Source organism: Martes martes (genome assembly GCF_963455335.1).
Source record: "Martes martes genome assembly, chromosome: 7".
In the NCBI taxonomy this organism is placed as follows: domain Eukaryota; kingdom Metazoa; phylum Chordata; class Mammalia; order Carnivora; family Mustelidae; genus Martes; species Martes martes.
In genome coordinates this window covers 5,102,939-5,224,834 of record NC_137894.1, presented here as the reverse complement: position 1 = coordinate 5,224,834, position 121,896 = coordinate 5,102,939, and the positions used below count along the sequence as shown (strand labels likewise).

The 121,896-nt window shown below is 54.9% G+C and overlaps 7 protein-coding genes across 22 annotated transcripts in view; 2 read left to right on the top strand and 5 right to left on the bottom strand.

The window, feature by feature from the left end:
- The first annotated feature begins 259 nt into the window (after positions 1–259).
- On the top strand, positions 260–24,810 carry PRC1 (protein regulator of cytokinesis 1). 4 transcript variants are annotated; one of them, XM_080808650.1, is made up of 15 exons: positions 486–601; positions 8,201–8,333; positions 9,184–9,306; positions 11,836–12,069; positions 12,146–12,316; positions 12,796–12,945; positions 13,884–14,031; positions 14,817–14,953; positions 16,778–16,873; positions 18,399–18,545; positions 18,700–18,810; positions 21,111–21,221; positions 21,759–21,858; positions 22,252–22,293; positions 23,846–24,810. In XM_080808650.1, the coding sequence occupies exons 1-14, from the start codon at positions 591–593 to the stop codon at positions 22,269–22,271; spliced, it is 1,692 nt and encodes a 563-aa protein (XP_080664776.1). In that variant the 5' UTR covers positions 486–590; the 3' UTR covers positions 22,272–22,293; positions 23,846–24,810. The 4 variants fall into 4 exon arrangements, with proteins under 4 accessions (XP_080664775.1, XP_080664774.1, XP_080664776.1 ...); XM_080808647.1 differs by having other exon boundaries at positions 487–601; positions 21,759–21,935; XM_080808649.1 differs by lacking the exon at positions 22,252–22,293 and having other exon boundaries at positions 260–601.
- On the bottom strand, positions 24,419–48,821 carry RCCD1 (RCC1 domain containing 1). 10 transcript variants are annotated; one of them, XR_013967132.1, is made up of 11 exons: positions 48,688–48,821; positions 47,269–47,473; positions 46,788–47,184; positions 46,496–46,617; positions 44,513–44,611; positions 44,083–44,250; positions 43,547–43,766; positions 36,856–36,950; positions 26,741–26,969; positions 24,806–24,886; positions 24,419–24,540 (listed from the first exon to the last, which is right to left on the bottom strand). XR_013967132.1 is itself a non-coding variant. In XM_080808651.1 (9 exons), the coding sequence occupies exons 2-9, from the start codon at positions 47,441–47,443 to the stop codon at positions 26,911–26,913; spliced, it is 1,335 nt and encodes a 444-aa protein (XP_080664777.1). In that variant the 5' UTR covers positions 47,444–47,473; positions 48,688–48,821; the 3' UTR covers positions 25,633–26,910. The 10 variants fall into 10 exon arrangements, 5 of the variants coding, with proteins under 5 accessions (XP_080664777.1, XP_080664781.1, XP_080664778.1 ...); XR_013967133.1 differs by having other exon boundaries at positions 43,547–43,576; XR_013967136.1 differs by lacking the exon at positions 48,688–48,821 and adding an exon at positions 47,896–47,965.
- A 422-nt stretch (positions 48,822–49,243) lies between these two features.
- UNC45A (unc-45 myosin chaperone A) lies at positions 49,244–62,951 on the bottom strand. 2 transcript variants are annotated; one of them, XM_080809517.1, is made up of 20 exons: positions 62,874–62,951; positions 62,489–62,650; positions 62,204–62,240; positions 61,740–61,915; positions 59,510–59,602; positions 58,970–59,137; positions 57,593–57,761; positions 57,135–57,305; positions 55,470–55,641; positions 54,565–54,865; positions 53,646–53,740; positions 53,312–53,453; positions 52,796–52,936; positions 52,506–52,633; positions 52,309–52,375; positions 51,788–51,901; positions 51,445–51,560; positions 50,468–50,585; positions 50,208–50,363; positions 49,244–50,053 (listed from the first exon to the last, which is right to left on the bottom strand). In XM_080809517.1, the coding sequence occupies exons 1-20, from the start codon at positions 62,877–62,879 to the stop codon at positions 49,796–49,798; spliced, it is 2,790 nt and encodes a 929-aa protein (XP_080665643.1). In that variant the 5' UTR covers positions 62,880–62,951; the 3' UTR covers positions 49,244–49,795. The 2 variants fall into 2 exon arrangements, with proteins under 2 accessions (XP_080665643.1, XP_080665642.1); XM_080809516.1 differs by having other exon boundaries at positions 62,829–62,891.
- A 2,716-nt stretch (positions 62,952–65,667) lies between these two features.
- HDDC3 (HD domain containing 3) lies at positions 65,668–67,581 on the top strand. The gene is made up of 4 exons (XM_080808430.1): positions 65,668–65,812; positions 66,112–66,167; positions 66,278–66,518; positions 66,830–67,581. Exons 1-4 carry the CDS (start codon positions 65,701–65,703, stop codon positions 66,958–66,960), a joined length of 540 nt encoding a protein of 179 aa, XP_080664556.1. The 5' UTR covers positions 65,668–65,700; the 3' UTR covers positions 66,961–67,581.
- A 6,472-nt stretch (positions 67,582–74,053) lies between these two features.
- On the bottom strand, positions 74,054–90,778 carry MAN2A2 (mannosidase alpha class 2A member 2). Of its 2 annotated transcripts, XM_080808731.1 has the most exons (23): positions 90,617–90,776; positions 89,800–90,057; positions 89,585–89,729; positions 89,298–89,469; positions 88,712–88,839; positions 88,335–88,508; positions 87,878–88,064; positions 85,493–85,670; positions 84,982–85,184; positions 84,596–84,778; positions 84,306–84,420; positions 84,016–84,083; positions 83,670–83,835; positions 82,921–83,157; positions 82,565–82,687; positions 82,156–82,270; positions 81,774–81,907; positions 81,487–81,628; positions 79,462–79,595; positions 79,130–79,204; positions 77,478–77,672; positions 77,223–77,333; positions 74,054–76,661 (listed from the first exon to the last, which is right to left on the bottom strand). In XM_080808731.1, exons 1-23 carry the CDS (start codon positions 90,746–90,748, stop codon positions 76,509–76,511), a joined length of 3,528 nt encoding a protein of 1,175 aa, XP_080664857.1. In that variant the 5' UTR covers positions 90,749–90,776; the 3' UTR covers positions 74,054–76,508. The 2 variants fall into 2 exon arrangements, with proteins under 2 accessions (XP_080664857.1, XP_080664856.1); XM_080808730.1 differs by lacking the exon at positions 79,130–79,204 and having other exon boundaries at positions 90,617–90,778.
- A 10,523-nt stretch (positions 90,779–101,301) lies between these two features.
- On the bottom strand, positions 101,302–111,062 carry FES (FES proto-oncogene, tyrosine kinase). Its single transcript, XM_080809473.1, has 19 exons — positions 110,870–111,062; positions 110,219–110,434; positions 109,822–109,995; positions 108,390–108,486; positions 108,095–108,278; positions 106,675–106,812; positions 106,481–106,600; positions 106,211–106,333; positions 105,874–106,060; positions 105,669–105,752; positions 105,057–105,266; positions 104,607–104,729; positions 104,173–104,226; positions 103,639–103,757; positions 103,249–103,343; positions 103,043–103,166; positions 102,653–102,810; positions 102,446–102,568; positions 101,302–102,066 (listed from the first exon to the last, which is right to left on the bottom strand). Exons 2-19 carry the CDS (start codon positions 110,423–110,425, stop codon positions 101,924–101,926), a joined length of 2,463 nt encoding a protein of 820 aa, XP_080665599.1. The 5' UTR covers positions 110,426–110,434; positions 110,870–111,062; the 3' UTR covers positions 101,302–101,923.
- An 803-nt stretch (positions 111,063–111,865) lies between these two features.
- Positions 111,866–121,896, bottom strand: part of FURIN (furin, paired basic amino acid cleaving enzyme) — an 11,493-nt gene continuing 1,462 nt past the window's right edge. The window contains exons 2-16 of one of the 2 annotated variants that reach the window (XM_080808296.1): positions 119,212–119,548; positions 118,701–118,799; positions 118,481–118,576; positions 118,001–118,132; positions 117,815–117,891; positions 117,458–117,546; positions 116,837–117,009; positions 116,200–116,412; positions 115,698–115,798; positions 115,478–115,581; positions 115,277–115,394; positions 115,007–115,186; positions 114,454–114,578; positions 114,227–114,337; positions 111,866–114,027 (exon numbers count right to left, since the gene is read on the bottom strand). In XM_080808296.1, the coding sequence (XP_080664422.1) occupies positions 113,432–114,027; positions 114,227–114,337; positions 114,454–114,578; positions 115,007–115,186; positions 115,277–115,394; positions 115,478–115,581; positions 115,698–115,798; positions 116,200–116,412; positions 116,837–117,009; positions 117,458–117,546; positions 117,815–117,891; positions 118,001–118,132; positions 118,481–118,576; positions 118,701–118,799; positions 119,212–119,388 (2,391 nt within the window). In that variant the 5' untranslated portion in view covers positions 119,389–119,548 and the 3' untranslated portion in view covers positions 111,866–113,431. The remainder of the gene's footprint in view (positions 114,028–114,226; positions 114,338–114,453; positions 114,579–115,006; positions 115,187–115,276; positions 115,395–115,477; positions 115,582–115,697; positions 115,799–116,199; positions 116,413–116,836; positions 117,010–117,457; positions 117,547–117,814; positions 117,892–118,000; positions 118,133–118,480; positions 118,577–118,700; positions 118,800–119,211; positions 119,549–121,896) is intronic. The other variant, XM_080808297.1, reaches the window with a different exon arrangement.

The window sequence follows — 121,896 nt, the reverse complement described above, 5'->3', positions numbered from 1 at the left end:
AGATTAAATGGGATCGCTGTCTAGAAAGGTGCCGGGCTCGCCATCTGCCTGCGCGAGGGCAACGAGTTAAAGCGACAGGCTTTCCCGCTGAGCCGCTCCTGCCCTTCCGGCCGGCTGCGCTTCTCACCCCTTCCCGGCGGCCCCCGGGCGGCGCCCAGAGCTTCGAATCCAAACAGTGACGGGGCGTGACGGGGCGGGGCGGCGGGGAGGGACGTCCCCCCAGGCTCCGTCGGCCCCCCGCGCACGCGCAGACGGCGACCCCACGGCCAGTCGGCAGGCTAGCGTTTCCCACGCCCAGCGCGCGGCCCCCCTCAGCCCGCCCCGACTCCCAGCCCCGGCGCGCGGGGACGCAGTGCGCGCTCGCGGCTCACGCCCCGGGGGGGGGGCGGGACTTCGCGAGGAGCGACGGGTCAGAGCGCCAATCGCGGGGCTGCTCCGCCTTCGGGCTCAGTTTGAAATTCCGCGGTGACCTAACGGCTCGCGGAGCGGCGGCCGGGAAGAACACAGCGGCCTTTGCGGGAGTTTGCTGCGCTCAGCCCCGCGTGGAGGAGGTCTGGGGCCTCGACGGCCGGCTGTTTGGAGCGTCCGCCATGAGGAGAAGGTGCGGGCTGCGGGAGGGTCGAGGGGCCGCGGGAGGGAGAGACCCCTGTCCCGGGTGCGGGGTCCCCGGGGCGTCCCCGGAGCGCGGGTGTCACGGCAGCCCGCGCCGAGTGAGGCCCGGACGCGGCCGGCAGGGCTGGGGAGAGCTGAGCTGGCGCTCGGGGCCGGGGAGGCAAGGCCTGCTGCGCACCGGCCCCGGCGGCCGCGGGCTCCCGAGGCTCCAGAAGCCTGGACGCGCCGGGTGTCCGCGAGCCCCGCCCGCTCGCCTCAGGTGCTGCTTCTTGGCACCCACGGCCTGTTCGAAGTCCTGCGTCTTCTGTGGTCGGGTTTCGCGCTTCTCTTCAAGGCCGTCAGGTGTTCCGCTTCTCCGTGTCTCCCGCGGGGCAGGGCGGCGGCGCTAACGTTTTAGCTGACGCGGACGGGAGCCGGATTCCTTGCAAGTTCAGGAGCGCCATTAAGGAATTCCTCTCCCGTGGTTTTCACGACTCCCCCGGCCCTGCTGGGGAGGGGGCGCCGCCGACTTGAAGTAGGGGCCAGACTCGTCCGCACACCGAATGTCACTTGTCTCTTCTCCCCTTTGTCCCCTCCCTTCGATTTTCCCTGTACAGCACTTACTGGCATTTAGTGGAAGGTTTGCTTATTAACCACCTTTCTTTTGCTCTCAGAATGTCAGCTGCAAAAGGGCAGGGGTGTCAGCTTTGTGCTAAAATAAGGATGATACCAGGGCATAGGGCTCCTGTGTTAAGAGCGATAAAAAAACGTTAACGCTACTTTCTGAAAGAAGTGGGCGAGGCACTGTGATGATTCGTTATTTGTGGTTATTGGTCAGACTGCTCTGTGACTGTAGAAAGTTCTTCCTTCCATAATTACTAATCCCGTCGTTCCTTTTCAAGTGCTTGCCTCCGGGAGAATGGGCATGGAGTACAAATCATGGTACCATTTGGAAAAACAGCCAGGGTTTTAAAATAACTTCAGTTGGGGCGCCTGGGTGACTCAGTGGGTTGGGCCTCTGCCTTCGGGTTGGGTCATGATCTCAGGGCCCTGGGATGGATCCCCACATCTGGGCTCTCTGCTCAGCGGAGAGCCTGATTCCCCCTCTTTGTCTCCCTGCCTCTCTGCCTAGTTGTGATCTCTCTCTCTCTGTCAAATAAATAAGTAAAATCTTGGGGAAAAAAGAGAAAGAGCAAAAGAAGAAAAAATACTTCAATAAAGCTGTTACTTTTTTAAAAATCTGGCACATAATCTGCAGTGTTTTTTGGTTTGTGACTTAATTGAAAAACAGCTATGTTTACTAATTTAGCCAAATTACTTTTACAGAACTAAATGACATGAGATTTGTAGCTCTCAGAGCCAATTAAAACCAAAACAAATGTCTGTACAGCAAACAGACTGCTAGCCTCCAGCCGCTAGAGGGGCCACTAACTAAAAGCAGTATGCACACAATTGTTATAATGAAAAAGTTAACCATCCCTTGGATTCAATTACTTTAACAAATCTTACTGGGCCTGTTGGAAAAATGGGCGTTTGGAATTACAAATCTAGAGACCCTTCTCACTTGAGTACTGTTTTCAAAGAATTAGAAAAATGTTCCGCCCTTCACAACATTCATACTAATTCTTGTATCACCTCTTTCTCTCATTTCTGACATTAGCCTTAATTTTCAAAAGACAGCCACAGTCTCACTCCTCCCCAGCTCTGCTGCCACCGCCCGGGTCCAGGTCACCACCATTCTCTGTTGCTGTGTTCCCCTGGCCTCTTAACTGGTCTCCCTGCTTCTGCCTTTTTCTCCTGAAGCTTCTTGTCAACACAGGAGCCAAAATCCTTCGGTGATTTCATATTTTAGAGTAAAAGCCTCTGTGTTTTACAAAGGCCTCTGGCGTCCTGCTGTACTCTGCACCAGTCATACTAGAGTCCTTGCTCTCTTTGGAACCTACCAGGGACCATCCCATCTCAGGCATTGGCATTCGTTGTTCCCTCTACCTAGATCTCTCTTCCCCAACATGTGCCATGACTTGATTCCTTACCTCTCTCTTTGCTCAAAGATCACCCCAGGGAGGACTTACTACCATTTAATGTAAGATTTGCTTACATTTGCTTTTCTTTTACTATTAGAATGTAAACCCCAAGAGGGCAGGGATATCCGTTTTGTTCAGTGCTGAGTTCCAACACTTAGAATGTGCCGTGTGTATAATAAATATTCAAGTAGTATTTTTGAATGAAGAACTTATGTTTCAAAAAAGTATGATCATAAGATCCCTCAGTGCATTCACTGGGAATAAAAATTCTCTTGGTTCAATTACACACCGCCTGTAAACAGATTCAGGTAATTTCCCTAAAAGTATAAGTTTGAGATTTTTATTCTCCTAACACATCACTGAAAAGCTGAGGATACTTGGAAAGATACCTCCCAAGGACACAAATGGTTGTAAAAAGATCCAGTCTTCCCAATCTCTTGAAACTAAGTCACTGGACTAGAAAAGATCTCAGATGGTCTTTAAAGTGATTTCTTATCTTTCGTGTAGCATACAGTCTGATGGGTTTTAGTATATTCACGGAGTCATGTGGTTATCACCACAGTCAGTTTTAGAACATTGTTATCATCCCGTTGAAAAGCCCATACCCATTAGAGGTCAGTCTCTCTTCCCACCTTCCTCCCTCCGCACACACCAGCCCCACAGAGCTACTAATCTACTTCTGTCTCTATACATTTGCCTGTTCTAGATATTTCATATAAATAGAACCCTATGACACATTGTCATTTGTGACTGGCTTCTTTGCCTTGACCTAATGTTTCCACCAGATAGTTATCTTTCCACCGGATTGTTATCCATCACATTTACCTGTTCATTCGTTAATGGCCATTTTGGGTTGTCTCTACCTTTTGGCTATTATAAAAGTGCTGCTATAAACATTCGTATATGAGGGGGGCCTGGGTGGCTCAGTCATTAAGCGTCTGCCTTCCGCTCAGGTCGTGTGATCCCAGGGTCCTGGGATCCAGCCCCGCATCGGGCTCCCTGCTCAGTGGGAAGCCTGCTTCTCCCTCTCCCACCCCCATGCTTGTGTTCCCTCTCTGGCTGTCTCTCTCTCTCTCTCTCTCTGTCAAATAAATCTTTTAAAAAAAAAAGTTGTATGAGTTTTGTGTGGACATGTTTTCATGTCTCTTGGGTCAATACCTAGGGAATGGAATTTCTGGCTTATATGGTAACTCTGTTCAACTGAGGAATTGCTAGACTGTTTTCCAAGGAGGCTGCACCATTGTACATTTCCGCCAGCAGAATCCTTGCCAACACTTGTATTGTCTTTTTTTTTTTTTTTTAATTGTCTTTTTTCCTCTAGCCATCTTGGTACCTGTGAAGTGTATCTCTCTGGTTTTGATTTGCATTTCGCTAGTGGTCAGTGTGTTTTCACATGCTTATTGGCCATGATAGATCTTCTTTGGAGAAATGTCTATTCCGATTTGTTTCCCATGTGCTAGAATTTTATGCTTCAGAAATGTGGCCACTTTACCCTCTGAATGTTTTACAGAGCTAGGCAGCAGAGTTTTGAAATCTGTCTGTATGTGAGAGCTTATAAACTGAGGGTAGCTGGACGTTAGAGGCATAATGAGCCTTTCATTTTACGTTTAGGCCATTCATTTTACATTTATTGAACAATTGCTGTGCATTATGGTCTGTAAAAATGAACACGGGTAAGATCTGGCAGTCCTTGCTCTTGAGTCTGTGGTTTAAGAGTGGATGGGGGCGGTGGGGATGGGGGGATGACTGTGAGGAATCCACGAATGTCCAAAGAAGGTGATGGCAAGTGGAGGTAATGTACAGAAGCATAGTGGCTTCCAATAGCTGAGACCTGCATACGGCTGAGCGAGGGGCATGTCCGGGAAATGCTCATAAGTTCTCTTGGCCAGAATCTTAGGGAGTGAGCTGTGAGAGAGATTAAGAGACAAACCTCGGGGCGCCTGGGTGGCTCAGTTGGTTGAGTGTCTGCCTTTGGCTCAGGTCATGATCCCGGGGGCCTGGGATCAAGTCCCACATCAGACTTCCTGCCCTGCGGGAAGTCTGCTTCTCCATCTCCCTCTGCCTGCTGCTCCCCATGCTTGTGCTTGCGCGCTCTCAAGTAAATAAAATATTTAAAAAAGAGAGAAACCTCAAGAGAGGTTTTGAAAGCCTTTTCTTTGAAAGTGGTTGAACTGTTTGCTGAGGGTGATGGGAAACTTTGAAGGGAGTAGTCCCGCGGAGGCCTGATTGGATTTTGTTTTCAGGAGAACCTAGCTGCCCGAACTGTGCGTTTGGCTAGGGCGGGGTGGGCCAGACTGGAGGAGACTGCAGAGCCCCCCCACCCCCACTCTGCCCCTCAGAGCAGTGGCCCAGTCTGGTTGGGCTCAACACTGGGCTTTTGCATTCAGATTGGATACTGATCACAGATGAAGTCTTGTAGGTTTTGTTTTTGTTTTTAAGATTTTATTTATTTATTTGAGAGAGTGAGGGAGAGCAAAGAGGGAGAGGAAGAAGCAGACTCCCCACCGAGCAGAGAGCTCCATGTGGGACTCGATCTTAACACCCTGAGATCATGACCTGAGCTGAAGGCAGACACTTAACCGACAGAGCCACCCAAGGCGCCCACTGTAGGTTATTTTTAATAAAATGCAAAGATTAGAATTTTGATTTATGCATTCCTTTGTCTTAAAATTGGAGTGCCTGGGGAGACTCAGAAGTTAAACTTCAGTTAATTGAGATTAGAATAATTAACATTAGTTGATTGAGATTAAACAAATGCCTTAGTTACCTGTTCCCATTTCTAAAATGAATGGAGTACGATAAATTCTTTGAAACATTATTCGCTATCTGGGTATTGATATTGGCCATCTGGTATAGGCTACTGGTGTTTGTGCCAAAGCTTTTCTTTATGTAGGAGAGGCAGCCTTTTTATTTTTATTGTTTTGCTTTGTTTTTTATTTTATTTATTTATTTGACAGAGATCACAAGTAGAGAGAGAGGGGAGAGCAGCCTGCCTACTGAGCAGAGAGCCTGATAAGGGGCTTGATCCCAGGACTCTGGGATCATGACCTGAGCCAAAGGCAGAGGCTTTAACCCACTGAGCCACCCAGGTGCCCCAATTTGTGCTTTTTAAATGTTATGTGAAGCAGACTAATGGTTAGCCTTTTTTTTTTTTTTTAAGATTTTATTTATTTATTTGACAGAGATCACAAGTGGGCAGAGAGGCGGCGGGGGCAGAGGAGCAGGCTCCCCGCTGAGCAGGGAGCCGGATGCCGGGCTCGATCCCAGGACCCTGAGATCATGACCTGAGCCGAAGGCAGAGGCTTAACCCACTGAGCCACCCAGGCGCCCTTGGTTAGCATTTTTTTTTTTTTTTTAAAGATTTTATTTATTTATTTGACAGACAGATCACAAGTAGGCAGAGAGGCAGGCAGAGGAGAAGGGAGGAAGCAGGCTCCCTGCTGAGCAGAGAGCCCGATGCGGGGCTCGATCCCAGGACGCTGGGATCATGACCTGAGCCGAAGGCAGCGGCTTTAACCCACTGAGCCACCCAGGCGCCCCCCTTGGTTAGCATTTTTAAAGTAAACTTTTTTAAGACAAATTAGAAGGTGCCCAGTTAAATTTACATCGGATAAACAATGAATTTTTTAAAATAAACTTTTTATAATTAATAACATACAGAAATGTACATAAATGCAAGTGCCAACTCTATCAGTTTTCACAAAGTCAGCACACAACTGTGTAACCAGTGCTCCTTGTATCCCCGTCCAGTCACCACAGCCCAGGACAATGGCGACCACTGTCCTGACTGTCCTGACTTCTGAAAGCATACTGTGGTTTTGCCTGTGTTTGAATTTTGTATAAATGGAATCACATGGTGATAAATGCTTGCTTGTCTCACTTGTTTCATTCAAACCGGTTTTCCTTTTCTTCCCTAACTTTTTTTTTTCACATTAGTTTTGTTTTACCCCCCCCTTTTAAAGATTTTATTTATTTATTTATTTGGGAGAGAGAGAGAGAGAGAGAGCGCGCGCGCGCACGCATGCACGCATGAGTGGGAGGGGAGGAGCAGAAGGAGAGAGAATCTCAAGCAGACTCTGAGCCTGAGGCAGGACTTGATCTCACAACCCTGAGATCATGACCCTACCTGAAATCAAATGTCAGACACCCAACCGACTGAGCCACCCAGGGGCCTCGTACCTCTTTTTTTTTTTTTTTTTTTTTTAAAGATTTGAGGTATAATTTACATACAGTAAAATTAACTCATTTTACATGAACAGTTTGAATTTTGGTCATTGTACACAGTTAGGTGGTCATTGTGAGATCTCGAACCATTCATTCCATCATTGTAAAAAAGTTTCCTTGTGCCTTTTTGCAGTTGATCTCCTGCTCTGATCCCAGGCTTTCTTTCACTATAGTTGCGTTCTTCTAGAATTTCATAAAATGAAATCCTGTAGGATGTAGTGTTTTGGCGTTTGACTTCTTTCATTTAGCGTAGTCCACGTGATGTTTCTGAGACTTAGCCTTGTGGTTCATTGCTACATTATTATCATATCTGTTCATTGCTATGTTATTCTGTGGTAGGAACGGACTGTTTACTCTGTTGGTGGACATCGGGTTGTTTCTACTCTTAAGCCCCTAGGACTAGCGCTGCTCTGACCCTCCCTGTGCGTGTCTTTACCCCGTACGTGTTGGTTTCCGCCGGCCCCACGTGTAGAAGCGCACCTGCGAGGTTCGGCTTCCGCAGATGCTGCAGCAGGTCTCACGGTGTCCCAGCTTCCGCTCCGGGCCAGTAGGGTATGAAAGGCCTGGTCTTTCTGTATCCTCGCCAACACTTGATGTTTGTCTTGTGTGATCTTAGCCATTCTCGAAGTCAGTGGCTGTAACTTCAGAACAACCAGACTGTAGTGAGTTGCCGTTTCACAGGAGCTTCTCCCAGAGCAGGCTCTTGTGTTTGGCGGGAGTTCATTTTGTCTGGTTTATCTTTCCTTTTTAAGTAGTCTCTACACCCAGCGTGGGGCTCGAACTCACAGTCCCGAGTTCAAGACTCCTATGTTTTGCTGACTAAGCCAGCCAGGCGCCCCTGTTTTTCTTTATAATTCTGTGTTGTCCTGCCATAGGTAGCATTGTTGATGAAAGCCCTGATTCTGGCTATTACTGAGAGGACTGAATTTCTGGGGCACCTGGGTGGCACCTTTGGTTAAGCATCCGACTCTCGATCTCGGGTCAGGTGTTGATCTGGGGGTCATGGGTTCAAGCCCCACGTTGGGTTCCACACTGGGCGTGGAGCGAGGACTTGGAGTAGAGCGAGGACTTTTGGTTTTCATTGGTTAGGTGATGTTCTTAGGATTATTAGGATGAGCTTTTTTTTTTTTTAATGTAAAAAAAAAAAAAAGAAGAAGATTATTGAATTTCCCCAGTGTAAGGCGATACTGAATTTGGCTTTGCCAGTGTTGTGTTTTGGAGAAGAGAGGTTAAAGCTGAATCCTGGTTTTCTATTTGTTTTAGCCTGAGGACACTGAGAAACTAGTCTATTCAGTTTTTGTAAGTACTGCTTTTAGTCTGGAGGCAGGGGCTCACGTTCTGGCTTCTCTTTTGCTTTTCAGTGAGGTGCTGGCAGAGGAGTCGATAGTATGTCTCCAGAAAGCTCTGAATCACCTGCGGGAAATCTGGGAATTGATCGGGATTCCAGAGGACCAGCGGTTACAACGAACCGAGGTTGTGAAGAAGCACATCAAGGTGAGCTGAGTCGCACTGGTCTGTTTGCAGTGGGACAGCAGTGTGGAGACTGGTGTCCCTTCGCAGAGAACTGGGGAAGTGACAGACACTGGAACGTCACAGGCTCTTCCTGGTTTTGTTTCTATTTAAGTCCTTTCTTAAGAATTTGTAATTATGGGACACCTGGGTGGCTCAGTGGGTTAAAGCCTCTGCCTTCGGCTCAGGTCATGGTCCCAGGGTCCTGGGATTGAGCCCTACATCGGGCTCTCTGCTCGGCGGGGAGCCTGGTCCCCCCTCTCTCTCTGCCTGCCTCTCTGCCTACTTGTGATCTCTGTCTCTCAAATAAATAAATAAAATCTTAAAAAAAAAAAAAAGAATTTGTAATTATGAGGGGCCTCTGGGTGGCTCAATTGATTAAGTGACTGCCTTGGACTAAGGTTATGATCCTGGAGTCCCGGAATCAAGTCCCACATTTGGCTCCTGGCTCCGCAGGGAGTCTGCTTCTCCTTTTGACCTTCTTCCCTCTCATGTTCTCTCTCACTCTCTCTCAAATAAATAAATTAAAAAAAAAAAAGAAAAGAAAAATTATGGGGCACCTGGGTGGCTCAGTGGGTTAAAGCCTCTGCCTTTGGCTCAGGTCATGATCCCAGGGTCTTGGGATCAAGCCCCTCATTGGGCTCTCTGCTCAGCAGGGAGCCTGCTTCCTCCTCTCTCTCTGCCTACTTGTGATCTCTGTCTGTCAAATAAATAAATAAAATCTTTTTTTAAAAAAAAGAATTTGTAATTATGAAGGTTTTAGTGGTGTTGGTTTGGGTTTTTTTTTTTCCCCCATTGACCCCAACCTTTTATGGGACTTTGTTCTCTCTTGTAGGACCTCCTGGATATGATGATTGCTGAAGAGGAAAGCCTGAAGGAAAGGCTCATCAAAAGCATTTCCATCTGTCAAAAAGAGCTGAATACGCTGTGCAGCGAGTTACATGTCGAGCCATTTCAGGTACCTGGCGGGGGCTCGGGGGCTCCTGCTGGGTCTGAGATTGAGGAAGGAACTACGACTTGGGGCTCCAGGTGGAAGATTTCCTTGTAGAATCTTGGCCATAGAAAGTGGGGAGAATTTACCACCTAGTCAGTTTGTTCCAGCAACTTCCCCTTATGTAAAGAGTTGCCCTGTTGATGGGGCGCCTGGGTGGCTCAGTGGGTTAAGCCTCTGCCTTCGGCTCAGGTCAAGATCCCAGGGTCCTGGGATCAAGCCCTGCATCGGGCTCTCTGCTCAGCAAGGAGTCTGCTTCCTCCTCTCTCTCTGCCTGCCTCTCTGCCTACTTGTGACCTCTGTCTGTCAAATGAATAAATAAAATCTTTAAAAAAAAATGGTTTATATATGTTTTAAAAAAAAAAAAAGAGTTGCCCTGTTGCGAGGTGGAAGAGCTGGTGAGTGCTACCATCCTTCGATGCAAACCAGCTTCCTCTTGCTATCATTGCAGGGCATAGAACTTTTTTTTTTTTTTAACTCTAAGGGAAAGGTAGGTACGGATGGCATGATGCTATTCTTTCTCTGAAAGCAAATGAAAAGCACTACCCAGGAAGCAAAAGTGACTAGTGGTACAAGGGAAAGTTACCAGAAGACCTGCCTTTGTGGCGTTGCTCATACCCTGCAGCTGTGTGCCGCGGACCAGCCAGGACGGCGGCTGGGGGAGAGAGGTCTCAAGGGCCAGGGTGTCCGGGCGGCAGAGTCAGGTCGAGGGCCTGGGGGTTCGCTGCGTGCTAGGCTGAGAGCTCGCTGTCGGGCGGCCAAACGCAGGGCAGGGCTTGAAGGAGGAGCCCAGCAAGGATGATATGAGTAACAGGATAGGGGTCCAAAACGTGTCCCTGGGGAGAACCAGTAGAAATAGTGTTGGGATCATAAAAATGAAAACCAGCGTGGAGTTTGGGGAGGCGGTTGGAACGGCTGTGAGTGCAGGGGCAGCGCACGGTGCCGTGAGATTCGGGGGTCCCTCTCTCTGTTACAGCAAGAACTACATGGGTGTCGAGGGGGGAGTTTCTTCCTTTTCTTTTCCCTTCTTCCTTTCTTGCAAAAGATTTTATTTATTTGAGAGAGAAAATACAAGGGGGGAAGGGGCAGAGGAAGACAGAGAAGCAGACTTCTGGCTGAGCAGGGAGCCCAATGCAGGGCTCTATCCCAGGACCCTGGGATCTTGACCTGAGCCGAAGGCAGAGGCTTAACCCACTGAGCCCCACAGACATCCCCGGGAGACCGCCTTTAAAAGGTTAAGGATAATTCATACCTGGTAGCCAAGAGCAATCAGACAGATCATGACATTAGTGGAATTTCCTGGAATCTACAGAAATGGCATATATATCATTGATTTTATTTATTTATTTATTTTTAAAAATTTTATTTATTTATTTTGACAGACACAGCAAGAGAGGGAACACAAGCAGGGGGAGTGGGAGAGGAAGAAGCAGGCTTCCTGCTGAACAGGGAGCCAAATGCGGGGCTCGATCCCAAGACCCTGGGATCATGACCTGAGCCAAAGGCAGATGCTTAATGACTGAGCCACCTGGGCTCCCCTATATCATTGATTTTAGACAAATAGTTTCTTTTCTTTTTTTTTTTTTAAGATTTTATTTATTTATTTGACAGAGATCACAAGTAGGCGGAGATGCAGGCAGAGAGAGAGGAGGAAGCAGGCTCCCCGCTGAGCAGAGAGCCCGATGCGGGGCTCGATCCCAGGACCCTGAGATCATGACCTGAGCCGAAGGCAGAGGCTTTAACCCACTGAGCCACTCAGACGCCCCGACAAATAGTTTCTTTGGTGTGTGTTTTTTTAAATTTTCAGTGTGAAATTAGGTGGGAAGTTACACACACTGATAGATCTTCCTCAGATTACGCGACAGTCTTTATTCACCAGCGTTGAATAAGATGGTGTAAATTTTTAAGTCCTATACCTGCCACTTTTTTTCCTCTTAATATGTTGGAGTAGAGCAAAGACTATTGGTTTTTATCGGTTAGGTGATGTTCTTAGGATTATTAGGATGGGCATCACGTCTCGAACTAGATTTACTGTGCGATAGCTAACTCAACGCAAGCTTTCCAACCACTTTTCACCTCTTACAAAAGTGTCCTGGTACCTTTCCTTATTCAAGACCTTTCTTAGGGAACCCTCTTCGTGCCATATTTTGCTGGCCATGAGTTGACTTATTTGTAAGTTTAACTAAAAGTCTGTCATCCAAGGGGGCACCTGGGGGGCTCAGTTGATCAAGCGTCTGCCTTTGGCTCAGGTGATGATCCCAGAGTCCTGGGATTAAGACCCTCGTCAGGCTCCTTGCTCAGTGGGGAGTCTGCTTCTCCCTTTGCCCTTCACGTGTGCACATGCTCTCTCTCACCCTATCTCTCTGTCTCAAATAAATAAATCTTTAAAAAAAAAAAAAAAAAAGGCCTGCCCTCCTAGCCCTCTTCCATTGTCCTTCTCTTCATTTGAAGAGATCCACGTGGAACCTTCTCACAGTGGTACACTGTCTCCTGCAGGAAGAAGGAGAGACGACCATCTTGCAGCTAGAAAAGGATTTGCGTACTCAGGTAGAACTGATGCGAAAACAGAAAAAGGAGCGAAAACAGGAATTGAAACTACTTCAAGAACAAGATCAAGAGCTGTGTGAAATTCTCTGCATGCCCCACTATGACGTCGACGGCTCCTCGGTTCCCAGCTTAGAAGAGCTGAGCCAGTTCAGACAACACGTGGCCACATTGAGGGAAACAAAGGTAAGTGCTGGCGCTCACACTTCCTGAAAGTCGGTTTGACTTTCCCGTAGGTACTTGTAATCATGTTATTTTGTAGGCGTCTAGACGTGAGGAGTTCGTCAACATAAAGAGACAGATCGTCCTGTGTATGGAGGAATTAGATCACACCCCAGACACGAGCTTTGAAAGGGATGTGGTGTGTGAAGACGAAGATGCCTTCTGTTTATCTCTGGAGAATATTGCGACACTACAGAAGTTGCTTCGGCAGGTAATGACCACTCACGTTACGGTCTGGTTCTCCAGTGTCCAGAGATTTGAAAAAACCAGTAGTTTTTTCTTTCAGTCTTAAATAAGCTGTGTAAGTTAAAAGAATGAGGGACGATAGTGTAGTGAACGATATATAACCTTGGGCGGGGAGGGGGGTGTGGTTGTCTTTTTTTGGGTACATTTATTTGTGGCTCTAAGAATGAAATTGAAATTTTGGATGAAACACTATTAGTCATGTGAATTAGCTTCGTGTTTAATTTTTTAAACTAAAAATCTAAATTGTAATTCTTGGGGTTTGAGATCCTACCGTAATGGCAGCCATACAGTTTGTGTCCAGAAGTCATGAAACCACACTTCTTCACAATCTAGTAAAAGTGCTGCTTCTCCGTGTGGGTCCAGACATTTCTTTGTAGGAAGCCACAGGGCTGGCCTTCTTTGTGCTGCTGTCTTTGCCATAACCATTGGCTCTCCTTGCTACAGCTGGAAATGCGAAAATCACAAAACGAAGCAGTGTGTGAAGGTCTGCGAGCTCAGATCCGAGAGCTCTGGGACAGGTTGCAGATACCTGCAGAAGAGAGAGAAGCTGTGGCCACGGTTATGACTGGGTCAAAGGCCAAGGTCAGGAAAGCGGTAAGAAATCCAATGGGCACTGGGTCGGCAGTCTCTACCAGTGTCAAGTATATTGTCTTCAACACCGTCTGCATCGAGTGAGCCTGTTTTTTGTTTTGTTTTGTTTTATTTTTTTAAAGATTTTATTTATTTATTTGACAGAGAGATATCACAAGTAGGCAGAGAGGCAGGCAGAGAGAGAGAAGAAGCAGGTTCCCCGCCAAGCAGAGAGCCCTATGCGGGACTCGATCTCAGGACCCCGAGATCATGACCTGAGCCGAAGGCAGAGGCTTAACCCACTGAGCCACCCAGGCGCCCCTTGTTTTGTTTTAAAGATTTGAGGGAGAAAGAGAGAGTGAGCATGTGTGCAGAGTGTGCAAGGACATGGGTGGGGGGAGAGGAGGGGGAGGGGGAGAAGCAGGCTTCCTACTGAGCAGGGAGCCTGATGCAGGGCTCGATCCCAGGACCCGGGGGTCATGACCTGAGCTGAAGGCTGACACTTAACCATCTGAGCCACCCAGGTGCTCTGGGAACCTGGTTTTAAGTCAAGCATTAGACAGGGGTGACTGTAGCCTGCTCATCTTCTGTCCCCTGTGTACTTTTCTTAGGTTTCTGGCTCCCATGACAACAGTGTTATAAAGAGTGTTGATGGAGGCACCTGGGTGGCTCAGTGGGTTGGGTGTTCAGCTGTTGATTTGGCTCAGGTGATGATCTCAGGGTTGTGAGATCAAGCCTCACACCCAGCTTGGAGCCTGCTTGGGATTCTCTCCCTGTCCGCTATTATACGTGTGGGTTTTCTCTCTCTCTCTCTCTCTCAAAAAAGTGTTGACTGACCCTTGTGGCTTTGTGTTGTAATTTTATTTAAACAGGGTGGGGAGTCAGGGGGGGCCTTTGAACTTCTGTATTCCTGCGTGAACCTACACCATGGCGAGCACCTTTACCGAGTCTCTCTGTCACAGCTGCAGTTGGAAGTGGATCGGTTGGAGGAACTGAAGATGCAAAACATGAAGAAAGTGATTGAGGCAATTCGAGTGGAGCTGGCTCAGTACTGGGACCAGTGTTTCTACAGCCAGGAGCAGAGACAGGCTTTTGCCCCTTACTACGCAGGTTCGTACACCGGCGGCGGTTTCCCGTGACGTCCTCACTTGTCTTTCGCGAGGGCGGACACTCACCAGCACAGATTTCCTCCGCTGCCTTTTTAAGCCACGTAGCGTAAACTGCCATTCCTGTGTAATTAACATTTGCAGATTATAATTAACATTTGCAGATGGCGCTAGGAAATAAGGGGGCCTTGATTTCCGAAGTAGTAAGTCACTGTAGCCTGTCGTGAGGCTCAGGTCTGTCGGGAGCTCATTCCGTGCCAGGTGCAGTGTCAGACCCCTGACACCACCACCTCACTTAATCGTCATCTCAGGAGATGAGGACACCAGGGCACGTAAATGTTTCAGCAACTTAACCCGGAGGCGCAGGGCAGGTAAACCGCAGAGCCCACGTTTGAGCCCATGGAGTCCGTCCCCGATAGCTTGACGGAGCTCTAGCCCGAACTGAACTGAGCATAAAGATGGGATTGTACTAGGTTTTTAGACATTTTCTGTGAGCAGCGTGGGCAGGAAGACTGTGAGGGAAGCCGAGAACAAGGCAAGAGGTGACACAGCTTTGAGAATCTTCGTCCTTGTGACCCACACCCTAGCCCCTTACTCCCTACTCCCCGCAGACTGAGCCTGTGACAGAGCTGGCTTTGTCGTCCACAGCGTACACTTATTCACGTGTCACTTTTACTATAAGGAAGAAAATCTGGTTTCCATTTTTAGGAGGATGGGGTTGGGGGTTAGTACGTGGGGATGCTAAACACTAGAGGAGTTTTTAAAAACCGCGGGGCCTGGGTCTTGCAGAGGACTACACGGAAGATCTGCTCCAGCTGCACGACGCCGAGATCATGCGCTTAAGAAACTACTATGAGCTTCATAAGGAACTCTTCGAAGGCGTCCAGAAGTGGGAAGAAAGCTGGAGGCTTTTCTTGGACTTCGAGGTACCGCCCTAGCTTCTGTCTCCCTAGAGTGCAGTCGAGCGTTCCCGGCCGCCGTGTGCGGGGTCCGCATCCGCTCCGCTCTTGGCCAGGTGTCGGGCGCCCGGGCTTCAACACTAAGTCCTGAGTTACTGCTGACCCAGCTCACATGTGGGAACAGAGGAGAACAGAATTCCTGCCTTCAGTGAGGTAGAATTCCTGCAAAACATAGTCCGGGGTAGAACACGCAGGGCAGGCACGGCTGTTCCACAGTCATCCGTGTCCCGGCTTCTCCCCGCCACGGCTTCCCCACCACTAGGGGGTGGACCTGACCTCAGGTTCAAGGTGGCGCTGGAGCTCCCCCTGCTGCACGTCAGGCACTGCCCGTCCAGCCCCTCTGCTTGCAGGCCACACCCGGGGCCGGCGAGGCCAGGAGAGCCGCTGCCGCAGATAGATTCGGGTTCTCTGAAACAAGGAAGGGCGGCACGGATGTGGGGCGGGCGGTTACTGTTCACTACCGTCCCGGCTGTTGCTGTCTTCTCAGAAAGTTGCCTGGGTATTGGGGCACGTGTGTATAGTCTGAATTCCTTTTCTTCGACAGACTTGGCACTCACAGCTTTCCTCAGAGCTTTTCCAAGCTCAGGGCTGGGGCTTGGATGAGCCAGACGAGACCCGTAGGGCACACGGAGACTCATTCTCAGAGCTTGAAAGGGGCTGTTAGGGAATCTGAGCTCAACTCCAGGGTTACAGGAGGGAAACGAGGACTCGAATGGAGAGCCCCGTGTGAGGTCTCAGAGCTGATTGAGAACAGATGCCCCAGGCCTCAGATACTCCTTAACTTGTGGTTGCAAGCAAGAAGGAAGGGTAGTAAACGTCAGCGGAGAGCCAGGTAAGTAAGGCTTCCTGACATGCCAGTATTTAAGGAAAAATAAGACATGAATTACCACCCTCTTTAGTTAGTGTTTACGGGCAGTCACCAGTCAAGTGGTCTGGAAGGCAGTTTCTTTACGAGCTTTGCCCCCAAACTGACAAGATTATTTCTAAAATTTTCTGATGATCTCCAATTTTTGAGTGTATAAATCTAATTTATATGTACAAATTACATGCTTAAATTACTGTCCTGATATACTGCATACATGAAACAGTAACAAAAAACAGAAAAGAAGCCTAACACTTTACATGTTTAACTTGCCTATTTTGTGAGTGTTAATTTCATAAAAAAACAGATTATAAACCTCTTCACTGGGCACATTTAAGCTACATCATCAGCATGCTAGAAGTGAGTGGGCAAGTAGGGATGCCACCACCAAGCCCTCCTGAGTGTAGACCCCTCCCTTGTCGCTCCACGTATCTCATTCCCTGTAGGTGACAAGTCGTCTTTGACATCTGAACCACGGAAGAGAGCCAGTGACATTGTGCATTACATATGAAAGCGTATCTTTTCTTTTTTTAAAAGATTTTATTTATTTGAAGGGGGGGAGAGAGCACGAGCCAGGGGGAGAGGAGAGGTAGAGGGAGCGGGGGTCAATCCAGGACCCTGTGATCATGAACTGAGCTGAAGGCTTAACCCACTGAGCCATCCAGGTGCCCCTATCTTACTTTCAGATTAAAAAGGAAACCGTGTAGTTTTCCTACATGCCAGTGGGTGATGGTACATATGCCTGTGGTGCTCACAGCCCACTCTCCTGTCTTAGGACATCACCGCCTCTCACTGCGGACAGCGGGTGGGAATGCAGAACTCTGAGAGTTTCCTTAGTTTGTATCAGTTTATGAGAGCGAGGGATCTTAGCTGCAGTTTCTGGTCTGATCATCTCAGGGCCTACTCTAATTAAAAGGTATTTTTCACAGAGAAAAGCTTCAGATCCAAGTCGATTTACAAACCGTGGAGGAAATCTTCTAAAAGAAGAAAAGCAACGAGCCAAGCTTCAAAAAACACTCCCCAAGGTAACGTCACCACTAGAGTTTTTGGTGCTCGGCTACAAAACACCTTACTTTTTGTAAATCCTCTGCTTTGAATTGTCTCACCCCAGAACCGTCCTCTCTTCCAAGGCTTAGGCAAGGATGGCAGGTATATGCCGAGCCTTCCTGGTGGAAGCATCTGAGTGTCAAGGTTTCGCAGCTGTCTCGGGCTGCCTTAGCAGAGTGCCATCGACTGCGGGGTTTCAACAACAGAATTTTTTCATAATCTGGAGGCTAGAAGTCTGAGATCAAAATATCAGTAGGGCTGGTTTCTTCTGAGCCCTGTCTCTTTGACTTGTGGGTGACTGGCCTTCTGTGTCTGTGTCCACATTTTCTCTTAACAAAGCCACCAGTCAGTGTTGGGTTAGGAGCCGTCGGAATGACCTCACACCTCCTCCCGCCCCCCGCAATGGCGTCACTTTAACTTCATTACCTGTATGTCCGAATAAAGCCACATTCTGAGGTACTGGGAGTTAGGACTCAAACATGAATTTGGGAGGATGCAGTTTGGCTTATAACACAAGACAAGCTTTTGAGAAAGTGCTGTGGGCTTCTTTACTGGTGTTTTTTTTGTTTTGTTTTAAGATTTTATTCCTGTATTAGAGAGAGTGCAGGGCGGTGGGGCAGGGGAAGGCAGGAAGCAGACCTTCCTCCTCGCTGAGCAGAGACCCCAGCACAGGGCCCAGGCCCAGGCCCCGGAGATCATGACCCAAGCCGAAGGCCAACGCCCAACTGAGCTACCCAGGCGCCCCTACTGTTGTATATCTTATAACTATTTTTATTTTTTTTTGTATAAATTGTACTATTTTTTAAAAATTTTATTTACTTATTTGACAGAGAGAGATCACAAGTAGGCAGAGAGAGAGAGAAGGAAGCAGGCTCCCTGCTGAGTAGAGAGCCCCACGAGGGGCTCCATCCCAGGACCCTGAGATCATGACTTGAGCCAAAGGCAGAGGCTTAACCCACTGAGCCTCCCAGGCGCCCCCTGTTGTCTATTTTAGCAGTAGAAGTAATTGTTAGCTTCATTGCATTAAGTGCCAGATACTGTTGCAAAGTGCTTTCCATTTATTAATTCATTTGTTGTCACCACCTCCTTAGGAGGTTAAGATCATTTCCATTTTTATAGATGAGACGCCCTGAGAGCTTCAGTAACTCGCCCACCTTTTCACAGCCACTAAGAAGTAGATCCGGCTGTGAACCCTGAGAGCGGTGCTTTTAACCGGCTCTGCACACTTCACGTAGCTCATCTTCCCTGTGCTGCGTCCAACTTTAGGCACCAAAACCCTAGTTAGACCCTGGGTTCTTGCCTTCTCCCCCCCTTCATGTGTTTTAGGAATAAACCATCCCTAGGCTGCGCTCTCTGGTCACTCTGACCCGTACCCTCGTGGGTCCAGCGACTTGACGTTCGGCTCCCGGTGCTCTGGGGCGGGGTCCTCCTTTGGGGGAATCATTTCCCTCGGGCTTCACCAAAAATTAGTGGTAATCAGCGTGTCCTTGTCTACGATCCCAGCTGGAAGAGGAGTTGAAGGCACGGATAGAAATGTGGGAACGGGAGCACTCGAAGGCGTTTGTGGTGAACGGGCAGAAATTCATGGAATACGTGGCGGAGCAGTGGGAGGCGCATCGACTGGAGAAGGAGCGAGCCAAGCAAGAGAGAGTGAGCGAGCACGGCGGGGGGCGGGGGTGGCGGCGGCTGGAGGGGTAGCCCTGGGTACGGGGCCTGGGCACTCCACTTCTCGCCCTGCTTCTGTCCCATCTCGGGCCTCTTCCCGTCCTGAGATTTATGGCTGTTGCTTCTGACTTTCACACAGCAACTCAAGAACAAGAAGCAGACAGAGACCGAGATGCTGTACGGCAGTGCTCCCCGCACCCCCAGCAAACGGCGGGGACTGGCCCCCAACACGCCCGGCAAAGTGCGCAAGGTGAGCACGGGGCTCTGCGAACCGCCCTCACGGGGCTCTCCAGGCCATGGCTCGTGGCCACCTCTTGCCTCCTGCCCCACGGATGCGGGAGGGTTTTTTAGACCTTCCGGGTTAGGTCCTCTAAACATATGAACGGAAGACTACCCTTACCCCGGTAGCAACTTGATAACGACAGTCACGGCCTGGTCAGTTCAGATGTGTGCCTGTTGTTGAGGTCTTGGGTGGGTTCAACTTGGGGAGCCCGGACCGCACGTTTAGTAAATGGAATATCCAGTATTCCTCCATCTCTGGAGCAGAAGGTCGGGGGGGGGCTGTGACCTTGTCTTTGATAAATGAAGTAGAGCTTTACTTCTCAGCTCGTATTTTATAAAATACAGGTAGTTTAAGAATCACCTGCAGGGGCGCCTGGCTGGCTTCGTCAGTAGAACATGCTCGACTCTTGATCCCAGGCTGGGAGTTCAAGCCCCATGTTGATGGCAGAGCTTACGTAAGAAAAAGAAAAAAAAGTCACCTGCAAAAACTCCCAAGAGAATACTTGGTGTTTTTCCTGATTTTAAAAAAGCTTATAAAGATTTTTTTTTGACACAGACAGAGATAGCGAGAGAGGGAACACAAGCAGGGGGAGTGGGAGAGGGAGAACAGGCTTCCCTCTGAGCAGGGAGCCCAGCGCTGGGCTCGATCCCAGGACCCTGGGATCATGACCTGAGGTGAAGGCAGCCGCTTAACCACTGAGCCACCCAGGTGCCCCAAAAAAGCTTTTAAATAGTGTATTTTTACAGGGTGCCTGGGTGGCTCAGTGGGTTAAGCCTCTGCCTTTGGCTCAGGTCATGATCTCAGGGTCCTGGGATCGAGCCCCGCGTCGGGCTCTCTGCTCAGCAGGGAGCCTGCTTCCCCCTCTCTCTCTGCCTGCCTCTCTATTTGTGATCTGTCAAATAAATAAAATCTTTTTTAAAAATAATGTATTTTTACAAAATAGAGATCACATATAATTTGGATTTCTGCCTCACCCTACTGGATATATTGCTTGTGATTTTTTTCATAGCATCAATCATTCTTCAAATACATGCTTTCTGTTAGCTATACCTCCTGTCCTCTTGCCATGCTATCATTTATTAAACTAGCTCCCTATTACATAGTTTCTAAAGATTTTATTTTTAAGATTTATTATCTTAAAGAGAGTGCATGCCCGTGCTCGAGGGGGGGTGAGGTGGGGGAGCGGGAGTGGGAGCGGGAGAGGGAGAGAATCTGAAGCAGGATCCACTCCCAGCGCAGAGCCCAGCCCGGAGCTCAGTCCCACAACCCTGAGATCATGACCTGAGCCATAATCGGGAGTCAGATGCTCAATTGACTGAGCCGCCCAGTTGCCCCTACCTAGAGGGTTTTGTTTTGTAAGTTTAATTTTATTGAGTCAAATTGGCAGATAAAGTGTACACTTTCATAAGTTTTGACATATGTAAACCCCATGAAACTATCACCATAGTCAAGCTCGTGAACACAGCCATGGCATGCAAAGCTTTCTCCTGCCCCTTCGTGTTCCCTTTGTGCCCCCACAGCCCGTGGCAGCCACAGCCTTGCTGTCACCACTGACTAGTTAGCATTTTTTTTTTTAAGACTTTTATTATTTTTATTTGACAGAGGGGGAGAGATCACAACTAGGCAGAGAGGCAGGTAGAGAGAGCAGGAGGAAGCAGGCTCCCCACTTAGAGAGCCCGATGTGGGGCTGGATCCCTGGACCTCGGGATCATGACCTGAGCTGAAGGCAGACGCTTAACCCACTGAGCCACCCAGGTGCCCCAAGTTTGCATTTTCTAATATGCTATATGCATGCAGTTATATAGTACGTATGCCTTTCTGGTCTGGCGTCTTTCATGTAGCGTAACTTTTGTGAGATTCATCCGTGTTGCTGCACAAGTAACAGGTCAGTCCTTTTTAATGGGGACCAGTATCCACTGCACGACTCGACCACAATTCGCTTATGTGCCTGGGGGTGGACGTTACGCTTGTTGGTGGGGTTTGGGCTGCTGTAAAGCGGCTGCGTTTGTACACAGGCCTTTGCGTGGCTGTCCGCTTTCATTCCTCCTGTGTAAATAACTAATCTGATAGGTTTAGAAGCAACACGGCTATGCCATTTTATAGTTCAATCGGGATAGAAATCGGCTTTGAACACTTAACACAGGTTTCCTCAAAGCTCTTAGCCACGGAAACCCATCTTGGACTTTTTCCTCTGTTCCTTCCTCTGTAGTGCTGGGCAGGCTACTGAGCATGTTCGATGTGTTCTGTTCTCCCATTCTTCTCCTTAGCTGAACACTACCACCATGTCCAATGCTACGGCCAACAGCAGCATTCGGCCTGTCTTTGGGGGGACAGTCTACCGTTCCCCCGTGTCTCGGCTTCCGCCTTCTGGCAGCAAGGTCAGTATGCTGTGCGCACAAGGACGTCACCAGCACGGCTCCAGCCCACTTACCCGGACGCCCCGCCTGCTTGGGCCATGTTCTAAGATGCCTGGATTCAGTTTCCCTTGAGATGCTGAGAGTAAGCTAGCTTATCTGTCAAACATGAGAGAGGGAATGGTCATTCTGCACCCCAGTAGGATCACGGGAGTCACTGGGATAGGGTTCCGGGGGCTCAGTTCACAGCTTGGGCTTCAGCCACTGCTGAGTGAGGTTCCTGTGCGTGGGTTCCAGTCCGGACACCCGGGATCACGAGACGGTCGGGGACGGTCACGTGAGGAGAGGTAGAGAGGATGTGCTAAATGTGTCTCTCAAGTATCTTACAGACAGGCTCGAGACAGGTCCTCTGAACGTCATTAAGAATTCCTGCAGCTTTTAAAACCACAAGTAGAGACACAAATAATACAGAGACGTTTCTAGCCTTCGGCCACTTGTGTGCGTGCGTGTGTGTGTGTGTCCATCCTTAGCATGATGCCCGGATCTCTCTCTCCTCTGCAGCCAGTCATCACTTCCACTTGTTCGGGGAAAAAAACCCCCCGTGCTGGGAGGCATGGAGCCGACAAGGAGAACCTGGAGCTCAATGGCAGCATCCTGAGCGGTGGGTACCCCGCCTCGGCCCCCCTCCAGCGCAACTTCAGCATTAATTCTGTTGCCAGCACCTATTCTGAGTTTGCGGTAATTCACCTTTTCTGATATCTACCAGTCTCTGGGGAGCACACAGTTGGGGCAGAGTGGGTTCCTTCCCAAGGGCACCCAGATAATTAGGACAGTTCTTTGGAGGCTGAGAATCCCTTTCCTGCCTTGACCGTGGCACGGGGTCGGGTGGTTTAGGGGATAGAGAAGGAAGGTGGCAGCGGCAACGCGACATTTAACCTGGATCCTTCTGCTTAAGAAATACCATCCCCTGGTCGCAGGAGGTGACCCTTCTGATCACTGCCCTGGTGCTCTCTTGGTGGAGTTCTTGGTAATTGTCTCAATTCTTTGTTCTTAGAAGGATCCACCCCTCTCTGACAGCTCCACTGTTGGGCTTCAGGTCTGTATGGCAACCCCTGCATGTCCCGTGGCCATTTTCCAAACTCACCTGTCACATCTGCTCGCTTAACTCCCGTCTGGGCACGGAGCTACACTAACTGATCATCTCAGCTGTACTATCGTAGAGCACCCCCCCGCCGCCCTTTTTTTAAACAAAGGAAGCAGGAATCCCTAATGCGGAAATCAAAAATACTTTCTGACTTCAGTCCTACAACATGCTAACCTGCTGCTTAACAAGAACACTTGTTCAGACTTGAATTGGATTCTCAGCCCTACCTAAAGTCAGGCAAATTTTTTTTTTTTTTTTAAATCACCGTGTTTCACACCAGAAGACCTCCACCCTCCCCAGTTGTGACCTCAGAGGCCTCCAGTGTGCTGGAGAGAACGGAGGCCCCATCACGCGGGGAGGGGAGCCCCAGCTGTGTGCTGCCTGTCGTGAGGTTCTTGGCCTGTGTGCTGATTACGTCCTGGAGTATATGCCTTACTAACCCCTTGGGGCTCACCTGCCAACTTTCTGCCACGAGCTAGCCAGCGCTCCTTTCCTAGCCTCCACCTGTTTCTACCACATCAAGCTACTAAAGCATCATGTGGCGTTGAAAAGCGATTTTCCAGACACTCTTTGGTCCTAGTAACCTACTCCGTCTTTACTAACCCTTAACCGCAGTGTCCTTAACAGCACGTGTTCTCTCTTCCCTCAGTGTCTTCCTGTGGGGAGGGGGGGCTGCTCCTCACTCGGGGTCGGGAGGGGGTGGGGAACAGGGGGGGACACACTGGCGCACAGTCAGGGGTGCCACTCTCTCGGTGCTGCAGTGGCGGAGGGTGGTGCAGTTGCCCAAGGCTAGAGCTGGTCTGGAACACAAACTAGCTTCATATTAGGGCACTTTTTTCAAATGACATCATTGTGTGTGTCGCTCCGGCTAGCTGCCTGCTGCACAGAGGGTCCTGCTTGCTCGTGCCTGCCTAGCCCAGCCCCGGAGCACCCACTTGGGGCTTAAATGCACCTGCTCCTCTTTATGGCAAGGCCACAGGTGGGAGGTCCACCTGGTTTGGGTTGCTGTGGCTCATATCCTCCCGCAGACAGCACCCAAGCCGGCAGACTAACCTCTCCTAACCTCTCTCTCAGGGCTCACTCATGCTTTATCTTCTTCTGTTCCATGTGCTCCAGCAGGAGATCAAATCACCAGCAGGTTCCAAGGCCCTCGGCCCCAGGGATTGGTAGATAGAGGGTCTGGCCCCGTGCTTTATAAAGGGCTCAAAGACCAAAAGTTGTTGCCTGCCTAGCTTGACGACTCGAGAGAGTACTTCGTGGAGTGTAAGGAATTTCTGTGCTGGGAGGTTCTGACGGAATGTACTGGCTCAGGAAAGGGGTCCAGGGTCCACGTGCACATGCTTATCTACGGCTAATAGCATTGTGCTCAGTCTTTCGTCTCACGTCCCTAACACAGCCTGTGCTGGCGAGGGACCTCGGGCTGAGTCCCATACCCGCGCTTCCGAGGAGGGGGGTGTGCCGGAGAGGGGCCGCACTGCCATTGACATTATTTATTTTTCAACAGCGAGAACTTTCAAAGGCTTCCAAATCTGACGCTGCTTCTCGAATCCTCAATTCGACCAACATCCAGTCCTGAGAAGCCCTGATCGGTCCGCCGCCGTGGTTTCCTGCGCCTAGACTAGATCTGGTTATGGGGGGGGGGCCTGGATTTTTCTTGAGTTTAGGTTCCACTACCCTGGGCCTGACTGACAGAAGAGATTGTTACAGATGAAAATCCACCAGAGGGTTCAGTGGGTCTTCAAAAACTGGATATTGTTTAGACCCAAGAAATACATTAAAACTTAGTTCATAGTGGTAAGTGCAAATTTTAGCAGATGGAACCTAATTTCTTTTTCTGCCCCATAATTCTATTGCTGAAGCCTGAGCAAGGGCTTGTATTTCACCATCGTGTAGGAAACTGACCGTGCCCATCCTTGGGGCGTGGGGCACAAAGTACCATTGGCCGGTACCCTTATGATTAGAGATGAACGTCTTGTTGGACAGGGAGGCTGGGGCTCCTTTGTTAAATGGTGTAGAATTCTGTTATACGGTGCAATGGCCTACGCGTGGAGACGTGTGTACGGACACGCATGCTTACCTGAACTCTGCTTCTTTAGTTTTCTCCGGGTTGAGGTGCCCACTGTGCCGGCGTTCGTCCGTCCCCTGCGGTTGGCAGGCTGTGGGGCTGGGCCGGGCCATCTCTGTCCCGGAGATCTGGAACTTTGCACATGTCAGTACTGGGGAGTTGTCCCTGCTACAGCGTCCGCATCTTCACGTACCCTGGCGATCACTACTGCTCTCCCCCAAGCACTATTTATTCTTCCTCTGCCTGCCTGTGCCAGCACTACTGTCTGCACACTCAATGGTTCTCGAAAGCTTACCGGCATGGGTTTGGTCTGTGTCAGCCATGCTGCTTAGACGTATACATGTCCTGTTTTTAAAAATATAAATATATTCTTAAAAATAAATTAATGTGTATACTTACCTTTCAAAAAGATACATGGTGTGGGTTTTTTTTTCCTCAAATCACTTTTTGATCAGTTTGGTCGGTGGAAAACTGAAAAGACTAAAAGAACATACAAGAAATTTTTAGTCAGGAGTATGATTTTTATATCCTTTTAAGCACTTATCTCTAAATAAAAAACACTTTATTTTGAGAAAAGCATGAGAGAAAAGGTCCAACTCTTGATATATAAAGGGGCTGAAGCCCTATTAGGAAATTTCTGGCTGCACGGTTGTCGGTCCTTAACAGGATTAGCTTTTACAGGGTGAGGCTGCCTGGCCTTTTGGTTTTTTAACAGCCTTTATTTTGATTAGAAAATACACACATATTTGAAGTGTTCACTTGGGTAAATTTTGATAGCACCCCAATCAAGTCCTAGGTTTTGCGAATATCTCCCAGTTTGTGGCTTCTCTCTTCATTCTTTTAACAGTGTTTCTGAGTACCAGATGGTTAACTTCGATGACATCCCATTTTTCTTTAGATTGTGTGTGTGTTCGAAGAAATCATTACCCAACCCAAGAGGTAATGGTTTTCTAGAAGTTTAAAACTGTAGGTTTTGCCTCTGTGTGTGATCCAGTTTGGCTGTGTATTCATGTGCATGGCTCCAAGCACGACTACATACAGATGTCAGGCTGTCGAGCAGCAGGAGTTGAAAAGCCTTTCCTTTCTCCAGCACGTGGCCCCGGTGCTGCTGTCAAAAGTCAGTGCATCCATCTGTCCTCATTACTGAAGACTTAATAATAATTCTTGAAATCAGGTGGTATTAGCTTTTTACTTTTTTTTTTTTTTTTTTTCCATTTTTAGCATTTAAGTAGGCTCCATACCCCATGTGGGGCTTGAACTCATGACGGAGATCAGGAGCTGCACACTCTACCTATTGAGCCGGCCGGCGGCTCAGACCTTCTTTAAAAGTCACTTTGGCTGTTCTAGGTCCTTTGCATTTTCATGGGAATTTCAGAATCAGCTTGTCAGTTTCTACAGTTTCTATAAAAAAATCGAGGACTATTGAATCTATAGATCCGTTTAGGGAGAACGGACATCTCTCTCCATTTCCACAGCTCATACATACAGATCTCCCACATCTTTGTCAGATATATCCCTGGTTCCTATTTCTCGAGGCTACTGGGATATTTTAAAATTCCAGTTCCTGGTTGTTGCCTGCCTGCAGGAATACAGTTGAGCTCTCTATACTGCTCTATACTGCTCTTGTATCCTTGCTAAACTCACTTATTAGAAGGATGGAGGGCGCCTGGCTGGCTCAGTGGGAGGAGCGTGTGACTCGTGATCTCCGGGCTGTGAGTTCGAGCCCCGTGAGGAGCGCACCGATTACTAAAGAGGGAAAATGATCATCTTTACAAATTGGCTCTGTTGGGCACACTCCTGCGTGGCTTAGCTGTGAGACAACTCGAGATTTCTCTACTGCTTGATCGCGTGGAGCCTAGAGACAGCCAGAGTGAAAGCTTGAGGTTTTCTCGGGCTTTTCTGAGCGTCTACGCCAGCCCTAGGTGCGGACTGAGCTTTCTCAGGTTCTCAGTACACCCGGGAGCTTTAAGAGGCCTTCACCTACGTACTTCCTTTCCCAACTTCCCTCTTCCCAGGCTTTTTGGCATGTCAGTTGCCTGTCCCAGCTATCGTCCCTCGTCCAAGCTGCTGCAGCCAATTCTCGTGTCCTTAAATACTTTTGGCAAAAGCCACCGAGCCTTGGAAACACGGACTCTGGCAAAGCGAAGGCCAGCTCTTAACACTGGTCTTTCAGGGAAATGCCAGAGGTTGAAATCCACTCACAGTTCTTTGAAAAGGACTTTATTTCTCCCTCTGGTGCCACAAACATGCACCAAAAATGTGAGCTCTTGTCCTCATTACCAGCCCCCACGTCCGGTGTGGTGGGCCGGCGAGGTGAGATGTCAGCGCACTTACCCGCAAAGCATCGGCTTCTCCCTCTGGTCGCTGGAAGGTTTTGTGAATTTCTGGAGGTCTGCAAAAGTGGACTCTGCCCTGGGGCGCCTGGGTGGCTCAGTCATTAAGCATCTTCGGCGCAGGTCATGATCCCAGGGTCCTGGGATCGAGCCCCGCATCAGGCTCTCTGTTCAGCAGGGAGCCTGCTTCCCTTCCTCTCTCTGCTTGTGTTCCCTCTCCCAGTGTGTCTCTATCAAATAAATAAATAAAATCTTAAAATCTTAAAAAAAAAAAAAAAAAAAGGTGGACTCTGCCAGTTTCTGCCAGTTCATTAGCTGCTCTTGTGAAAGGCAGAGCCCAGGAGTTCTACACCATTTTCAGTGACATCCCAATTCTCAATGTTTCTGCACCTAAAACGGCTTCAACATACACAAAGCAAAAACCGACAGAACTGAAAGGAAAAAATGGACAAATCTACCAGATAAAAAATAGTCAAGGCTCTAGAAGAAACTAATCCCACCAATAACCAGCTAGGCCTGATTGCAGACCACCACCCAGCAACGGCAAAAGAAATCCAAAGGGAAAAAAAAGAAAGAAAACATGCTCTTTTGTCAAGTGCATATGGAATAGTCACCAAAATAGGCCACATTCTGGGTCATAAACTGTAGCACATTTTTTTAAAAATTTAAAGACTTAATTCTAAGAGCCTGTGTGCACAGAGGGGCACCGGGAGAATCCCCAAGCAGACTCCCCCTTGAGCGTGGAGACCAACGCGGGGCTCGATCTCAACCCATGAGGTCACGATCTGACCCAAAAGCAAGAGTTGGACGGACACCTGAGCCACCCAGGCATCCCACATTTTTAAAAAATTTAAGTGATCAAAATGTTCTCTGGCCAGAAAGGAATTAAACCACAGCAGCCAAAAGCCCTCTCAGAAAATGTCCAAATACAATCTTTAAAAAAAAGAGAAAGTTTCAAGTGAAATTCACAGATATTTTGAACTGAACAAAAATGGAAATACTAAATTATCAAAGTTAGAGATGTAGCTAAAGCAACAGAGGAAATTTCGTAGTATTAAATGCTTATATTGGAAGAAAAGTCAACAATTTAAGCTTCTACATTAAACAAAAAACCCAAAGTAACCTGACAAGAAGAAAGGCAGTAAACCTAAGAGCAAGAAGCAATGAAGTCGAAAAGACCAAAGCAATACGGAGGAAATAAAAATCTGGTTCTAAAAAAAAAAAAAAAAAAAAACTGGTAAACTTTTAATGAGGGGCACCTGGGTGGCTCAGTCGTTGGGCGTCTGCCTTCAGCTCAGGTCATGATCCCAGGGTCCTGGGGGGCTCCCTGCTCAGCGGGAAGCCTGCTTCTCCCTCTCCCCCTCCCCCTGCTTGTGTTCCGTCTCTCGCTGGGTCTCCGTCAAATAAAATCTTTTAAAACAAACCAAAACGTTTAGCGATGAGAAAAAACTACCAGGAATCAAAGCAGGACTATCCCTACAGACCCCACAAACCTGCAAGGGATCACGAGCGAATATTATAAACTATGCACAGAAACTTGACAACTTAAGTGGACAAATTCCCTGAAAGACAAAAATGACCAAACTCACCCCCAAAATAATCTGAATAGTCCTTTAACCCATCACAGCAAACCTTCTGAAAATTACAATTCCAGGCCTATGTAGTATTACTGGTAGATTCTATTAAATATTTAAATTAGGAACAACACCAATTCTACACAGTTTCTTCCGGAAAACAGACATACCACTTTTCACTCACTCGATGAGAACGACCCTGGTATCAAAACCACAGAAACACGAAATAAGAAAACTACAGGCTAATTAATATCCCTTGTGAACAGACAAAAAATCCTTAACACGGCAAACTGAATCCCAAAACAAAAGAAGCCACATCGTCACCAGCAGGGTTCACGCTGGCAGTGCCAGGCTGGCTCTGGTCTGCTGGGGGATGTAAGATGGGGCAGGTGCTCTGGAGAAGTCCGGCATTTCCTCAAAAAGTTAACTTACCACGGGACCCAGCATTCCCAGTCCTAGGTTTGTTTTGTTTGTTTTTTAAGATTATTTATGGGGCACCTGGGTGGCTCAGTCGATGAAGCATCTGCCTTTGGCTCAGGTCATGAGCCCGCAGCCCAGGATCCGGCCCCACATCGGGCTCCCCGCTCAGGGAGGGATTTTATCCGGCAGCGAGCAAGCACGAGCCTCGGCAGAGGCAGGGATGCAGGTCTCGAACTCGGGATCCCAAGATCAGAACCCAAGCTGAAGTCAGACATTTAACCGAGTGAGCTACGCAGGCAACCCTCACTCCTAGGTATTAACACCCGATTGGAACATGTCCACACACAAATACACATATGACTGCTTACAACATTACTCGTAATAGCAAAAAAGCAGAAATCATTCAACTGTTCATCAGCTGACGAAAGGATAAACGAAGTTTATCCATGCAATACTGGGCAGCCGTGGAAGGAATACACGCGACAACACAGACGAACCTTGAAAATGCTGCGCTAAGTCAAAGAACCCCGACACGGAAAGCCATACGTTGTATGATTCCATTTATGTGAAACATCTAGAACAGGCAAATCATAGAAACAGGAAGGGGGAGCGGTGGTTCCCAGGGGCTAGCGGTAGTGGGCAGTGGTTGCTTTGGGGGCTTAGGAGAATGTTCTGAAACTAGATTGTGGCGATGGCTGTTGCACAACATTGTGAATGTACTAAAAACCACTGAGTTGTGTAGCTTAACAGGATGAATTCCACGGTATGCAAACAGTATAATTTTCAAATTCTATCACTATAATCTACCATATTGACTAACCAAAGAAGAAAACCCACACGATCATATCAATTGATGCAGAAAAGCATTTGACAAAATTCATGATAAAAACTTCCAGAACAGGGAAGCTGGGTGGCTCAGTGGGTTAAAGCCTCTGCTTTCGGCTCAGGTCATGATCCCGGGATCCTGGGATCAAGTCCCACATCAGGCTCTCTGCTCGGCGGGGAGCCTGCTTCCTCCTCTCTCTCTGCCTGCCTTGTGATCTCTTGTGATCTCTCTCTGTCAAATAAATAAATAAATAAATAAATAAATAATAAATAAATAAATCTTAAAAAAACAAAACAAAACAAAACAAAAAAAGCTTCCAGAACACTGGGGAGGGTGTGTGCTGTGACGTGTGTAAGCCTGACGATTCACAGACCTGTACCCCTGGAGCAAATAATACATTATATGTTAATAAAAAAAAAAAAAGGACAAGAAAAAAAAGTTAGCCTAGCAGGACTGAGACTGCCAGCTTGGACATGTATGCGTGCAAGGTCAGCCTCTGGCTGGCATCTGGAAATTTGGCTCTCAAAGAGTTTCCAGATCAGGGGTGGCTCACTGTGCCTAGACTGCTTGTGTGGGACACTATGTCTTAGGCTGAACATTTGCTTCCCCGCTGGGAATTCCGTATATGGTAAGCAAAGGGTGCCGCTGTGACAGCCCCCCATAAACATTGCGTGCTGAGTTTCTAAATGGGCTTCCTGGGGGCAGAAGCTCTGCACAGATAATGCTGTATTTTCACTGCTGCAAGGGGTTCTCGGTGACCCCCAGAAGCACAAGTAAGCCTGCACGTGGGTTCTGTCAGGCTCTGCCCGTGTTTGTCTCCCTTATGACCCAGCTCTGTACCCTTACTGTGTCCCTGTAATAAAGCTCAGCTACGGGTACAGCTATATGCCGAGTTCCAAAGTCCTAAAGAATGGCCACTAAGGGGTCGCGCTGGGGATCTCTACCACATCCTTTAAGTCCGGTGTCCTCGTCTGTAAATTAGCAGGGACAGACTCTCCCGCAGGCTCAAAGAATCAAGCATAGAGGCTTACAGCTCATAGAGACTTACTAAATGAAAATAAACTTTACCTAGAATTAAAAAAAAAAAAAAAAAACTTCCAGAAAATCAGGGGAAAAAAAGAATATTCCTTAACCTGATTAATGGCATCTACCAAAGTCAACTCACAGGTACCACAGGATGACTACAGGCTGCGCGCCTCCCCCGGAGCTCACAAGCAAGCGGTCTACTCTCACCACGCCTGTGGAATACGATCCCAGAACCGCGAACCAGTGCAATAAGGCAGGAAGAAAGACACGACGCACAGACTGGAAGGAAGACATTAAACCATCCTCATTCACGGACATCATGAGTGTATGGATTCCAAGGAACCTACAAAACGCTCCCATTGGTCTAGCAAGGCCGTGTAACACCAGGATAACCTACAAAATCAACCTCATTTGGAAACACTAGCAATCAACAATTGGAAACTAAAATTTGGAAAACAGCACTTAAAATAACTCCAAAACAACAAACGAGACCCAGGTATAAATCAAACAAAACTCATATTAGCATCTGCGGAAAACTGCAGGATACTGATGAAAGAGAAAAGCCCAAGTAGATACACGATGCCCTTGGAGGGGAACATCTGTTCTCCCCCAGGCGATCCGTACATCTAGGGCGGTTCCATTCAAAATCCCAGCGGAATGTTTTTGGTAGATAGAAACACGTTAGTGTACGTTATATGGAAACACAAACTAGAAAAGCCTAAGAATTTTTAAAAGCACCAACTCGGAGGACTCCCCCAGCTAATTTGGGGCTAGTTCTACAGCTCCCGCAACCAAGGCAAAGCGGCGTTGATTGGTGAAAGGACAGAAACAGGTCAGTGAACAGAACAGTGAGTCTACGGGCGCCTGGGTGGCTCAGTGGGTTAAGCCTCTGCCTTCGGCTCACGTCATGATCCCAGGGTCCTGGGATCGAGCCCTACATGGGGCTCTCTGCTCTTCGGGGAGCCTGCTTCCTCCTCTCTGCCTACTTGTGATCTCTCTGTCAAATAAAGAAATAAAATCTTAAAAAAAAAAAAAAAGACAAAAAAAGAAAAAACCAGTGAGTCTATGAAGACCCAAAAAACTGTGGTGAAATGGTTCCTGAGAAGGCGCGAAGGCAAGACACGGCCGCGTTCCCAACAGATGCTGCTGAACCACCGGACGGTCACGCGCCAAACGGCTCTACCTTTGCCTCGCTCCTCGCAAGGCAAAACTCAGATCAAAGACCGAAACATAAAATCCGAACCAGTATTTATTTTAGAACAGAAAATACTCATGGCATTCGGTTGGGCAGAGTTCTTAGGACATCAAAAACATCCCTAAAAGGAAACAACGGCAAGTCGGACTTGAGCCACTTTCAAGGCTTGGCTTTGCACGATACACTGTTAAGAGATGGAAGAGGCGGGCTACCAAGTAGGACGAAGTGTTTGCAAGTCACGTATCTGATGAAAGGAGACCTGTATCCGGAATATATTTAAAAACTCCCAAAATAGTGAAAGGAAACAACCGGGGGAGGGGTGCCGGCCCCATCAGGACAAAACATCCCGGGGCTCCGGGGTTGGCTCAGTGGGTTAAGCCTCTGCCTTCGGCTCAGGTCATGGTCTCAGGGTCCTGGGCTCGAGCCCCGCATCGGGCTCTCTGCTCAGGGGGAGCCTGATTCCCTTCCTCTCTCTCTGCCTGCCTCTCTGCCTACTTGGGATCTCGGTCTGTCAAATAAATAAATAAAATCTTTAAAAAAAAAAAAAAAGATACAAATTAGGTAGAGGGTAGAATGACAGTTGCTGGGGGTGGCTGTGTGGGGCAGGGGTTGGGGACTTAGTGTTAAATGGGTATAGAATTTCAGTAGAGAATTAAAGTCAATGTGAATGTACCTAATACCACGAGACTACACACTTAAAAATGGCTGAATGGTAGATTTTATGTTAAGTATATTTTACCACAAGAAAAAAAAGTATTGTAAAGACACCACAATCAGGAAAAATTTTTTTTTCTTTAAGATTTTATTTATTTATTTGACAGAGAGAGAGATCACAAGTAGGCAGAGGCAGGCAGAGAGAGAGGGAGAAGCAGGCTCCCCGCTGAGCAGAGAGCCTGATGTAGCCTGATGTGGGGCTCGGTCCCAGGACCCTGGGATCATGACCTGAGCCAAAGGCAGCCGCTGAACCGACTGAGCCACCCAGGCGCCCAAAAATTTCTTCAATCGCACATGTGCACACACACCCATTAACCATAAAGGGAAATGCTGATAAAGCCGGTAGTAAGCACTTCTGTTGATCAAAGTAAGTTATTCGCAAAACACACTGAGCATTACCGGGCACAGAGTAACGTTTAACACAAACTGGTGAAACCAAACACACCATACAGACTGAAAAGCCAGGGGGGCAGAGAGCAGTCTCCACACGTACCCATGAGGGACTTGCATCTAACATACATGAAGAACACAAATCACCACGAAAGCTGAGACAGGCACTTTAAAACAGAAAAACTCCAAATGGCCAATGAATAAATGAAAAGCTGCCCAACCTCACCAGTACTGGGGGAACCCGAACGGAAACTGCCGCCTGTCCGCCTGGTGTTTGAGCCACTACGAACCCCACATTGCCCCGGGGGAGGGCGGACGGGCTACACAGTCCTCTGGTAAAGACAGCTCGGCCACCAGCTCTACTCTGACTATTCTGCAGATGAACTTGGACACATGCACAAGGTGTGTGATCAACAACCAGAAACAAGAATGACCATGGGAGAGGATTCTGGGAAAGGGCAGAGTAGGACGTCCCCGTGTCTGCCCCTAGACAACAATGGTGCTGCACCATCTGTTGGGCGTAACCGTTCGGGAACTCGAGTTTGCTGAAGGCCTGCCACTTGCAGGAGAAGGCTTGGATGGTGAAAATGGTGATGAACTTGGGGCAGTTTCAGCTCCGCACGATAGCAGCAGCCTGCCCCCGCCCCCCGCCCCCCCGCAGCAGCCGTCCACAGCCTCCCCAGGCAGCGGGCACACAGCTTCTGAGGGGGGGGGCGGGGGGGGGGGAACCTGCCCTGCCAACAGCAGGCGTCTGTGCTCCGGCTGCTGCTCTGATCACAGAGGTGCAAAGAGGCAGGCAGCCAGGGTCGCGGTATGTCCCCGTACTGTTCCAAGCCGGTCCCCACTCTGGCTCAAGTGCCTGCCAGGAGATTTAAAGGGCCCGCGCCTTTCAGTTCCCCCTTCACTTTTCACTTTTTGCCTTTAGCGGGGAGCCAGACATTAAAGACTGGCACACTGGGGGCATCTGGGTGACACAGTCAGTTGAAGGTCAGACTCTTCGATTTCGGCTGGGGTCGTGGTCGTGCGTGCTCTCAGGGTCCTGAGACGGAGCCTGCGATGGGCCCGCCCTCAGCAGGGGGTCTGCTTGAGCTCCTCTCTCCTTTGTTCTCTGCCCCTCCCCCTACCACCGTAAAAGCGCGCTCTCTCCCCAATAACAAATACATCTTAAAAAAAAAAAAAAAGCCTGGCATATTCCAAAACTTCTGCATATGTGGGGAAAACCAGAAAGGGATGGCCAAGCCCATGGAAAGGCTTAGCAAAGACAGAAGACAAAGTTTGCACCTCGGGCTGATTCCTGGTACAGAGACCGCTTACGTCAAAAAGAAAACAAAAATAACAAAAAACAGCAATCCTTGGAAAGAGGGGAGAATCCAATTTCCAGAGTTACCACATGCTCAACAAGAAGTCACAAGGTATACAGAGAAATAGGAAAATATGGCCAATCAAAGGAAAAAAATAAAGGCTCTGGCCCTGAAAAGCTTAATGGCAGGCATATTTGACAAAGTCCGTTTCTTAAAAAAGATTATTTGTTTATTTACTTGAGAGAGAAGGAGCAGGGAGGAGGGTTAGAGGGAGAGGGAAAGGAAGACTCCCTGCTGAGCAGAGGCTCAATCCCAGGACCCTGAGATCATGACCCAAGCCAAAGGCAGAGGCTTAACCCACTGAGCCACCCAGACGCCCCAAGAAAAACAATTATTAATGTAAAAGGTAGTTTCATTGTACCTTCAGTTTGTTAACTCCAAATCTTATTTTCCACAGGATTTGGGAGACTAATGCATTTAAAAGAATTATTAGCTTATGTTCTGGGCACATGTTGTATAAAGATGTAATTTTAGGACTTTGACAACAAAGCGGTGGGGACAGAACTATAAAGGAGCAGAGTTTTTCTATGTTACTAAAGTTAAGTTGCTATAAATCCAAATTAGAATGTTGTAATTTTGATATCAAATGTAATCCCCACAGGAGCCACCAAAGAAATAGGTATAAAGTCACACAAAAGGACATGAAGAAGAGATTTAAACATTTCACTTCAAAAAAATCACCCTAGGGGCACCTGGGTGGCTCAGTGGGTTAAGCCTCTGCCTTCAGCTCAGGTTATGATCCCAGGGTCCTGGGATCAAGCCCCACATCGGGCTCCCTGCTCAGTGGGAAGCCTGCTTCCTCCTCTCTCACTCCCCCGGCTTGTGTTCCCTCTCTTGCTGTGTCTCTCTCTGTCAAATAATTTTTTTTTTTTTAAATCACCCTAAACACAAAAGAAGGAATGCAGGAAATAAGGGACAAAAAAGTGATAGTGTGGAGAGAAGACAAATAGCGCGATGACAGAAGTAAGTCCCTCCTCATCAGTAATTACTTTCAGTGGAAATGGGTTAAATTCTCTAATCAAAAGACAGTGATTGTGGGGCGTCTGGGTGGCTCAGTGGGTTGGGCGTCTGCCTTGGCTCGGGTCATGATCTCAGGGTCCTGGGATCGAGTCCCTCTTCGGCCTCCCAGCTCAGTGGGGAGCCTGCTCGTCCGTCTGCCCCTCCCTCTCGCTCTTGCTTTCTCTCTCAAATAAACAAAATCTTAAAAAAAAAAAAAAAAAAAGACAGCAATTGGCATATGGATAAAAGCACACGTACAACTGTATGCTGTCTACAAGGGACTCATTTAAGGTCCAAGACACAAGCAGGATGAAAGTGACTAGATGGAAGGAGACGTTCCTGCAAACGGACAGCAAGGGGCCGGGAGCTCTGCCAGTATCAGACGGAACAGACCTGCCATCATAAAGGTACAGGACTCAGAAAAGACTCCACACAGCAAGAAAACATAACAATTACAAGCATTTACACACCGAATGACAGACGACCAAAATATGTGAAGCAAAAACTGGCAGAACTGAAGGGAGAAACAGTTTTATCAATACATGACGTATTATCTGTTGCAGGGGTACAGGTCCGTGATTCATCAGGCTTATATAACACCCAGCGCTCATTACAACCCCCGCTCACCCCACCTCCTGTCCCCCTCCCCTCCAGCAACCCTCAGTTTGTTTCCTAAGATTAAGTCTCTTATGGTTTGTCTCCCTCTCTGGTTCCATCTGGTTTCATTTGTTCCTCTCTTCCCCGATGATCCTGGGAGAAACAGCTCTACAGTAACATTCGGAGACTTCAACACCACCGCCCCCCACGGTAACGGACAGAACAACCAGACAGCAGGAAACAGAAGACTTAGTGGCACCGTAAACCAACCAGATCTGACAGACACGGGCACGGTCCCCCGCCCAGGAGCAGCACACCCCTTCTTCTCAGGTGCACACGGAACAGTCTCCACAACAGACCATGTATCGGGCCACCAAGTAAGCCTCAGAGATGTCACACACAGCGATTCCTACCAAAATACCAACAGTACTTCTCACAGAGCTAGAATAAGCCTAAAGTTTGCACGGAACCACAAAAGATGCTGGCTAGCCAGAGCAACCTTGAAAACCAAACCCAGACCAGCGGTATGACAATCCCGGACGTCAGGTTATCTTACGAGGCTGCGGTGGTGAGAAGTACGGTCCTCGCACAAAAACAGACACGTAGGCCAAGGGAATGGAATGGAAAACCCAGAAATAAACCCACAGTGATATGGTCAGTTACCCTTTGACAAAGCAGGAAAGAATGTCCAGTGGGAAAAAGTCTCATCAACAAACGGTGTCAGGAAAACTGGACAGAAACATACAACAACACAACACCGCCCTGGACCCCTTCCCTTCACCACACACAAAAATAAATGCAAACTGGATTAAAGATCTCAGTGTGAGACCTGAAACTATAAAAGTCCTAGAAGGGAGCACAGGCAGTGATGCCCCTCACACCGTAGAACACTTTTCTAGATTCGTCTCCTGAGACAAGGGACATGAAAGCAAAAACAAACTACCGGGCCTTCACTAAAATAAAAAGCTTCCGCACAATGAAGGAAATGAGCAGCAAAACTAAAGGACGACCCACCTCCGAAGACGACGCGCAGATGCTCGACGTCACTCGGCATCGGGGAGACGCAAGCCGCGACCCCGATGAGAGATCCCCTTGCTCCGCCGGCACGGCTGGAATCAAAAAGACAAGAAACAGCAAGTGTTGGCGAGGATGTGGTGAAAAAGGAGCCCCTCCACCGGTGCGGCCACTGTGGAAAAGAGACCGTCCTCAAAAAGATAAAAACAGAACTACCTTACTGAGTATTTACCCCAAAAATATAAAACCATGAATTTAAAGGGATACATGCACCCCTATGTGTACAGCGGCATTATTTACAAAAGCCCGAGAGTCCAATGATAGACGCATGGATAAAGACGACCGGGGGTGGTGGTGGTGGTATATGGAATGGAATATTACTCAGCCACGAACAGAATGAAATCCTGCCATGTGCAACAGCACGGATGGAGCTAGACAGCATCATGCTAAGTGACCTAAGTCCTTCAGAGGAAGACAGATCCCACAGGATTTACTCATATGCGGATTTTAAGAAACAAAAGAGCCAAAAGAAAAAAAAAAAAAAGACCAAGAAAGTGACTCTTAACTGTAGAGAACAAGCCAACAGGTGGTTATCATGGTGGGGGGGGGGGGCGGGAGGGGGTTGTGCAACAGGTGAAGGGGATTAAGAGTGTGCCTACCAGGTATCAGGACGAGCACCAGTAATGGATGGAATTGCTCAGTCACCACACTGAACACCCGAAACTCGTACACCACTGTGTGTTAACTATCCTGGAATTAAAGTTAAAAACTTAATAAAAATAAAGATATCATACACAGCATCCTCTCTGACCACAGCAGGATGAAATTAGAAATCAGTACAAAGAAAACTAAAAATCCACAATATTGTGGAAATCAAACGATACCTTTCAAGCAACCAATGGATCAAAGAAGAAATCACAAGGTAAATTAGAATACAGAGACTAATGAAAATGAAAAAGAACATTCCAAAACTCACGGGCCACAGAAAAAGTGGTGCTGAGGGGGTAATTTATAGCTATAAACGCTCCCATTTAAAAACAAGAAAGAGGGGTGCCTGGGTGGCTCAGTGGGTTAAAGCCGCTGCCTTCGGCTCAGGTCATGATCCCAGCGTCCTGGGATCGAGCCCCGCATCGGGCTCTCTGCTCAGCGGGGAGCCTGCTTCCTCCCTTCTCTCTCTGCCTGCCTCTCTGCCTACTTGTGATCTGTCTAATAAATAAATAAAATCTTTAAAAAAAAAAACAAGAAAGAGGGGCACCTGGGTGGCTCAGTGGGTTAAGCCTCTGCCTTCGGCTCAGGTCATGATCTCAGGGTCCTGAGATCGAGCCCCGAGTCGGGCTCTCTGCTCAGCAGGGAGCCTGCTTCCCCCTCTCTCTCTGCCTGCCTCTCTGCCTACTTGTGATCTCTCTCTGTCAAATAAATAAAATCTTTAAAAAACATAAAAATAAAAACAAGAAAGAGGGGTGCCTGGGTGGCTCAGAGGGCATCTGCCTTTGGCTTAGGTCATGCTTCTCCCTCTGCCCCCACCCCACCCCCGTTTATGCTCTCGCTCACTCTCTTGTTTCCCCATCCTCTCTCACAAATAAGTAAATAAAATCTTTAAAAAATAAAAAAACAGGAAAGATCTGAAGTCAACAATCTAACTAAACTTAACTAGGGGAAAAAAAAAAAAAAGAACTGAAGCCAAAGCTAGCAGAAGGGAGGAAATAATAAAGAGTATAGCACAGATAAATGAATTGAGAATAGAAAAACAATCGGGAAAAACCAATGGAACCAAATGCTGGTTCTCCGAAAAGATGAATAATATTGACAAACTTTTAGCTAGATGGACTAAAGGAAAAAGAAGACTCAAATGACTAAAATCAGAAATGAAAGTGGGGACATTACCACTGATTCTACAGAAATGAACAAGATTTTAAGAGTGCTATGAAAAATCGTATGCTAACAAATTAGATAACCTCGATGAAACGGAAAAACTCCTAGAAACACAAAACCTATAGAGACTAAATCACGAAGAAATAGACAATCTGAATTACTATAACTTACTATAACTAGGAAGAAGATTAAATCAGTAATCAAAAATCACCCAACAAAGAAAAGCCCAGGACCTGAAGACTTCCCTGGTGAATTCTACCAAACATTTCAAGAACTACTACCAGTACTTCTCAAATTTTCCCAAAATATTGAAGAGGGGGGAATGCTTCCCAACTCGTTCTATGAAGCTAGCATAACAATGACATCAAAGCCAGACAAAGATATTACATGGTAACTACAGACCAATATCCCTTTTGAACATGGATGCAAAAATCCTCAGCAAAATACAAGCAAACAGAACTGAGCTGCATTTTAGAAGGATTACACACCATAACCAAAGGGGATTTATTCTTGGAGTACCAGAACGATCGATGTAATACACCACATGAACAATATGAAGGGAAAAAACCTCACAGGATCACCTCAATCAATGCAGAAAAAGCATTTGACAAAATTCAACACCCTTTCATGATACAAACACTCAATAAAATAGGAAGGAAACTACCTCCCCATAATACAAGCTATATATAGAAAACCCAAAGCAAACATAATACTGAAAGAGGAAACGTTTTCACTGTTTCACCAAAGTTCAAGAACAAGACAAGGTTGCCCACTCTCACCACTCCTATCTAACACAACACTGGAAGTCCTAGTCAGAGTCCTTAGGCAACAAAATAAATAAGTAGCATTCATATCCAGAGAAAAGAAGTAAAACCATCTTGTCTGCGGAGAATATGACCTTAAATATAGAAAATCTTGGCATCCACAAAGAAACCGTTGGAGTAAATGAATTCAGCAGAGTAGGAAGATAAAAAGTCAGTATACACACAAAAAAAGGTGCATTTCTATAGGCAAACAATGAACAATATGAAAAGGAAATTATAAAAACAATTCCATTTACAATAAAATCAGAAAGAATAAAATACTGGGGCACCTGGGTGGCTCAGTGGGTTAAAGCCTCTGCCTTCGGCTTGGGTCATGATCCCAGGGTCCTGGGATCAAGTTCCGCATAGAGCTCTCTGCTCAGCAGGGAGCCTGCTTCCCTTCCTCTCTCTGCCTGCCTCTCTGCCTACTTGTGATCTATCAAATAAATAAATAAAACCTTTAAAAAAAGAAAGAATACTTAGGAATTAACCGAGGTAAAAGACATGTACAATGAAAACTACAAAAAGCTGCTGAAAACAAAGAAGACATAAATAAATGGAAATACATCCCATGTTCATGGATTGGAAGACATATTATTGATACCAACACTACCCAAAGTGATCTATAGATTCAATACAATCCCTATCGAAATCCCAATGACATTTTTTTGCAGAAATAGAAAAACCCACCTTAAAATTCATAGGCAATCTCAAGAGACCCCAAATAGCCCATTCTTTTTTTTTTTTTTTTTTTAAGATTTATTTGACAGACAGAGATCACAAGTAGGCAGAGAGGCAGGCAGAGAGAGAGGAGGAAGCAGGCTCCCCACTGAGCGGAGAGACCGACCCGGGGCTCAATCCCAGTACTCTGGGACCATGACCGGAGCCAAAGGCAGAGGCTTTAACCCACTGAGCCACCCAGGCGCCCCAGCCCAAACATTCTTGAAAAAAAAAAAAAAAAAAAAAACGAAAACTAGAGGACTGACACTTCCTGATTTTGAAACCTACTAGACAAAGCTTCAGTAATCAAAACAGTGTGGGACAGGCATAAGGACAGACATACAGACTGAAGGAACAGAGCAGAGAACTGTTGTATATATGGTCAGATGATTTGTGACAAGGGTGCCACAACCATTCAGTAGGAACAGAACAGCCTTTTCAACAAATGCTGCACAGAAGACTGGACAATCACACACAAAAGAACAAAGTTGGACCCTTAACTAATATCATATATGTAAATTACCTCAAAATGGGTCAAGGATCTAAATGTAGGATCTAAAACAATAAAACTCCTGGGAGAAAACACAGGACAAAAGCCTCATGACATTGGATTTGGCAATGATTTAATAGGACACCAAAGGCAGAGAAGACAAAGGAAAAACAAGTTGAACTTCATGAAAATTAAAGTTTTTTGTTTGTTTCTTACATCAAGAGACCCTATTAACAGAGTAAAAAGGCAACCCACAGGACAAAATATTTCGAAATCACATATCTGATGAAGATTTAATATAAAGAACACATATGGAACTCCTAAAACTCAACAACAAAAACAAATAGTTCAAAAACAGCCAAAACCTTTGAATAGGCATTTTTCCATAGTAGATCTATGAATGGCCAATGAACACGTGGAAAGCACTCGACACACTAAACACTAGGGAAATGCAAATTAATACCACAGGGAGATAGCACCTTGCACCTATTAGGATGGTCATTATGGAGAAAAACAACCAGCACTGGGTGAGGCTGTGGGAAAACTGGAACCTTATACACTGTTGTAGGAATTAAATACGGTACAGCCTCCATGGAATACAGTACGTAGGCTTGTCAACAAATTAAAAATAGAATTACCGGGCGCACCTGGGTGCCTCAGTGGGTTGGAGCCTCTGCCTTCGGCTCAGGTCAGGATCTCAGGGTCCTGGGATCAAGCCCCACGTCGGGCTCTCAGCTCAGCAGGGAGCCTGCTTCCCCCTCTCTCTCTGCCTGCCTCTCTGCCTGCTTGTGATCTCTGTCAAATAAATATTTTTAAAAAGTAAAAATAAAAATAGAATTACCATACGACCCAGAAATTCGACTTCTGGATATACACGCAAAAGAACAGGAAACAGGGTCTCAAAGAAACATCTGCACACCTAGATTCATAGCATCACTCACAGCAACTAAAACCTGGAAGCAAGCCAGTGCCCATCAACCGATGAATGGATAAACAAAATGTGGTCAGTGCTGCGATGGAAATTCTGGAATCTGCTACAACACAGATGAACCCTGAGGACCTTAGGCTAAGTGACATAAGCTAGTGACACGAATGATGATTAGGAACCGTGAAAATCAGAAAGACAGAAGGTACCATGGTGTTGGCCAGGAGTAGTGGGGAGTGGCTGTTTAACAGGTAACAAGTTGTGCAAAATGAGAAGAGTTCCAGGGGTCAATGGTGGCGGTGGTTGCACATCAATGGGAATTTAATACTGAGACACACACTGAAAAATGGTTAAGACGGTACATTTTTTTATGTGTACTTTATTTTATTTTTTAAAGATTTATTTGACAGATCACAAGCAGGCAGAGAGGCAGGCAGAGAGAGAGGGGGAAGCAGGCTCCACGCTGAGCAGAGAGCCCGATGCGGGGCTTGATCCCAGGACCCTGAGATCATGACCTGAGCCGAAGGCAGAGGCTTAACCCATTGAGCCACCCAGGCACCCCTTTTATGTGTATTTTAACTCAATAAAAGGAAAAATGACCATCAACAGAAAAATACACAACGAGGTATATTCACACAACAGAATACGGCAGGACAGTAAAAATGAATGGACCGCAGAGCACAACACGGGTGGATCATACGGTGTTGAAAGAAACACGACACAAAGGAACAGCCACACAGTGATTCTAGTCACACAAAATCCAAAGCAAACAAACTAAACTCTACTGAATACGGACGCAGTGGTACAATCCTAAGTGAAAACAGGTGAGGAAAGATGACCATGACGACCCCTGCTGGTCCCCAATCTCTGCACGACCTCAAATCACCCCGGGTCGTCTGGGGGAGCTTGATGATCTACTCCGCTCCAGGCTCCCCCCCCCGCCCCTCCCCCCGCCAGAGCTCCAGATTTCAGTGTCCGCCCTGCTGGACTTGGCCATGCCCTTCCAAAGCTCTTTAGGGCTGTCCAACACGAGGACGAAGTTGAAGACGCGGCTCTAGGACAGGGCAAATGGGGGGCATCTGGGGTGACGGCAGTGATTTCCTTGGCTGGGGGGGTGCTTCACGGGGGCAGGTGTACCATCTACTCTCGTGCACGCTCACTTCACGCCCGTGGCTGCGGCTGTCCGCTCTCCTCTTTCTCCACAGCGTACACGTAGGTGTTCCAGAGCCCACAGCTCACGGCCCTGACTCGCAGTCGCTTATCTACAAAATATTCCACACGGCGGGGCCGATCCAAGCTGGTCGTATCCTGGTGGCCAAGCTGTCCATATTTACCTAAAGTGAAGGGAGCCCCTTGGCCATCCTCTCCTCTGGGCCTTGGGGCTCTTGCCCTCCAGGAAGGAAGGAAAAAACTCAGGCCGCCCCCCAAAGTGCAGGGTCAACCCACCACTCTGGGCGGTCTGCTCTGGGAATGCAGGATCCCAGCGCCACAGAGCCTTCGGGGCCGGGCAGACCCGCCCTGGTCCCCAAGAGGCAGCTGCCACCAACCACACCAGGCCAGACGCCGTTCCGGGTTCTCTGCTCCGAGCTCCATGACACTCAGAGCACAGATTTTTAACTTTTTTTCCTCCCCAGTGCCAGACCAACAGATGTGTCATAAACGCTGCCTAACTACTCCCTCAAGACGATACTTCAGAAAGACCCACAGGGAGCACTAACATCCACTTCTCTCCTGCGTGGTCTGGGACTTCCCAGTGCCTAACTCTGTTCTAGACCAGGGACGGCAGCACTTCCGTCCCAGACTTCCCAGGGCTCGGGCCCTCTATGCCCTGGTCCCTTCCTCCCCTGGCTTAAGCGTCACACAAGCAAACCTCTTACTTACCCCAGCCCCAGGTGTAGAGCTCCCCAGTTCCTACAACCAGAAGGACAGTAAGGGGCAGTCACGAGGTAGTTGTCTAGCGTGGCCTGCCACGGTCCACGGCCAGCACCGTCCAGGTATCCCGAGCTCCGCCTGGCAGAGCACAGCGCCTTCTCCAACAACGGTCTCCGCGCAGCCGCGGCCGGGGCGGGAAAGGATCCGGGTGCGAGAGGTGTACCTTCCCCTATGCCAGAGGATGGGCCTGCCCTCTCACAGCGGCTCAGGAGTCTCAGCTGCTGCACCGGGCAGGCCCTGGGCTCAGACCGAGCGGCCGCCGACACGAGCCTGCCCGCAGGAGGAGGGACCTCCGCGGCCTGACAGCTGGGGGGCACCTGTTCAAGCCCCAGGGTTTGGGGCTGTTTTCGCTGAGGGAGGCGGCCACTCAGTGCTTGTCGGAGACGCTTCAAGTACAGGTTTCTGAGGGGATCACGGCCTTCTCCGCGGGGCCAGCTAAGGGACGGGGCGGAGGGACCTCCTGCTGCCCGCCCAGCCCTACTCACTTGTCACCACCGCCGTGTGCCGGGAGCCACAGCTGGCCTGGACGGCCTCCGCGGCCCGGGGCAGATCCAGTAAAGCGGGGAAGGGCTGGATGGCTATGAAGGGGGCCGGGGCTCCGTCCTCACTCCCCACCATTCTCATGTCGGAGTCACCTTCGTTCAGCCCGGCGGCTTCAGAGAAGCAGTGACAGAGTGGGGAGGGTGGTGACGGCTAAGCGGAGCACTGGCTACACCTTAGCCGTGGGGCGTAGGGGGCTGCGGACGCTGACAACAGCCCTGCCATACCCCAGCCCTTCCCACAGCCCCGGAGTCCCCCAGAGGGTCCTGGGGTCCCAAGGACACCCCATGTCCCTTCCGAGCACTCCAAGGTCTCGGCCGGCATGTGGCCAGGAGGCAGGAAGGACAGAAACACGTGAGGAAGACAGACCCTCACCTTCCCTGGCAACGGTCTTTCCATCCTCTGCCAGGCTCCTGGTGGGCAGGGCCAGCTGCCCGGATTCATTCCAGCCCCAGACGTAAATATCCCCCGTCTCTGAAAAAGAGACATAGGGGACCCATTAAACAGACTGTGAACCGCACCGTCACCCTCCTAAGCCCCCCTGAATCCACCCAAATGCCTTGTATACCCACCAGCTCCCCGGGGATGACTAACGCCTGCCTTGCCCAAGGCGACATGCCGGGCAGTGCCTCCGGCGGGCCCCAGCACATTTCTGGTCTTACAGGCTCCCTTCCCCCTCAGCTGCCTTCCTTGTCATCCTTTCTTCAGAGTCTCCTGGACCTTCCTCTCCAGTTTCACTTTTTCCCTTTGTTGCTAAACTGCCCCCTCCCCACCTCCCACATGTGAACCAGACAAACGCCATCTTGCACAAAGCTGCCATGACGACAGCTGGGAGAGCTGAATGAAGGCTTCGTGAGAACAGCCCCCGGACACACTTTCTCTTTTTAAATCACACAGGTAAAAACCCTTAAGAACACCCTTGAGGCATAAGGTCCTTGGATCCATTCTGGAGATGGGACAACACAGAACTAATCTCGAACATTCTCCTCCTGGGTGGTCCCCCAGCACGGAATCCCAGACGCTAGGGCTGTAAAAGCAGGTCTGACCGGAAGGGGGTGCGGTCGCAGCCGCCCACCAGGAGTCCGGAAGCTCCCTTAGTAAACCGTTTCTTGTCAAGCTGGACCTGTGGGCCTTTCTCTTTGTCTCCGACTCCTTGGGAAGTCGCTGTATGTAAGCTTCCCTTTCGCAGAACACCCAACCACACATGCTTCAGAAATGCATCCCTGGAAATTCCCAATGGCCTCCCTTTCAAGCCCACTGAGCCCACGACACCCCCTTCCGTAGCCCCAGCCACCACAGGTCCCGCCGGAGGCCTCTTCTGGAAGCTCTGACCTTCCTTGCCTCTCGTAAAAATTCACCCATGACAGCAGCTAATTTTTATCAAGTGTTTACTTGGTGCCAGAATTTTAAGCACTTTTCAAATATAATCATTTAATTCTCAGAAGAGCCCTACAAAGGGTCATATGACAACATCCCTATTTTATTCATGAAAAAACGGGGGGCACGGAGAGGTGAAGTGCTCTGCCCGAGGTTAGAAGGGGCAAAGTGATGATCTGAACCTAGTAAGTCTGGTCTCAAGCGTCTGTGCTCTGAACACTGTCACGAACTCAAAACTTGCAATTTCTTCCCGCCTGACGTGTGAGACTTCCCATCTGGTTGTTTCTAGTTCTGTCTTTCCTTCCCTCCAGCCCACTAGTTTTCACATCTGTCTGCGAAGCCAGGCCCATGACAGGAGACTACGGGGGTGGTGGTGTAGGCACATGTTTTTTAAAGCTGCCCCCACCCCTGGGGATAGAAGCGTCCAGAGCCCAGCCAGAGCCCCAGGTGCAGACCCTTGCAAAGACCGCCTGCTCCCAGCCTCACCCGACAGCCTGGGAATCAGCTGCAGCTGGGTGGCCTGCCAGGGCGGTGGACTTAGGGTCCCAAACGAGGGTCTCCGCTCTGGGCTCACCCTCACCCCCATCCTCCTCCCTGCGCGCATCTGTGGGGCCACTGTGTGCCGCACATCACAGCCACCTGACCCCCTGCATCATTTCTTGTCCGTTCTCCTCAGCTCAGCTGCCCCTCACCCCTTCCTGCGCCCTTGCAGAGTGTTTTAGGAAGGCAGCCCCGGCTGGAGGTGGAGGGACGAGGGACGAGAGAGGCAGGGAGCCCAGCAACAGAAGACAAGGGCGACAGTCAGGTGTGAGCGCATCATGGCGGGGCAGAGAGAAGGCTGAATCTGAGAGGCACTGAGTCTTGAACCACAGGCCGACTAACATGGGATGAACTTGGAAGGAGGTCTGGCTAGACCACCCACCAACACTGGAAGAGGGGGAAGAGGTTTGGAGCCTAGAAGACCTTGAGTTTGTCACTTACCGCTCACACACACGGAGTGCCAGCCACCCGCGGCCACCTCGGCCATGGGAAGGCCCTGCAGCGCCTCCAGCAGCCTCGGCTCCGGCTCGGCCTCCAGAGTCCCATGACCCAGCTGTCCGTGCCTGAGCGGGGAGAGCCCAAGCGGGTCCCCCTCCCCTTCCTAGCCCCAGTCACACGCACCGGTCCCCAGACGGCCACCTCCCACGCTCACCTCCCACTCCGGGCCAGGTTTATTTGCCCCCGCCCCGCCCCGGCCCCGCCCCCGCCCCCCACGCGGCCACGCCCCCCTCACCTGCCCTGGCCCCAGGAGAACACCTGGCCCGCCTCGTCCAGCATCAAGGCGTGCTCGCCGCCCAGCTCCAGCCGGCGCGCCCGCAGCTCTGGGGCCAGAGGCCGGTAGAAGGGCGGCCGCGGACTCACGTAGGCGCGCGCGCCGGGCAGCAGGGGCAGCGCCCGGGCCTGGGGCTCGCCGCCCGCGGCGTCTTCCCGCTCGGCCTCCGGCACCAGCGTGTGGGTCCACAGGGGCTCCCCGCGCAGCGCCGAACCCGGCGCCCAGGCCTGCAGCTCCGGCCCGGGCCCGAGTGCCGGCCCGGCGCGCAGCACCACGAGGAGCGCCTCCGAGGCCCACGCGTCCCTGCAGCCGCCCGCCGCGCCGCCGGCCGCGCCCGAAAGCTGCACGTGGCCTCCACCTGCGGGAGCGAAGGGCTGGCTGGGGGGCGGCCGGGCCACGCACCCGGGGCGAGGGCGGAAGTGGGGCGGGGAGGGGCGCTCACAGGTCACCACGGCGGTGTAGCTCCAGCTGGCGCTCACGCGGCAGACGTCGGCGCCCGGGCCCGGTGTCGCCAGCGGCTCGGGGCTGTGCACCTGCCGCCCGCGCCCTGAGCCCAGCGCCTGCCCGAAGCCGCAGAAACCGAAGCCGAACCAGGACCCCCGGCGCTCCTCGGCCATGCTCGGGTCGCGCCCTCTGCTGGCCGCCACCTGAATGGGGTGGGAGGCGGAACAGGGTTAGGAATCCAACCAGACTGAGGAAGATTCTGAGCTGCCTAGAATGGGGACACCTGCCCTGTCTTCCCTTTAGCTCAAGGAAGCTCATTGCCCCACAGACTGGGCCCCAGATACTCAAGTGTCCTCTCCCTTAGATGTTGTCCTAGGATCTGAGCCCCCCCACCCCAGCTCCCAGTGTCAGGCTCATTATCCCGTGTCATCTTGGGAACCAGAATTACCCCCACTTGACAGAAGAGACTCCTAGAGAAAGTAACCCTTACATAATCACACAACTTAGGATCAAGAGGGGCAGAGGGCTGAAATCAAGGCCCACCGACTCCATAGAACAGTGCTCTTCCCACCAGGGCAAAACAGAGCGTTTGGGAGACAGCGGCTTGGCCAGCCCCAGGGCTCACGTGTTTCCCTCTGCAGGGAGCGGTGCCCGTGTCCTTGGCCCATCACTTAAGCTTTCTGAGTCCAATTCAGTTTCTTCAGTTTTACAAAGGCACGGGACAGGAGAGGGTACCGTCTCTACGTACCCTGTAGAACCATGTGGAACAGATGGAAATAAACGGTTCAGGTCTGGCCCATACCACGATAGGCACAAGGTTAAGCACTGTCTTACTAAATGCAGGGCTTAGAGTTGATTTTAGAAAGTCCAGTGGTACTTACTGGTTCTCACGGGACCTACATAAACACAATTTCAACTGGACCTCACCTAGTCACTTATTCGTTCTACAAGCATTTACTGATGCCGTCCTTTGGGCGGATGAGAGAGACGGCTGGGTGCACCCAGAGAGCTCACAGGTAAATGGGGAGACAAACATACGTCCCGCGGTTACACAAGCAACACCGCTTTTTCCGTTCGGGGTCCCTGCAAAGCTCCTTGACCCGGACCTGGGCTCCTAACCCCTTCCGTGCCCAGTCCCAACCCAAGGGGGCCTCTGACCTTTGATCTTGACCCTGTGCCCTCCACCCTCCTCGGGCAGCTCCTCCTGACCCGCAGTCACGAGGGAGGAAAAGCCGGGATGCAGGGTAGCCGCCCGGGACGCGGATGCCAGCCGCCGCGGAGGAATGGTTTGAAGAGCCGCGGCCCGGGCCAGACGCCCATTGGCTGCCGCAGCTTCCCCGGGCCAATCGCCGGCGAGGGCGGTGACATCACCGCCCGGGGCGGGCAGCCGCAAGGCGGTGCTCACCTCCGTACCCACCTCTGTACCCGCAGTCCCGCCCGCCGCCCGTCCCGTCCGATCGTCGTCGACCCGGCCCTAGGGCCTGCGCTGGGCCGCTGCAGTCTCGGGTGTGAGGTCGGGCAACCTCCGGTGGGCGCGGGCCGGAGGCAGAGGTGGGCCGGACATGGCCGCGGAACTCGGGTTAGAATCCGAGCTGCAGAGCTGGCGAGGAGCGACCGCGGCGACGCGTGCACCCCGCCATTCCTCTCAGCCCGGGACGGCCGCGGCTCACGACCCGCACGAGAGAGACTGAAGCCCCACAGGAAGCAGTCGTCCTAGGCGGGCGCCTCGGCGAATTTGGCCTTCCATTGGCTCGGGGCCTGTCACTCATCTCTGCGAGCCAATGAGCTTCACTCTCGCTCCCAGAGCGGAAGCAAGTTCTCGCCGCTCCCCGCCCCGGAGGTGGTGGAGCCACAGGATCTTTCCTGGAGGGGAGAGCGGCCCCCAGATGCAGAGCAATGCCCGAGTGCAGGCCACTGGGAACTCTCAATACAAAGACAAGGAGTATTGAAGGACCAGCACTGAGGAGTCCAAAGCCATTGATTCCCACACGACTGAATAGATTTTTATTAGCTTCTTAGGTTTACCCTGATCCTCCAACAGAACTAAACAGCACTCAGTAGGCTCCGGGGTGAGAAATCCGTAGGATTCCTTCCGTAGAGCTAACTGCTGCGCACACAGCCAGACCTGGCTCCCGCTCCAGAGACCGGCCCACAACCAGGTCCCTGCCGAGGGACAGGGCGTGCATTTGAGTCCCACATACTTTTTATTAGAGGGTCGGGGTGGTCCCGCTGGCAGGCTCAGGTGAAGCTCCTAGCTGGTGAGGCTGCGGGATGTGCCCTTCCCAAGGCCGGGAACGTGCGCGCCGGATTCCCAGCTGTCTACAGTAGCACACGAGGGCCCTGCAGCGTGAGGCAGGAGGCAGTGCTGGCAGAGCAGGGCCGTGACTGCCCGTGGTCCCTGATTCAGCAGAGGACATCAGGGGGCAGCTAGTGAGGAGAGGCCAGTGTTCAGCATCCCAGCCCGCAGCAGCCAAAGCTGTGTCTGTCCTCCTCTGCTGCAGGGCGCGTGTGCATGAGGCAGCCCCTCACTCTCCACCCTGGCTGGGTTTGATAAGCCCGTATTCCACCGCTTTCCCCAGGCAGGCCGCAGCAGCCCTAGTGACAGGGCTCTCCTTGCCCTTAGCCAGCACCGACAGGATCTCCAGCACCTCGCTCTCCATGAGGGTGCCGGCGATGTCTTTCGAGGCCTCCACCATATTCAGTGCCACTACCACACCCCGGTGCTGCAATTCCTGGTTGGGGCTCAGGAGCAAGGCCTGCAGGATCTCCAGCCAGTGTGTGGTCTGCGGGAAACAGGGCAGCGTCACCAGTCACCACGGAGCAGCAGGCTCAAACCTGGCTGGAGCACTCCCATGTGTCCCGGGATGTCCCCCCACCCGAGGCCATGCAGGGTGTTCCGGACCCACCTCCCCTCCCCGGCCAAGAAGAGGCACTGACCACTTGGGGGATGCGGCTGCAGAGAGAGGGCCGCATGGAGGTGAGCATGGCCAGGCCCCCCGCCGCGGCCCGCCGCAGCAGCTCGTCGTCCTCACCGCTGTACAGCACCAGCAGCTTCAGCCGGTCATTGCCCTCGGCTTCAAAGAGGTCCTGTACCTGTGGCCACAGGAGAGGAGGGGACTGAGCAGGCTGCAGCAGAGCCAAGTGGGGCACGGGTGCCACGGCGCACCTGTCTGTCGTGACCCCCAGGCCGCCCTCACCTCCTTGCTCATGGCCAGGTTGCACATGCACTCCGTGGCTGCCCGGCGGATCATCTCGTGCTCCTCGAACATGTAGCCCTCGATCATGGGCACGGCCTTCTCCTTCAGGATCTTCTGCCTGCGGGGCCGGGGTCGAAAGGTCAGCAGCCTCAGAGCTCCCGCCTCTGCCTCCGCCTCCCCTATCCCCGCGTTCCCACGCAATCGAGCCCCAGGTCAAGGATCTCCCGGGCACCAGAGACCCTCCTGCACCAGGCATGAACTGCGGTGGCTTCCAGCATCTTCAGCAAGCCTAGGACGTAGCACGGGACCATGGAAAATGCTCTACAGCAGGAGTTCGGAGACCAGGGGGCTGCTGACAGTGATGCTAACATCTAACATTTAAGCCCGTACCCTGACTCAGAACTTGGACTTTTTTTTTTTTTTTAATTAACATATAACGTATTATTTGCCCCAGGAATTGGACTTTCTTAATCCTCACCGTGACCCTACGGTGAAGGCGCAGGTACGCTTACTATCACTATTTTGCAGAAGAAGAAACTGAGGCTGAGTGTGGACAAGGATCCCAATGTCACCATTCACGGTGACAGTGGATGCATACCACTTGGCCACACTCCTGGGAGCGAGCCAGGTGCCACATACTCGGGGCTTCTGTGTATATTTTCTCATTTATTGCTCACTACCACTCCTGAGGGAGGGAGTGTGCCCATCCCATTCCATAGAGGGGGAAACTGAGGCACGGAGCAGCACTTGTTTGTGGTTACACACTAGCGACCAGCGGAGTGAGGATGCGGACCCAGGCAGTCAGACTTCAGGGCGTGCACCATCACCGCCCCAGGCCTCACCCAGTGGTGGACCGCGGTACAAGTCAGACCTCAGGGCCTGCCTCCCCAGGTACAGGGACAGGCCTGTGAGGCTCAAGTCAAGCCGTATCCAAAGACACCTCTTCAAACTGGAAAGTGCTGTCCTGGGGACCTTACCGGAGCCTCTCACTGATCCCCGCCAGGTTTGTGAGAGCCATGAGTGCCTCGAAGTTCTGCAGGCCTGAGCAGCTGAGGTGCAGCAGGGAGACGAGGGGCCGGACCACCTCATAGATCTGCGGTACAGCCACCTGTCAGGGCGGCTCACCTGCGCCGCCCCCATCCCCACCGACCCGGAAGTGAGAGGCCACCCCCAGAGAGAAGGCTGCCCTCGCCACCCCGGGGCTCAGCAGGGCCGCCACTTCCTGTCTGTCCCAAGGAGGACCCAGAGCCCAGGTCAGAGGCCATCAGGGCCCAGTGCGGGGTAGGGGAGAGGCCAGAGCCCAGGCAGCAAGACACGCACCCGCTCGCCAGGAAAAGTCATCTCTGGGTTGGAGGTGATGGTGAGCTTGGCAAGAGCCTGCGCTGCCTTCGTCTGGCCCACGTCAGTGCCTTCCAGGGCCAGCGGGAGCAGAGCCTGTGGGGACGAGCCGCCAGGGTCTGAGATGTGCCCTGGAGGGTAAGGCCCAAAGCACCAGCCCCCGAGCCCTGGCGGTGGCGCCCTCATCTCTCTCCTCCCTCAGGCCTGTGACACTCCCTGCCCCAGACCCTCTTCCCCCCTCAGACCTCTGCTTAAGCTGCCCAAACGCTTCCACACACACTTATTAAGGGCCAGCCGTGGCTTGTGCTGGGCCCCGGGCCACGCAGGACAAAGGAGGCGAGTCAGGATCTCCGGGGCACAGACCCGCCCCCGTCAGCATCGCTCACTCAGCAGGAACACGTTCCTGCGGGTCCCTCGTACTGTGTGGCGGCCTCGTCGCCGGTGTGGCAGCCGCTGAGTCGTGTTTCCTAGACCCCCGGGAAGAAGACCGTAAGCCGGCTTACCTTGCCCCCGCCCTGAGCCACCACAGTGCCGCGGTCCTCTACCTCGTCCACCAGCGCCAGGAAGACCCTGCGGGGAGACGGCGCGGGTGGGCGGGAGCCGGCTCCGGCCGGCAGACACCGCGGGCCCCGGCTCGGTCGCGGCCAGCGGCTCCTCCGCTTCCGAGTTCGGAGGTCCGGCGGCGCCGAGGCCGGCTCACCTGGACAGCAGCTCGCGGCAGGAGCCGGTCAGCACGGGGCTCTCGGTCTTCACCATGCACGTCATGGCCGACACCACGCCCGCCGCCAGCAGCTTCTTCACCCGAGCGCGCACGAAAGCCGGCTTGTCCTGGGAAGGACGCAGCTTAGCTTAGCAGCGGGGCCCCGGCTGACGGGACAGGGAGAGGGAGGCCCTCCTCGCGGCAGAAACCGACGGACGTGAACGCAAAGGGAAAGAAACCCGCTTCAACGGGAGGCTGCTGCGGGTGCCCCGGGTCAAGGGCGCCCTCACCTTGGGGTGCTGCTCGGGCACGTGCTGCTTCGCGTACTTGGCCAGCTCCACCATCTTGGGGTCGGGCTCCTCATAGTCGTAGCTGTTGGTGCAGTTCACCAGCGCCGAGGCCACCGCAAAGAGCACCGACCTCTCCTCGGACTGCGGGCAGGACGGGGGCGGTCGGGGCGCCGTCCGGGGACAGAGCAGCACGGGACAAATGCTGCCCGGGGCCTCCAAGTCTACCCTCGGCCGGACCACCGGGGCGCCAGGATGAAGGGGGGAAGCGCCCGGGCCCAACCTGGCCCCAGACTCTGGGAGCTCACACCCGCGACCTCCCTAGCTGCTCCAGAGACACGGTCCTGTCCGACGCCGCTAGTGCAGCCCCGGAGGCCCAGGCCCCAGAGCGGCCCCGCAGGCTCCCAGCCCTCCCACCCCAGGGCCACAGGCGCCACTGACCGAGACCTGCCAAGAAAGCCGGGTCAATTCTAATCCCAGATTCTGCTCCCAGACGACTAGAGGAACCCACGGGGCTACCTTGCTGAGCTGGAACAGAGCCTTCAGGGCGGCCTCATCCTCCACAAACTCTTCCTTCACGTCAGCGTCGAAGGTGAGGTAGGCCAGGCCCTCCACTGCCCAGCGCCGAGTGCCGGGGTCGATCTGGTCACTGCACAGCCACCTGAGGACACGCGGGGGAGTGGGGACCGGAACAGGGGCGCGTCCCCTCTACACACGAAGCAGCACACATGGCAGGACCCAGGAGGGTCTGCCTGGGGCACAGCACGGTAGAGAGGAGGCCCCGCCCTCCACCCACACCTTTCTCTCAAGGCCGAGCTGGCAGGTGAGGAGCCACAGCGACCAAATAACTCACTTTCGACACTGCTTGGCCAGTTTGAGAGTGGAGCCTTCAGCAAACTGCTTCATGCTAAAGTCTGTCCCTCCAGCCGAGCCGAGCTTACACAGGCCCTGCAGGAAGAGGCGAGAACCAGCCGCTGGTCTCTAGGGATGGAGGCAGGGCTGGGCCCCTCCGCACCTGGCATGGACCCTCTCCCTGACATGGTGCCAGGCCCTCTGAAGGCCACGCACAGCCCTACCAGGCTACCACCTAGAGCATTTGGCAGCAAATCAGCTACTGGGTGGGTGGGGGGGCCAGGTGATACACATCGGGTAGAGACCAACATACTGTCCACGGTACAGTCCTGGACCCCAAGCCCCCAGATCTGCACTGGGTTTGCTCTGTTCTTTTCTGTGCCATCAGAGCTCTTTGTGGGTGGAGCCAAGACATGTGTGGGGAGAAGCCTGCTGTCTCTGGCAAGAGAAGATCCTTCTGGGATGGAGAAGCCCAGGACTAAGTGCCCCAAGGAGGAGGACCAGCCTTCCCAAGGGGCACGGCTGCAGCAGGCTTATGGAGACCAACCAGGGCCCAAAGCTCCAGTACCTGGGCTGCCTGGAGGCCGAGCCTTTCCATACGGCCCCTCTGACCGGCCTGGCCAACTAGCCTGGCCCAGCGGTCCTCTGCCCTCATCTCCTCCTAGAGCTTCTCCCACCGCCTCTGGGGGCAGCAAGTGCCGTCCTGCATTCTCGGGGGTCCTGTCTGCACAAGGCTCATCTCCCTAACTTGACCATGAGCCCTGTGGTTAGAAGGAGCCAGGGCTCACGCCTCTGGCTTCGACAAGGCCCTGCACATCCCATACTGTCACCAGGCCGTGCTGGAGCTGCACCCTCACATACCGGCCCCCCCAGTAAACACCCTGCCTGCAGGCTGGCCTGCCCAGCCCAGCCCAGCTCACCACCAGTGCCCGGATGCGGATGCTGTCCTTCTCGCTGCGCTTGTACAGGTCCTTCAGCAGCGAGACGCCGTTCGCTGTGATGAACGAGGCCCGCTTGGCCTTGCCGGCCGCGTGGATGAGGGCCTCCACGGCCACCAGCTGCTCCTCCTCCTGCTCAGAGGCACACAGAGCGATCACGCTCTCCATGACGCCGCTCAGCTCCAGGGCCCGGTTGCCGGCTTCACACGGGCCCTGCAGGAGGCAGGACACCGTCTGGATGGCCCGCAGCTTCCCGGCCAGCCCTTGGCCCTCGAACCAGCTCCTGCGGGGCACAGGGTGACAGCGGTCACACAAAGGCCAGCATAAAGGAATTCTCCTTCCCCGCCCCCTTTCTGTCCCCCAGCCAGGCATCTGCACTACTTGGGCGGGAACAGCAAAGAAAGCTGCCCCCAGGACGGCAAGCCCACGCCGCTGGGCACCAGCTGCCCAGCTTCTCTCGCTAGGCTCTCGGGCCTCCCCTGATCACGTATCTGACCTAGGTCACTCTCGCGGCACCGCCATTTAGCTCCTTTCCTGCACTTGTGACAACCCAAAATTGCTCTGCTTTATCAGGTTTTGTCTTCAGTCCCATCTGGAACCTCCTTAAGGGCAGGACTGTCGCGCTGCACTGCAGTGTCAGAACAGACACCCCAAAAGGCTCAGTCCACACAGTGCGTGCCCGATAGCATTCGCTGTGGTGTGGAATGGAGAAAGAACATTCCCTGGGAAGGCCACTTCGGAAAAAGAAGGGGGCCTTGGGACCACTTTGGTCCCTGCAAGGCCTCCCTAAAGCTGCTCTCCTGATTGAAACCCTTTCATTGCTGTCCCTCCCCGAGGAGTGCGAACCCACTGGCACCCCCGGCAGTGGGCCGGGCCGGCTCCCTTACTTGATGTAGTTCTCACAGAGCCGGTGGAAATTCTCCCTCTCGGCGTCACACTTCAGGTCATCAAAGAGCTTGTTAAGCAGCACGGAGGCACTCATACGGCTGTTCGCGGTCACCGAGAGCTCTCCAGGAGGCCCCTGCACAGAGCCCCCCACCTCCAGAATCTTCTTCAGGCCTGAAAAAACACCCTGCTATGAAAGTGGCAAAAAGCTGGCAAAGCGAGGAGGTTCCCTGGGAGGGGCACGAGCAAGCAGGGCCTCCCGGAGACCAGGGTACACAGCATGGACAGTCGCATGCAGGGCAGGCTCAGAGAGCCGGAGGGGCTGCCGCCACCTCCAGAAACAGTCATGGTGTCAGGAAGGGCCCTTGGAAGTGAGGACCACATGCTGGCCCTGCCCATGAGGCCAAGTGCTCTGGGGCTTTGAGGTTCCTCATCTGTAACATCGAAGGGGAAAATAACACGCGGGCCTCACAGCATTAGGAGGACACCAGAAGATGAACACCTGATAAACGTACTCATGGAGGGCCTTTACCAAGTTTTCCTTATTTTTTTTTTAAAGACTTTATTTGCTGGGGCGTCTGGGTGGCTCAGTGGGTTAAGCCTCTGCCTTCGGCTCAGGTCATAATCTCAGGGTCCTGGGATCGAGCCCTCCATCGGGCTCTCTGCTCAATGGGGAGCCTCCTTCCTCCTCTCTCTCTGCCTGCCTCTCTGCCTGCTTGTGATCTCTGTCAAATAAATAAATAAAATCTTTTTTATTTTTTAAGATTTTATTTATTTATTTGACAGAGACAGTGAGAGAGACAGAACACAACCAGGGGAAGTCGGGGAGGGAGAAGCTGGCCTCCCGCTGAGCAGGGAGCCCGATGCGGGGGGGTTCGATCCCAGGACCCTGGGATCATGACCAGAGCCAAAGGCAGACACCTAACAATCAAGCCACCTAGGCACCCCTCCTTATTTATCTTTAAAGGGAAAAAGAGTACTGTGAACTGATCTATATACGTGTGTGTGTCTATGTATATGTGTACGTATGTATTTAATATCTTTTTTTTTTAAGTATCCTCTTTACCCAGTACAGGGCTTGAACTCACAACCCCAAGGATCAAGAGTCCCATCTTCCAGGGGCACCTGAGTGATGCAGTCGGTTAAGCAGCTGAGTCTTGATTTTGGCTTAGGTCATGATCTCAGGGTCATGATATGGAGCCTTGCGTCTGGCTCTGTGCTCAGCGGGGAGTCTGCCTGAGAGTCTCTTCCTCTCCCTCTGCCCCTGTCCCCCCATCACAAGCATGCTCTCTCTCAAATAATAAATCTTTAAAAAAAAAAAAAAGGCTGCATGTTCCACTGACGGAGCCAGCCAGGCGTCCCAAGAGGTGTGAATTTATATAGTAAACTTCTAAGTATTTTTCTCCAAGTACAAAGTAATGCACACTCACAGGGAAACACCTCAGATACAGAAAGCTGAACCAGCCTCCCCGCTGACGGGCTTTCCCGCCTGCTCGATGCACACGCACGTGCACACGGGCACGGCTGAAGGGTCTCCCCTCTCCCGAGACCACGGTGCAGGCCACAGGACATGCTTCAGTGCAGACACAGGGCCCGGAACAATGACCCAAGCAAGACGTAACAGATAAGCTCAATGTCTTTCTCCCTCTTTAAAACTGATCACCTACCTTGGTCAATGACCCAGAGCGTGAGGCTGTTGTTGGGGTCCTTCAGAGACTTCCGGGGCACTGCTTTAATCAGGAGGCTCAGAGCATTGTCCCGGCCTTGGCCAGAGACCCCCACCTCCGTCAGCAGCTCCAAGAGGTTACTGATGAGGATCTTGAGCTCTCGAGCAGGATCTGGCAACGAGAAGGTGTCAGCGAACCCCACAGTGGCCCGGCCCTGCCTGACCCCGACCTCCCCAATAGGCCATGGAGACACAGGAAGGGGACACCTGGGCTCCAGTCTTCCCTGTAGGTACCCTTCTCTGCAGGCTTCGAATCTAGAGTAAAATACTGCCACCAAGCCATATTCCTAAACAACCTGCGGTGGCCAGTGTGGTCCCCAAAGAGCTAGCTTGGCTGGCTCAGCCCCTTCCCCTCCATGATCACAACACCCAAAGGACCGCAGACCTGCTTCCACTCACCCACGATGATGGCACCTTCTTTGCCTCTGAAGCCTTTCTTGACGCCTTCCTTGAGGGCATCAAATATAACCTGCAGGAGGTGGCAGGCAGCCAGGGACACAGCCTGGTTTTCCACGCCAAGGATGGAGACCACACGCCGCGTTCCCAGCACACTCAGGGTTGCCACTGTCTGGGTGGGAAAGAGGGGGACAGAGCCTCCTATTGGTGGAGGGCAGCCACAGAGATCCCTAACTGTGGGTGTGAGTGTGGCCAGAAGGGGAGAAAACATCTGGGTGGAAGGACGAGCTCCAAATGGAATCAAAGTGGGCCTGACTGAGGGTGTGACCCAGGGCAATGCCAGGATTATTTGTAGGAATGGCTTCTAAGGGAAACATTCCAGAGGAATCCACCACTACCTCTCCTCAGCTCGTCAGAGGAGACAGGAACACTGTGGCCCCAGGAACAGCTGCTTTGGTTTGTGTTTCCCTACTAACGAGGAGCCCCAGAAGTCTGGACAAGCTCCATGACCCCAGGTCCAAGGACCCCTGGTTCCTTTCCAATGGTGACCCTGAGGCTCTGTCTGCAGCCTGGGGATGCGGACACACATGGAGCGGACGACAGGGCGTCTCTGTCTCATTTCTAAGCTGGACATCCCAGAGGTTCACCTGAGATGGGCAGAAAGGCTTAAAGAGGTGGATGGAATTCACATGGCTTTACCGTTCTTAGTTCTGGGAGACCCAGAAATATAGCCTGAGTTTGGCCTAAAGAGCTTTCATGGAATATCCCACAGCTCCATCCCTGATCTCGGAACTATGGGCGCCTCTCAAAGGAACCAAGGGTCAAGTCCCTGTCCACTGGGTCCAGCCAGCTCAGGTAAGAGGTACGGCCTGGACTTCGCCAGGGCAGGACTGTTCTTACACAAGTGTCTGTGCTGGACACGTACTGTCTACACGGACAACCAGCTCACGGTCAAGCCCCTCCTATCTGGTCCCTGTCTGAGTACAGATGCTCTGGGTGACATCACTGACCACATCATTGGCTGGAGGACACTCCTGCAGGGGAAACGTCAGTTTGATGGTCGGAGAACGATGGGGGCCCCTTTCCTTGCAAGACCTTGCTTTTATTGCACAATGAATGAGTCCGAACGAGGCGTCTCTGAGCTGGCTCCAGGAAAGCCTACTGAAAGCACGGGCTCGGGGTTTCCGTGGGCTCCTTTCGCTTTTTACAGGCCCCAGTTCATCCCAAATCATGATGGGTTTTTGGGGAGCCATTTTAATTTTTCCTCTCACGACATGTCCCCTTGTACTCTGCCTTCCATTCTTCTGGGAATACAGTGAGTCGTGGAAGGGTGGTGGGTGCACGGACCGTGGTAGTAGCCTGCCCCGCCGCCCCACCTACTCGTGACTGGTGCTCCGAGCAGATGCCGACCAGGGTGCGCAGAGCCGCCAGCATCAGGTCAGCCTCGCCCGTGTCCAGCAGGCGCTGCAGGAGCTGAACCCCGTTGCTCCGGAAGATCTTCTCAGCCCCAGCATCCTCCCGGGCCAGCACCACCAGGTTCTGGGAAGCCTACGTCAAAGGAGGCGCACCATCAAGTGGACGCTACCCGCGGCACAGGCTGGGGCAAGCGGCGAGCCGGAGCTCTGGACCGCGCTGCGTCCATTCAGTGGCTGAGCGACCCGGGGTCATAAATGGAACCTCTGTGAACTTCAGTTTCCCCCAGTAAGGAAGGGAAAGGACACACGCAGGCCCCAGGCCCTGTAGGCTCTCGCTCGGGCTCTGGGAGCCCGGCTGCATGGCCCGAGGAGCACCGGGCAGCACAGCAGGCCAGCAGCGGCTGGTGGGCCAACACCGGCTCACGGCGAAGGCACTGCCGGGGCAGGGGACAGGGGGTGGCTGTAGTGGGAGTTCCGCCCCCACTCGCTCGGCCCAGACCTATACCTTTTGCTTCTTCTCGGTGCCTTTCTCTTGTGGGTCCAACAGTATCTGAAACATCTGCTCCACTTTGGCATCCGTCGAGGACATGTATCGCACCTACGACAAACCAGCGAGGCACGGGGAGGTCCCTCTTAGAGCCAAAGACAGCGCATTCCCTGTGTGCTCTCTTCCGTTTGTCCCGGTGCCTGGCTCGTGTCCTCAGGAGGCACAGCTAGGACATCTGGGCCGCGGGCTCCCCCCACGCTACCCTGGGCAGGAAGAGACTCGCCTGGCAGCTTCACCCAAACCTCCCGCGGCTGTTTTCCCTCCTGAGCTACTTCCCACTCGGGCAGCAGGGGCGGCGCTAGTGCCGAAGGCGGTGCCATTCAGAAGGCAAGGCACCCTGGGAGCCGTGGGGCCACGCCATCCCGGAGGTGCCATCCATGTCGTGGCAGCATGGATGTTCTGCCCGTGGCCCTCAACCCGGCACGGACGCCGGCAGCAAGGGAGCCAGCAGGTCAGGAGGTAGCTGCGAACGCTCCCTGGGGCTCCAGGATTCTGAAAACTTTTAAAAATAACCTGATGGACCAAGATCACCCTCGGCCCTCTCCCTCCCTAGGGCCCAGGGCATGGATGGTGGCACATACCCAGCACGTGCGCCACTCCCCGCATCCCCCTTTGCATCCATGGCAGACATGACCAATCAGTCGTGCACAGGATGCTCTGCTAGGCCCACCAACCTCCCTCATCCATCTCAACACAGGGCTCTAGGCAGCTCCTGCTGACCAGAGCCGGCACGGAGCAGAAACGACCTGCCACGTCTCAGCCTTTCTGTAAGAAGTCTGCCAGCACATTCCCTGCTCTCACTGGGACAGGGCTGAAACATCACCGGACCTGGTTAATTCAAGCTGGGCTGTGTTCATGATAGGCTTTAGACTCTTTTCTCCTAAAGTGACTTTTTTTTTTTTAAGATTTTACTTATTCATTTAATAGACAGAGATCACAAGTAGGCAGAGAGGCAGGCAGGGGGTGGGGATGGGGGGCAGGCTCCCCACTGAGCAGAGAGCCCGATGTGGGGCTCGATCCCAGGACCCTGAGATCATGACCTGAGCCGAAGGCAGAGGCTTAACCCACTGAGCCACCCAGGGGCCCCCTAAAGTAACTTTTAACATATAAACTATGCGAACAATGTCTCTTTCTATATCACAAAGTTAATGGATGAAGCAGTATCTCTGAAAAACTCCATCAATCTCCCTCCGTTCCCCAGGGCTCATGCTGTTACCATTCTGATGCATTATCTCTGAAAATATTTTTCTTCATATTTACACACCCAAGTGGGCCCACAGAAGAAAACATGGTACTGTTTTGAGGGTGCACATGAGGTATTATTTCAACATGAACGGTATCCTCCCATACGTGTTACAGCAAACTTGTCTTTTTTCATTTAAGAAGTATTCTCTTGAGATGCCTGGGTGGCTCAGTTGGTTAAGCGGCTGCCTTCAGCTCATGTCAGGATCCCAGCGTCTTGGGATCGAGTCCCACATCGGGCTCCTTGCTTGGCGGGGAAGCCTGCTTCTCCCTCTGCCTCTGCCTGCCATTTTGCCTGGCTGTGCTCGCTCTTTCACTCTCTCACAAATAAATAAAATCTTTAAAAAAAAAAAAAGAAGTATTCTCTCTCCACGTCTATACATGGACGTCTATAAATCTACCTACTCTTGGTAACTGTGACACAGGGGTCCACAGTAAGGACAGAACCCCGTTTATTAAACCACTCCCTATCGCTAGGCAGTTAGCCAAGCTCCAACTTTTCATTACAACAAACAAGGCTGAAATAAACATACACATGCCTGCTTGTGTACACGGTCAAGGCTTCTTCAGGGGAGACAGCAAATAAACATACTGGATCACAGGATACGCTCATTTAAAATTTTAAGAGCTATGTTCACGTACTCCCCGAAGGAGCTGTACCAATATGCACCAACTCCAGCACTCATGATCGAGCCCGCCACTTAAGTGTCTGCCTCCCTTCTTCTAGCAAAGTGTATGTACTTTAAAAGTTTGCTGAACAGACCACCGAAAAGACAGCACCTTGCTGTTATTTTCACTTGCTTCTCCCTAACCACTAGCAAGGCTGAGCTTCATTCCAAAAGCCTGTTTGCCATCAGTATCTCCAGTGTTTATACCCTTTGCCCAGATCCATTTACCAGTGTCCCTCTACCACCTGTCAAAGCCTCTCTCTCAGTCATTCACGTACCTTCTCCTGAATCTGGCCGCCGATGTTCCTCAGGGCCTCCTGGAAAACTTTGTTCTTGGGTTCCAGGCTCACACATCTCTGCAGGTCAAGGACAGCCTGATCAAGGCGGCCCAACTTCTCTAGGGCTTGGCTGCGCCGGTAAAGTGCTTTGACATCTCCTCCGTCCTTTTCGATGGCTGAGCACAAACGGGAGCTCTGTCAGCACCCATGAGGCCACTGTCTCCAGGCAAAAGCAGTAGGGAAAAGTCTCGAGGGCCCGAGGAAGGTGGGGGGACAGATGTGGGACTCAGTATTCCAGCCTCAGAAAAGGTGAGGGTAGCTGCAGAGAAGGAAACGCCCGAGGAAGTGGGAAAGAGAGAAGGCAGAAATGTTTCTGGGGCCAAAAGGAAAGGAAAATGTGAAGGTGCAGTGGCCCCAGAGTCCCTGCCCACCGCAGCTCCACACCGCAGCCCACAGTCTCCTACCTTTGGATGCCTCGGTTTCTGCTTTGTCGTAATCTTCCTGTAAGAAAAGGAGCAGGAGCTTGAGAGGCTGGTCGTCTTCCTTTCAGGGCAGTAGCTGGGCAACAGGGCTGTGCTCTAGTAGCCACTCAAGTCCCCACCATCCGAAGGCCCAAAAGACATCAGACAAGTAAGTGGAGGTGCCTTGGGAAGTGAATACCCAGCCAGGACCCAAACAGCAGCAAGATGGTCAAACCCGGCCCAGGCAGGGCAGAGGAGGGGCAGAGGAAGAGCAGCCGGCTCCCTCACCAGCTTGAGGTGACAGGCGGCCCGGTTTCGGTGCAGAATGGCCTGGTCCTGGGGCGTAGCGCCCAGACCCAGGGCCTGAGTGTAGGCCGTCAGGGCGCCCTCGTAGTCCCCGCATTTGAACAGCTCGTTGCCCTCCTTCCGCAGCTGCTCCACCGCACTGGCCTGTGGAGGGAATGGGTGGAAACGTTGGGGGTGGGCTCAGGCCAGGGTCGGGGAGCTGGGAGACAAGAGACCGGGGGGCAGGGGCAAGTCCCATGGAGGGCCAAGACCGGGAGGAGGAGGCCGGGGTACGGTCAGAGCAGGTGGGAAGAGGTGATGGAACGGGAGGGCCGGTACGCACCCCGGGGGCGGCGGGCCGGGGCTCGGGGGTGCCTGGACCACTCACAGTCATCGCGGAGAGGGCGTCCAGGGCGCGCGCAGGCGCAGTCTCTGGGGCGGAGTGGGACCAGGCTCAGGAATCTGGCGTCGGCTGCCCCGCCCCGGTCCGGCGTCAGAGGCGGAGCCAGAGAAGGGGGCGGGGGCAAGGAGAGAGCGCGCCGGTGGGCGGGGCTCTGACCCGCGCCGCAGATCCTAGTCTGTCCCCACCGGGACCCGCAGGGGGCGTGCGGCGGAGGACCGAGAGGGAAGCCGGCGGGGGCCGCGGCGCCGGCCCCTGCCCCGACCGCGGCAGAAGTGCACGAGGTCGGCGGTCATCAGGGCCACGAGCAGCAGGGTATAGAGGCCCAGGGCTAGGAGCGGGCCCCGGCCCCTGTAGGAGAGGAGAGAGTATTAGGATGCTGGCCCCAGCCGCGTGCTTGCTGCTGCAGCCTGTCGGTTACAGAGCCTTGAGAGTCGGAGAAAGCTCGGGACACCCCTCTCCCCGATAAATGTAGAATTCCTAAATAGAAACGCAGGGGGCTCACACATGCCATGAAGTCATTCATGGACAGATTTAGTTTTGAAAACCCCGGCTATAATGCATGTAATCCACGGACTACAAGATCCTCTCGGTCGGACACCTGTCCCGCCTGACCCCAGGCCCACAGTGCACGCAATGGCTCCCTGTTACCCGCTTACACAGCCCCCTGAACTTCCTTTCACACAACTGTTTGTAATTGTGTATTCACGCGATTTTCTCTTTGAAGTCTGCCCCTCCACTCGTCTGTATGCTACAAGCTTCCCGCCCCATGAATGAAAAACAGGGCTTGTTTGCCAGCGTTCCAGTGGTTCTGGGGCTTGGAGTTCTCACCTGAGGATGGGTGGGGGCGGAAGGGCGGACAGGTTGACCTGGTACAAGGCCTCAAATTCAGCCCGGGTGCAGCAGGAGCCCCCTGCAGCCTGCAGGCGGCAGCAGTAGGCTTCCTCCGGGGTATCCGAGAGCCGAGGACAGAAAAAACCGGGGTAGCGGCGGCCATCAGCGTCCCAGGTGGTCTGGCACAAGTGGGGGTGGTGGGCCAATGCTGAAGGGAGGAGCAAGGGGGCTGGAGACTGGCAAGAATGGTCTGCCCACACCCAACTCCATCCCTCTGGAGAGTGACAATGATCCGCCCTTATCAAAAGGGCAGACTACCTCCCTCCCCACTGGCTCCCCAGAGCAGCTCATACCCTGCTGAGTTGGTAGGGGCCGAAGAGGGGTGCGCACAGAGGAGACTGGGTACCTGAGAGAGAGGTCGGCTGAGCAAGCGTCGCCCAGCTGAAGAGCAGCAGCAGCCCCACGGTCAGGCCAGTCAGCAAAAGGCCCAGCCTCCTCTGAAAGCCCATGAGAGGTCACGTCCACCTCAGCGCTGGTCTTCGGAACCCCAACATCTCTCTTTCTAAGCCATGGCTGCAGACAGTAGGAAAACAAAAATCAAAACCGCAAGGCCCCTGGGCGCCATGAACACAAACCTGAAGCTTCTACCACAGACCTCTGGAGGCGAAAGTGACTGAGGTTCTATATTCTGTTGGAAAACGTGGGGACTGTGTCTCCAGCTGCCTAAGGTTTCCCGAACTGAAGGGGGAAAGGTTCAGAAGACTAGAGGGCAGAATGAGGCATGAGAGAGAAGTTGAGCCATTAGGCTGAAGAAGAGATAAAGCCAGATATGTTTCTCTCTACCCACTCTCAATTTCCAGGCTCCTGTGGAAGTCCTGGGAATTCTGGTCGTTCCATTTCGGGCCCCAGGGGCCTTGGTTACAGCGTTTGGAGCTTCCCTCCCTAACTGCTGCATCATGGCAACCACCAAGACTGGCTGCAAAACAAGGGCAAGGCCTTCTATTAGCTTTTCCCTTGAGCCCTTGTCTGCCCCAGCTACCAGCCAAAACACAGAAGCTACCAGTCTGATTGGAGTACTATGCTTTGCAAACCAGTTCACAGGAAAAGCTCTTCCAGGGTCTCTAGTTCTCTCTTACCCCTTAAACCTCATAGCAGCCATCTGCTGAGACAGGGATTTTCTCTAGAAGGCCCAAGGCCACCAGCCAGCAGTGCTGTTATTCCAGAGTCTGTGAAGACCTGACGATGTCATGCTCCCAGAACAGCATGACAGCAGTTATCATCTGAGGGGCGCACAGCAGGTGTCTAGGGACTGAAGCAGGAACACTTATGGTACAAGAAAGAAACGCAGCACCCGAGAACAAAGAAGACAGTTCTCGCAGAAACATCACTGCTGCCTGGGAGTCTACACCTGAAGCAGTTAGGCAGGCTGCTAGTGTAAATTCCAGTTTCCAGAGCGTCAGGCTGTAGGGTCTTCTGGGCCCAAAGGTGAGGCTCCCACGCCCATCCCAACCAGTTCCTCCCTGCAGGGAAAACCATTTTTAGAGCACTTTGAGAATTTTCAGAACATTGACATTGAAGATTGTCTTTTCACAGGACGAGAGGATCCTTCTGGAGGAAGGCTCCTTTGCCTTTGACCCTAGGAGGCCGGGTGAATTGCCCTTCCTCCAAGGCCCCATAGTCCCCTGTGTCTTTCTGCCCCGGATCCAGCACACTGTGAGAACGCCGTCTTATTTCTTGTTTGTCTTCCTCCTTCGCCGAGGCCGTGGGTTCTCAGAGAGGCCGGCCATGTCCTTCTTGCACCCCCAGCAGAGCAGCTCCCCTCACCAGTTGGTCTCTCCTCCAGGATGTCAGCTCCCCAGAAACCAGGCTGTCTGGGTCGGACTCCACCGTCACCGACCTCCGCGGCGCCAGGGGGCGCTGTGGACGCTCTGTCTGGGTTCAAGGGGCTCCCGGGACGTCAGCCGCCCGCCCCACCCGCGCGATGGGTTCCGAGGCGGCGCAGCTGGTGGAGGCTGCGGACTTCGCGGCTCGCAAGCACCGACTGCAGCGGCGGAAGGACCCCGAAGGGACCCCCTACATCAACCACCCTATCGGTGGGCGCACCGCCCGGGGAGCAACCGCATTGGTGTCTAGGGGGTGGGGACCGGGAAGGGAACGCGGAGGGCCTACGCCTCATTGAGTACCTACACTGTACCGGGCTTTGTGCCGGGCACTTTTCGTGTTTAAGCCTCACAGCAACGCGGGACGGTAGGCATGATTGTTCCTCTGCACAGATGACACGCAAAGAGAGTAAAGGTCGTCTGGTTAGCGAGAGGCCACATCTGGCTCCGCAAAACCCGCAGCACGCAGCCTGGGGCTCCCTCAGGTCTGACTTCCTGCTTTGCCCCGTCAGGTGTGGCTCGGATCCTGACCCATGAGGCGGGAATCACTGACATTGTGGTGTTACAGGTAACTCCCCTCGTTCTCTCCTCGGAGGCTAGGGTGGGGATCAGGGACCCCATTCGGTCCTGGGCAGCCCTTGCCTGGGGTCACAGGGCTAAGGGGAAGCCTGTCCCCAGGCAGCCCTGCTCCATGACACAGTGGAGGACACAGACACCAGCTTGGATGAGGTGGAGCGGCACTTTGGGGCGCAAGTGCGGCGGCTGGTGGAGGAGGTGACAGATGACAAGACTGTGCCCAAGCTGGAGAGAAAGCGGCTGCAGGTGGAGCGCGCACCCCACAGCAGCCCCGGGGCCAAACTGGTGAAGCTGGCAGACAAGCTGTACAACCTAAGGGACCTGAATCGCTGCACCCCAGAGGGTACGCTCCCCCACCTGCTCCGGGGGAACGGGGGGGGGGGGAGGTGTCCACCTTCTGGAGGCACAGGTTGGTTCGTTCCCGGGGGAGTGGGAGAAGAGCCTAGGCCTTCTAGTTGATTCCCCCAGCCAACCCTACTGGCCCACTCTGATTTTGCGCACCGTGGAAGTGCAACAGCTGTCAAGGGGACGTTTTCAGGACAAACCCCAGCGGGAGCTCCTCTCGTGGCCCTGCAGCAAGCCCTCCAGGAAGTCGGTGGAAGACAGTGCTATCCTGGACGCCGCGTGAGCACTCTTCTGTCCATTCTCGTGCAGGGTGGTCTGAACATCGAGTCCAGGAATACTTCGAGTGGGCAGCGCAAGTGGTGAAGGGGCTTCAGGGAACAAACCGACAGCTGGAAGAGGCTCTAAAGCAGCTGTTCAAGGAGCGGGGGCTGACGCTCTGAGCGGTGCTTGGAGCCGTCAGGGGCCCAAGCTCCAGCCTTGGCCAGGCCGGAAAGATTCCCTATTGCCGCCTTTCTGTGCCTCTCCACCTCCCTCCCTGACTGGTTCAGCCCAGATACAAGAGGCCAAGAGACACTTGCGTCGTCTCACTCTGAGTGTGTCCTGCCAACTCAGCTGAGCCCTGGATTGTGGAAATCAGATGGAGCCCGTCCGATCCTAATGCACTTACTGCCCTTTCTCCAGGCCTTGGGTCTGTTTGCTATTCTGTATGAGCGCACTCTGGCCCCTCAGGGACTTGGGCTTCCATAAACACTAGTTCATAAGTCATTATGTAAAAATAAAGTACTTTGGGTAAAGCTTTAAGTTCTCGCTGCTCCTTCCCCAGCCTGCCGAATGGGGAGCAGGTAGGCGGGATACCTGTCCTTGGACGTGACAGGGAACCGACTGAGTGCCCCCAGGGACAGGTCAGGGCCCCGACCCCTCCCACCCCCCCAGCCTGGCTTCCTTATCAGTGACATAGGCTGTGTAATTACTAGGGTTAGACTAGGTCACGTGTCAGACGGAGCCTGACACGAAGGTGTTCAAGAAATGGTAGCAGTCTTCCTCCTTTAAGAAGGTTGGTGAAAAAAGGAAAAAAGTTGGACGGAATGACAGATGTTTTGGAAAGGAATGCCACCTGCTTACCGGCAACAACAGGACAGGGCCCGTGGGGGTGCTGCGAGTCCCTCACATCCCAGACCGCCCCGGAAACTCGTCGCCATTCGCAGCCCATCCCAGATCTCAGCCCCACCACTCCGGGTCCTTTGGTTGCTAAGCGACGCGGACTTCCGGTCGTCTCCGGAAGTGGCTCCGAGGCGGCCCCACCCTCGGAGGCCTGTGGTGGGCGGGGTCTGGGAGAGGCGGCTGCCCGCTCCGAGGCTTCGGTGTGTCGGGGTCTGCAGGTGACGGATTTCTGGTCGCCGCTAGCCACTGAGAGTTATTAGCCCGTTGGAAAGGGCACACCTGGGGAAGGAGGAAGTGGTTAGGTCAAAGGCCACTTCGCGCTAGACCACGGTGGTTATTTACCCAAAGAAGGCTCCCGTGCAGTTTCTGCAGGAAGAAATGGTGAAGGGCCGCAAGAAGGCGACTAAAAGGAAATGAGTTTCAGGGTAGTCCCACGTAAACGGATCAGGAAAGTTAAAAAATTCAGTGTAATCCTCTAAGGCAGGCCCGGACGAGGTGTGTTTTGGAGAATTTTGGTTTTAGTTTAATAAATTATTTGGGGGAGGCAGAATTACAGGATTTTTAAAAACTTTATTCCTTACACTTAAATATATATATTTACATATATACTTATATATCAATAATGTTAGTAAGTCAGTAATTTACTAATAGTATAGTAGTACTTTATATATTGATAGTATATTTTTACTATACTATTAATGAATTTATATATGTGAAACCTGCAGTTTATACATATACATTTAATATCAAAATATGTAATCTGCAGCTTTTAAGTGGCTTAAAATGAAGGTTTCAGGACATTTAATAAAAATTCCATTACTTACAGAATGCAGGAGTATTTGTCTCACAGGGTGCTTGATGTTGTACAAAAAAACCTTTTCATAGGTGTTAACTTCATCTGTTCAGTATAATAACCAGGTAAGGCAGTGCTGGGAAGGGATATTGTTCTCATTTTACAGAGACAAAACGTGAAGCTCAGGGAGGTGCAAAGACTTGTTAATGGCCAAACGGATGGGGCAATGACAGAGTAAGGACAAGTTCCTTTTTTGCCACACTATTGGGCCTTTAAAATTTTTATTTACCTTTTTTTAAAAAAAAGATTTTATCTGAGAGGAACACTTGGGTGGCTCAGTTATTAGGCATCTGCCCTTGGCTCGGGTCATGATCCTGGTGTCCTGGGATTGAGCCCCATATCTGGCTTCTTGCTCGGCGGGGAGCCTGCTTCTCCTTCTCCAGCTCCCCTATGCTTGTGCTCCCTCTCTCTCTCTCATAAATAAATAAACCTTTAAAAAAAAAAAAAAAGGTTTTATTTGAGACAGTGAGAGGGAGAGCACGAGCAGGAGGAAGGGCAGAAGGAGATAATGTCTAAGCAGACTCCCCAGTGAGAGGGGAGCCTGACGCAGGCTCAGTCTCACAACCCATGAGATCAGGACGTGAGTCAAAATTGAGAGTCCGACACTTAGCAGACTGAGCCACGCAGGTGCCCTTAACTCAATATATATTTTTAAACAATCAGAAACTTAAAAGTTGTGAAATTACAGAATAAGTAACTTTTTCCCCTGAACCATCTGAGATTACAGGCGTAACTCCAAGATACCGCAGGTTCAGTTCCAGACCGCGACAATAAGGGGGATATCACAATAAAGCAGGTCAAGTGAAACTTTCTGGTTTCCCAGTGTATGTAAGTATGTTTACACTATTCTGTAGTGTGCTAAGTGTGCAACAGCATTATGTCTTTAAGAAATCAGCGTGTGGGGGCGCCTGGGTGGCTCAGTGGGTTAAAGCCTCTGCCTTCAGCTCAGGTCATGATCCCAGGGTCCTGGGATCGAGTCCCACATCGGGCTCTCTGCTCAGCAACGAGCCTGCTTCCCTTCCTCTCTCTCTGCCTGCGTCTCTGCCTACCTGTGATCTCTGTCTGTCAAATTAAATAAAATCTTTAAAAAAAAAAAAAAAAGAAAACAGCGTGTGTACCTTAATTTAAAAATACTCTATTGCCAAAAAAAAAAAAAAATGCTAATCATCCTTTGAGCTTTCGGTGAGTGGTGATCTTGTGGCTGGTGGAGGGTCTTGCCTCCCTTGACGGCTACTGACGGATCAGGGTGGTGGTTGCTGAAGGTGGAGGAGCTGTGGCCATTTCTTGATAATTTAGTTTGCCACATTGACTCTTTTCACTAGTGATTTTTCTGTAGTGAGCAATGCTGTCTGATAGCATTTTACCTACAGCAGAATTTAAACTTTATTTTTTTTTAAGTAGGCTACACACCTAGCATGGCCCCCAGTGCCAAAGCAGGGCTTGAACTCACGACCCTGAGATCAAGAGTTGGACACTCAACCAGCTGAGCCACCCAGGCCCCCCTAGAACTTCTCTTAAGTAATCCCTATACCCAACATGGGGCTCAAACTTACAGCCCCAAGATCAAAAGTCACGTGCCTCCCCAACTCAGCCACACTCAGTAGAACTTCTTTTAAAATGGGAGTCAATCCAAGTTTCTGTAATATTGTAAATCCTTTGTTGTCATTTCAACAGTCTTCATAGTATCTTCACCAGTAGACTTCATCTCAAGAAACCATTTTGCTCATCCACAAGAAGCAACTCCTCATCCATTCAAGTTTAATCATGAGATTGCAGCATTTCAGTCCCATCTGCGGGCTCCACTTTTTAAAAAAAGAAAAAAGATTTTACTTATGAAAGAGGGAGTGAAAGAGCAGGGGGAGGAGGAGAGGGAGAAGCAGGGTCCCTGCCAAGCAAGGAGCCCGATGTAGGACTCGATCCCAAGACCCTGGGATCATGACCTGAGTCGAAGGCAGCCTCTTAACAGACTGAGCCACTCAGGGGTCCCCAGGCTCCACATCTAATCCTAGTTCTTTTGCTGTTTCCACCACATCTGCAGTGCCTTTCTCCACGGACATCATGAACCCCTCAAAGTCATCCATCGGGATAGGAATCAACTTTTCCAAATTGGAATCCTGTTAATGTTGCTATTTTTATTTCTTTTTTGTTTTTTTTAAGATTTATTTATTTACTTATTTGAGAGAGAGAGAGAATGAGAGAGAGAGAGCATGAGAGGAGAGAGGTCAGGGGGAGAAGCAGACTCCCTGCCAAGCAGGGAGCCTGATGTGGGACTCGATCCCGGGACTCCAGAATCATGACCTGAGCTGAAGGCAGTTGCTTAACCAACTGAGCCACCCAGGCGCCCTGCTATTTTTATTTCTTTACACAAATCATGAATATCTTAATGGGATCTAGAATGGTGACTCCTTTCCAGAAGCATTATTGCTTTTGGTGTTATATCTAAGAAATCGTTGCCACGACATCATGAAGATTTCCTCCCGTTTTCTTCTGAGAGTTTCATAGTTTTAGCTGTTACATTTGGATCTTTGATCCATTTCAATTTTTGTGTGAGGTGTAAGATAAGCTTCCAACTTCGTTCTTTTGTATGTGGATATCCAATTTTCTCAACACCATTTATTGAAAAGACTGTCCTTATAGCACTTATCTTAGAGTAGTATATCCTAAGTATGTATCACTCTGTAAGTTTACTTTTTTTTTTTTTTAAACTTAAATCATCTCTAAACCTAACGTGGGGCTCAAACTTGTAATCCCAAGATCAGGAGTTGCATGCTTTACTGACTGAGCCAGCCAGGCGCCCCAGTACCTTTCTTTTCCTTTAGCAATGCTTTGAGATCTATTCATGTCAATGCACATGAGTGTTTAGCTCATTCCTTTAAACTACTTTCTAGTATTTCATTATATGAATGGACAGTATTTCTTTATGCATTCCCTTTTTTATTATCTATTTGTCAGAGAGAGAGAGTGAGTGAGCACACAAGCAGGGGGAGCAGCAGGCAGAGCAGAGGAGAAGCAGGCTCCCCACTGAGCAGGGAGCCCAATGCGGGACTTGATGCCAGGACCCTGGGATGATGACCTGAGCTGAAGGCAGATGCTTAACTGAGCCACCCAGGCGTCCCTACACATTCTCTTAAAAAAAAATTATTTAAGCTCTGTGCCCAATGTGGGGCTTGAACTCACAACCCGAAGATCAAGAGGTATACCTACCACTGGCTTATGCATCCTGGATTTTCACTTTTCCTGAAGGACACCTTTGTTCTCCCACTGAAGTTTTGCACACTGCAAACTCTTAGCCTTCGCGTGTTTGGAAGGCCCTTTCTCCCACCCTCTGAATGCGAGTGCACCTGCCACCAGATCCTGGCTTGGTAGTCATGTTCCCTAAGTCTGAAGGCATTATTTCATGGACTCCAGGGATCTACTGATGCTAACTAGATGTCTGCCGGCGTTCCAGGGGTCTTTCCTTTTGGAGTTTCTCTCTTTTTGATTTGTAGGGGTTTTTTTTTTTTTGTTTTTGTTTTTTTTTTTGCAGTATGTGTACAGGAGGATTTTTTTTATACATCCCTTTCTTGGAACTTGGTGAGTGCTTCCATTTAAGGACTCCTACAGATCTTCCTTTCTGAAGAATGCACCTGCTATCGTTTTGACGGTTTCCTCTTCCCTACTCACTAGTCTCTCCTAAAAGTGCTGCTAAATGCTATGTCATTGCTTCCAAGTCTGCCTTTTTTTCTTCCTTTGTATTTGAGAGAGAACACGGGAGCTGGGGGGCAGGGGTCGGGACAGAGGGAGAGTGAATCTCAGGCAGGCTCCCCACCAGGTGTGGAGCCTGACACAAGGCTCGATCTCACAACCCTGAGACGGTGACCTGAGCCAAAACTGAGAGTTTGCTCAACCAATTGAGCCACACAGGCACCCCTATCTGCCATATTTCTTAACCTCTTTTTTACATTTTCCTTTTGTCTCGGTAGTGGGTTTGAGGGACTCCTCAGCTCTGTTTTCCAAATGCACAAGTCTCTGTTATCTGCACCGAATCTGGTGTTTCTCCCACATGTGGAATCTATTTCAATAAAGTACTTTTGGGGGGCTGCTTACATTTTGTCATGTTTTTCCTTGCAATCTCTTCGCCTTCTCATCCTGTGCTCCTCGCTTGGCCTGGCTCTGGCCCCTTGGTCTCTCTCGGTCACCTGTGTGTGCCACGCGGACTTGGAGGGCTCCCAGCCACTGCTTCTCCCTTGAGCTGCTCAGACCGTCACTGTTCTCTGTTCTGGGTCAGAGGAGAGCACCTCCAGGAGGACGAGCCTCTTGCATTGTTAACCTCTCACCATCCCGAGGCATCGGGGGTTGAGGAGGTAGCCGTGTGGGTGTGCTCACGCGACCGGCTCCAGTGCAGGCCCCTGGGCTCCCCCACCCCCAAGTGAGCTCCTCGAGGCTTCCACACTCAGCACTGGTTTTTAAATCTTCAACCCTGTCGCACGTCCCAAGGGCTGAGAAGTCCTTACCTCCCACCGCTCCGGGTCTCCTGTGCCCAGAGTTCACTTTCAGTTCAGGCTTACCTCAGTCGGGGGGGTCCAAAGTCAGGACCCAGACTGGGTGAGACTCTGCAGATCCACTCAGTCCCAGTAGCCGCCAAGAAGTTCTGAACGGATTTCCCACAGACCCCAAGTGAAATCAAAGTTTGTTTTGAAGGATCTGGCCTCCTCCTCTCTCACCTGTTCTTGCTATGAGAACTGCCCCCCCACAGTGTTTATGTGGACGAATTTTTGCTAGCGAAAAACAAGAGATCTCGATCTTGGGCGGTGAGCCTCGTTCCCACCACCCAGACTGTGCTTCTCCTCCTCCGTGAGGGCTTGGGTGCGGTTAGCCGGCCGCGTTGACGGTGGGGGAGGCAGGCGGGCTTCCGCCGAGAGATGCCGCCCTTCCGAGGGTCTCTCTCTCAGCCCACCCCCTAGGGAAGCCGGGTCAGCACAGTCCGTGCCTGGCTCAGCCTGCACAGGACTTGGTTCTTGGTTTCAATCCACCTTCCCGGGGTTCCTTTCTTCTGGGAGGTGGGGTAGTTCTAAGCGGCTGGAGGGGTGCCGGGAGGAAGAGAATTCTAGTTCCAGGGGCTGACGTTGCTTGCATATCATGTCCCCGTTCTAATTCTGATTATCACCCTCAGAACGGAGGCCTCAGTGTCAGGGCTCCGTGGTGAAGGACTGCAGTTTGCCTTAAAATCAAAGGCCCATTTCTGTACTGCTGTATGCAAGAGAATCACCTGGAAGCTTGTTAAAAATGCAGATTCTTTAGAGTGCCACTCCCAGTAAGTCTCTGTCTCCACTCCACGGGCCCTTGTTCCCACATCCAGGCTCAGGGGCACCCCTCACCAGGACAGGCCAGAAAGCTGGACCGGAAACAAACACTCCTGGTGATGTGGACCTCACCTTGAACTACGCTGCCTGGAGTGGTTTTAAAAGGCCAGTGTGCAGGATTAAACATCGTTCCGGGCAGAGGACTAACTCCATGGAAAATCTAAGACCTTCAGATGTAATAAATAGCCTTTATTCTGCTCATTTCCTGGGGGGGGGGGCGGTGGTCACAGAGTCTCCCTTATCATTTGATTACAAGTCATAGGATACTAGCAGATACCACCTGCTGTGATATAACTACTTGGCATTACTAATAAGATCAAGGTTTCTATTTACTGAGCTCCTCTGTGCACCGGGCCCTCTGTGCTGAGCACCTCACCGGGTCATCTCATTTCTTCCGCTGTGACTTAGCATTCCACGTGCCCTGGCCCGATGCTGGCGACAACAGCCCTGGGTGATCCAGAAGAATTCTGGATGTTTGGGGAGCTGCTAAGCAGGCCCAGGGGACCCTCTCCAAGGACCCCAAAGCAAGCTTTTCTCCTGAAGTAATTAACTCATCAATACTGGAAAGGCTGCAAACATTTTTCTCCCAGTCTCATTTGTGTTGGAACCATAATGTTCTCCATCGTACATAAACTTTCAATTTCTTGGGGTGGTCAAACCTTTTTATCATTTCCCTCATTAGATCTTTTAGGTTTTATGTTATGTTTAAAACAGAGCCTTCCACACCAGAGATATAGTAATCTCCTGTATTTCCTTCAGTAATTTTGCAGTTGAACTTTTCTAGTTTCTTCCCTCTGGATCTAATTGTCGTGGCAACTGTGAGCTACAGATTTCTTACTTTTGAGGGCCACTTGTCTTAAAGTTCTAGTTATTAAACAAGCCATCTTTTTTCCCCACTTCAAATACTCCTTTTATCCTACTTGGGGGTCTGCTCCGGGACTCTGCCTGTTATTCCAGGAGCCTGTCGGTCCGAGCCCCCCCCAGGTCACAGGGGCCACTCCTGGAAACCTGAGAGGCCTTGGGACAGTGGCTCAGGATGCGTGCCTTTCACTCCCTCGGCGCTCCCCGCCCCCAACTCCCCATCATTCAGAATTCGTTTACTGTTCTCACATATTTACTCTTCCATGAACTTGAGAACTCATCCAATTCCCAAAGCATCCAACTGCGTTGGAACACACTGAACTTAGGGGCTGATTCGGAGAGAAATGAAATCCTTCCAGGAGCATCGTGTCTGCCATGTGTGTCCACTCACAGAATGGTCTTAGCAGGTCTCCCGCAGGCTCTCGTACACTGCACGGGTTGGCCGGGCTGTCGTCTGCAAATAACGACAGCTCTACCTCCTTCTCCTTCTTCACCGCTCTCCCGCGGGGGCGACCGTGCCAGGACACCGCTAATGAGTGATGCGTCCTCGGCTCGCTTCCGACTTGTATGGGAATGCCTGTGGTTCTTTAGAATGTCACCAACTGCTGGTTTGCGATAGAGATTTTTGTCTTAATCTAGATTATGATGTCTCTGTCATCTTAACTTACTAAGTTTTTTAATAAGGGATAGATCTTAAACTTTACCAAATACTGTTTCAGCATCTATAGAGACTACCAAAAACTCTTCTCTATGAATCGAAGCTGAAATGAAGGCCCATGAGTAGCCGTAATGCCTCCTAGTGTACGCTCTGTATTCCCAGTCCCTGTGCCAGGATTCTGTAGAGGAAGAACCCCCACCGCCCTGCCCACGCAGGGATGGGGCCGAAAGCCTTCTCAAATTGCTCACACTCACGGGTGCCTGGAAGCTTCGCTTTCTTCCCAGGGAAAGGAAGTGTGCCAGGCCAAATGCCCCCAGGATGGGAAGGAGCTCCCGAGGACGGTGGTGTACAGAGTACAGGAACCAAAGTTGGGTCAGAGAGGATGGAAGAACCCCCAGGTCTCTGCCACCAGCACACACATCAACATACAGACCAAGTGCCCGCGATGAGAGGGGGGGTTTGGTATCTCAAGTGTCCTCTGCGCTCTGGCCATGACACGGTCTCTCGTGAGTCCTTCCTGCCAACCCACAGCCCTGAGCTGGGGTGTGCAGGCCAGGGAGCACCTACGGCAGAGTCATCATGGAAAACAGAGCTCCCTCCTCAGCCCCACTAACTCCGGGTCCCCATCGCCCTCCTCCCTGCTGTCACTCAGCTCCTGCTGGTCACATCTAGACAAGCAGTCCTTCCAGAGCCGGAGGGTCCCCCCTGAGCTGGCTCCCGCCTGCAGTGACCCCGGCGCTGGGCGGCCACCCACTCAGCCGCCCCTACCAGTTCCGACCCTGCTTCTCCTCCATCCCGTTCTGGGACAACGGGGGGGTGCTTAAGCCTGTGCCCACCTGGGCGCCATCACAACCCAAAGCAGAGGCTGGCCCCACGCGCTCTGACCCTGGGCCCTCTTGCCACCACCTCACTAGCGTCTGTCCTATCTACCGGACACGGGGCTTGGGGCTGCCCCCGGACACAGAAGCAAAGATAAACAGAAAATGAGGGCGCAGCCCAGCGTGTCACAGTTCTGAGAGGTAGATCGGGACAGGATACCCGTCCGGTTTGCCCAACCCGACCTTGTGTGAGAGGCAGTCTCTGACGCGCTTTCCCTTCAGGCCACAGGAAGCCCTAGCCCAAGCGGAGGCGAAAGGTGGCGATCTCCATGGGCTCCAGGTAGACGTCAGTGCTGTTGGAAGGTGAGGCCAGGGGGTACAGTAACGTCAAGGAGGTCGGTTGCAGGAACCCCACGTCCAGGCCATGGAAGAGGCTCCCCAAGGCCACCTGTGGAGAGGGACATGGGACAGGGCTGTGCTGGGCGCCCTTCCTCTATATGCCTTGTCACCTCTTGGAGAAGCCCACGGAGGCGACACTGAGCCTCTCTGCACGTGGGCGTCCGTGTGCTGTCTCAGAGGGTCCCTGGGGTGTGCTCGGCTCTGAAGGCTGCCCGTGGGCCACAGGGTAGGCAGCGCCACCCGGAGCTGTGAGCAACTTGAGGACAGGGACCACGCTGGGGTCCACTCTGGATCCGCTGGTGCCCGCCCAGACCGTGGCACATGGAGCCACGTATCAGCGCCAGCTTAACCCATGAACAGAGCTCCCAGAGCAGCGGCATGAGCTTCTGGGTCTTTCCACCTTGTGCGACAGTGGTCCCTGCTTGTGGAGCACAAGTTCTCCAGCTGTGCGTCTCGCCCAGAACGCGGCCCCGCCAGGCCTCGCTTGCTTTGAAAACACCCGTCGACAGCTTCTCCCTCTCTCTCTCCAAAATGCCCCGGAGGGACCCCCACCCCCCGTCCCATCCTCACTGCCCACCTCACGGCAGCCTCCCCACTTTCCGGCCCATACCTTGCCTTGGCTTGTGGTGCAGTTGAAGCCCAGGTTCTTGGCCTCAAGGCCACAGTCGAAACCCTTGCGGTGTAGGATGAGTGCAGTTTCCGCCGAAGGCAAGGCATCGTCCTGGGTGAAAGACGCGAGGGGCGGTACGGGGTCGGGGCTGCTCAGGGCTCACGGGGGGGGGGGCAGCCCTGCTCCCCAGCAGGCAGGACCAGGACGGGGAGGAGTCTGGGGCACAACAGGCCAGAGCCCGACGGGGACGCTCACCTCGGCCTGCAGCGTCCGCAGGTTGAGCAGGTGGAAGTCGCAGGGCAGAGAGGAGGCCAGGGGACGAAACGAGCGCAGCCCGGGGCCCGGGAGCTTTCTCTTGGCCACGGGCAGGGCGAGCACTGGGGTGTTCAGGTACATGGAGGTCAGGTGGCTGAGGAGGGACGGGTAGCTGGTGGAGCGGCCATCCTGGACCTGCGAGGTTGGCCGGAGACGCGGGTGAGGGGGGACGGCAAACGCACGCCCGGGTCAGTTCCTCTGGGAAGAGCTTCCCCGACGGGTCTGGGAGGCTCCCGGAGCCTTCACACGAGGCCACTTTCTATCTCATCTCACACAACCTAGAAAGGACTACTTGCGAGGCCCTCTCTCCTCGACTTTTTCTGGGGTTTTGCTTCTTTGACATTACATTACAAGCACACACCCCATGCCCCAAGCACCATCTCCCATCACCGAGATTCTCAGAGTGGGGAAGAGAATGGGAAAGACAGACGTGTGCTTCACGCAGACGGAGGGCGCACTCGAGCGATCCTGCGGTTCGGGGACAGACCCACGTCCACAGCACCAGCCCCGGTCCTCGGGCCCGGCGGCCCCCACAGCTGAGCCTACCGAGGACAGCTGCTTTGGTGGCTGCCCTGGACTTCCTCTGAGGTGGCTACTTGTCCGTGTTCTGGACTTCTGTCCTAGCATTACCCTCCTGCTCGTCGCCCAGAATCTCTAACTTCTCCTTCCCCTGACCTCCGTCCCCCCCCCCCCACACCCACAAGCTCTCTCCCGTGGCTCACTATTGAGCCACTGACATCTCCTGCTTCAACAGCCTTTACACCATCGCCTGCCTCCAGCCTCCCTGGAGATCCACTACTCACTACTCCAGCTGTTAGAGCGACAGCTTAGGGACGAGCCTGCCTGCTCGGGTCCCTCCTGGGCCTCCAGTCAAAGCCCAGGCTCTTCTACCAGCCGGCCCAGGCCCACGACAGTCTGCCCCAAACGACCCCCAACCTCTTGCTAGCCCAGCAACGGCCACCAGAACTTTCTGCCACGACAGAAACACACTATACCTGCGCTGGACGACAGAGTAGCTGCCAGCCACGTGTGGCCATGGGACGCTCGAAGCGTGACTGGTGCGAATAAAGAACTAAATTTGGTATTGTATCTAGTTTTAATTAACTTCAATAACCACGCGTGGCTAGCAGCTACCGCACTGCACAGGCAGCTCCAGGCAGGGCTGCTGCCCGTTCACCTGGTCTCTCCCGCCTTCCGCCCTGTGCCTCGGTTCATGGAATCAGATCGGACCCCACTCATCACGGCTGCGCTTGCCGATGCGCCCCTAGAAGCTGTCCTCCGTGGCCTTGGCTCACGATGTTCTGTCCCTCCTCAGCACCACGGGGCAGATTTCTACCTTCATTTTACACACAGAGCCTGCCCCCCACCCCGCCCTGGCCCCAAGCGAAATCCTAGGGAGTGGGGTGGGGTGAGGAACGCGGATGTGTGTGTCCCCCTCAGGCCTACAGCACAAGAAGAGCTCAGGATCTCCTCGGTGAGTGAGGACTGAGCCACGGCCTCGGGGGACTGAGTGGCAGGCTCTGTCATCCGCAGGGGCCGCGTCCAGGCACAGCTCGCTACCACTAGTCCCACACCCCATCGCTAGCCCTTACCTCGACGTCACCGCTCCTGCTGCTGTGAAAGACCAACTCCCTAACCATGGCTGCCAGTTTGGAGAAAAAGCCAGGCTGGTGGGGGCAAAGAAAGCCATGAGATGCACGGGGCTGCAGCAGAGAGGGCTAGAGGACGCGGTGGGGGCCGGGGGCACAGAGGAAGGCGCGAGAGGCCGTGGGAGACGGGAAGTGCCAGGCTGCCGGGCAGAGCGTCAGGCTCACTCCCCGCGCCCCCGGAAGAGCCCTACTCTCACTACCCCTCGCCCGCCTCTAGCTCTGCCGCCCAAGGACCAGCCTGACCTGGCTCCCGGGGAGGGAGGCCCGGAATTTACCTCACTGCCCAGGCTTCGCCGCTCCAGCAGGAGGCGGAAATGGTTGCAGGTCCTCTTGTTGTCCTTGAGCCCTTGGCCCAGACCCCGGTTGTCGTCCTGCATGAGCCGTCGGTCCAGGATCACCTCCAGCTGGCCTGGGGACACTAACTGTGAGCCACGGTCCTGCGACCCCCCCATCCCCACGCAGATACCGGGCTTTGGAAGGAGAATCCCAACCACGGGCCCCGGGGGACCCGCCTGGTGAGCTCGCTGGATGCGGAGTCACGGAGCGGAGGCAGAGCCGTGAGAGCTGGAGCTCGAAGAGGGCTGAGTGAGGGCCGGTGTCCCAGAAGAGGAAGCAAGCGGCCCAGAGCGGGCAGGCGGGCCCCGTGCCTCAGGCTGGGGACCCTATCTGGACTGGCCACGTCAACAAGCGAACGAAGGGCTCGGGGCGGCCCACAGAGCTTCCTGCACAGGCCCGAAGCCGGGCACCCCGGGCATACTTTGCTGCGACTGGAACATGCGCCCGCCCGGCCCCTGCTCTACACTGGGCTGGACTCCAGCTCGGCTGCCTCGTCTGTCACAAGGAGGGCACAGGGGACAGGCAGATGGCAAATCAGACACGGGCTCAAATTAGGTATCATTTCGGGTCGCCCTGGGGAGAAGGGATGGCAGAGGAGTGCCAAGGCTTTCTTTGTAAAACACACTCGGGGAAGGGGCTCCCTGCAAAGCTGACGCATGTCAGGGTGTGGGGTTTTCCCAGCACCTGCTTTTTTTAAGAATCTCCTGAGGGAGTCTACTCAGGGGCCCCTAACCCTCTCCCCAGCCCGATTCTGACTGCTCTAGTTTCCAAGTCTTTTATACGCACGGGTCCATTTTAGGACTTCTAGATATCTTTCCAGAAAAGGTTGCTCAGGGTAAAAAACGATAATCTCGGGGCACCTGGGTGGCTAGTCCATTAAGTGTCTGCCTTTGGCTTGGGTCTTGATTTTGGGGTCCTGGGATCGAGCCCTGCATTGGGCTCCTTGCTCAGTGGGGGGTCTGCTTCTCCCTCTGCCCCATGCTCGTGCTCTCTCTCTCTCTCAAGTAAACCAACAATATCTTTAAAAAAACAAACACATAAAAAATAATCTCTGAACACATTGTTTCCCAAAAGGGCAGAGAGAACCAAGGCAGGGGGACACCGGGCACAGCTAGCAGCCAATGGTGCAGACAGAGCTGGGCACAGTCTGGCAGCGGGGTGATCCCGGGTAAAGGGGGAGCAGAGCCACACTCCTTCAGCAGGGGGTCAGGCCTCCACGGCCCCGGCCACCGGCCCCCAGCACAGCCTGGACCGGGCACTCTCAGCTCAGCCCTGCACAAAGGCTCCATCCCAAACCCGGAAAGTCGGAAGGCCTCAGAGGCCAAGTGCAAACTGTTCTTTTTACCCTGAGGACACGGAGCCACTTCAGCTTGCCTGGCGTGGCCCAGCTCCAGCCCAGTACTCCTCCTGGCTTTGTTTCAATTTTTAAGAACAACAATTCTCTCTTTTAATGACTGTTAATAGGAAAACAGTATATCCTTTTCTTCTTTGCTCAATGTTTTTAAATTAAAAACATCTTTTTTTTCCATAAGAGAGCAAGAAGCTGGAAGAGGAAGAGAGAGAATCTCAAGCAGGCTGCATGCCCAACGTGGAGGCCTGCACCGGGCTCGATCCCACAGCCCCGTGGTCACGACATGAGCCGAAATAAAGTTAGATGCTTAACTGACTGAGCCACCCAGGCGCCCGTTAAACACTTCATTATAACATCAAATGCACTTTTCCAACTGCCCTTACCTCCATCCCCGGCCAGGAAAAGGGGGCCGCCGTGGCTGCCTCCACTAGGAGGGTGACAGCCGGCGTCTGCCTTCCTGCCGTGCCCGTGCGACTGACAGGCGCTGCGAATGTTCTCCAAGCTTGGAGGTGATGCGGACCGCAAGGGTGGGGCCCGTTGAGAGGAGGCCCTGGGGCACCGATGGGGCTCTGCCTCGTCCTCCACCCTCGGCATAGCTGGGCTCCCCACTCACCATCGTGCAGGCTCGAGACCCCCAGGGCCTGGGCAGTGTGCAGCGTGAGGCGGTCGCGGGCGTCCTGGATGTAGGCCATGACCGGCATGGGGTAGAAGTTGGCCTGCAGGGGCAGCTTCTTCAGATAGCGCCGGGGCTGCACCTGCGAGGGCGAGGCCGGCTGATCAAGGGCATCCGGGCACCCTCTGGGCCCCAGGGGTCCCCAGTCTGAAGGGGCCCCCATCGTTCTCGCTTCGGATTCCTCTTCCTCCACCAGGGCTGACTGCTCTCAGGGCCCCGGGAATCACCTGAAAGCCATTGAGGTCCGTGAAGAAGGCGCCCTGGCTGTCAATGTCCGTGTGGAAGCGCAGAGCCAGCTCCTGGTTGACGTAGTCTCGGATGTCCACCAGGGATGACATGTCCAGGGACAGCCCCTCCACCCCTGGGCAGAAGGACAAGGGAGAGCGTGGACAGGCCTGAGAGACGGGCTGGGGGAGGCTGTGCCCAACCCGCCAGCTACTCCCAGCATTTCTGCAGGACCTTCCCCGCAAGAGAACTAACTCCTTCTCATCTCAAACGATACGTTTGTTGAAAACAGACGTGTGAGCAGAGAACAGGCAGAACGCAGAGTGTGGCCTAGCCGGTGCAGCCCCGACCTTCGTTCTGAACTTCCTCGTCCGCCGAGCTCACCTGGCAAATTATAAAGCCGGACCACCTGGCGGACATGCTCATAATAGGCAACCACCTCCGAGAAGAAAGGGCCTTCGGTGACACGCAGCACAGGGGGATCCTTGGGGACGTAGGGCTGGGGACAGGGCAGAAGGCAGCTGAAGCCACAGCACAGAGGGCAGAGCGGGGAGGTACTGGCCCAGCGCTGCCAGAAGTACTTGTGCCCAGCAGGCTCCGGCCTGAGAGCCCCGGCTGAGCCGGCCCAAGGCCCCAGCCTCTCCTTGGCGTACCTCACTCCCAGAGGCAGCCGAGGCTGGGCCCCCAGCAGGCAGGGACGACCCTGGAAGGAGGCCTGTGGTCACACCCCACCCGCTGCCTCGGTTCACTGGGCTCCTTGGACCCCCGGATTTTTGAGCAGTCTTAGGGTTACCTGGGCCTCCCCATCAGGCAGGAAGAGGTAGGCGCCACTCTTGTCCTTGGACGCACGGGTGCCATAGATGAGGAACTCCATGTCCACCCGCTGCTCCTGTTCCTCGTCCACCCTTCGGATGCTCTGCCAAAGAACACAGCCCTGACCCCTGGCCCCACACCAGCATGTCAGGCCTGCCCCCTGGGAGGGCACGGACGAACTTCCCCGAGGAGCCAGCCCAGCTTCCCCATGCCGCCCCCTCCCGCCGCTCAGGAGCCGAGAAGGCCCACCCCGCGGCCCCCGACAGCCACGCGGCAGCCCAGCACCCCCGCCCCCACCAGGGAGGCCCTCCTCAGCCCTGGGCCCTGGCTCTTTACCTTGAGGAGCCCGGTGAGGCCTGAGAACCAGACCTGCATGTAGCGGTTGCTGAGGGCAAAGTCACTGGCGCCGGAGTCGATGACGCGCAGGGGAAACGCGTCCTGCCTGCTGACCGACAGCTGCCGGCCGTGCAGGTAGATGCGCACGGAGGCCGGCAGGGTGCGGGGCCCATCCAGGCCCAGTTGCAGCTGCAGCACGCCGAGGCCCAGGGCTGGCAGGCGGATGGGCACAGACACCTGCCGGTGCGGGAGGGGTGAGGAAGGGAGCGGTAAGGAAGACGGGTGAGAAAGTGCGGCCCATGGCGTGGGCATCCATTCTGGGCACAGGCCTGGGAGTCTAGTCCCAGGGCATTTACTTCTGAGAAAGACTGAGCAAATGCCCACACCTGGGGGGGTCCTCTGTCCCCCCACCCCCGCCTCTGAAAGTCGAGGGGACGTCACTTGCCTCTAGTCAGACTTTCAGGGGTCTCATATGATAACTGAGAAACAATGAAACAGAAGCGCATGGCAAGGCAACCTGGCCCCCATTTTTGCTCTTCTACCCCACCAAACTTCCCCTTCCTTTGGAGCACTGACTCAAGTCCCAGGAGTGACTGTCCTCTGGGTAACCCCCTCCCCAGGACCCCTGCCCCCAACCTAGGCAGGAAACAAGAGGGCGGGAGGCCTGTGTCCCAGGCGGAGTGAGGCCCCGGCGAGGGGCCCTGGGTCGGCACGGAGGGCTGGGGCCCACGCCCCGGGCCCTCACTCACCTGGTAGACATCGGCGACCGTGTTGGTGGCAGAGCTCCAGTGTGCGCTGATCTGCACGGCCAGCGGCTGACCGTCCTCTGAAAGGACACGCACTCGGGGCGAGCTGACCAGCAGGGACACAACGCTGAACCGCTCCTGATCCAGGGGGTTGAAGAGCACCACATACCTGTGGGGACAGGCAGGCTCGCTCACCTCGGAGGCCACTGGCTCTGGGCGGCGGGAGCAGAGCTGTGGCCAGGCCGTGTCCCGCGGTGTTCCGCGTCCCGCGGTGCCTGGGCAGGCATGGGGGAGACGGTGCCGGGAGCCAGGGGGGCTTCACCTCTGCGCCTGGCTGGGTCTGGCTCACCTCGGGGAGGAATCCAGCTGGATCACTGTGCGCTCCGGCAGGGCGTCGTGATTTAAGCGGGTGTCATCCTGGGGATTAGATGGGTGGGAAGGGAAGAACCGTCACAGGGCTTGGCCCAGCTCAGGGTCTTGTCTCCTCCCCAGCCCCTGCCTGTCCTGGCTGTGGACCACCAGCCGCACTGGACACCGATCTTTCCCTCCAGGGCAGGCAGAACAGGAAGAGGGACGCCCTCTTGGATGGGACTGCACACTCCAGAGAGCGCCCCGAGCGGACGGAGAAGCGGGGCTCACCATCTGGAGGAAGGGCGCCTCAGGCTCGAAACGGTAGGTCTCCTTGTCCCCCAGCACCAGATAGTGAGCCGCATTGATGATGACCTGCTTCAGGCTGACAAGGGAGCGCAGGAGCCTGGGGGCACAGGAGGCAGGAGGGGGGCCATGGAGAACATGGCCACAGACAGACTGCCCACCTCCCCAGCAGGAAGAGCCCTCGGCAGGCCTGCCCACTGACTGCCCGGCACGGCCTTTCTTAAGGACAGCGGGCAAGGACATGGATCTGGCGGGGAGGAGGAGGGGGCCCCCACCTGATGCCATAGTCTGCCACGACCGCCTCCTTGGCGGTGCCGGTGATGGCATCGTGGTGCTGGAAGAGGCCCAGAGCGCGCCGAGCTTCCGTCAGAAGGGCGAAGTCTGAGAGCGGGTACTGGCCGGCCAGTCCAGAGCGGCGGGCGTGAGCGGCAGCCAGACTGTACAGTATCTCCGCACCCCTGCCCAGAGAGAGCGGTCACACTCCTGCCTGCACGACCCCCAGGTCCGCCGTGCTCAGCAAGCCCTGTCCCCTTCCTTCCACGTCTCCGCCCGCCTTCGTCTCCAAGCCCTTCTAATGCATTCTGAGCTAATCCGGCTCCTCCTGAAACCCCGAAGGCTCATTCTCCTCCCTCTGGCCTGGAAGCGGGGGGGTGAGCCTCACCGCAGGTGGGCTTCCAGGACCCGGTCCAAGCTCTTGTAGAAGGGCCGAGAAGTGTAGTAGCCGGTCCAGTAATGGTCCTCTCGGTCCGCGTAGGAGAAGAAATCCCCACTCAGCACGGGGAAGCCTGGAGGCCGGGCCCCCGGCTCCACCCCGGTCTTCTTGTACAGAGCGTCAAAATAGTCAGAGAGGGTGCCAAACTGGGCCTGCGGAGACCCCAGAACCCGCTCCTGTCAGTTCCAGAGCCTCTAGGAGCTGTGGCCCCCAGGGCTGCAGCCGAGCACTGGGGGCAGGGATTCTGCCTATGCACAGGCAGCCGTGGCACGTCCTGCCCTACGGGACTGCACACAGATGCTGGGGGGCCTGAGGAGGAACTCTGACAGAAAAGGGAGACTCTTGCCCAAGAGTCGGGCACAAACTGCCCCCCAGAGCTGGTAACCTTCCAGGCCAGGCCAGTCTGCAGCACTGGGGAGGGACCCCCCAACCCCGCTCCCCAGCTCAGCACCCCTCCCACCTGCACATGGAGGTCAGGCTTGCTGTTGAGGAAGTCAAAGAGCCGCTGGTAGTTGAAGAACTGGGCATCCCACTCCTGGGGCTTGTCATATCGGAAGTCATCCCCCAGCGGCACCAGGAGGACGTTGCTTCGGAACAGCCGGGACTTTTTCCGGTACTGGTCCAGGAGCAGCGCGGCCCTGCAGGGGGGGAAGGGCACGGGCCCCAGTGGAGTCTGGGCCTAAGAGGAACGGGGCTGAGCCAGCCCCAGAGGGCCCCTGAACACATCCATCAAGGAGTCATCAATTTGGGCACCACCCAAACTGAGAGACCTGTGCCTTGGAAGCCCCACGTTCTCTGGATAGTTCTGACAACCAGGGACGTCTTCCCAGGCTGGGCTCTGGTTTCCGGCTGCAGGTCCTGGATATCACGGTGGCCCTTGGAGCAGCACCCCCCACCATTCTCCTCCAGACGCAAACCACACTCCTCTGTGCCTTCCGTTCCCACTCCACAAGCCCAGCTCCTCTGTCTCCCGGGTCCCTTCATCCCCAGCCGTTCCCCAGCACACTGTGCCTGTGTCCCTCAGAGCGAGGGGCCCAGCACTGGAGGCGGGAGTCCAGGTGAGCCCCCTGACCGCCCCCTCGGCCGGCTGGCGTGCGAGGGCATCAGCATCTCTGGCGGCCCCAGGGTCACCCCACGGAGCTGATGTCAGCCGGCACGCACATTTCCCGTGCCCGAGGTTCAGCAGGGTCCTCTCTTCTCATCCTGAACTTTTCTATGCTGTTTTCTGAGGCTAAGGGGGGAACCTTACGTTTATATCTAGTAAATCTCACCAGGTTGGATTCGACCCACATCACATACAACCTGTTCCGATCTTGTGGGATCCTGACCCTGACACCCGGCTTCACTTTGCCTACCAGTTAGTGGCCCAGCACACCACCAAAGAGCCTAGAACCAGAGCCAGACTGGGCCAGCTCCATGTGGACTAGGCTGAGTGACCCTGGGCAAGTTACTTAACTTCTCTGGGCCTCAGTTTTTATAAAATGAGGAGATCAGTACCTACCATCATGGTGTTTTGAGAATTAAAACAAACTAAATGGGGGCGCCTGGGTGGCTCAGTAGGTTAAGCCTCTGCCTTCAGCTCAGGTCATGATCTCAGGGTCCTGGGATGGAGCCCTGCATCGGGCTCTCTGCTCGGCGGGGAGCCTGCTTCCCCATCTCTCTCTGCCTGCCTCTCTGCCTACTTGTAATCTCTCTCTCTGTCAAATAAACAAATAAAATCTTAAAAAAAAAAAAAAAAAACTACACGAATTCGTATATACTGAACACTTAGAACGGCGCCTTGCACGTACAGCAGAAATGATAAATACGCATTTGTCATTTTCTTTTTCAGTCAAGTAACTGGTAAAATCAATAGAAAATCAGACCCTCGCAGCCTCTCGTTAAAGTCCCTATCTCTTTTCAGACCAATCTAGTAATTGGCACGTTGTGGGTACCGCGGTTCACCCAGCCACTAATCTACTTAACTGTGCTGACCCAGCGGGTACTATTCTACTCTGAGCTCAAGGGGGGAACCCCTTAAACACCCTCTCCCCCTAATTCCTGAGCCTAGTAAGCCTTTCAAAGAAGACGAAGTTACTCTCATGACTTGCCCTCCGCAGACCTGGGCTGGCATTGCAGGTCACAGCTGCTGCTCTAGGACACACCACGCCTTAACAGCCCTAGAATCTTGCTTAGAATCAGCATTCGGATTTCTGAGTTTCAGAAACAAAAGACCATTTTCTTTCCCTTTTGGTCACACATTTCGCCTCTCGGACCTCATGGAAATCTGAGTTACTGCAACACGAAAACCAGTTCAACTTGTTATATTCCCAAGGCCATTTGAGTCCGGCCAACCCACTGTTCTAGATCACTCTTAGTCTGCCCTCTCCCGGGGCGTGGGCTGACTTCAGCAACAGAGACATCTTTAGGGGTCCCTAATGACCTTTGGGGGCACAAGTGGGCTTTCTCTGAGGTGGGGGGGCTCTTGGGCAGGACTGATTGTGCATCTGAATGGTGGCTCCTGGCCAATTTTGAGCCAAAGCAGGATGCGCGTGCTAAATGAAGGCATATTAGGCCACAGGGTGCAAGGAAATTCACTTATTTTGAGAATTGTTCCCTTCTGAGTCAATCAACCGGCACTGGCTGGGAAATATCCTCATCTGGGAAAATAAAACCATTCTGGACAAGTCCAGTTTTCCAGGGAGGTTCAGTAAAGGAGCTGCTCCCTTAGTGGCTGGGGACCTGAACTCACCCCCTGCGCCCACCCTTTCTACAGAGATACAAACGCCCCCACCCCCTGTGAAGCAGAGCCAGGTCTCCTGGCTCCTCTGTGTGAAATGGCCCAGCGCAGGCCGGAAGCAAGTACCTCTCAGCCACGTTGGCCTCTGTGACAGCCCGGGGCGGCACCTTCCAGGGGCAGTTGATGCGTCCACCTGGCAACCGCTTGAAATCGAACTGGCAGCAGATCTTGGGGTCCGGGCCGCAGGTATGGGGCACGTCATAGCTGTAGAAGGGCATCATGTGGCAGAAGATGTCCGTGTTGGCGTCCGAGTCTGGAGAAGACAGAGCGGGCCGTCAGCCCGAAGCAGGCTACCCCCGGAGCTGGGCACGGAGCCCACGGCGTCTCCAGGGGCCGGGCCGCTCAGACCCACGGGATAGACAGCAGAGGCCGGGGGTGAACGTGACCCCCGACCTTCCCCGAAGGAGGAAAGCACTCTGGCCACCGGCACTAGTGCTCGCTGGTCGGCTCCGGAGCCTTATTTCTCATCCCCCTGTCCTTCCCCAGGGAGAACCGTGACCCCCTCCACCCTACCTGGTCTTACCCCAGGTCTGCCTCCACATGAACTCCAGACTGTGGGTGGCAGCAAAGTGCTTCTTGATGGCATAGTGCACCCTCTGGATCAGCATGCTGGTCAGGTTGGCACGGCGCAGCAGGTAGGGAATGGTGGAGCTGTGGCCGAAGGGGTCCACTGCCCAGCCAGAGCGTGGGGTTGCACCTGAGAGGACACAGGAGCCACAGGTGGGCTCCCTGGTCCTGGGGACCCAGCTCCCTCCTTGTCATCACGCCAGGCCCAAGCTGGTGGAATCAGCCTGGAAAGGGAACCCTCCCCACCCTCGCCAATCCCTGTGCCTCACAGGCCCCTGCTGCCTCCTGGGCCCAGCTATGGGGACAGACCCCCATTCCTGAGCCCAGACTCACCGAGGTTTCTCTCCAGCCACTGGTGGCCCTCAATGAGCTGGTCAATGAGTGCAAAGTAATGGGAGTTGGCCTCGTCCGGCATCACCCAGCCTCCTGTCACAATCTCCAGCTGCCCGTTTCCCACCAGCCTGGAGTGAGGGACTCACACTCAGCGTGGGGCAGCGATGCTCTGCCCAGTCCTGCTGACCGGAAGTGCCAGGACCTGTGCGTGCTGGCCTCACCGAGCCCACTCGCCTCACCCAGCCCAGCCCAGGCCCAGGCCCAACAGAACAAATAAGCACCCTCCTCTCCCCGCCATACAACCTCCACGCTGTCCTGGCCCGGCCTCTCTTGGGACCTCCATCTGTGCTTCCTGGGCCCAGGCCCTGGGGCCCTTCTTCGCTGGGCATACAGCTTCATGTGACTCTGATTTCTCCTAACTCCAGTTCTTGTCTTCTTTGCCTCGGCCCCTCTGCCCTCCCCCCTGCCCTGCTTCCCTCTGCCTTTCCCTGCCACACTGGCGCCCACCACGTGGCCTCCAGCCGCTCTGGCAGCCCTCCCGGGGCCCAGATGGCAGCCCTCCCGTGCCTCCCCGGTGGGCACTGGCCTGCGGACTGCTGCTTTCTTCTGGGCGTTGATGTTGTCCCACCACTTGGCGAAGAAGGAGACTTCCGCCCAGAGGAAGCGCCGCCGGGGGTCCTCCTGCAGCTTGCCCACCATGCTGTTGAGAATGTGCTGGGTTTGCTCCGTGTAGTACTTGTCAAAGGTCTTGATCCAGCCTGGGGAGCCAACACAGGGTCCCCTTAGGACACCAGCTTCTTCGTGGGCCCCTCCCTCGCCCCTGCCATCGGAGCCCCACCCCCCCCGGCTCCCAGGGCTCCGCCGGGGCCTCACCCGGGTCGTTGTGGGAGTGCGGCACCACGAACACCTGCAGGTCTTCAGTGTCCCAGTCGTGGGGCCCGTAGGAGATGTCGAAGCCTTGCTTCCACACGCCACCATCCACGTTGTCAAAGGGCAGCTCCTCTGATACGGTCAGCATCTGCCAGGCCACAGAGCAGCTCAGCGCCCAGCCGCAACCACCAGCGCTCCCCGCCAGTGCGGACCCCTACCTGCAGCTCCGGCTTCTGGCCCCGGCCCCCCAGAGCAAACTGGCAGTCTTGAGGGGAGATGGAGAAGAAGCTGGGCCGGGGCTCTGGTGGCACCACCCAGGAGCCGTTGGCCGTGTAGTAGGGCAGCAGGGCAGGCGGGCCCTCCGCGTTGGCTGTCAGCTCCAGCACCGAGTCCTTGATGTGGCTGATGATCTCATGGTTCTCCTCCAGCAGCTGCTCCAGCTGCTCAATGCGGTTCTGCAGCACAGAAATTTGGCTCTGCCGAAAGACCAGAAAGCAATCACCCACGGCTCCTGGCGCCACAGGGAGGATCTCTGCGTGGGGCCCACCACACCAGGCCTTACTGTGATCCTTCTCCCCAAGTGCAGGCAGAGCCAGGAGCCTACAGGCCTGGATGGCTCTGGTCAGACGAGGGGAGATCTGCAAATCACTACAGAGGACTACAGTCCACTTGGCTTGGGAGTACCCTCACCGCCCCCCACCCACCCCGGCTCATGGAAGGCGAAGATATCACCTCGAGTGCCTGTTCTCCAGGTGTGGCCTGTCTGGGGCATGGTGCTGACAAGGACTGCATCCGGGCTTAGTGGAAAAGAATGCTGCAATCCATTAGCAATGTCTGCCAAGAATTCAGGAGGACAGAATGGCAGGACATGTTTCTCCTTCCTTCTCTCTTTTTGCTATCCTTGTTTTTATCTTTGCGTTTCTAGAAAATCTGCCTATTGGGAAGAAACGTTCCTGTCCTGGGCTGACACTGACACTCCACCTGAGCTGAGATGATCTGTGTATGTGAAGAGATTAGCAGCCAGGTCTGACTCACCCGGGGGAAGTTCCCACCATTCTGGTGACGGGTGGGGTCATGCTGCACTCGATCCAGCATCAGGTAGAGCGAGAAGACGGCCACGCAGAAGATCGCCGCCCCGCATACTGTCACCTGCTTTTTCAGCTTCATACTGGCCTCCACACACCTGGCAGGAGGGACACCATTTGTGGCTCCAGCAGGCAAAATCCCTTTGTTGGTCTTTCCACCAAATGCCCCAAAGAGTTTCTGAGTGCCACTGTCTAGGCGCACCTATTTGCCTGACTCCAGAGAAAAGCAAGTTTCTAAGGATCAAATCCCAACATTGGCTGTGGAGCCTCCTCTCTCTGCTGAGACCCAGAAAGCTCCAGGAGCTCGTCCTGTCCAGTCCTGGGGCAGCTCTGCCCCTAGGATGCCGAGGCTGCTCCTTCCCAGGGTAACATAACAGGATAACAGACTTCCCAGGTCTGACTCCAGAGTTCACCCCACAACCTCCTGGTCATAATTATCTTCCCTACAAGAAAGACACAGCCAAAGGAGGTAGGTGTCCAGTCTCCTCGACCATGTGCTTCTAGTTTCAGAGAAATAAACAGATTTAGTTTGCTTTAAAGACAGGGACAGGAAAGCCTTTCTTCTGCCCTCTTGGATCAGACAGATGCACACCAGAAAGCGCCTGGCACAGCACATCTCTCATTAAGAAATTCAGAATGAGTTCACAAAGCTGCAAGAGCGGCTCGCGTTTCTAACACCAAGCGGGCCCTGCTGCTTCTCCGGGCTAGTTGGGATTCCTGCAGCGGGTAACTTTCAGCTTTTGGTTCTAGAACACTTGGGGACCCCCTGGGAAGGCGCAGTGATTGGTGCCCAAGGTCCCTCGGCTAGAGAGAAGCTGCGCACACTGCTCCACTGTGGGGCAACTTCGGGGTACCAGTGCCCGCTGCCACCGCCCGCGGGCCCCCACTTGCCTGCTGGGGCGGAGGGAGGCCGCTAGCTGCTGGGCCGAGCGTGGGCGGTTCTGGGCGGAACCGCCGCTCCGGAGACTGGCTCCCGCCCTGGGGCCGAGGAGCTCTGTCGCCTCTGCGCGTCGTGCCCTACTTAGCACGATCTGATTCCGCTCAGAAGCCTCCGGGCAATATTTTTAGCCCTTGGAGGTTGGGTCTAGGCCAAAGTGGGTGGAGCTGCGGGGAGAGAGAGTTGGGTCACAGGGTGGGTAGGCACCTGCCGCCGGGTCTTCGGTGGCCCGCCCGCCGGCCGGCCCAGCCCCCTCCCGGCCGCGGCCCTCGCCGACCCTCCCGGCCCCGGGGACCGCATCGACAACCGCAGGGCGCGGGAGCGCAGGCCGCCTCCGACCCGAAGCGCCGCTCGCTCTCCTGCCGCCCACCCCGGTCGCGGCCCGGGGCGCAGCCGGAGCCCTCCCCCGGGTCCTCCCGGCGCGTTACCGTCCGCGGCCGGCCTCCGCGCCTCTCCAGGCCCAGCCGGCCGAGCTGCGCCCCTCACATCCCCGGGGGCGGCGGCCCGCGCGGAGGCAGCGACGCAGGCGAAGGCGGGCGTCAGCCCAGCCGTCGCTGCCGGCTCCGCGCGCCGCAGCCGCGCTCCCGCGGGGCCAGGGCCGCCCGCGCACTCCGCTGCGCCTGCCCCGCGCCCGCCCTCCAGCCTCCCGCGGCCGCCCGCAGACCAGCGCGGGGGGCGGAGACAACCGCGCCGCGCCGGCCCCGCCCCGCCCCCACCAGCCGGCCCCGCCCCCACCAGCCGGCCCCGCCCCGCCCCCACCAGCCGGCCCGGCGCCTCCCTCGCGCTCCCCGCCGCCGCCCCGGGACGCCGGCAGCGGGGCCGCAGTGCGCAGCCGCAGCCCGGACCGGGCCTCGGCGCGCTGCGGAACCTCCGCGAGGGGCGCGCAACTTTATTTTCTGCATCTTACTAGCGTCCGCGCATTGCCAAGCAGCAGGGGAAACGTTCCTCCTCCATTTCAGCCGCCGAGCGGTGAAGCCCATTTTCCGAGCGCGCCGTGTTCCGCGCCGGGCCGCCTTAACTGGATGCGGCTACGCTTCTCAGGCCAAGGGGTGCTGCCCCTCCCCACCGTGGGGGCCGTGCATTGATCACGATCCATTTCCGTGCTTGCCACCCCGTCAATAAGACACCGTCTTCCTGGTGGTTCTTCTTTCACTGGGCGTCTGGGTGGCTCATAATTTTGCAGCATCATAAACATACGCAGTGAACATCTTCCTGAATTCCACATTTTTTTTCTTATAGTGTTACCTTCGGACAGATTCGCAGCAGTGAGATTACCTGGGCCTTAAAGATAGAGACCTGTGTGAGTCTACTTGGAGATCTGTTGCTCCCCCAAAGGATTGTGCTATCAGTGACAAACTTTTGAATATTGATTACACAGTTTTAAAAAAAAATTATTAAACTGTCATCTCATTGTTTTAACTCCCATCTCTTTTATCACCACAAACATTCTAGGTTTATTTACAAACCAAAAGGCCCGGTACTAGGGTGTTTAGACCTAGGCTAGGTTCATGGTTCCCTAGGCCTCTGTGTTTTGCCCTGTGTTAGGGAAATTTATCTTCCAGCCTTTCTATTGGATTTTTCATTTTGGCAATCATAATTTTCAAGAGCTCTTATTTGTTCCCTGGTGGGTTTTTGGTTTTTTTTTTGGTGGTTTTTAAAAATTTGACATATAATTCACACTTGATGGCACAAGTCTCTTTTCTTTTTTTTTTTTTTAGAATTTATTTATTTATTTAACAGAGAGAGATCACAAGTAGGCAGACAGGCAGACGGGGCGGGGGGAAGCAGGCTCCCTGCAGAGCAGAGAGACCAATGCAGGGCTGGATCCCAGGACCCTGAGATCATGACCCGAGCCGAAGGTAGAGGCTTTAACCCACTGAGCCACCCAGGCACCCCATGATGGCACAAGTCTTAAGTGTATACAGCTTAATCAGTTTTGATAAATGTATGCACAAGGATAATCACCACTCCAATCTAAACAGAACATTCCCATCACCCCCAAAATGATCCCCTCTATCAAGAGGTCAAGCAGTCCCTAAGCACAGCCTGGTGGCTAACAGGACCACGAGGGTCACTGCAGAAGCTGCTAGGTGAGCCTGCCGCACTTCCCTAGCCTCAGCCAGTAAGGACACAGCCCCCCCACAGATCCACATAGCTTTCTACTCACACAGACAGCAAAAGCAAGTTCAGCGTGGTGTCAGCTTTCCCAAGTCAGAGGACAAGAGTGAACTGAAGGGATGGGGTGATCAGCAGTGAGGACGTAGGTCTCTCCAAGGCTAGGGAGCCAACTCAGCAACAATCGAGCCGTTTTCATGGCTGGCAGCTGCCTTTGACATAGAGGGAGGGGGCTCGTGGAAAGCCCCAGATGAGAGCATCGGGCTCTCTGCTCAGCGGGGAGCCTGCTTCCCCCTCTCCCTCTGCCTGTCTCTCTGCCTACTTGTGATCTCTCTCTCTGTCAAATAAATAAATGAAATCTTAAAAAAAAAAAAAAGAAAAAGAAAAAAGAAAACGTTCTACCAAGACTTGGGTGCTTCTGTGGTCAAGTCTCACCTTCGTGGCCTCTCCGGCGCTGGGCAAGGGCATCAGGGCTCTGTGTCGGAGCTCCTCCCTGCCGCTCTACTTCCTGCCGCCCCAGCCTTTCACGTATCCAGCCAAGAATTCTTTGCAGGAGCATAGCCACTCCATCAGAGAGCTAGTCGTCCTGATGGGAGCTTGGACCAAATTCTTTCTATTTGTCTTAACATCAGATGACAGTGACCACAACTGTGCCTCCGGGTAGAGTGATTGGGCCCACGTGGAGGACAGACCACAGCCAGGCTCCCTCCTTAGAGCCAAACCATGATGTCCCAGATGCCACTGGGATCAACCTTAGAGCTATCCTGTTTGTAAGTCAAGAGATAGATCACTCCATTTTTCCTTATTCATTAACTCGAGTGGAGCAAGAGTTGTTGGGAGCCGTGAATATGCTGCCTTGACTGGCCAGCACAAAGCCAAGAGCAAAAGGATTGTCCACCACCACTTGTACTACAAATTTTAGACTGGTTTGTGTCTGGCAAGCCAGTAGAGGCCTAATGTCCTCAGGCATAACCAGGGCAGCAGGAGAAGCACTAGGTTAGGCTCTCCCACCCCTGGCTCTTTTTTGCTGCTGTAGGGCCCAGGAGCCTGGTTTCCTGGAGGTAGGGATGAGAGGGGAGAAGAAAGAGTAAAGGGAACTAAATATGGGGTTTGGGTCTCTTACAGTCAGTCAAGGCCTCTTTTCTTCCTTTCAACCTAATAGTTAAACACTATCTGGATGAGAATGGCCCTTTCTTGGAATTGCCATGTTCAGAAATCACACTGCTTCATCTCAAGGGTGTGCTCTATTGGGAGCTGAGGGTCGGTCGTCTACTTACCTTTTTTTAGTCTTTCCTTTAAGGGCACATTCCATCTTTCGTTGGCACCTGCTACCTGTCGGTGATACAGGGCATGAAATGTCCATGGAACGCCCCAGGTAGTTACCATTGCTGAGTGCTCTTGGGCATGAAAGCACCACTGTCTGATTGGATGTTTGGAGAACCCATATGTGCAACCCCACGCATTTAGGAGTCTTTGAATGGCACGCCCCACCTCTACCGTGCAGACGGGAATAGCTGTCCATATCTGGAAAAAGCTGCCGATAGTAGTCATGGCCCAGGAGTACAACTGAGCAGAAAGAAGGAGACCCATCTAGTCTCTTTGTCACGACCAGCCAGGTTCAGTGCCCCAGACTACATGCCCCAGAGTTCTGTCACTCCACTGTGTAGCTTGTAGTGTAGGCATCTTAGGCCACACGCACTGGCCGATAGTCCAGGGGTATCAGCCAAGCCCTGGGTTACAGACAGCCAGCCATAGTTCTATGGCCGGTGGCTATAGTTCTTACCTGGTACGGGTCTAACCAGCTTGTTGGTTCCACTGATGTTCATGGTCAAAGTGTCCTTTTTCCATGGGTAGCCTGTATTAGTCAAGAGTGTCCAGAGAAGAACCAGTAGGATGTATGGATGCGTGTGTGTTTAAAGGAATAAGCTCACACAACAATGGAAGCTGGCAAGTCAAAAGTCTGGAGGGTAGACCAGCAGGCTGGAGACCCAGGGACGAGTTAATGCTACACTTCAAGTCTGAAAGCTGGGAGGCGGGAGACCCAGGGAAGAGCCGTTCAAGTCCCAAAGCCATCTGCTGCAGACTTCCCTCTTGACTGGGAGAGGTCAGTCTCTTGTTCTCTGCAGGGTTTCGGCTGATTCGATAAGGTCTACCCACAATATGGGGGGAGATTTGCTTTCCTCAAAGACCATCAATTTAAATGTTAATCGCAACTAAAAAAAGCCTTCACAGCAACATCCAGAATAATGTTTGACCATGTATCTGGGCACTATGGCTCAGCCAAGTGGACACATGAGATAACCAACATGCTTTCTGTGGGTTGTGAACAGGGACACGTGTTCCCATAATCTGTTGTCATAATGCTCTTCCTACAGGAGTTAGGACTGGTGGCAAATCACAGAATTCAGCTAGTCCTGTGGCATCACTGGAAAGGTGTACTGCAACCCAAGCCAATGAAGGCAAGATGATTTTCATTCTTTGGATGTAATGGGATGCTAAAAAAGGCATTACCAAGCAAGGTCTCCCACCACACCCAGGTGTCTTCTTCAGTCTGTGCCATGAGCTCTGGGACTTGTAATAATCTGTGAGGCACTGCAGGCAACTGGCCTTTGTTAGTGGCCACTCAGGACTATTATAAGGAGATATCAGGTCCTTGAGCTCCCTTAAATCTACTAGCTCCTTCGTCAAGACAGTAGCTCCCCTCCTCATCCCCCTGTCCTGTTCTGCTTCAGGGTGACCACTTGTCCCTATCCTAATGACCACAATCCTAATCGTGACCTTTCCCCTTTGGGAACATCCCTTACAATCAGGAGACGTTAACACACATACATAACACAGAAGTTTTGAGTAAAAACTTCTGCTCCCACAATACATTCAACAATATTAGTTACAACCACTTGGGTGTGTGTTGGCTCAAAAGGGCCCGCCCAAGAACTACAGCAATCCAGTGTTCAGTTTGTCCAAATCTAGTAAGGGTGAGCTCTCAGCCACGCCTGTGGGCATGCCCCGGTATCACAGTGGCCCACCGGAGGCCTGAAAGGGTTTGGGAATTTTCATCGTTCTCAGTTTTCTAATTCACCTCGACCACTACATAGGGCCTCTGGTCTCCCCTGGGGATAAAAGGACCTTGGCCTCCAAACTAGCCCCAATTTGTCTATGAAGGGGGTCTAGGATAGCACAGAAAGTGTTGGGTCCAACCATAGTCCGAACAGCACAAACTTCAGCGGGAAGTTCAGGGCTTTCTCCGTGTCTCTCCGGTCTGCTCAGAGGACACGGCAAAGCTGGCCCAGTTATGGCCCACGTCATTAAGTCCCATTGGCCGTCCCAGGGCGTGATAACCAGAGAGAATTTTTTTTTTTTTTTTGGTCACAGTGAGATTATCACTTTCCTCTTTCGGGACCCCTGGCACAATAGCCAGGTCCAAATGGCCTGGTTTCTCCCCCAACCTTGGCCTGGGGTGCGTTATCTTGGCCTTTGCCAAGGCTTCCATTCTGGAAAAATCACCATGTGGTAGCTGAATACTTTCTCGGAGGCATCCTCAGAAAGCAAGAGAAGACTCCATTTCTCCTGCAGCCCGGCGGTGGTAAGCAAACGTTTGAGCTGACTTCAGGTGACTTTTTGTTATCTGGACACTCGTGGTCTCCGTTATGAATCCAGGTTCCCGAGCACTGAAAGGAAGGGGTAGCCTTTCCCAGCACGACCTGAGGATGCCCATCAGATGGACGGATGCCCATCCAAGATGCCCATCTTGGATAGGCTGCCATTTCAGTATAACCGTGAAGATCCACTGCACAAGCCCTAACGTATCTTTGTATCTTCCTCCTCCACATCCATGACATTGGCCGGCACGGTTGTAGCCAGGGGGGCGTGGAGCGTGGGGTCAATTGTGAAGTACCCGGAGGACCTCTATTCCTCTTCAGCCTGTGGGGCAAAGCACCCTCGTTTGCTGGTCAGGTGAGTCTTGCTTCTATGGTTTCAGTGGACTTTTGTTTCAATCTCTCGTTTCCCTCCTTTCTCACTCATTGTTAAGAGTGGACCCCGTCACATTTCGAAGTGGCGGACTGCCCCCGATCACCAGGTAGTGTTCCGTCCGTAGTCACAGTAAGAGGGTGAGCAGTACTGCTGTGTGCTTTCTTCAGCTCTGTGAGAAGCTCCCTTTTTGGCTTCTAATCCTAAACACCAATGTATGGGGCTTCTGGTGGCCTCGGTCAGTAGAGTGTGTGACTCTTGATCTGGGGGTTGGGAGTTCGAGCCCCACGTTGGGGGTAGAGATTACTTAAAAGTAAAATCTTAAAAAAAACAAACAAAACGCTAATGGAACTCATTTGGGATCAGGGATGATGGCCAAAGACTGCCTGTCTCTGACGTCACCAAACACGTCAGTATGAAGTGGACACTGAGGGAGGCAGATTTCTCTCTCCTACTTGACCTGACGTTCCATACAGCCCTGTCTCTTCTCCAGAGAGACTGGCCTTATTGGTCCTACAGGAAGTGCGGTGTTGGGGCTAACGGGGCCACAAGAGTCACTGTTGCCGTCACAAGGCCCATAGACCGCCTCATGTCATAGGCTCAGCTGGGGAGAAGACAACAAGCCCCAGGGCATCCAGATGGCTTTTTACTCACAGAGGGCAGAAGGAAGACCAGCATGGTGCCAACTTCTCATAGCCCGAGTCCCAGAGGAGGACATGGAACTGGAGGGACTGAGACAGGAGGTATGGTGGGAGGTCGCTGTGGCGAAGGAGCCAAGTGTAAACTACAGCCGAGCAGGGGCACGGCCTCAGGCTGCTCTCTACGCGGGGGCAGGGTGGGGGGCAGGTGACAAGCCCTGCACTCAACCGGAACTAGAGGGATGGGATGAGGCACGGGCTCATGGTGGTCTCCCACGGATGGGGAGGCCCCCCACCCAGCTGCCTGGGGTCCCCTTGCTATAGGAAGAACTGTCGTGCATTCTGTCAAGACTCAAGTCAGGCACCTCAAGCCTCGCCTACACAGCCTACGGAGAGACGTGTGAAGTTGTAAGGATACTGGGTGGGGCTGTGACCCTGCACTCACACCTCTTCCTATGGGTAACCCTCAGCCCCAACCACGAGGCTGACGTCTTGATAGCTTCGTTTTGCCTGTTCTTGAATTTCATGAAATGGAACCATAGAAGGCATGCTTACAAGTCTGGCTTTTTTCGTCGACCTGTCATTGAGATTTGTCAATGTTGGTATGTGCACCAGTGGTCTGTTCTTCCTTATTGCTAGAGACATTTGGGTCATTCCGGTTTATTCTGGCCCTAACCTTGCTCTCCTGGAATTTCCATCACTCATATACTGGAATCTCGTGTGTTTCTTAGGCTCCTCTTTCTCTGTTTTTTGTTTTTTAATTTATTTGAGAGAGAGAGAGAAAGTGGGGCACAGGAGAGGCAGACAGAGAAGGAGAAAGAATCCTCAAGCAGACTCCCTGCTGAGCATGGAGCTCAACACAGGGCTCCATCCTGGGACCCTGAGATCACCCCCGGAGCTGAAACCAAGAGTCAGATGCTTAACCGACTGAGCCACCCAGCTGCCCCTGCTTTCTCTATTCTTTTATTTTTTTTCTCTCCCTATACCTCAGTTTAGTTACCTCCTATTAATCCATCTTCAAGTTCACAAATAGTTAATAACTATTAACCATAGTTATTTTTAAGTCCTTGTCTGCCAGCTCCAATGTCTGGATCATCAGTGGGTCTGCTTCTATTGTTTCTTTTTTCTCCTGTTCATAGGCCCCATTTTCTATCCCTTTTTGTGCATGTTTTATAATTTCTGATTGTGGGTTGCATGTGGGGCATAAAAGAAGGGTATATTGATGAGCACCGAGTAATACATACAATTGTTAAATCACTATATTGTATACCTGAAGCTAATTTAACACTATTTTAACTACATTGGAATTAAAATAAAAAACATATAATAATCTTCAAACAGGAAAAAAAAAGGGTAGGACTTCAGACTATGTTATTCCTCTCCCTTACCCTCCATCCCAGGGGAGCCAGTCACCTCAACGTAATCAGGCACTGAGGGGAGTTGGGGCAGAGCTACAGTTCTGGTAAAATTCAATCTTTTTCTGGATTGTCCCTGTCCCTTAAGAGTGGCCCTCCTGGATTTGGGGTTGAAAGCCTGGCCAGCCTGTATTGTTCTAGTCCTTCAAATTCTCTTTTGAAATTCTGAGGTTAGCTCTTTAGCCTCCCAAACCACCCAGGTTCAAATCTGGCCAGTATTTTGAGGTGGGGGCAGTCATTATTTTAGCCCCCACGTCTCTAAACACTGCAAGACCGTGGGACTCGCCTTTCCAGCCCAGCCAGTACTCAGCTGGCCGCAGTGCTCCAGAACTCAGCAAATTTTCCATGGGAAAAACTGGTTTGGCATTCCAGGCTCCTCTAGTGCCCAACCCACGACACAGTCCTTGCAAGAACCACAAACTGTTCGTTTCTCTTTTTCCCAGTAGAGTCTCCCTGCTCAGGGCAATGCTGCTCACTGGAGATGCCCCAAATCAACAAATGTCTGGGAGAAGAAAATAATCATCTATCATCAGTTCGCCTTGGAAGGTATCTTTCCCGCTGGAAATTTTGTTCATCTGGTCCTTATTCCTTCCATCGCTCCTCATTCTCTTTGAAAAATGATAATTTTCAGGGTACGTGGGTGGCTCAGTCCATTAAGTGTCTGCCTTTGGCTTAGGTCATGATTCCAGGGTCCTGGGATCGAACCCTGCATCAGGCTCCCTACTCGGCAGGGAGTCTGCTTCTCCCTCTGCCTCTGCTTGTGCACTCTCTCTCTCTTTCTCAAAAATAAATAAATAAAATATTTTAAAAATATTTTAAAACATTTTAAATATTAAAATAAGAATATTTAAGTATTTTAAATATTTTTAAAAATTAGAAAAAGAAAACAAAAATGATTTCCATGTCATTTCCTCCTAGCTGTTGCAATGGGAGTAGTGGTCTGTGGAGACCCACCTACCACATCCTACCCCGAAAACAGAAGTTCCTTGGTTCTGCTTTTTATCACTTCCAATGATAAAGACTTCTTAGTATTTTTTCTTAATCACACTCTAACTTGATTTCCTCTTGTTTACACAAGTTACAGTGTTTTTATCTCTGTCAAAAATAGACGTGAACTACTTCCTCAGCTTTCTCAAGGGAAGGTCATTTTACCTCAAAGTTCTTGTTGCCTTGTTCTTGGGAGCAAGAGATCCTTCCCCGTTTCTGTTTTTCAGTTTGTTCATACCTCTTTGTCTTCGTGCCCTTCTCTGGTGCTGCTGGGAAAGTTTCTGATGATTTTATAGATTTCGGGGGTCTTTATGGACCTAGAGGAGGAGGTGAGGGCTCCCCGCTCTGTGACCCCGTTGCTCAGTAGACTTGTCTTGATGGATGAGCTTCCCTGGGAAGCACGTTCTTTCTCTTCAGTCACTCCAGCCCCCTGTTAGGGAGACTCCCTTTCCCTGACTCCCCTCGCCTCTCCCCTGAGTCTCTTATGACTGCCACACATATCATCATGTCAGCGACTCCGACGTTTGTCAGCTAGTGACTTTCCAACTTCAGTGGCCAGGCTTTGCCTCCATCTGGGCTTCTAGACTTATTTTATTTTATTTTATTTATTTGTCAGAGAGAGAGAGCACAGCAGGGGGAGGGGCAGAGGGAGAAGCACGTGGGGCTCCATCCCAGGACCCCAGGGATTACGACCTGAGCCCAAGGGAGACGCTTAACCCACTGAGCCACCGGACCCACCCAGGGCTTCTAGACTTCTGTGTCACACCTACATCCCCAGAGGCCCCTCAGAAGCCACATCTCCAAACTCCCCACTGTCCCTGCAGTTCTGCTCCTCTGCCCGCGACCGTCCTTCAGGAAGGTCACCGCCACCACCAGAAGCCTGTAGACGGTCTCCCTCTTCCCCGTGTCTCACATCCAGGGGCTACGGACCAGGTCAGCTGTGACCCCAGACACTGCCGGTCCCCCCTTCCCCACGGCCACAGCACAGCCCCGCTTCCTCCTCCTCAGGCCTGCCCTCCGGAGGAGCGAGGAGCGCACATGCCAAGAGCACTCAGTGGGCACAAGTGGTTTTATTATCACCTCCGGGACGGGCCGACCGACCGGAGCTGCACGGCTGCCGGCAGCACGGAGTGGGGGAGGGACCGGGGCCGGGCCGGGGAGGAGGCGACGGGCTGCGGGCGGGCGCCGCGCCAGCCTCACCGGTGCCGCTTCCGGATGCTCTGCAGCTCCTGGGAGATGGCGCCGAAGCTGGGCCGCTGCGCGGGCTCGTAGGCCCAGCACTGCTCCATGAGCCGGAACACGGCGTCGGGGCACAGCTCGGGGCAGGGCAGGCGGCCCCCTGTGGGGACAGGCACGGGGGCGCGGCGGCCGTGAGGAGCGGGCGGGGGGCCGGCAGGCCCTGGGGTGCTCCCGGAGCACGGGGAGCTGCTTGCACCGAGAACTGTTCTCGGGGTGCCACTCCTCAAGGGCCCCGAGGACGCGGAGGCCCTGACCCCGGTCCCACAGCGCGCAGCCGACTCCGCAGGCCTGATTGTTCGTCGTAGGAGGGACGCGGGAAGCCCTCCCGCCCTTGCGGTGACGGGTTAGCGCGACAGCAATGGGCCTCTGGTGGCAGCCACGGGATGACCCTCGCTCTGCCCTCAGGGCGGTCAGGGGGCCCCCGGGAGCCCAGCCCGAGCCCCGGGAGCACCGCTGGCCACCGTGTGGGGACGCCTTACCCTTTTCCACAAACTCCCGCGTCTGCTGGTTGCTGAGGTTGGGGTACGGGGGGGCCCCCAGGCTGAAGGCCTCCCAGAGCAGGATCCCGAAGCTCCACACGTCGCTCTCCGAGGAGTAGCGTCCTGCAGGGGGGGGCGGGCGTGAGCGGCCCCGCGCAGCCGCAGTGAGGGCCCAGCCGCGGGCCGCCCGGGGGAAGGCCCGGCTACCGTAGTTAAGAGCCTCCGGAGCCGTCCACTTCACCGGGACTTGTCTGAGGCCCCCGGAGGCTGCATAGATCCCATCGGCCTCCTCCCGGGACATCCCGAAGTCACTGATCTTCAGGACATTCTTCTCTGTCACCAGGCAGTTCCGAGCCGCCAGGTCCCTGGGTGGGGGCGGGGGCATGGGGACAGGGTCCATGCAGCCACAGCACCTGCCCAACCCCGTGCTCCAGGCACAGCCTTGGACAGAGCTGCTCACCAGCCCCAGCCCCCGTTCTACGGGGGACAGGCAGCCACCAGGTCTGGGGTCCATGCCTAACCTGGGCGGGAGTGGGGGAGGGGGAAGGGATGGGGTCCAGGCCACTGCGGGGAGGAGGGGGGGCTCCCAGCTCTCACCGGTGGATGCAGCACTTGCTCTCCAGGTACTCCATGCCCGCGGCCGCGTCCCCCACCATCTGCAGCAGGGTCTTCATCCGCAGGCGGGAGCCCTCCGTCCGCAGGAAAGTCAGGAAGTCGCCCCCTGGGGGTGGGCAGCAGGAGACTTGGTGAGCCGTGGGCAGCCGCATCCCCCCCAAAGCGAGAGACCAGCTTCCTCCGCTCACCCTGCACGAGCTCCATGACAATGTAGATGGGCTGCTTCTGGGTGCAGACGCCAATGAGACGCACGATGTTGGGGTGGTTGTACTGCTTCAGAATCCTGGGGGGCAGCACTGGCTTAGCACCCTGGTTCGGGGAGCCCCGGGAGCCCCAGGGAGACAGAGGGAGGACAGGAGAAGGCAGCAGACGAGGAGAGCATGGCTTGTGAGGCCAGCAGACCCAGACACTTGCCCTCAGGTGGGTCACTGGGCCTCTACCCCTCGGCACTAGGCAGGGATACCACCTGTGCAGTGCAGGGTGAGGGGCATGAGGATTAAGCCAAGCACATCACCTCATGCCATGCACAGAGTAACTCCCTGTATGTGGAACTGTGGGGTCATTGCTTTATCATGTACCTCGCTTCCTGCAGAAACTTGGCCTTGAGGTCAGGTGGGAGCGTCTCCCGACAAGACTTCACGGCTACCAGAGTATTGTCGGCCCTCAGGCGTCCACTGAACACTTCGCCGAAGTTCCCCTGAAAGGGCGCCAGGCTCCTACCAGTTGTCCCCAGACCAGGGTCCTCTTCTTCACTCCCGGGGGCTGGCCTTCATCTTGTCCCCACCCACTTCACTGTCCCCACGCCCAGACTGCTCAGCCATGCTCCACAGGCGTCTACCCCCTGGGTGGGGAGCCAAGGGGGTGCGCACGGGATAGGGAGAAAAGGTTACCTCAGACGTGCCACATTCACAGGGAGAAGTGACACAGAAAACCCCCAGATCTTTCCCTCAGACTGAAAACCCATTCTGATTCTTAAGGAAGTAACTCTTTCCTTAGGAGATATTTTATGGCTCATGGGTATTGCCCCTAAGGAGAAAGGGCCTGGGTGGGGCGAGGGGGCGTTGGGGGTGCCGGCGGAAGTGGGGGACGGAAAACAAGGCCACGCAACTCACCCGCCCAATCTGCTCCCCCAACACCAGGTCCTCGTGGTTTAGCACCCACTTGTCCTGGGGAGGGAGGAGAAGGGGGGTCAGAAGTCGGTGAGGGGATGGGTGCTGGGCCCTGCAAGGGACCAGACGTCCCCCACCAATGCTGTTTTTCATTTCTCAGCATTTCGGTTTATTGGTCTGAAAAATGGGGGTTGGACAGTCTCAGGATCACACTTGGATGACTTTGGGGACCAGGCAGGGGCCCTCAATGAGGGAGGCTCAGCTCTGCGTGTAAGCGTGTGTCGCATGGAATGGGCGCGGCCTTGACATTCCAAACCTACAGGGAAACTGGCCCCGAGGAGGGCAGAATCACGTTGCACCCCCATATAGGCAGGAGCCTGGGAAACCCTTCCTGCCGTGTGGTCTGGGTGGCACGGCGGGGCCGGGCACAGGCTCACCTTGGGCACAGCCCTGTTCAGGACGATACCGCTCTTCTTGGTGAGGGGCTGCTGGGAGCGCAGCAGGTGGTCGATGAGCAAGGGGATGCTGGGAAAGCCGTCCCCTTCCAGTCGGTATAGGTTCTGCGGGGCAGGGGAAGCCAGGGTCAACGGCCTCCTCTGCTGGGGGGTGGGGGGACCTGAGCCCTGAGAGAGGAGGGGCGGGAGGCAGAGCCGCAGAGAAGGCGCTCTCTGACACTGCACTGCAAGCCTGGAGCCCTCCTTTTGGGGGGGGGGGTGCCCACGCTGAAGACCTGAGCTTGCGGCAGACAGGGCGCTCTCTGTGGCCCCTTTCAGCTGCACCAAGGAAGCAGTGGACGTAGCAGCCAGTTCCTGCCCTCCCAAGGCCATTCCCGCGCGGAGGGGGCCAGGGGCCGAGGCAGGGAAGGCCAGAGGGCAGGCCCCACTCACGTCGGTGCACTGGATGATGAAGTGCCGGGGCTGGCCGTCCCACAGCACAGACAGCACGTACTCCTGCTTGCCCTGACTCTCCCGCACCAGAAAGTCCCCGGAGTGTGTCAGCAGCTCGGCCACCTCCGCCCGTGGGACGGCCCCGTGGTACCACAGCTGCTCGTGCAGTGGCTTCTGCACCTCTGGCACGAGCTGCAGGGGTGGAGGGAGCTGGCAGGGATGGGGGGGGGCGAGGAAAGGTCATTCCACCAGTTTGCCAGGGGAGGCCACCAGGACAGACTAGGGTCAGCTGGGGTCTCTCTTTCTCTCACATATGTCCCTCGTCCTCACAAACCACCTGCGTGCCATTAGAGCCCCGGGAGCCAGCGACAGACGGAGTCAGGCTCGCTCTAGGCAGAGCTGGGAGGGGGAGCCCGGGCCCGCTGATCTCAAACCAGGCTCCTGCCTTCTCCTCCAGGCTGCCGCTGCTCAACTACCCCCGGAGCAGGGAGAGCCGGGGGTACCAAGGCTGCAGCACTGGTACTTAGCTTAGCGGTACGTGTCGGAGACCCCTGGCCTGGCCCACCTCTTGGAGAAGGGCAGAGCTGCGGGCCCAGGCCGGGCGCCACTCACCGAGAACTTGGGGCGGAAGATTCCCGAGATGTGGCTCTTAAGGATCTCCAGGGTGGGTGTCCTTCCCCCTTCTCGCTCCTGCTCCTGAGGCCAGGGACAGACGTCAGCGGGTGGCCAGGCTTGGGGAGGGGGAGGGCAAAAGTGAGGCGCGCGCCCCGGGGCGGGCGGGCGAGGCCGGCGGGGCGGGCGGTGGCAGGCGGCTCACCGAGGACGACGTGGAGTGGCGGTCGTCCTGCAGGAGCAGCACAGGCGGGGGCTCCCCGGGGCCCAGCTGCTCCAGCTTGGCCTGCAGCAGCTCCTGCTGGGCCTGCAGCTTGGCCTGGCTGCACAGAGCCACCTGCAGCCCCTGCAGCGCCTCCTGCAACACCTGCTTCTTGGCCAGCAGCTGCACCCTGCAGGGGGGGCCGGCGGGGGGGGGGGGAGGCGGAAAGGGGCTCAGCCCGGGGTCGGCAGCCAGCAGCGGGTCTGCCCAGCGGGCGAGTTGGGGGCAGGCCAGGAAGCTGCTGTGGGCGAGCCGAGCCGTGGGTGGGTGAACCGCTCACCGCTCCCGGGGATGGGTGTTCTGCTCCTCGTTCCAGAGGTCGCGCTGCAACTGGGTGACCGTCTCCTGCCGGCTGAGCACCGTCTCCGTGGCCGCGGCGAGTTCATCTGTCACTGAGGTCAGTCTGTGCCCGAAGGAAGGGCCGCGTGAGAGCCGGGCCCCTCGGATGCACCACCGCGGAGCCAAGCAAGCCTGGGGGTCCGCAGCTTTGCAGAGGTGGCGTCCACTGCCCCCGCCCCTCCCCCCAGCCCGGCCCCCGGCCCCCACGCACGTGTGCTGCACACTCTCCACGGTCAGCTCGTTCAGCTGCAGCTCCCCCGCAGCCAGCGGCTCGCCCTCCTCAAGTAGTGACTCATCGAAGGTGACACAGGGCGGGATGTCAGGTGTGGACCTTCAGGGCGACAGTGCCCCGTCAGCGAACGGGCTAGAAGCCCTAGTGCCCGGCAGGAGCAAGGAGGGGCTTACCCATACTGTCGCAGGAAGCCTTGGTACTCGGCCTCGGGCTGGATGCGGGCGACCGCTGCAGCCATCTCCAGGTGAATGGCCACCACCTCGTCCTGCACCAGGCTGCTGATCTCCAGGTACTCCTGCAGGATCTCCTTCCTGCCCCCAGACAGGAGCCCTGGTCAGTGGGGCCGCGGGCCGGGCCAGGCGGGGCAGCGTGGGGCCCCTGACGCTGGCCTTGGAGGGGCCAGCGCTTGAGCTTCCCCCTCCCTCTCATTTACCAGCCAAATAAATGACCACAGGCAAGTTACTCAACGTCTCCCTTATCTCCGCTTCCCCGGTATGTGTCACGGGGATGCTGGGCCTTGTGATAAGGACCCTGTGAGAGCTGGGGTGCAGAGCACGTGGTGTGCGCGGACTGCTCGGTAAATGCAAGTACAGGTGCACCTGTCCCGGGCCGCCAGCCCCACACTGGGGGGTTCTGGGCTCTGCCGTGCTGCTGGCCCCGCACCCATGTGTCCAGTCCCAGGCCCTCCCGGAGCTGCAGCCTCACATGGCCACGCGCCTACACGAACGTCCTGCCGAACGTCCCCGAGACACCGTAACCCCCGGAGTTGAAATGCAAACTCCTGTCTCCCAAACCCGTTTCTCTCCTTCCTGTCCACGTAAGTCAGCGGAAACTCCAGCCTCCCTGGACGCCATCTCACACCTCACTTCTGGTTCATGAAGAACCAGCCCGGCTCCGCCTCAGGAGTGCGCCCACGGAGACAGCTCTGGCCCAGCGAGCCGCACTCCTGCAACAGCCCCCCGCCTGGCCCCGTGAATTCTCTCCCCCAAAGGCCTGCCGGCCCCTCCATCACCCGGCAGTGCCCCAAACCCGGACCTGTCTGGCTTCGCGGCCTGCTCCAGCCCTCCCCTCCCTCTGCCTGGCCTGCACTGGCTGCCCTGCTGCTCCCAGAGTTCAGGCACTCTCCCACCCCAGAGCCTGTGCACCTGCGTTTCCCTCTTTCTGGAATGGTCTTTCTCCAAACCTCCCGTCCACCCCCATTCGCCTGGGTATCTCTGAGGCTTTCCCAGAGCACTCTACGGAAAGCTCTCCCTCCTCCCTGCCCGCCTCCCCTCCTCTGCCTTTCTCTGTACCACTTACTGCCATCCCACACATGCTGCCCCTCGTCACTACTCTTTTCTCTCTCCAGTACCGTGAATGACCCTAGAGGATAGACGCGCTTGTCTGTGTTGTTCCCTGCTGTACCCTGGGGCCTAGAATAGTGCTCCGTTCATATAAGAGCACCTTGCAATAGGGACCCTGGGATAACACGACGCAGGCACCAGCGGCGGACTCCACATCTCAGCCCAGCACCTGCTCCCCCGGGCAGAGGCGGCCTCTGGGGCTGGCGGTGGGGCTCAGGGCGGGGCAGGGGCGGCTGGGGCTGCGGCTTACAGGACGCGGGCCATCTCCTGGTGCAGGTCCTGCAGTGACTGGAGCAGGCCGGGGAGCAGGAGCTGGTGGTGGTGCTGGTGGTGCAGCTGCGCGGCCCGCACGCCCAGCACGTAGCGGTTGTGATGAGCGAACAGCTTCCACAGGCTGCGCACGTACTTGTCCTTGGCCTTGTCTCGGTCCTTGTCTGCGGGGGGCAGGGAGGGGTCGTGGGGGACGGCACAGAAGGACAGGCCCCCACTGGGGGGGTCAGGGCTGGCTCGGGATTCCCTCTCTCCCAGGAAGGGAAGCCACACACCTTTGCTGGCCTCCTGGTACTTGCGTCTGGCCTGGGCGCTGTCCCGTGCCAGGACTCGGTACTGGCTCTTCAGCTTCTCAATGTCCTGGTTGTGGGCCTGGGGAGAGACCAGGGGCCGGCGTGGGCTAACGGGTCCCCGGGGCCCAGGAGAGTTCAGCCTGAGGCGAAGCCCTGCAAGGGTCCCGCAGTCCCGGTGGGCCGTGCGCCCTTGTCTGTCCTCCGGGAAGGGCCTGCAGGCCTCTGGGGCCCGACGCTGCTGCTGAAGTGAGAGCGGGGGAGCTGGCGTAAGGGCAGGCGCCTGGGACAGGCAGAGAGGGGCGCTGGGCAGGCTCCACCTGGCCCTCCTTGATCTAGAGTGGTATCTGGAGGCACGTGTGGCCAGGGCTTGGCTTAACGCTCTGCTGGTGCCGTCTTGAAACTCTTCATAATTTTTTGACAAGAGGCCCCGCATTTTCACTTTGCATCAACTCCTGCAAATTCTGTTCCTGGTGGCAGGAACAATGGATGGCCAAGAGCGAAGTTCTGATCCCAGTTCCCCTGTTTATGCACTGGGATCCTTTGGGTAAGTTCCCTCCCTTTCCTCTAAATCTTAGTTTCCAGGTCTGTATAACAACTTAAAGGAAAGACGAGATGAATCTCTTAAAGGGCCAGACGGTAAACACTCCCTCAGTCTCTGTTGGAATCAGCTCTGTCACTATAGGTCTGTAACAGCCCCAGGTAACGGGAAAATGAACAAATGGGCATGGCTGGGTTCCCGGAAAAGTACCCCATAAAAGCAGGCTGACCCCCGAATTAGATGCACTTCTGGGGAGCCCGCCGGTGGGTGGACAGTGGCCACCAGGGGCCGCTGTGGGTCCGTGGGAAGGCTGAGTTTGGCACAGGTGGAAGGGGTGTGGCGCAGGGGTGCTGACCAGCGCTCCGAACAGGGCAGGCTGAGCAGCCTCCAACCCGCTCAGCCTCTAGACCGAGCAGCAGGGCCGGGTTCAAATGCCGGTGGGCTGACTTCGCACCTCCGTGTCCCCACAGTGGGGGCCCCACTGCTGCTTGTGGTATCTCTGACGCCTTGCGAGGAGCCCGCCTAGACCAACAGTAGACAGACCAACCCCAACTGCTCTCACGGGCCTCAGAGCCAGCTGGTGCAGGGCAGCGAGGGGTGGGGGTTACAGATCTGCGCGCCCTGCAGGCAGTGGCTGGATCGCTCACCTTCACCCCCAGCACTTTGCTCGGGCACGCACTCAGGGGACAGAAAATGCAGAGCGGCCTTGCTACAGACCAGCCCAGGAGCAGGGAGGAGGGACGGAAGCTAGGGCAGGCCTGCGGTCAGAGACTTGCACTTCCCCCGTGAATCCAGGGGCTCTTGTGCAAAACCAGCCCATTTACTCTCGGTCTTTGGGCAGCCATGGCCGGGGGGAGCCCGGGGCCACCGACCCACCTTGGTGAGGTCCTGCTGCAGCTGCTGCCACTGCTCGCTGTAGGCCTTGCGCAGCTGCTGCCGCTCCCGGATCAGCAAGCCCAGCTTGCTCAGGGGCCCTGAGTTCAGATCCTCCGCGTGCTGCCTCAGCAAGCGGCTCAGGCCCTCTGTCTGGCTGGTGATCTCTGCCCAGGACTGTACGACATGGGACAGGCGAGACGGGGAGTGGGGGCCAATGGCTCCCTGGCCCGGGCCTGCCAACCCTCCAACCCTCCCCAGTGGGCTCTGGGAAAGGAAGGGGGCAGGCAGGCACAACCGTCCCTTCTCCCTACCCCCCCCCCCGGCCCCACGCCACTGAAATTCCTCAGCTGAAGGCAGGAAGGGGACGAGGAGGCCGAGGGTCCCCCAGAATCCCCACCTGGCTGATGGGGCTGTTGGGGCTCATGCCCCGGCCCCCACTGTCCTGCAGGGACATGTGGTGCAGCAGCCCCGCATACTCCCTGTCGCTCTTGACCCGCTGGGCCATCCACTTCCTCATGCCCTCCAGCAGCCGCAGCTCGGCCTCCTGCATCTGCTGCAGGGCCCCGTGGCCCTGGGCGCTGCACAGCTCTGAGGAGAAGCCCATGGTGCCGTCCTGGGGGCAGAGAGAGGAGGGTCCACAGCCGGGTAAGGCGGCCGCTGAGGATGGAGAGGCCGGCCAGAGAGGGGGGCGCCAGCCGGGCAAAGAGGAGCTGCCGCCGGTCAGGAGGTGGGGTCCTCTCCTTCTGAAATGCAGCCATAGGTCCAAAGCGGCAACTTGGCCGGGCCGCCCGGCCCTCCTTGCTTCCCGAGTCTCTGGCCAAGGCATGGCGCCAGGGGACCCCTCCCTCCCCAGGCCCTCCTACCCCGCACCCTTCTGAGGGGCTCCGCGCGCCCCGGACCCGCCGCCGGCCTTCGGGCAGACACAGCCCGAGCCGGGCCCCTGCCGTGCCACGCGCGCCCCGCCCGGGGGGTGTCCGCCCCCCGCACCCCCGGCCCCCGCGGCCCCTCCTCCCCCCGTGCGCCTCCGGGGCCTCGCGGCAGGAGTTACCCGCGCGGGCAGCTGCTCCGGGGCTGCCGAGGACGCCTCCGGGACGACTCCTGCCCGACTGCGGCCCGGGCGACCCTGGCCAGTTCCTGATTCGGCTTCCTCCTGCCGCGGTTTCGGCTGGCCGGCCGGGGCGGGCCCGGCGAGGGGAAGGGGCGGGCGGGAGGGCCGGCGCCCCCAGCGCCTGTCGGCCCCCCTGCCCAGCGCGCCGCGCGGCCGCGGAAACGGAAGGGAGGAGGGGGCCGGGGAAGAATGGCCGCGCGGAGAGCCGCCTGCCGGCGCCCCCAGGGCCTGGGCAGCGCCCGGGAGCGCGGGGAAGCGGCCGCTGCGCGGTGGGGGCCTGGCGCCCGGCCAGGGCGGCCCAGAAGGGGAAGGGGGAAGCCTGCTCCGGGCCTCCCCACCCCATCGGATTCCCCAAGGAGCGCTCAGGCGCCAGCCAACATGTGAATAAAATTTCCAAGTAAATATCCCCGAGGAGAGGCCTCCTTCTCAGGCACAGGTCCTGGGGAGCCCGCCGCCACCCCCCCTACCCGAGGCAGGGGCTTCCTGTCCCAAGGGAACCTCGTCCCCGCGGAGGGGCTGGGACAGAGGGGGTAGGGTAGGCGAGTCGACAGGTATGGAGTTTCCTGACCGGACACGGGCCAGCAAAAAACCAACCATCTTGGTTTAGTCAGGCCCCACCGCAGACCTCAGCCCTACAGCCAAGGGGGATCCTGAGCAAGGGGGACCGCCCTGCTGGAGACCAGGCCTGTGAGAGTGGAAGCCCTCTGCTTGTCCGACTCTTGGGGCTCCCATGTCCCATACCCAGGGGCTTGTCCCCAGCGGCTGCCTCCTTCCACAGCCCACCGCGCCCCCAAGGAGGCCCTAGAATTCCGTGGGAGATGGCCTTGGGCCCACCTGGAGGCAAGCAGGTCATCATCTGGTCCCAATCCCCGCCCCCATCCCGGATGCAGTCCCGGGGTCCTAAGAAGAGCAGCATCACCACACTGGAGACCAGGCCTGGTTTGCATAGTCTGCACGTTTAATCACTTTAAAACCTCTAACATTATCTCGTGTCCATTAAATAGAACCAACAATGCTGGGCCTGTTTAAATTACAAGAAAAAAAAAAAATCACTGGGCACCAACCCAGTATCTTACAAAATTAGCCAGGCTGGCCACAAGGGTGGGGGGATGGGAGAGAAGGGGACACCCCTGGGCAGGTGGCTGGGTGCCAGGAAGGGCTAGGGGAGAGAGAAAGAAAAGAGGGCTCCCGGATGGGAGCGGACTGATTGTCCTAATGGGAGGGGTGCGAAAGGCACGTCAGAAGAGGGGAACTTTAGGGGGCAGTACAGGTCAGTGCTTTCTCCACAAGGGCACAGTGTTGGAGGGGGCTCAGTGCCACTGCCTGCCCACCCCTGGCACTTGGAGAACCAGTGACCCATGAGCCCTTGGCACGATGAGCCCCATCTGAGACACAGATGACGGCCTGCCCCTCCCACCACAATCCCCTTTCCTAGGGCCCACCTGGCTTGCCCGCCTGCCTCTTCGGGACTTGGGGCTCAACTCCTCCTCACTCCTCAGCAACATGCTGCAGCCCCCCACACCTCAGGGCCAGGGTAGCTGGGGGAACAGCAGAGTGGACAGTGGGTGTGGGAAGGTGGGTGGTCCAGCTGCTACCCCCATTAAAAATACAAAAAAAAAAAAATCAGCATCTAAAGTGAAATAATCACAAAGTGAAAATATATCCTCAAACAGCCCCTGAGATCCCCACAGGGGAAAGCAGCATCGGGTGGGAGGCGGGAGAGGCCGGCCGGGCCACCGTCCCTCCCCACCACCCACCCAGGGGCTCCGGGACTGTGAGTGCCAACAGCCCAGGCAGCCCCGGGCTCAGAAAACAGGGACTTGGGCCCTGGCAGGAGGGGAGGGGGCCCGAGAAGGTAGGGTGGTCAGGACACCAGCACGGGGCTCGGTCGGGCCGGCCGCGCTTGGTGGGCAGCCAGCTGCGGTGCAGGTGGGCGAAGGGACGCGCACGCGCGGGCGCACCCTGGATGCACCTGCCTTGCCCTGGTCCCTTCCTTTGATCACCACTTCCTCGAGAGGCTCACCAGACTCGGGGGACAGGGTTGGGGATACAAAAGCCCTTGGAGAGGTGGCCTCCTCCTTCAAATACCCCCTCGGCCAGCCTCCCTGCTGCCTGGATGGGGACCATTATTGCTTTAGAGGAACAGGGAAGGGACAAGAGCCGCAGCTCGGTCGGGAATCCCGAAAGAGACGGGCTGACCCTCTTCGCTCCGCAGGGGATTCCGGCTGGGGCCTGGACCTTGGAAAGCTGTCCTAACGGTTCCACTCCTTTCTCCACGCAGAAGGGCTGCTAGAGGTGGGGTGAGGCCCTCCCCTGCTCCCCAGCTGGTCCTGGGGCCCCACCTCAGACAGCCAGGGGCCCCGAAGGTGGGGTGGGAAGCAGTCTCTGCCCCTTGCCTCCCAGCTGGGGTCCAAACCCAGTCCCAAGATAAAAAAATACTTTGGTGAATTAAAAAGTGCCCAAGGAGGGGATGGGCTGGAAGGGGCAGGCAGTAGGCGCTCGTCAAAGGGCGCTCTGGTCTTTGATAAAGGCGGTCCTCTCGCCCCGGCCCTCGTCCTCTTCTGAGTCCGACGGGCACTCTTCCTGCCAGGCTTCGGGGGGCAGCCCCTTGTAGGAGATGAGGCCGCGGTCCATGGTGTACACCTTCATCCCCCGGAAACTGAAGCCGGAGCGCAGCTGCAGGACCAGGAAGACGGTGACAAAGACCAGCACGATGAAGGCGCAGCTGAGGCCGGCCACCACCTCGGGCAGGTGTGAGGGTAGCAGCCCTGCCCGAGGCCGGGGCTCCGCCTCCACCTCTGCGGGCAGCCTCTGGGGCGGCGGGCGCTGCTGGGGCGACTCGCGGCTGCTCTGGCTCTGTCGGGAGCACGTCTGCTCCACGGGGTCCAGCGAGGCGTGGCTGGGGCAGCTGAGGCAGTCTGTGGGGGCCAGCCCCTGGCAGGTGGCACACGAGCTGTGGCAGGGGGTACAGACGCTGGCCCGGATGGTCTCCACGTCATTCTCGGTGCTATAGTGCGTATCGAGGACTTGGGGCGTGAAGCCCGGTGGGCAGTGCTGGACACAGGTCTTCTGGTGCAGGGAGAAGCCTTCCTCGCACACTGCCGGCAGGGGAGGGGACATGGGCGTCAGCTAAGCAGGCAAGGCGGCCCCGAGCCGCCTCCAGCCCCAGAGCTGTGGTCATCCTAAGCTCTCTTCAAACCCCTTTTCTCCTAGCACTGGGCTGCAAGACAGGTTCCCTCTGTGCCCACCCCCTCGGACCTCAGGCCCCGAAACCCCGAAACAGCCACCACTACTGACCCACACAGGCCTGGCTGGTCGTGAGGGTCTTGCAGCCACTGCTCTCAGGAGGCGTGTGCGGTCCCTCGGGGGCTGTGCCATACAGCACAAGGGTGAACTTGGTCAGCGTCCCTATTCCAGGGTGGGAGAAGAGGCAAGAGTTAGGGAGCACTGGAACCACTCCCGGAATCCCAGGGCCCACCAGCTCCCTACTTTGTCCCCCCGCAGTCCTCAAACAGCCCCAGTACCATAGTTGTTGGCTTCGCTGGTGTTTTCAATCTCCAGGACCCACTCGCCAGAGGGGTCCTCGTCCCAGGAGTGGGTTGTCATGAAGGCCCAGTCGTTAAACCCATCTGCAGAGTAGTCATGTGGCCTGGGGGAGAAGGGTGCCCATGGCTGTTGGAGGCCTCTGGGAGACCCCAGCTGGGGGACACCAAGGCCACAACACGTGGACCATACACCCTCCCCCAGTGCGGCACCAACCCCACTGGACTGAAAATGCCTATAGCTGTTGTTTCCCAGTAGGCCAGGTGTTCTCAACCAGAACATTCTGGAAACGTGCAAAGTTTGGACACGGGAAGGCACACTATTGGCACGTAACGAGTAGAAGCCAGGGATTCCTTTGATGTGGGACAGTCCCTAGGACCAAACCGTCCCTCCTGAAGTGCCAACAGTGCCTCCACCAAGAAGAACGTGGCGGCCACTAAGACTCTGTGACAAGTCCGGGAGGGTGTGAGCGTGCGAACGGACGTGTGCGAGTGTGAGGGGCAGGGCAAGCTGGGCAGGGGAGAGGGCAGGCACCTGGCGGCCAGCAGGGTGGAGCGGGTGCCCATGGGGCTGACCAGGTGGATGGCCAGGTCGCCACGGCGATTGTAGGACAAGGTGAGGCGGGCCTGCGCGTGTTCCAGCCGCGTGATGTGGCTGGGCTCCCCCAGGCAGGCGGTCACCATCTTGCGCACCTCCAGCCGCTTCCCGATGTCCCTGTGCAGACGGCAGGGATGGTGTGTGTGGCCGCACCCCCTGCAAGCCTCAGGCCCTACCCACCCCTCCTAGCCCAGGGCCGGCCCTCACTTGGGCTCAGTGAGGATGTCAATGATGCATTTCCTCTGGGGGGGCACCGTCGTCCAGTTCTGGGCCAGGGTCACCATAGCACCTGCATCCAACAGCCCGTAGCCATACGAGTGGCTCACTGTGGGGCAGAGAAGGCAGGGTCAGCCGGGAGGCAGAGGGCCCCCCACCCCCAACCGGCCCGCTGGGCCGCCCTGTCCTCACCTTTCCGGCCCACACCGTTGGTGGCCCAGTCGTTAGCATTGAGGTGGGCGGGCTTCGAGGTCTGTACCACTAGGTGCTGCATGTCCCGCCAGGTGAGGTTCTTACTGCAAAGTGGGGCAGGGAGAGGTGGGGCTCAGTGTCTGTGGAGAGAGGCCGGAGGCCAAAGGCTGTCCTGCAGGGGGCGCTGGTGGGGACGAGGTCGCTGCCCCCGCGGACTTACTTGGCTTCCAGGGTGAGAGCGATGATGCCAGCGGCCAAGGGAGCAGAGGCCGAGGTGCCCGTGTGAGACTCCGTACACTTCTGCCGCAAGTCTGTGGTCACCTACCAGGAGAACGGGTGGAGGGACTAGAGAGGCCACCAGCCTGTCCCCTGCTCTGCCCACAGGCCCAGAGCACCCACGGAGGGCCGGGGAGCCAGGGCCAGGACACCCGGGGCCCAGCCGCTGCCTTGCTCACTTGCCGTGAACAGGCCAACGCCTGGCCCTCCCCAGGTCTCCGATTCCCATGGCACGAGGGGCTAAGCTCCAGGCTGGAGACCATTCGAAGCCACGCACGTCCTTAGAGAGTCTCCACTTCTCGGGGGCTTCAGAGAGCCCCACAGCCCCATCCCCAGCCTCAGGGAGCCCCGGCTCCCGTTCCACCAGGCCCTGGCCACATGTGGTCTGGAAAGGGGGCCCTGGGCAGAGCCCGCAGGCAGCCCCCCGCCCCCAGGGCAGGACTCACGATCTGCTTCTCATTCTGGTTGCCGCTGCTGTATGTGGTAGCCAGCGTGGACGAGCAGGCCTCGCTGTACCAGGGCACGTTGCCGAGCTGCGTGGCGCTGCTGATGGACAGCGTGTAGATGCTGTTGGTGTAGCCGTCACAGTTGCAGCTGTCGTGCTCCCGGCCCCCGTTCCCCGAGGCCCACACGAAGATGGAGCCCAGCCCCCCACGGCCCTGTGGACAGAGTGGGCCGGGGTCACTTGCGGACGGGGCCTGGGGGAGGCCCGGCGGGAGGGCACTGCCGGGCACTGGACCCCTTATCCGCACACGTCACCCTACTCCGCACCCTGTGAGACCCCTGCTGGGTTGGGCGCTTGGGCAAGTCTGTCTGTCTGTCTGGAACCGCAGACCTAGGCCGCTGCCAAAGTGCCCAGACCCGGGACTGCAGGAGCTGGAAGGATGGGGGATTTTCCCCTTGTTTTTCTCTGTTGCTATCTGTCTAGTGCATTAACATTTTAATAAACGAACCTCATATAAAATTAAGGTGTAATGCAAGCATACACAAACAGGAAGAGGAGAACGGGGGAAGCGAGCTAGGACAGCGAGCAGACAGCCCCCGGCCTGGCCCGAGGAGGCTGTGCGGGGACCCCCACCGCACCTGGCTAACCCCCCGGAAGAAGGCCTCCTCGGCGAGGCGGGCAGGCCCATCCACGGTCTTGCCGTCGTCCTCGGGGCCCCAGCTAGCGCTGTAGATGTGGATGTGGTTGGGGTTCAGGCCCAGCGAGCGGGCCTCCACCGCGTCCGTCACCTCGCCGTCCAGCATGCGCACCCCTGGCCGCGGAGGGGGGTGAGGAGAGGGATGCTGCATGGGTCTAGCCGCCGGTGCACCCCCCAAAGCACACCCAGCCCTGCACCCCGAGGACACACAGGGGAAGGCAGAGGCTGGAGCCGGGAAACCCAGGCCAAGAGCCGGAAGGGAGAAAGCGAACACACCCTGCCTTCAACCACAGAGCCTGGCCTGGAACGAGCCTCTGCGCTCCCTGGGGCACGCGGGGGCCAAGGCCGGCCCTGCAAGGGCTCAGAGCGGGCGGCAGCGATTCAGGGAGGCTCGTGCTAAGAGGCCCTCATCCTGGCCTACAGCACGGGCGGCTCAGCTCTGCGTGGTCGGGGAGCCTCTAAGGAACTGCCCCGTGGTGGGAATAGGACAGGCACTGGCCAGATGGGACAAAATCCCCCGCAGGGCCCTCCTCAGGACAGGGTGGCCCCGGCCCACACCCACCTCCAATGCGGGCATTGTAGGCCACACCTACGCCACAGACACCGTTGTTGGCCACGGCAGCCACCTCGCCAGCGCACCGTGTGCCATGCCTGCCGGGGACAAGAGCACAGCATTAGCAGGGGACAGAGTGGTGGGGCAGTCTAAGGGACGGGATAGGTCAGCACAGTCCTCCAGCTGCGACCTCTGTGCCCTCCCATGCTCTCCGCTCCACGGCCACCCCTGCTCTGACCAGAATTGGAGCACGACTACAGAGATGTCAGCCTACGGGGGAGCAGGTCTTAATCCGGGCTCGACCCCGCTTTCTCAGCAGAAGGGAGGAAACACCAGGCGGGGACCAGGGGGCCTGCCGTAGCTCACCTGTTGTCATTCATCTGGGTGTACCGAGGCTGGGGGTCAGGATCCTGGTCATTGACATCGAAGCTGGCCCCAGGATCCTGGAGAGGACATGGCCATCGTCAGGAACAGTCTGACCACACTGACAGAACAGGACCACCCCAAGACACCCCTCACCGGGATCACTGCCTCCCTCCCCCACCTCCTCACATAATTGCCTGCCAAGTCTGGGTGGTTCTTCTCGATGCCATCGTCCAGAATGGAGACCACAATGCCGTGACCCGTGTAGCCCTGAGCCCAGGCCTCCTTCACGTTCAGGTCCCGCTGGGTGACGCCAGACTGCTGAGAAACCCGCCCCATCACCCCAGCACTTACAAGATGTGGTCGGCTGTGTGAGGTCAGGGGTACCCTGAAGAATCCTGTCACCACCCCCGAAACCTCCTTCTCCATCCGCCCCTGCAGCCGCAGTGCCCGTCCCCCGCTGCCTGGCCTCCATGGGAGGGTCCAGAACTCGGGAGGGGCGCCCCGCCCCAGGCTTGGTAGGAAGGGGCAGCGAGAGAACGCTCGGCAGAGAGAACGAAGAAGGATGACAGGAGGCCTCCCTGTCAGCTTCAGCCTCCCGTGGGAGCCCTCAGTGGCCAGACGGGTGCCGCGGGGGAGGAGGACCCACGACCCGAGGAGGCCACGTACCAGGTACCACTGCTGGGGAAATTTGGGGTCCGTGGGCTCCTGGTACACATCCCGTTTGGTCCTTCGCTTGGCCACCTGCTGCTCCAGCCACTGCACCTGTGAGGGAGTGAGGGTGAGCAGGTGAGGGTGTGGGGGGCGGGGGGAGTGGGGGGTCAACTCAAGAGACTCCAGAGAGCGGGAAGGGAAGGGTGGCAGCCAGAGGGGCTGGGGGTGCACTCACTTGAGGCTCCCTCTGCAGCCGGCTGTGCCGCGGGTGGTGAGGCGACAGGGACCGCTTTGTCACTGCTCGATGCCAGAAGTGGTAATAGTCGCCGAAGATCTGCGACAGAGCAGGGAGGCTGAGCTGGGCTTTCCATCTGTCAGTCCCCAGGGAGGCAGCGGACGGGGGTGGACGACCGGCTGCAAGGGGAGGCTCACGACGCCAGGGGGTGGTGCGGCATCTGCTCCCGGCCCGGGACCGGCCAGGGGGTGCAGGGGACAGAGGAGGACCCACCCTCCCTGGCACAGTCTGGTCTCCCAAACAACCTACGTTTGAAGCCAGAGGGCAGGACGAGCCCCTGCTCCCATCCCCACCCACCCCCAGCCCCGGCTGCCCAGAATGCGCCCCCACCCGGACGGTCCTGACAAGGCGAGCCCACAGTCCTGGGCCTGGCCCCGGCCCTCGCCAGCCCCACCCCCAGCAAGGTCCCGCGCCAAGGCCAGAGGTGGTGGGTCCTGGTCCGCGCACCTACCTGGCCCAAGTTGAGGAAGCCGTGCTTGCGCGCCAGGCGGTCAGCCACAGCGGGGCCTCCGGGAATGTGCACGGCCCAGGTGTTGGTGTAGACCTTCTGGGCGCGGGCGTCGGCGGCCAGCAGGACCAAGGCTCCTGCCGCTGCTACCACCCATAGCAACCAGGGCCTCAGCTCCATGGGGGGCACAGGTGGCCGGGACCCCGGAGCCCCCGTCTCCTTGGCCTGGTCACAGGGCCTCGGCTCCCGCGTGCCTGCTCACTGCCTGTGGCCCGGGGCTGACTGGCGGGGGCATGGGGCCGAGCGGGGCAGGGCTGTGAGGGGACGAGGGCTGCCAGCTCTAAGGGGAACAAGGGAGGAAGAGGGGGAGATGGTCAGTCCCTCCCCAGCCATGGGCTAAAGCTGCCTTCCCAGCCCCATGGCTCGATCTAGGCCTGAAAAGGCCTCCTGGGGAGACGGGTGAGAATCCAGCCCCCCCAAGGTCAGCCAGCCAGCCAGATGGACCCCCCAAACACACACACACACACACACACACACGCACACACACGCGCACACGGCTCCTAAACCTCTCTCCACATAAGAATACGGAAGTGGGATGAAGTATGAGGCTTGAGTCATCCAGAATCAGAAACAACAACAGAATAAATGTTCAGCACAATCAAAGTAAAAAAGAGACGGGTTATAAAGCAGTATGTACACATGACCCCATTTTGTTTTTAAGGAACTATTTATACATGTATATTTATATATAACCACAAAACAAAATCTGGAAGGACACATGCTGAAACGTTAACCAACGATTCTCTCAAGATGGTGACGATTACAAATAACTGTTATTTTCTTCTTTGTGTCCTTGTATGTTTTCCAAATTACCCAGGTATATTTGACAAAATGTCTTTTCAAAGTTTTTTAATGGGTGGTGTCTACCCAGCTCGCCAGGGGTTCCTGGCTCAGCAAAGCAGACCCAGCCACGGGGAGTTACCTGCAAAGACCCACAGCCCCATGGGAAGAAACAGCAAGTGACCCTGGGACGGATGGGGCTTGCGGGGCTGAGCACAGGGGATCCCACTGGCTTCACCTCCCTCCAGGAGCAGACCCCAGGCCGGTGGCCGTCGTCAAAGTAGGGCCCAGACTCTTTCTAGGCTGTTTCCTGGGGAGCACTGGGGCCCCCCGGCCCTGCCCTACCCAGGCCTGGGTGCAGGGCCCCCAGCGGCCCCCTTGTACTCCACGCCCACCAGCCTTGCATCATCCGAGCCCAGGCGGCCAGAGCAAACACTGGCTGCTGAGCCAGGAGCGCCAAGGTGAGGCTCAATCAATAGTCTGCCTGTTGTTTCTCCTCCTTCAGCAAACAGGCAGCGGGACCTCTCTGCCTGGGGCCACATAACTGTCCCCACACGGGGCCCCTGACTAGCCAGAACCCAAGCCCCTGGGGTGGGGAGCAGCTTGGGGAGGCCCCAGTAGGGCCGCTGGAGGTATCCTGTCTCGGTGCCAAGCTCACTGAGCAGAAAGCCTGCCCACAGGGCCCCGGATGCCCCCACCACTCCCAGCCCCAAAGGAGGCTACTCTGCCAGGCGGCAAAAAGGAAGCTCCCCAGCTCGCCCCAGGCTGTGGGGCGCTGAACAGGCAGGCTCACCACTGGGAAACCTCACCCCTCCAGGGGCTCCCCTTGGCCATGACCAGCCTCACGGAGGGAGGGCCGCTCCTGCAGTCCCACCCTGCAGGCTGGGAGGGACTCAACACACAATTCCCAGGGTATTTTCAGTTTACACCAAAATAACCTGACAGCTGATGGCGGGAGGCATCCACAATACTGCTCCTCCTCGCCCTGTTACGGGGCAGAGTCCACGGGGCTCCAGGACAGGCCCGTGATGCCTTGGGCGTCCAACTTCCAGAAAGCTAGTCTTAGCAATGGCTGGGTGGCCAAACATAGGCCTCTCACTTAACAGTGGATGTGGGGCCCTTCGGGCAGAACCAGGTAGGAACAAGATAAGGCCTCTTCTGGCCACTGCAATAGCGACGTCCAGGGTCCAGATGGCAGGTAAACCTTCCCCCGACCTGGCCCCGGGCCACAGTGCTGTGAGCCCTGCCGGAGCCCCCAAATCAAGACGGGCCCATCGAGGCCCAGCCCGGGTTCCAGCACGCTGTGAATGGAGCTGCAGCTGCTCGGCATTAAAGGTGATTAACCAACTATTTAATTACCTTCAGCCCCCCAAAAGAAAGCAGGCTTCCGGCACAACCCAACAGTCCCCGGAGAAAGGGCCTGCCTCCCTCTGCCCTGCATCTCGAGCCACGGCGAGCTGTGGATATGGCTCCCACACAGCCCCCAAGCCCCCAGACATCCCTACCTCAGCAACCTTGAGGGAGGGAAGATTTCTCACCCCCCTCCCTCCCCAAAGAGCAGGCGCTGAGAACAATGAATGAATGGGCTTCTCCCCACCCCCATCCCAGACTCTGACTCACCCTCAGAGTCCCAGTTCAGCTCAAACCTCCCCTCCCCAAACCACCAGGCTTGCTTTATTTCTAGCCTCCTGTGATGCACCCCTCACATGGGACTGGGCTCTGGGCTGTGGTCACAGAGAGAGCTGGGACTGCTCTTTCTGGCTGTGTTCCTGGGAAAAGCCATTTCTCCAGAGGTCCCGGGAACCTCTAACACAGCCGCTCTGAAGCGTTAAACTGAACCTACCCCCA

Excerpts from the sequence above, each read along its gene's own strand:
- PRC1 (XM_080808647.1), top strand. Across the intron at positions 12,946-13,883 it reads AGGCCAAGGTCAGGAAAGCG|CTGCAGTTGGAAGTGGATCG; the intron begins GTAAGAAATCCA and ends TCTCTGTCACAG. Across the intron at positions 16,874-18,398 it reads TTCAAAAAACACTCCCCAAG|CTGGAAGAGGAGTTGAAGGC; the intron begins GTAACGTCACCA and ends CTACGATCCCAG.
- RCCD1 (XM_080808651.1), bottom strand. The coding sequence starts at position 47,443 with ATGGCCGAGGAGCGCCGGGGGTCCTGGTTCGGCTTCGGTTTCTGCGGC. Across the intron at positions 36,951-43,546 it reads GCTCTACACCTGGGGCTGGG|CCGTGCCGGCGGAGCAAGGG; the intron begins GTAAGTAAGAGG and ends TTTTGATTCCAG. Across the intron at positions 26,970-36,855 it reads TCTGCGCGTCGTCTTCGGAG|AGACACACTGGGAGAGGGAA; the intron begins GTGGGTCGTCCT and ends TTTATTTGATAG.
- UNC45A (XM_080809516.1), bottom strand. The coding sequence starts at position 62,879 with ATGACTGTGAGTGGTCCAGGCACCCCCGAGCCCCGGCCCGCCGCCCCC. Across the intron at positions 53,741-54,564 it reads TCCGCATCCGGGCACTGGTG|GGCCTGTGTAAGCTCGGCTC; the intron begins GTGAGCTGGGCT and ends CTCTTCCTGCAG. Across the intron at positions 51,902-52,308 it reads TGGCTCAGGGCGGGGGCAAG|GCTCTGCTCCCGCTGGCCCT; the intron begins GTAAGCCGGCTT and ends TCGTCCCCACAG.
- HDDC3 (XM_080808430.1), top strand. The coding sequence starts at position 65,701 with ATGGGTTCCGAGGCGGCGCAGCTGGTGGAGGCTGCGGACTTCGCGGCT. Across the intron at positions 66,168-66,277 it reads CTGACATTGTGGTGTTACAG|GCAGCCCTGCTCCATGACAC; the intron begins GTAACTCCCCTC and ends GCCTGTCCCCAG. Across the intron at positions 66,519-66,829 it reads GAATCGCTGCACCCCAGAGG|GGTGGTCTGAACATCGAGTC; the intron begins GTACGCTCCCCC and ends ATTCTCGTGCAG.
- MAN2A2 (XM_080808731.1), bottom strand. The coding sequence starts at position 90,748 with ATGAAGCTGAAAAAGCAGGTGACAGTATGCGGGGCGGCGATCTTCTGC. Across the intron at positions 88,065-88,334 it reads CATGTGGAGGCAGACCTGGG|ACTCGGACGCCAACACGGAC; the intron begins GTAAGACCAGGT and ends TGTCTTCTCCAG. Across the intron at positions 76,662-77,222 it reads GCACCACAAGCCAAGGCAAG|GTGGCCTTGGGGAGCCTCTT; the intron begins GTATGGGCCGGA and ends CCCTCTCCACAG.
- FES (XM_080809473.1), bottom strand. The coding sequence starts at position 110,425 with ATGGGCTTCTCCTCAGAGCTGTGCAGCGCCCAGGGCCACGGGGCCCTG. Across the intron at positions 108,487-109,821 it reads TGCAGCAGGACCTCACCAAG|GCCCACAACCAGGACATTGA; the intron begins GTGGGTCGGTGG and ends GTCTCTCCCCAG. Across the intron at positions 103,344-103,638 it reads AAGTTTCTGCAGGAAGCGAG|GATTCTGAAGCAGTACAACC; the intron begins GTACATGATAAA and ends GCTGCCCCCCAG.